Genomic DNA, 144,179 nt, shown 5'->3' on the forward strand with positions numbered 1-144,179 from the left:
TTGCTCTTCTGTGCCCAATATGCCCGAGTTCAAGAAAGCTTTCCATCAACACAAATGGCCATTGGGGAGCTCTGACAGCAAAGTTGATTAAAAGAAAAAGTTAATATTTATGTTGAGCAAAGATGAGTTACTGAAAAATAATAACAGAAGGCCAGATTCAGCTTGCATGGGATGGTATTTACTCTGGGAAATGGAGGAACAGAGAGGCAGTGTCTATTCAGTTATTGGCCTTTAAACATGAATACTTACAGTATTTCTTTATATTCATTGATGATGTGCTGTTTTTAGTGTCTGTATGTCTTGTTGTGTATGTATTATGTTTTTATAGGTGTAGAATGTATTGGCTGGTGCGATCAAATCTCCCCTTTGGGATTAATTTATTGATTAATTTCCCCTTTGGGATTAATAAGGTACTATATTATCTTATCTTATTGCTGCTCCCAACAGTGTCATGCCTGGTACACTGTTCCAGATCCAGGACAGCTATGGTAGGTTTTACCACATCCTCACTGCAGTTCTCTCTCTTCATATGCATGAGAAAACAGACAAAATATTTAGGAACTCTTAGATGTAAAACATCCATTCCAAATTGAGAATGATTTCTCCAGACACAAACTAGGTACTAAGATTCATTATGGAATAAGTGTTTCATAAGGGAATCTTATCATTCACAATAATTTCCTCCAATTACAATTAAAAGCTGAATAGATGACCCCACAGTCCGTTTTGTATGCAATTGAATCAGCCGCTGCTATCATCATTTTGAGCTATACTAGGATTAGATTAGATGCCTGGCCCACACAGAAATAGTAACCCTGAGACTCAGGCGACGTCGTAGAATCAAGATAACCATCAGCCATTGCGTCACGCATCGTTTCTGGTTGAGGAATGGCACCAGGCTGGAGCAGTTTTGATGCCCCTTGCACACGTAAACACACACACACACACACACCCACGCAAATGGGCATTTTGTCATCCCACTCTCTGTTTAACATTCTGACCATGTAGTTGCTGTATTATTTTCTGTGTAGTGAAACAATGAAAATCCGAACAGAAACAGACACATCTCCCAAAGTCCCAAAGGCCAAATCCACACCAAGCCAGAGTCAGAGTGTAGCCTCTCTCCCTCTCACTGTCGCTCTACTGTCTATGACCCTTGAATGATAAAGTAATCTGTCTGGGCTGTTACTAAAAGCTCTTAGTTAGTTGCTGTAGTGCAGCGAGCCCATGCACTGTGGGAGGAACAGGCCTCTGGTAGCAGACAGCCTAATAGTCTTATTCCTTGGTGTTTTCAAGTATCCTTTGGAGTAGATCTTCGAACACTATCGAGAACTCTATCGGGATGACTATGCTGTCTTAAGATATCAGACAATACCACATGATTGCCCTGGTATTCAGTCATAACAGATCAACAGCAGGTCAATGGCAGTTCATTGATTATCTGTGCTCAATGGAACCTCTAAATTAATAAGATGATTTAAGTTGATTTTAAGCACTCAGTTTTCTTGTGTGGTAGGCACATCCAAGAACATGTAGAGAAACCTTCAGTACTCCAGAACAAAGTACATTTGGACTTGAGTGGTGAAGTCTGTCTCTAGATTAAGTAAATTAATTTAATCTTGTTTAACTCAGTGTGCTGCTGTTAGTTATTGCTGTTCTGGGTATCCTGCTAGTTTCTGTTGAGAAAAAATCAGCTTGAAGCCAACTGTTGTCAATCTCCAGTGGGAGGGGCTGACACTTCTCTGCAATCTACTTAAGTCCCTACCCAGCTACTGACTGACTAGAACAAAGTATATTTGGACTTGAGTGGTGAAGTCTGTCTCTAGACTAAGTAAGTTAATTTAAACTTGTTTAACTCAGTGTGCTGCTGTTAGTTATTGCTGTTAGTTGGATATCCTGCCTGAAGCCTAGGGAGCTAGTTTCCCTATACAGCTACTGACTGACTAGAACAAAGTATATTTGGACTTGAGTGATTAAAAAAAAAAAAAAATAATAATCCTTCTTCTAGAATTGTGACTGCCAATGGCCCCTGGTCCTAGCATAGATTTGTTGTTCTTATGATGTATAGATGATTCACTTACTTTAGATGAATGTACTGTTGTAAGTCGCTTTGGATAAAGGCGTCTGCTAAATGTCGTAAATGTAAATGACAACTCAAGTCATGATGAATTGTATTAGATTTCATTGACTAAGTTAACTGAAGTCTGGATATATTGGTTGGGTGAGAAAAGAGCAGTCACTCTAGAATGCAAATTAGAAAAGGACATGGAATTTGACACATGGACATAATCCTTTGTAGACTCTGAGTATTTGTATTGACATGCAGCAATGAGCTGAAACTAAGCTCTTGTAAATCACTTGGAGATCATGTCAAACTCCAGGATGATTCAAGGTCAGTCATTGAGTCACGAGAAATACTTAATGAAAGGTGGTGGGGCAAAGAGAATGGGTGGACTAAGTGTAACCATTTCCTTTCCTTTTTGAATATTCTTATGACGAATAATTCATTTTCATTATGCAGAGGAGTAAGCATGTTTTGCAGTGTGAGGAGAGAGCAGGTACATGGCTGCCTTCACCATTGTTCCTCTTATCATGGCTTCAACTAAATCAAAGCAATTTTTAGCAATATGACACTCCTACATGAGTCACAGATGCTACAGCAGGGCAGATCAGCTTTGTAATTAGTAGATATTATTTAGTTAATTATAATTGATTGAATCTATCAGATGGCATTACTTGCATAATTTCTAGTCCCTTTTAAAAATATATATGTTTTTTTACCACCCCAACCCTTCCTGATTGGAGGACCACACAGCTTTTTTGTATAAATTACCTTCATAGCATCAGCTGCAATGCACAAAACAAAGCAATCTGCAACAATTTACATCTCAAAGGTCTCCTCGTGTACTATACGAAAGCAACGCGTGTAAGGTGGATATGGAATGTAGGAGAGGACAGCACTCATATGGTAATAGACACTCTTACACTCCCTCAGGTACTGAACCTCACTCATTATCCTTTTTAAAACCTGCAGCTCTTAAATTAACACTCAGTAAACAGGATTTGTTAGTGGCACAGAGTCTTTGCTAAATGATGCAAGCTTTGTGTGTTTCTGTGTTTGTGTGTGTCTGTGTTTCTGTGTGTGTGTGTGTGTGTGTGTGTGTGTGTGTATGTGTGTGTGCGTGTGTTGTTGTGACTGTACTGTACTGTAATCATTTGTTAACTGTCTACCATACATAGCAATGCAGACAATACAAATAAACTAAAATCGATGATCAGAGAAAATGTACTCATATAATAATATCAACATTTAGACCCAAATACATAGTTGTACATAGTACGTAGTTGGAAGTTATGTGATAATTGATTCTGGGTCAAAATGCTAATTCTATATAACGTATAGTATATAAGGATTGGAGATATTTTAAGTGATCATCTTAGTAGGTCACTGAATTCCAATGGGAAGTGAGACAGAGGTCTAATCAGTTATATTTACTCAAGATTGCAAGGTTATTTTTGTCAAGAAAATCTATGATCAGGTGAATTAGTGAGATCTGGCATCAACCTGGGGATTACTGCAATTTATTCAATTCATCTGGGAGGTGTTTTCAATAACTCAAATATTGCATGTGGATGCTTTTGAATACTTCTGCCAAAGTGCATTGATGAGTTTGTGTTCCATTTCCAGCAGTTGAAAAAAATGGTGTGACAAGATTTTAATGGGGCAAATGCAAATAAACTAGATCACTCACAGAATTTTTCAAAACTTGCAATCAAAAGTTTGATAATTGGAGGAGAGAGGACACACAGTAAGAACAAATTAGCTGTGATTGGTTGTTCATCATAGTCGTAGATGGCTTATCACATATGGCAATCTTTGTAGCATGTACAATCTAGCTGAATTTCAAGATAAAAAATAATCCAGTTCAATATCTCTCAACATAATTTAGATCAGATTATGAGGAATGCTTAATTGAACAGAAATTATTTGGTTTAAGATCATTTGTGAATAGCCAAGAGGGAGTAGACCAGCCTTAAACGTACGTACATTCATGTGTCTCACAAGGATGTGAGACACTATTCACTCAAAATGTCATTGATAACAGAGTTTTTGATTGTTGTGTTTTTGCTGGGTTTCTCTCATTTCCTGTCAATGACTGACATGCACAGCATGGGCTCTTGCTCAAAGGCAGAGTGTGTGTTTCTGGTTTTGACACTGCAGGCTTTTCTTCCCCACACAGGCATTATATGGTCAAAACATCTAGGCCGTATGTAACCACATGGATTTAGTAGTTCATCGGTATACTCATTGAACAAACCATGCCATGTTGCATGTCAGCTGTTTGGGCCTTACACCTGCTTTCTATCAATATAAATCATATCTGCTTTCACATTGTCTTGTAGAAGGAATCCGCCCTTAAGGGCTTGTTCAAGAACAGTTTTTATTCATACTGTTGAGTGGACACACACAGGGCCTCTGGGGTCTCTGAAGCCTATACCACCATCCACAAATGGAAACTATGCACTTATTTGATCAGTGACTTATCTATAAAGTTGTGTCAGCCATTCTAAAATAGTCCACCACATAGGCCTACAGTATGACTACTTGTAGTGCATGTCTATTATTTTATTATTTTTTATTCTATTCTATTCTGTTCAAAGATATTGTATTCTAGGCTATTCTAATTTATTGTAGATGTGCAATGGTTCTCAATTAGGAATATCAATATTCATGCAACAATTGTATTATTCACCAAATTAGCTATTTTATGTTTTCTTCATTAACATTTTATCATATTAAGTCGGTGAATACAGCTCTTTTAATCTTGGCTCATATTTTAGGTAGGTCTAACTAATTTATGATCAGGTTTTCTCTCTGAAACAACATTTCCCGAACACCACTGCTGCAGTATATATATTAGCGAAAGGGGCGTTTCTTCAAAGAGCATGTGGAGGAGGTAAGAAGCGGATTGCTACTAAGGACAAATTCAACTATCAGAGAACACCGTGTTTTCTAACTGGAGTTTCAATACCATGGAATTAAACGAGGACGGATCAGTGGAAATTGACGTGTGCTGATTCAGCCTGAATCTCTTCTATTTTCGCTGTATTCCTCCTTTTGCCAAGGTAAAGTTCCGACCTACGACTATTTTTCAGAGGAGCATCCTCATCTTTATCATTGAATCCAGCATCCACATCAATGAAGTAGCCCACGCACGTCCTCGCCGACAATGGGTTTATCTAGTTTTCTATTGAAATGGCATTCTGCAGTTGAGATACATCACGAATTGATCGAAATGGGCCTGTATGAAGGAGTAAAAACAGAAACTTTAGGCTTAACATGTCTGACTGTTGTCCAGCACTTCTACATAGTGTTCATTTCCTCTTGCCATCACCAACGAATGCGCTGTTCTTAGATATAACACGATACTTGTCAAACAGTCAGTCTTGTAAAAATATAACCATCAATCAAATAGCAAGTTCGATCTGCAAATAAACACCTATGTAAACGTAAGCAATGCTAATGAAAATGTTGCCAGTGACACAAGGATAGTAAGAGAATAAATGACAGTGTATCAGTTCGGTCCAGTGACATCTGTGCCCTTGCCTCAGGGATCAGTATTACTGTGTAACTTTTATTTATCATTATTAATTTTGTGCCATGCCTGTTTTGATGAGGCGCTATTTAAAAAATAAATGAATAATAATAATTATATACAGATGTCTCACTCTTGGGAAAATTTACAGAAAGGTTATTTGTGCAGTTCTGGAATTCAAATTTGTATAGGATTATAACTATTTACATATGTTTCAGATCCATTCTTTAAGAAGACTGAACAGGTGAAATTGGAAGTGTCTATAGAATTCAAAAGTCTTTTATTTGATTTTTTGCCCATGGCTCTCTGTATCCCCACCAGCAACCTCCACAAGTGTAGTTAGTTGTTGAACACGGCTATTCAACTAATTTATGATTAGCCAAAGTTAACAGAACAGATAAAGGGCCTCTCTGACCTATGCGTTTACCATATTCAATAAAGGGACTACTGTCATGGACATATTGCCTGTAAGTACATATCCATGTTTCATATACAGTACACACCCACGGTTATCAAAATATTAAACACAGGATAAACCTTGCAATTATGATTTGAGATAATGAAGATTTTTGCATTAGCTCTTGTACAAAGGTTAGGTATCTTGCAACACATTTAATTATATAGGACCTTTGCTCATGTTTATGGTTCAGGCTTCCTCAATTGGACTACTCTATCTTGAGACACACAATGGAGCGGTTTCATCAGTGCTGGTACTATACAGTTTCACTGAGATCACTTTATTTAGATGTGGCCTCTTCCCCTAGGACAGAGCTATGTTACATGCTGTTTCCATGTTTTCATTATTGCTCTGCAATATTGCTCTGTATGTGTGGGCACTTTATGTAGTGTTTATGTTAGTTACACAAATGCACACAGTTGGCCAGCACAGTAATGCACCAAGTTGAAGAGATCCCTGTTTGATGTTAGGTAAACATGAACCCCTATCTTAATGGCTCTGTACAACAGCATTTCTTCGCATTCTTCAACTGCAAATCCAACATTTTATTCCCACTCTCAGGAATGACACTCCAATCAAAGTTCTGTTGATCTACTGTAGTCAAGTCCATCATGCAAACCGCCCAAACACATTCCTGTACTCCCTCCTTTGATTAAACCATGGGGAATTGCATAGTTTTGTAGATGTAGCCTTATCCCGTGCTGTCATTGTGTCATCCTGTCAAACTTATTCAGCCAGATATCCTATTAACTCAATGTCTGAGCTTTGACGTTTTACGTTTTATAATTCACATTCAGTGCTTTGCAGAAAGTCTCTCAGTCGCTGCAATAGGCAGTATTATTGCGCTTCTATGTGGTTTGTCATGCTAACTGTTGTCTGTTTATTTTTCAGGTACAGTCAAGAGTGAGGAAACATGTCGGACAAGATGTCCAGTTTCCTCCATATGGGGGACATTTGCTCCCTTTATGCAGAGGGTACCACTAATGGATTTATCAGCACTTTAGGGTAAGTGCACCTGTTCTTGAACTGGTACTGATGAAACGCATCCTTTTAAACAGGCAGTATCAGAAACCCCTATCATTTTAACCACATACTTGCTATTTGACATAGAATATATGCATTTAGACAAACAACTGTCTGCACACCAACAGTACACACCCAACACAACACATTGTATAAACAATAGCCTTAAACCATTGTAATGATTCACATTGTTTTTGGGGCCAGGAAGACAGCTGGAGCTGCAGCCAAGGTGGTAATGTAGAATAATGGATGGATTTAACGGTTTACTCTTGACTCATGGCTTTTACTTTCATAAGCTTCAATACTGTTTGTTTCACCACGTTATTAGCCCTTGCTCATTCCATGGTAATAAAAGTAACACAGTTTCATACTGGTGTCAAATGAAGTGGAGTATGTAATAAGAAGACTGCAGAATGCTTTTCATGGAGGTAAAAGTGTTCTATGCCCTTTGAGAAATTTGAGAGAGGGTCACAGGCAATTTAGAAGACCAGTTGAACTGAGGATTCAGGGTACAGTGGAGTAGACTGTTGCAGTGGAGAGAGGCGTGACGTTTGCAGAAGACAAACTAAGGGAGGAGACGGTGAAGGAGTGGGGAAAGTGAGTGTTGGTGGAGGGAGGGATGGGTCTTGAGGGAGGAGAGGGCAGAGGGCAGTTGGGTTTTCATAGTCTGAAGGTCATAGGATGGACATTTTCGTTTTCTCCTCTCTTTCTCTATCATGAGTTACACAGGACTCTGCAGAGAAGTTCTCTTAGTGTGTCTTCAGCTTCCTGTCTGAATTTAAATATTGAGAGCTTATGCGGTTACATTGCACAGCGCTTGCTCAAATTGAGCTGTAAATCTAGTCCAGTTCTTCCCCTTAAGTGCTCATAGTCATTTATCACAGAGCTCTTGAGTTTTCACACCTCAACTTTCATCTCTGCCACAGTAAGGGAGACCATTAACTGAGCTTGACTAGACTTACTAAGGCTGATGGTCCTAGCCTGACAGCACATCTGGATAAATTAATCTAGCGTCGAGTACTGTGATGTCAGCGTGCGTCTTTTCTCCTTTCTTGTCTATTTTCTGCACATCTCATTCTCCTTTTTTAGTGTTGCGATCCCTGCTTCTTAATCATGCTTCATCACTATCTGGCACTCACCGGGAATCCTTCCAAGCCCCTGCCTTCCCTCAAAAAAATTGCTCTTTCACAAATTGCTGTCCTGCGTCACCCCGCCATGGCAACAAAAGTGTAGTAATGCTTTGAAGACCAGCACCTTGACAGGGCTCGTTTGTCAACTTGCCCAGCTGGCACCGTTCTGTTCTGCCTAGTAATAATTCTATCCTCCCTGTCCCTGCCATGGTGGGGCATTGTTAGCAGATGAGTTAAAGAGAGCTATATTAAGCATCAACTTACAGAAGGTGCTACTGTTGCCTCTGTTTATCTGACCCTATGAGAGACAGCAGTATAATGAGCCACCTGGATTGCAGCTGGTTTAGAGAGGACTAGACCCAGGGCATAGTCTGGCTGCAGCATCCTGGGAAGAGCCATGGAGTGCAACGCTGCAGCACTCAGCTTATAATTGCCCCATTGCATCTCTTTACAGCCTGTGCATACACATTCAGACAAATTAGGTCTTGACTTTTATTTAATGCAGACTCGATACAGTACACGTGTGATGTGATGCATACACAATGTAGTACTGTGCTTTGCTCCGGCAAACCTATTCATTTGCCTTGGTGAGATGGTCACAGTGCACACTGCTCTCATATTGTCTAAACAACGTCATAATGCCCTACTGTACTCACACCGCATGGGGTTGGGCTATAAAAGGAAACTGCTGATTACACTGAATCCTGAAAACCATTGAGGTGTCATATTTGTCCCCTTGACTATCTGCCAAGCCTCCTGTATTTTGCAAGGGGAAAGGCCTACTGCATTTAAAGTAGCAGACAGAAAGGACAGAAACAGGATAGAGAGGATTGAAGCAATGTTTACTGACGGGTGAAATATGAGATGCATCTACTTCTACTGCTTTGAGATGGATCTACTACTCATGAAACCAGAGAGTTGTATACAGCTATCTAAAATCTTTGATTATCAAATTTTTGCCAGCTTTTCCCAAACAAATATTTATTTTCATAATATACACACATACTAGGGAGGAATGCAGAGGAAGACTCAACCCAAGCTGCTCTTGCTCCATTTATTTTTAGCACAGAATGTTTGGCTTAGGTCTGAGCAGACTGGCTTAGACTTGCTGCAGTCAATGCCTTTACAGCAGGTAGAGGATGAAGCTGAGCCCAACCACTGTTTAGACTGGCCATTGTGTCCTTAATGTAGTCTTTCCATGTTCTTCTAAAGAGAGTGCTTCTTAATGCCTCTGTGCTCTGCCTTGCCAAAATGAGGAGTACTTAATTTGATGGCCAGTTCCCACAATAATGTCACCTGTTCATCTCTTGAACAAGATGCTTGTTGTTGATATAGTGAAACAGAGTAGTGGCACTATGCTGTGCCATGTTGATGAGTGGAATGCAGTAATAAATCAAAATGGACCCATATGAAAAAATCACATTTGTTATGAATAAAAGATAATAGGTTATTTTTAGTTGAGTATTGAGGGGTACAACAGCATTGCACTGTCAATGCACAAGCGTCAGTTGCATGACAGGTGTGATACATGTCTGTTTCCAGTATTGAGGGTTAGATTGATGTGTAGTCAAAGGGAGTGTTTGATTGACATCTGTCATTGATCCCTCTCCCCAGGCTTGTGGATGACCGATGTGTGGTGCAGCCAGACACAGGGGACCTCAACAACCCACCCAAGAAGTTCAGAGGTAAGACAAGGAAGACATCCCCTCTTGCTTGCTGTCTGTTCCTTCAGAGATGAAAACTATTGTTCAAAAGAGCGGACTTCATCTATAGAACTGTATGTAACAAAAACAAACATTTGGGAGTTGTGATGTAATTGGACCCACAAAGGCATTGTTGGCTTTGGGGTATTATTTGATATGTGATGATATCATGGTGCTTTATGATGTAAACCATATTGTCATAGTGCTCTGTTATGTCATGGTACTCTGTGATGTAAAGTGTAACAGTGCTCTATGATGTCATAATGTCAGGTCGCAATGACGATGTAATGTCATGGTGCTCTCTGATGTCGTAGTGCTCTGTGATGTTGTAACCTAATTCAACTCATTGCAGTTTAATCTCATAACAGTGCTCATGATGTCACCCTCTGAAAGCCTAGTAGATGCTTCTCTAACTCTGAGATTATCATTACTTTGGGATTATTAGTAATGTTTAATTCAGTATGTTTGAATCTGTAGTTGTGCTCTGTGTAGCAATTACAGTAGAGCATTAGTTGCACAGTGGAGATGTCAAAGTCAATGGTCCTTTGTTATGAAATGTGAACTGATGTCTTATTGGAAATGAAGCTCTGCTGCAGCTAATTAATCTTGCGTTCACCTGCCCCCCCTGACTGAAATGTGGTACTAGGCTAAGGCTACATTTCATTATATACCACTGTTCGTGTCATTAAGTTTAATTACCTTTCATTCTTCTTCCATGATACCACATATGTTCAATTCAGGCTTCCATTATCAGATGTTTTTGTCACAGGTATCTCTCTATCTGACATAATTTATTGATGAAATGTAGGTAACTTCAGATAGCATGGACTTTTAGACTGTGAGAAATGTCTAAATACCTTTTATGGAAGTGTGCCAAGGTTCTTTAGTTGTTGAGGCTCAGATGTAGTAGAACTATGTATGCAGTCTGTTTCCTGCGAATGTAAGCAGAGTGGATTATCCAGAGCTAAGTGTTCTGTTTTCAGAGCCTGTGGTAGTCCAGAACAGGTGCGTGTTGGTATGAGATGGCCTTCTGGCCGAGTGTTTAACCCAGTGTTTCTACACCCAGTCAGGATTTTTAGGACTACAAATGACATGTTAAACAATGTTCTGACAAGAACATGAAACAACATGAACAGCCCTGGGGGGGGGGTTAATAGTTCTGATTGGTCTTCATTAATGTGTCATGACAGGTCTGACCAAATACTTTTAGTCCATTGGCCATTAATCATACCCAGAGTATATCTAGAGTGTATTGGAGCTTTCCAAGTAATATAGATCCATGCAGTGCAGTTGCTGATGCAGCCCGCTGAGTGTTAGACTCTTGTAGTTTGTCAGGGTATGTGTAGGCTGTACTTGGTCAGAGAATTGTAAACATACAGTACGACTCTTTATGTTCTCACTGTCTGTCTACTGTTGAGTGGATTCAAGACCCATTTTTCATACCTGAAAGCCCTGGACTGGATAGTGTTTTTCTTAGCTGACTGGCTATGTGTTTTTGATGTGGGCAGGCTCAATCAGAAACAGTTGTTTGATGTGGGGGTCTTTCAACTTCACTTTCACTTCAAGTAGAGCTAAACATCATAAGAGGGCTCTTTATCCTTGAGCAACAACATGTTTCCTCAAAGAAATCACTTGACGTTTTATCAAGGCATCTAGCCTAATGTCACAAAATCTAATTTATTCTCCCCAGTCCTCTCACATCTTTAAGTGTACTTGAGGAGCACTGTTGATGTAAATCAACCAAGTTTCATGCTTAAATGTTCTGGATCAGGCCTTTTCTAGCTTTAAGATGTTAAATACCATGTATTTGTTGCTTGGTCATTTGACACCAACTTGACAATTACAGTCATTACACAGACGTGCCAGCAGGCCACTGAGGCTGGCCTTGACTGGTTTTTGTCATTAATTATCATGGCTCTCTATCAGTAATGACACAGGGCTTGGAACTGGCACTGGGTCAATCTTGTTGCCATAGTTATGGCATGTTGACCTTTTCCAGATAGAAATTTCAATTGTAGACTTTGTGAGCTCCTCAATATGGCTCTTTTTAGCTCATGTTGAACACACAGGCTTTGTTCAGAATGCAAATGTAACATTCTTGAATGGGTTGTTTACATACTACTGGTGAAGTCGAATGTAGATTTGACATTCATTTAGCACTTTAAGAGCTTAAGTTATAAATAATTTGAATAACATCACTTTTCCCACAACCCTAAAACCTAGTAGTAACGGAACTGAACTGAACACGCTCAGTGCAGTACCTGGTGTGTAATGTTGTTCACAGTGTATACATGCTTTCCTCTCAAGGTTACTGCATATTGTTGGCAACTGCAGCAGCAACGGCAGCAATCTGGTAAAGGCTGTCAGAGGCTAGCTGATGTGCTCCTGGAGGAGCTGTGTCCTGGGCCTCAGTAATGGAGCCGGTTCAAAAAATAGCACAAGGCCATGGCATGCTGCCATGATGATGGCGATTGGCAATGTGAGTTTCATTTACTCAAATCAAGGTTGGGAAAATTAGATTGGCCCACTTTATTTAGCACATCTGTGTCATTGTCAGAATTACACTCTATTTTTATGTCAGCTTGAGTTGCAATCATTGTACGGTACAGTGTGTGTATGTAACACACCACATTAACTACAGCAGTACATTGCACTCCATATGTGACCAGTTAAACTAACTTAACTGTTGATGACATGCATGCATTCGCCATGCCTTTGGCTTTGTAGAGACACTGTTTGTGAACTATCTGTATTTGTAAGGTTAGTTTATCAGGATAGTCTCTCTTCTGATTATATTTTGTTTCTTTGTTTTTGGTATTTGAGACAGTTTCAACACCACCTTATCAAGCAGAACTCAGAGACTGTAGCATATCACTACCACTGCACCAGCAGAGCATCAGGTCTCAGGCCTCAAACCAGACTGGCCCAGATCTTTCACTGCTTACTATAGAGGCAGAGTCAATAGCCAGCAGCAGGGCTCAAATTATCTTGGGGCTCAAATGTCATTTTTTTCCTTTCCTAGCTGATTCATTCTCTGTTGTGACTAGAAAGAAAACATAACATTGTTTTTTCATGTTGAGTTGGATGAATGAACACCTGTAGTACTGGGACTGAGACAGGAGCTATCTTGGCTGTTGTTGTAATGTGCTGAGGGAAGTGTCCAGTGTTCATTCCCATCTCCCTCTCTCACTGACCTCCCTGCTATATTTGGCAATGCTGCTGGGCAGTTCCGTGTAAAAGGACCCATGAGGATCTAAATGTGAAATCCATCAGAGCATATCAACTTGGGTTTCAAATGAAAGCTAAGAGTCTATGTTTTTGGGAAATTAAGTCAAAAATACATTTATCAACTATCTTCCATCATAAAAATAGGGATAAACAAAGGCTTTGACAACTGGTCAAACATCTGGAAAAGCGTCTAAGAAAACGTCAATATGAAAAAGTATTTAAAGGTGTTTAGTTGATACAACAATCCATTATTACCTTCATGAGAGTTTCTATTGTATATTTCTCCCTTTTTCTTTCCCTATTTTAGCTACATCATCATGTACAGAATGACATTCAAATCCAGAAATTGTGCATTTCTGTAGAGGACCCCTTCCCTTTAGTCATTCTGTTACCGTCATTCTGTTCCCGTATGTAAATCCACATCACTTACGATAGCTCAACAACCAAAAATAATATTTTCAAACTTAAGGTATCATATGATAGCTAACACCCCACTGTTTCTGCAGATATATTTAAATCTTAATTTGGAGCAGATATTTAACAGAGTTTTGGGGAAATGTGAGTAGTCCTTGTGCATACAGTTGTATAGTTTGGTAAACATAGGTATCAAGGGTTTTTGTTTAGTATAGGTTTGAAAGTGAAAAATTGAGTCCCAGTGTCATTCTGTTACCGTGGAATTACCCAGCTGTCTAACTGTCGGCAAATGAAAGAATGAATAAATAATATTTTTATTATTTAAGAGGACATGAACTCCGCTGCTTTTGGTAAAGGGGATGTGCCCATTTGAATCCTTCTGTCTTGATTTTGACAAACAAACAAACAACCAAACAAACAAAGAATATCAAGTGACACTGACACAAAGAACAAATCTCATGTGTGCATATAGGGGGGTTGATGCAGCCCACTGAGTGTTAGACTGGGAATTCTTCTGTCTTCTGACATCTGCACTGAATTTTGGTTGTGCTTAAGAATTTCTCCAAATTAGTTGGTTTATTGTTTTATTTCTCAATTTTCTTCAAACCTGTTGTGCTGCTTCCTAGTTGTGCTGCAGTTTGTCCACCACGTGTCTCAATGACGTGTGCTGCATCAGATGTGTTTTAGCCAGACAACAGGTGCACAGTATTGTTCCTGGTTGTTCCTCTGAAATATGAATAGTGTATGTTGATTTTCTGGAACTGAACCAGCCTTAACATCTGTGACATACAGTACAGAGAGGCATGACTGCTTAAAAACCACATCACTGTGTGATGATTGACTCTCAACTGACATGTTGGTGTTTGTAGAGTGAGCTCATCCTTTAAAATGTAACAACATTGTGGTGTGCTTTAGATTTAGACAGTGTAACACTAGCAGTCTGTTTTACTGAAGTGAACAAGGCACACCAGATTTCTGTTGGAGCAACTGGACAAGGGCATTATCTTGTGAATTTATAGCTGACATATGCAAATGATAGGCAAAGCCAAGTTGTAACCCCATACAGCATGCCATTGCCATTACCAAAAACTGTTACCAACTTGGTTCTGCACTCAATAGGCTCTCTAAACACAACACCAAATGTGTATTCCTGACATGGTTAGTTTTGTTGAAGTTATATTTAATGCATGAACTGAATATTGGCTGATTAGATACGATTGTAAAGGGAATATCCATAGACCCTTCTGTTGCTAAAGCTATGTGTGTTTTGGGCAGTTACAGTATGGTGAATTCAATGGTCGAAGGTTACTGGGTATCCAACAAATAACTTTGAGATTAGTCAGTAGGCTAATGGATATGCGGTATGTAGAACAATGTAGCACTGTAATAGCAGTCCTGACAGGCCTAGCAGGTCTGGCAGTGCAGTACACAATACAGTGAGAGCACCAGTCAAAATTATACAATGTCCCCCAGCAGTGTTTTAGAGATTAAATGTGATTTCGAGGGTAGTTTAAGAAATAAGATCCATGTTTAATAATGTCTACTCAATCATGTCAGTTCAACAGATGACAAGCCTTTATGTAAGCAAGTGGGTGGCAAGCGTGGCTGCATCTCTGTGGACCTCTGTTGTCTCTGGAGCTTCAAAGTCGGTGAGGGCTGGACTGGAGAAGTGTTCTTCTACCCCATCCTTCCTGCCTGTCCCAGTACTCTCACCTCTTCTCCAGGTAGCCAAAACCAGAGTCACAGGCCTCTCATACTCACTGCTCCTGTACATCTCAACCTGAGCAGAAGGAAAGTGTGCCAGGACTCAATCCTAAGATCTCTGTCGGGTATTAATAGCCCACTTAAGCTATTTAAAATACCTTGGTTTCCAGGGAGCTTTAGCCCAGTGTTTTAAACCTTGCTTCCTCCTCTCTGATCTGGGATTGGTACCATGCAATGGTAATTGCTTTGGTGTCATGTCTGACACTGAGGTGGGTTTCTGGAGGAGATGTTACCCCATGAAGGGTTGTGTTTTTCTGGGTAGAAGTAGTCATGTCTGTAATGACACAGTCTAGCGTTCCCACACCTCTCTGTGGCCTGGTCTTATGGAGTGAAGCAGAGAGAAGGCAGTGGTATCTGAAAAATGTGACCTGTTGAGCTAAAAGCCCCGATAATCACCGCCAGGAAAAGCATGCTGTAGGAGGCTAATGACATGGCTGCACAGAATCTACCTAGTGGAAGTTACAGTATTGTGTGAAAGACTATTTATTTGGTGTAAACTAGCATGGTTTTGGAGTGTAAATAATGTTTGGTTTGATTTGATTAAGTGAATAGCAAACGCAGGCCTCATTTTCCATCTATACCAGTTTATCCATGCATGCATGTGCTATGCCACAAATGTACATTCCTGCTTAGCATTCTATCTTACATGTACACCCCTGCAATAACTCATTCTCTCCTCCTGTCCTACTCTCCTTTAATCCATTTCCTTCTCCTAATCTCCCTAAACTCACTTTCCCTCCTCCCTCACTCCACTACCCATCCACGTCTCCCACTGCCCCATTTTCTCCTCCTATCCCAGTTCCTGGCCTCCTCCTCTCCTCCTCCCATGCTTGCCCATCCCTCTCATCTGCCCTGCATCCCATGACAGCTAATCCCTGGACACCGTAGCGTTGGCCACATTTTGACAGTGCTCGCCAGAGCGGCTATTTTTACTCCTGTCACAGATAATCAGGTCCCCCTCGCTCCATCCCTTGCAGGTAGCCAGGCTCAGCCTGAGGAGGAGGAGAAGGAGTGTGCTCTCTGGCAGGACTCATACTCTGGTCAAGATCTGATCAACTCTGTGCTGCGGCTAAGGAGTGTAAACCCCAATCTGGACATGTGAATGTCTTAACCAACGAGAGAATCAAAACATCAGAAATCACCATAATCCTAACCATTATGGATTACCTGCAGCTCATGCCCTAATTATGTTGCTAAAGTCGATGACCTCCTTTTTAGTTTATTTTTATTTGCACAACAATAGTATGTGCAGGAGGAGACAAAAAGGGCTCAAAAGGGCTTGTCGAATAGAGTGGTCATGAATCACAGATTCAGCCTTCTTGTCTCCTTGTTAGCATTTCCCCGGAAATGCGCCCACCACTTAATTCATTTACTGAACATTAGATTAAAAGTGCGTGTTTTCTTTTTCTGTCCCCCTGTCTGCTCCTTTTCCAGACTGCCTTTTCAAGCTGTGCCCCATGAACAGATACTCTGCACAGAAACAGTTCTGGAAGGCAGCAAAACCAGGAGGGAACAGCACTACTGACACAGTGCTCCTAAGCAAACTACATGTGAGTGTCCTCAGCCCCCTAACATGCATCTCTCCAACAGAACTACTGCTTGTTGTAGCTGTTGTTTCTCTAGTGTTGCCTTACTGAGATTTAATGAACCCCCAGAACCACAAGGGAAATGCTATCCCAATTTATTTTACACCAGAAACACACACAAATATACAGTATATTGCATACTTCTTCATTTTAGTTGAGATGTGTAGTCTGATCGATGTATGTTGATTTCTCTTTCTATGTTGCAGCATGCTGCTGATCTGGAGAAGAAGCAGAACGAGTCTGAGAACCGAAAGCTGCTGGGAAGTGTCATCCAGTATGGAATTGTCATTCAGGTATGATGAGGATGAGCAGGTGTGATAAGGTATCCAGGAGAGTGGGTTATGATGGGCACATTGTCATTAAGTTGGTATACAGTGCTTCTTGAAAGTACGTGAACCCCTTGTGCAATTATAGATTATTTAATCAGAATCAGTCTTTTTTTATCCGACATAACAACAGGTTTATATTTACCAATTCCATATGTTGGTTTAGAGGAAATCATGTGTGTAGTAGAAAAACAAAATTTTAAAGAAATGAGTGCAGGTGCAAAAATAAGTGAACCCCAAGTTGCATTGGTTAAATCAAGTAGGTAAGTAGAATCAGGTGGGTAAATAAAAGGGTACCAAATGAACCAATCAAAGGAGAGATCTTTCGGAAAGAGTTCGGGCGGGACTCTGTTAAATAGAGATAAGAAACCTGGTCAGTTTTGTGTTACCCATACAGGTGAATGCAAAACACACCATACCAAGAGGAAAGGAGATCTCAGAGGACATCAGGAAGAGGGTATTGAGAGCACAGTCTGGGGAAGGCTATAAAATCATCTCAACAAGATCCATCTGTCCTCTGCAAGGCAAATAATTTACAAATGGAGAGCATTTAACATAAGAGCAACTTGGCCTAGAAGTGGACGCCCTTCCAAAATATCCCCAAGAGCCACAAGAAAAAAGAAAATCAGGTAAAAGCCAACCCAAACATAACATCTAGAGATTTGCAGACATCCCTTGCTGCATCTCAGGTAACTGTGCATGCTTCAACAATAAGAAGAACTCGAATTGAAATGGCATTCATTGGAGGGTTGCTAGGAAGAAGCTTCTGCCGTCAAAAAATAACCAAACTGCCCGTATTAACTTTGCCAGAGACCACCTGGCCAAGCCGGAAGGTTTCTGGAAGTCCATTCTCTGGACAGATGGCTACAAAATTGACGTTTTTTGTCACAATCCACTATGTTTGGCGAAAACCCAACACTGCCTACCACCAAAAGAACCTTATCCCAACAGTCAAACATGGTGGTTGGAATGTCAAGATCTGGGGCTGCTTTTCCAAACTCCACATTATTAAGGGAACCATGAATTCTGAGGTATACCAGGAAATTCTTGAACAGAATGTCAAGCCATCAGTCAAGGAGCTAAAGCTGGGCTGAAGACAACGACCCAAAGCATTCAAGCAAATCTACCAAAGAATGGCTCAGGAGAAAGAAGATTTGTGTTTTGGATTGGCCAAGTCAATGTTCTGGCCTAAATCCAATCGAGATGCTGTGGCAGGACCTGAAGCGTGCAGTTCATGCCAGACACCCCTCAAACCTCACTCAATTGGCCCTCAAAACAGATGTCAGAGACTGATTAGTGGCTATACGAGATGTACTCCAAGTTATTCCTGCTAATGGAGGTGCCACAAGCTATTGACTGAAGAGGTTCACATATTTTTGCACACGTGTAATCTGAGTTTTTGTTAAATAAACAATGAAAATATATCATATGTTTTTGTTTGTGTCCTTTATTTGGAATGTCTTTATTACAAATTGGGGTTTAGATGAAGATTTTATAAGTTCATTTTAATATTTTATACAAAAATAATGACCACCCTGTAGGGTTCACAAACTTTCAAGCAGCACTGTAGGTATGATAGTTGAAAGCCAGGAAGAGAGAGGCAATATAGCTTCTCCACAATGTGGCCTTATCATTCTCTGTACATTTGACCATGATTTGTCTCCACAGCAAATGAGATCATCACGCAACAGGGACCCTAATTTATCCAGATACTGCAGTCAGTTGGATAAGTCATGGGGGATTAATTAACCAGAGCCCCATGTTCAGTTCTCTATTAGTAATGTCTACAGTAACAAACTGTTCCTAAAAAGATGAAATGCCTACCTCGATCTATTTGAGGGCAGCCATCATCTAAGCACAGATACTCATCAGAGGATCATACTTTATCAGAGGAAGTGGTGCAGTGCAGGGTTTATGGCTTTGAGGGCACAGAGTTTAAGGTCCCTAGTTTTCTGTCCTAGCTCTCTTCCCCAGAACAAACTCTCCCCCAGAACAAAGCTTGTATGATGTCTCACTCCAGAAATTAGACATGTTGGCAGGGGATGCTGATACATCTGTATTCTGATACATGATTGATTTCTTGGGTGAAATGATGGGGCAAAGGAGGTCATGAGAACCAACCATATCTGAGCAAGACCCTTGGAGTATTCAAAAAATGAGTCCAAGGGGAGAAAGGGGGCCAGAGGGCACTCATGTAAGAAATGTGTGATATTTTTGAAAGGCACTCCTTGTGGAAAATCTAAGAATGTCCACATTGCCAGTCTTTGACATCTATCCACCTCATTCTCTGCCTTTTTAACTATTCTCCATCTGATGTATCTGCATGTTCAACCCACATATACAAGGCATAGGTCTACCTAAAAAACATGAACAAAAACACAAAATTGCAGATCCGCTTTTCTTTATCATGTTCCGATTACATGTAGTTGCAATAGATGAGACCTATTTTCATCCCTACCACTGAGTTATTTTTTTTGTTTTCATGTTCTAGCTGTTGCACTTGAAAAGCAATAAGTACCTGACGGTGAACAAGCGTCTGCCTGCGCTGTTGGAGAAAAATGCTATGAGGGTGACTCTGGACTCTGCAGGCAACGAGGGCTCCTTGTTCGACATCCAGCCCTTCTACAAGCTCCGCTCCAATGGAGACAGTGTGAGTGACAAGGGGTTGACCATGATGTAGGTCAAAGTTCAGACATGACCAACATGGTGTATAGGGGCCAATCTTTTTTCTGTCCTGTGTAATTTTTAATTGGTGTGTATATACAGTATCTAGCATATCTAGTCAGGACACCTTCAGACATCCCTCAGACAATTTACCTGATCTGATTTTAAAAGCCCCGGCGTCACTGGTCGCACTTAAGCTCACCGCTTAAGCTCACAGCACCTGCTTTCATATAGAATCAGTGGTGTGATGCATGGAATCAACAGGTTGACCCCAGAATTGGTGAAGATAGAAAAATATATATGGTGTCCAATTTATTTTCCCCTGTTGCTTTAGATGGTGGCTAGTGGACTCATTAGTGATCACTAATGGTGTTGTTTTTTTCTGTCAGAACGAATACTGCTCAGATAGAATATGGTCCAATATGGCCACCTAGTGCTTGGTGGCCAACATAGTCTGATGTGAACAATTATTATTTGCCTGGTGTTCCACTAGATCCACTAGACAAAAACATCAAAATGATATGAAAATAGTTGACATAAGCCTCATTGCTTGTTGAAAGTAATTCAACATGCAGTGCTAAAACCCATGCTGCAGTGCATCCTGTGCACTGGCAGGACTTCATCTTCCTGTTTTACTGACACAGCTGTTCTTTCACCCTTGGTTCTTTTACCCTATGGAGACTATTGCCAGAGGTTGTATTTGTTACTGTGGATCTTGAAGGGCACCTGTCTTATTCTACTCTAAATAACTCTGACTCATCACTCCCTGTCTGGACCTACATTACAGTAACAGCTCCTCTGGGTCCGCAGTGGATTGCTAGATATCAAACTCTGGAGGACACTAATGGATATGTGTTTGTGTCTTTGTATGTGTGTATGTGTTTGTGTCTTTAGGTGGTGATTGGAGACAAAGTGGTCCTTAACCCTGTGAATGCTGGACAGCCCCTGCATGCCAGCAGCCAACAGCTGGTAGACAACCTAGGTTGTAATGAGGTACATGAATGTCAATTCTCTACTGACTGCTGTTTGGTGTGCATGTACTGTAGGGCAGATGCCAAGTTATCTCCCAAAGATAAGGGCATACTTTCACTGCACATGCACAGACTGTATTACGGTCAATACACATCGATGTAGTCATCATCCATAAACACCACGGCTAGCGCATATATCTATTGCTTGTGTTTAGATAAGGTGCATCTTTGCTTAGACTCGCCTCAGTGGCTGGCTGCCACACTATGGCCGTTGTAGGATTTCATCATTCTGACATGTTACTTCCTGGTTGGATAAAATGCTTTTTTCTTGCTTATTTGCATGACTTTTAAAATATTTCCTGGCTATTTAGACAACAAAGACCACTTATAACTTGCTGTTGAGTCATTGTGACCATTGGTGAAATGTTCTTTACTGTGAAGGATGTGTTTGTGAAATGGCCATATTGACTCAAGTGCATCCAGAGAATCATCTGGGACAATAGGGAGTGAGGGTTGTTTCTACTAGACGTAACTCTACTCTGAAAGCTTATCAGCCATAAAGACAAATTACTTTGCAGCTCAAAGAGCGTACATAATAACTCCTATATCCCTGCAAACCTGAACAAATGTACAGACATTAGACACTGTTTTAAGCCAGACCTTAAACTTAATGATGTAAATGTATTTACCTTAGTCTTATTAGAGTATTAAACCAAGCCCTCCAGAAACGGTTTACACACATACTGATCCTCCCCTTTTCAGGTGAATTCCGTGAACTGCAACACAAGTTGGAAAATTGTTTTGTTCATGAAATGGAGTGACAACAAGGAGATCATACTCAAAGGGGTAGGTGCTCTAAGGATTGGTATAACTTTCTTGAAATGTCATCTTTGATCAGCACTGATCGTTCTCCTGCGCCATGGTATTGATGTTGTATCTGATCACGTTGCCAGGGTGATGTGGTGAGGCTATTCCATGCGGAGCAGGAGAAGTTCCTGACATGTGACAACTACAAGAAGAGGCAGGTGGTCTTCCTCAGGACCACAGGACGCCAGTCTGCCACCTCTGCCACCAGCAGCAAGGCACTCTGGGAGGTGGAGGTGAGCATACATAGGACAACGTGATATAAGCATATAGGGGCCAAGTGAGACATAATACTGTACACATACAGCAGTAGAGTGGTATTTAATTTAGGCCATATAACTCATGCTTAGTCTGAATAATTCCTTGGAAAGAACCAGGTTAAATTAAGTGGGTCATGCTGTCATGATGATGATCGTCTTGAAATATGTTTTTGCTTGCATGTTACCTGCCTATGCATTAAAGTTATTCTAATTCCAAGGTGTCTCCCATTCCTTTGCCAGGTGGTCCATCATGACCCATGTCGGGGTGGGGCTGGCTACTGGAACAGCCTGTTCAGATTCAAACACCTGGCCACAGGATGTTACCTAGCTGCTGAAGTGAGTCAGATGTGTGTGTGCTCCCCCGGATCCCCTCCTCCCCTCATACTGAACTCTTATCATATGGCTCACTTCCACCAACCTATCACATGCATGGGTCATTGGATTCATGCTGGGAGTATGACATGGTCATCTTTTTCTTATTTACTGTATACAAAATTAATTTGACAGGATCGCTCTGTTCAAGTCAATTACATATGGGCCATAAGGATGGAGAAGTAGATATACCCCCTCCCTTCATCGTGTGTTGGAGTTAATCAGCCCATTATCCATCTTTGTCTTTTTTCAGGCGAATCCAAACTTTGATGAAGAGTGCCCTGCGCCCCGGTCCTCAGTAGGTCAACCAGACTCTCCTTTTACCTGTGTGGGGTTGGGTTCTAAGCTGTGTTTGCTCTGCCTTCTCTACCACTGCTGATCTAAACTCTATGGTGGATCTTGTTTTCCTCTCCAGGTGGTGGACTTTGTTCCCTTTAACTTCCAGGTACTGTGTGAATGAGTGTGTCCTCATGCCCCTCCTCCCAAACCCTAATTTGTTTGATGACTAGAGGAAGATTTTACCCTCTTGAGTCTGCTAATTGAGGTCACTTAACGTGCATGTGTGCGTATTCATCTTATGAAAACCTACCCCATTATGACATCCTTTTACCCCACCTCTGTAACTATTAAAAGATAACTTACTTCTGGTAGATTTACTAAATCAATGGCAGTTGATCACCACTTGATGTCATCATACTATTAATTGAAATTGTATGTTATACTATAATTTAACTATAGATGGCAGTGTAATATCATCTATTACTGTGGCGGTTGGCCACATGTATATTGCATGTTAATGATGGGAATATGTCAAATAACTGGTGTACAATCCAGGGTCTTCTTAAATTCTGTTTAAATTAATCAGTGCTTTTGTAAATGTCTAGATGTTGTGAAACCCCTAGATCATATTAAGTTTAATGAATTATGAATTGAATTGGCCCATTATCAACTTACAATAATGAGTCAACAACTGTTTCTTCTAAATGTGGAAGAGGTCAAGGAGTTGGAATGTTTCCTAACCAGGGATGGAATTTAAGGAGGTAGGCGCTGGCCAGCTGGACTAGTAGACTGAACAATGTTTGAATAGCCCGGTGACATACCTTGGCTAAAGCAAAAATATCTTGTATTTTAATACAAAAACAATATTTCTATTAATATCTGATCAACTACATAATTATTATTTACCAGAAATGTACAGCTACCTAACTTTGTGACTGTTCAGTTATGACTTAGCCAGTCATTTGAAATGAGAAGACAAGAATCTGCACTGGCCTGGCTAGTTGGCCAAATCTTTCACTTGCCAGCTCTGAAAAATACTAGCGGCCTAGATTAACTTCTATCCCCGCTGATCAGTCCTCAACGTGTTGGTATTGAACAATAAGGCCAAGGAGAGATGTAGGGGTGTGTGTGTCTTTGTTGTCATTGGTGTGGGGTGGAGAATCTTCTTCAAGCATTGCGACTGCCAATGACCCCTGGTCTGAGCATTGATTACTTTATCTTATGATGACTGATGGATAGATGATGCCGTAAGTCGCTTTGGATAAAGGCGTCTGCTAAATGCCGTAAATGTAAATGAGAAAGAATGATTCACTCTACTTACTGAAACTTCTAGATGACCTCAGTGATGTCAACATTGTTGCAACACCACACTTGCACTGTTATGTACATAAGTGTAAACAGCTGGAGGGAAGCTAGCATACTGTACAGCATCTCCATTCTTATAAGCCTTATTTGTGTTGTACAGCGCTAATGTAAGTTTAAGATGGGATATTATTTCAGTGCATTAAGCTATAAGTACCTCCCCCTTACAGTGCCCTCTCTCTGCCTCCAGCTGGATTCTGAGCATGAGGCGCTGCGAGCACGTCTGCGGACCCCCCAGGAGAAGGTCATGTACACCCTGGTCTCTGTCCCCGATGGCATGGATATCTCCTCCATCTTTGAGCTGGACCCTACCACCCTGAGAGGGGGGGACTCTCTCGTACCCAGGTATAGAACCAAGCGTCACACCCCTCCTTACAATACAGTACATGCTATAACCTCATGTCACAGCCTCAATCAACCATGTCTGGATAGCACAAAGTGATGGTTGATGCACATTAATCTTGGGCAGTTTCTATCTTTTATCACTTTGTCATTATAAGCCTAGGCAGCAGACTACACCATCGCCTCTCCTACCTCTTCAACCTGAATATGTACATGGTGTTGATAAAGTGTTCTTCCACATCAGCCAGGAATCCTCTGTAGTTTGCACACAGCTCTTTCCTTGCTCCTCTTCAGTCATTAGGGACAGGTCCGGGGTTAGTTTGGGACAGGACAGGGGAAGGAGGTGTGTGGGCCTCGGAATGAGCATCCGTGTTACAGGCTAGCTGCTGACGGTCACGTGTTGTTGGCAGACTACTGTGGAATGTGAAACTGCTGTTGTTGAGGCTGCTTTTCACACCTTACATTGATTTCCCATCTGGCATGACTCTGGCCTTCTGTTGGCAGGACTAGGGACAGCTGCCAGGCTTGGAGGCAGAGAGAGAATGAGGGGCCTGTTGGGACTAACATGTCGCTATTTTAGTTCTTTGGATTTTATATTAACAAGACCTATAAGTTTGTATGGCAGCTCAGTGGCGAACCTGGTGCCCTTTTGTTTTCCAGTGATTACTTCTTCTAAGAATATCTGTCACCTCTCATGGAAATCTATGTCTGTTACCTCTCATGGAAATCTCCCACAATCTATCACATTCATCTTCTAACTTATTCTCAGTTCAGGTTGTTTACACTATGTAATGATAGGCAGGAAAGTCCCGGTATGATTTGAACCATGCTGAATCACCATGAATCACCATGGTGACCAGTCTGAATGCATGCAGATGGGATGGGTAGACCAAAAAGAAGATGTTGCAACATGTTGTCATGTAAGGATCCTGTCACGTCCTCCAGCTAAAAACAGAAGCCAGATGTTGCATAATGATCCGCCCCCTCTCATAAACACACCATCATCTGGAGGGCATATTTCTCATGAAGTAATCTGCTCAAGTAGAGGGCTGCTGCCAAGTTTAAGGGAAATGCTGTCCATGGCATCATACAGTATGATATTTAGGTGTGCTAAAGCAGCATGTATTTGTAGTGAGATAGCTAAGCACCTAAAATCCTTGTGTGAGTGATGTTGAATTCACTATCTAAACAATGTTGCTGACATACCAGTTTATATTTACTTAAGCGTTATTCATTCTTTCCTCTTCACCTTTATTGACTACATCATGTGCAGTGCACAGGGAGTGTTGGGCTTAAATGACAATAGCGTGGTTATTTCTGTCACCAGCACCATCAGATAAGGCCAGAGCCTCTCCCTGTAGTGTCAAAGCCAGCATTGTGTCACGTCGTCAGCTATGGCAGTTACCTCCCATCCCTACCTGAAATAACCCATGTTCTCCAGGACAGGGGGGGAGGAAGGGCTCTAGGTGTGTGTGTGTAATTATGAGTGAGCATGGCGTACACAAAGGTAAGCCTTTTAGCCCCAACAGGAGATTACGCAACCTGGGCATACAGCCAGAGAAGGTGCGCACACACACACACACACTCACACACACACTCACACTCACACTCACACTCACACACACACACACACACTCACACTCACTCACACTCACACTCACTCACTCAGAGAGGTGTCAGGTGGGGAGGGGTGCACAGGTCTGTCTTCTCTCTTGGAAAACAGTTCTCTCTCCGCTAGCTTGGTTAACATATTTGCCCATCAAAGGTGACAGAGCACACTAATGAACAAGGGTGAAAGTGGTAGCTGGCAGATGTCACACTAGAGTAAACTTGTGTGGTTTTTCCCTGCGATGCCATCATTGCCACATTTCACACTTCTGCCAATATACAAAATATGTAAAAACGAAGCTCACTTGCAAGCTATTGACACCACAAACTAGAATGAAAGGATCTCTCCAAAACATATTCATTTTATTCAGATTGGCCTCTCATTAATTGCATCCATATGATGATATGGACACACTTTGGTGTGTTCTCCTGAAACTCTTTTCCTGCTCTCAGGAAATCGTACGTGAGGCTCCGACACCTGTGCACCAACACATGGGTCCACAGCACCAACAACCCCATTGACAAGGAGGAGGAGAAGCCTGTCATGTTACAGGTGAGTGGCAGGAAAGGACCATATGAAGATCTGACATAAGTTTGCATGCTAATATGAAAGTAGAGGAAGGCATTAAAGGGGCAATCTGTAATTGATGCATCCATTTTTTTACTTTTAAATGAATGCTATAGACATTGATTCTTGAAGAATATAAATGCCTTAGTTCAACTGTCTTCAGAACCTTACCCCATCAGAACCTGATAAACGTGTTGTTGTTTGAATTACAGATTGCACCTTTAAGTGGACTGATGTTCTCAATTAAGAAAAAAGTAATAAGCAATATGATGAGCAACTGAATAGTGATTAAAATACATTTAACCCTTTTTGCAGATTGGCACCTCAGCCGTCAAAGAAGATAAAGAGGCCTTTGTCATCGTGCCAGTATCCCCAGCGGAAGTTAGAGATTTAGACTTTGCCAACGATGCTAGTAAAGTATTGGCATCCATCGCTGGCAAGCTGGAGAAGGGCACCATCACACAGAACGAGCGGAGGTATGTGTGGATAACATATATATATATATATATATATATATATATATATATATATATATATATATATATCGACGTGTTGAGCGTTCAGAGATGGTCTTCTGCATACCTTGGTTGTAACTAGTGGTTATATGAGTTACTGTTGCCTTTCTATCATCTCGAACCAGTCTGGCCATTCTCCTCTGACCTCTGGCATCAACAAGGCATTTTCACCCAGAGAACTGCCGCTCAATGGATATTTTCTCTTTTTTGGACCATTCTCTGTAAACCCTAGAGATGGTTGTGTGTGAAAATCCCAGTAGATTTTAGCAGTTTTTGGAATACTCAGACCAGCCCGTCTGGCACCAACAACCATGCCACGTTCAAAGTCACTTAAATCACCTTTCTTCCCCATTCTGATGCTCGGTTTGAACTTCAGCAGGTCGTCTTAACCATGTCTACATGCCTAAATGCATTGAGTTGCTGCCATGTGATTGGCTGATTTAGATATTTGCGTTACCGAGCAGTTGAACAGGTGTACCTAATAAAGTGGCCGGTGTGTGTGTGTGTGTGTGTGTGTGTGTGTGTGTGTGTATATATATATATATATATATATATATGAGGCTGACCTAAGGAGTAAGTGTCTGGCTCATTCTCACCTCTCTTACTCTCTGTGCTCCAGGTTTGTTACCAAGCTGCTGGAGGACCTGGTCTTCTTTGTGTGTGACATTCCCAACAGTGGTCAGGATGTGCTGGAGATCATGGTCAACAAGCCTAACAGAGAGAGACAGAAACTCATGAGGGAGCAGAACATCCTCAAACAGGTACGCCTCAACACAGTGGAGAACAACATACCCTGGGGGCCTTATGAACTGTTTGATGAACCCCAGTGTCACTAGTTCAGTTTTACCATCAGAATTCAAACCAAATATGAATGCTAATTTATCCTCCATCTCCCCATATAGATTTTCAAACTTCTCCAAGCCCCCTTTGAGGACAGCGGAGATGGTCCTATGCTGCGATTGGAGGAGCTGGGTGACCAGCGCCATGCCCCCTTTAGGTACATCTGCAGGTTATGCTACCGGGTTTTACGTCACTCCCAACAAGACTACAGGAAGAACCAGGTAGAATGGGCAGAACTGTTCATCTTTTGGTTAAAAGGCAAATGGTTTGTTCTTTGAACTGTTCGAAATGTACTAACCCTTACTCTTTTCTTCTGTACAGGAGTATATCGCCACGCAGTTCCGCTTCATGCAGAAGCAGATCGGCTATGATGTGCTGGCTGAGGACACGATAACAGCCCTGCTACATAACAACCGCAAGCTGCTGGAGAAACACATCACCACAGCAGAGATAGACACCTTCGTCACCCTGGTGAGGAAGAACCGTGAGCCCAGGTGAGACTGAAGGGGGCTATGGTCTGGCATAGGGGAGTTGTGTGGGCAGTTTGGGTAGAGATGTGTTTTTCTAACAGTAGCCAGGGAACGTAGTAGATGTGGATGTATTCAAATATATGCATGAGAGTATCAGAGGAAGGGTTTGTGTGGCACCCTGGCACTGGTAGAAATTGCTGTCATTAGTATTAATTGCTATTAGGCCAACGTCTCATCCAGTGCTGTTGACAACATGACAACCATGCTGGTTCAGAGGACAGAATAAAGAGGGCTTTTACTTTGGTCGAATGGAGATGGGAACGGGATGGATATTGTAGATATCGTAGAGGCCTCTGGGCTGGAGCAGACCACTGAGCCTGAGTAAAAAACCCCTAGTTCTGCTATATACTGTATGTACTGCTGTAAGCCTCCTCTCGGCTAGGTCTTACTCTTAACTAATGATTTTTTCTTTCTCCTGTGTCCCAAGGTTTCTGGACTACCTGTCTGATTTGTGTGTGTCCATGAACAAGTCCATCCCGGTGACACAGGCGCTCATCTGTAATGCTGTGTTGGACCCTAGCAACGCTGACATCCTCGTCGAAACTAAGTTAGCCCCCTCATTATGATAACTCATGATAACAAATTTTTACTCTTGCACTGGAAATTAGTACTGAGGCTTTCAAATTCAGTTAGCTCAAATAAGATGATACCTTTAGTATTGCTCTTCAACACAACACACGCTGCACCACACACTGTATGGTCAAAATGTTTATTATTATTTTTACATTTAATTTGCACTGTGTTGATTGTTTGATCTATCTGCTCTCCACCAGACTCGTCCTCTCACGTTTTGAGATCGAGACTGTGACGATCGGGGAGACTGCTGTGGAGGCAGAGGAGGATGAGGAGGTGTGGCTCTTCTGGAAGGACTGTAAGGAGAACTGTAAGGAGATCCGCAGTAAGAGTATCAGAGAGCTGGCCCAGGATGCCAAGGAGGGCCAGAAGGAGGACCAGGAGGTGGTCAGCTACTACAGGTCAGGACCTACAAGGAGTGGGTTGGTCAGTGAATGTTATGAGAAGAATTAAAATAAGCCTATAAGACATTGATGTAGAATTTGTTTGCATACTGTATGTATAGATCTGTAGATACAGTACAGTAGCTGTGTATAGGCCTGTTCTTAGACTGATGCCTAGTTGTTTAGATATTCTCTCTCCTCCTCAGGTACCAGCTGAACCTGTTTGCCAGGATGTGTCTGGACCGTCAGTACCTGGCAATCAATAAGATCTCAGGCCAGCTGGATGTGGACCTGATCCTACGTTGCATGTCTGATGAGGACCTGCCCTATGACCTCAGAGCCTCCTTCTGTCGCATGATGCTGCACATGCATGTGGACCGCGAACCCCAGGAGCAGGTCACACCCATCAAATACGCCCGTCTCTGGTCCGAGATCCCCTCCAAGATCGCCATCGACGAGTGAGTGGGATTTACAGCTCTCTAGATCATACGTATCATAGATAATAGAATCATACATCTAAGGTCTTCTACTTAAACTGAGACCATTGTAATCTCTGACCCTTTACAAATGAATGTTCACTGACCTTCTGGCAGCTACGACAATGATGGAACCACCAGAGACGAGATCAAGGAGCGGTTCTCTCTCACCATGGAGTTTGTGGAAAACTACCTGAGAGACGTGGTGTCTCAGAACATCCCCTTCTCAGACAAGGAGAAGAATAAACTCACCTTTGAGGTATGTTTCCATGGAAACGGCATGAACTGACATTAGTGAACTCACCCAATAGGGTAATCTATATGGATGACACACTCCCTTCGGTTTTCTTTCTTGTCTTTTTAAAGGTAGTGAACCTGGCGAGGAACCTAATTTACTTTGGCTTCTACAACTTCAGTGACCTGTTGAGACTGACTAAGATCTTATTGAACATATTGGACTGTGTTCACGTCAGCACCATCTACCCCATCAATAAACTGGAAAAGGGAGATGAAAACAAAGGTGAAAACCACATCAAAATCACCTCTCTGTATTTGTACTCTGTCTTAAAGGTACACTATAGAATATCTGGGTTATCATAGGAGTATGATGAGGAGTATGAATTTCTTAACAACAAACAATCCATAGTTTCAGGCTAATAAACTTTGGCAAAATAGGTTGATGGCAGGTGTTCCCTTTCTGTCCAATAATATAATTTCTGGACATTAATTCTCACTGTTAAGGGGCCCTTTTTGTGCCCATGTACCCTCAGTAGCAACATCTTCCATGATGTAACTAAATTCGTACAGATATCGATTTTGCAGCACTAAGAACACACACCATTTCCCAGCTTTTAATTCAGGTGAACACTGTCAGTAGCTATAATATGTGTCCCCACAGGCAGTCATGTGATGAGGTCTATCCATGGGGTGGGGGAGCTGATGACCCAGGTGGTCCTTCGGGGAGGGGGCTTCCTGCCTGCCACGCCCACCCACCAGCCCCTCGAGGGAGATGTTGTCAAGGCCCAGACTGAGCCTGAGAAGGAGGACATCCTCGTCATGGACACCAAGCTCAAGATCATTGAGATCCTCCAGGTACAATAATACCTACTCATGTCATCTTTCCTATACATTGTAGTCAAATATGAGGGCTTGCTTGGGTTTCTGATCATTTCAACACATCACACAAACATGTTCGTCTTATTGTTAGTTTCTGTGTCCCTGTCCTGTAGTTCATTCTGAATGTGCGGCTCGACTACAGGATCTCCTGCCTGCTCTGTATCTTCAAGCGGGAGTTTGATGAGAGTAACCCTCAAACAGAAACCACGTCTTCTAGTCAGGACAACAATGTAACAGGTCAGGACACTGAAGCCCAAGAGAGGCCAACTATGTGATATTCATATTCAATATTAATTCATTTTCAGATGATTGAGCATGTCTTTATGGTGAATATGTTGTTGTTTTCCATGGGAGATCACCTTAATGCAAATGATCCTGCTTTATTTTGTATTATCAGGAGCTAATTTAGATTTTGAGAACATTGAGGAGCAGGCAGAAGGGATCTTTGGAGGAAGGTAAACCCTTATATTAAGCTTGAGTCGATGTAATTCAGTACTTCTGTTAACTTGAGACAAAGTGTGAACAATGTATACCTGGTTGCTTCCCTGCCCTGCTCTTCCCCCAGTGAGGAGAACACTCCCTTGGACCTGGATGACCACGGTGGCAGGACGTTCCTGAGGGTCCTGCTGCACCTGATCATGCATGACTATCCTCCTCTGGTGTCTGGGGCCCTCCACTTGCTCTTCAGACACTTCAGCCAGAGGCAGGAGGTTCTCATGGCATTCAAACAGGTAGGCTAAAACTAACCCACAGGTCCCATAGAAACAAAAATACACAGGTCTACTGCAGCATACTGTATCCATTCACATTCATCAATATCACTTGTATCAGTAATCTCATCTTTAATCAAAAAGTCAATATGATAAACATAAGAACATAAAAAGTCATCATATGAACTGTTTTCAAGGCCTTTGAAGAATTCTACAGTTATGTTGTTATGAACTCAGTCATACAACTTCTTCCCTTCACCCTAGGTCCAGCTCTTGGTGACCAGTCAAGATGTAGACAACTATAAACAGATCAAGTCAGTTCTGGATCAGCTACGCTCCGTCGTAGAGAAGTCAGAGCTATGGGTCTACAAGAGACAAGGGGACGATGGGGACGGAGGGGACGGACCCTCAGAATCTGACCACAAAAAGAAGGTACACTTCCTCTTCTTACTGGTTAACATTGGAATGCTCTTTCTGAATTCTTCATTTCTATAGAAACCTCAGCTCTAATCCAGTTTTTGTTATCATGCAGGGAGATTCAAGTGGCTCAGACAAAAAGAAGACAGAAAGCAACAGCAGTGACAACTATAGAGTCATGAAGGAGGTATACATCATTTTTTCTTTCCCCTCATCCTCTTTGTTGAGCCCTAAAGTGTAGCCTGTATGTTTGACTAGCTGTAACAATACACATTTGTACTAAAGTGTCATTGCTGTCACCCTTTGGACATCTTGAAATGACCTTAAAGGCTAATGTAAGATGTCTGAGACACTGGATATGAGACTGTCTGAAGCCCCTTCTCCCTGTGTTCAGATCTTGCTGCGCCTCAGTAAGCTCTGTGTCCAGGAGGGCGCCTCGGGGAAGAAGAATAAGAAGCAGCAGCAAAGACTCCTCAGGAATATGGGGGCTCACAGTGTGGTGCTGGAGCTACTGCAGATCCCCTATGAGAAGGTACTGTCCAGTATGGGTCAGTCCTTACATCACATCACTTTACACAAACTAACTAAAATAACCTTTGCCTCAAGTAAAATTGTGTAATTAGGCATGTCATTTTGCACTTTGCTGCCCTCTGTGGCCACACAGAGAAGGTTTTAAAACGTGAATATGCAACATTTTATGATAGTGGCAAATATGTGCATATCCTTGTAATGTTGTTATAGCAATACAGCAATATACACTCACTGAACACTTTATTAGGAACACCTGTACACCTTCCCATGGTGGAAGTGGTGTAATGGTGTGGGGAATGTTTTCTTAGCATTCATGAATGCCACAGCCTATTTGAGTATTGTTGCTGACCATGTGCATCCCTTCATGGCCACAATTTACCCATCTTCTAACGGCTACTTCCAGCATGATAATGCACCATGTCACAAAGCAAAAGTTGTCTCAAACTGGTTTCTGTTTTGAGAGCAAAGGGAGGCCCTACCCAGTATTAGTATAGTGTTCCTAATGAAGTGTTTGGTGAGTGTATCATAACATATTAAAACATTTTCAGGGTGGGGATAACTACTCACTTTAGGGTGTATAACTGTGTTCACTGTAGGGTGATGATGTGTGCATGGAGGAGATCATGAAGCTGGCCCATGAGTTCCTACAGAACTTCTGTGCAGGGAACCAGCAGAACCAAGTCCTGCTCCACAAGCACATCAACCTGTTCCTTAACACAGGGGTGAGTGGACTCTCCTGGGGTAAAATTTGGGGCTGGTATGTCTGGGAGGAACCAGTGGTACTCTGTTATTCCCAAGCCAATGGGCCACAAGTTTCATTCTATTCCTGAACTGTTGCTCCTCTACTCTCTTCTTCACTCCTCAGATTTTGGAGGCCGTTACCATGCGGCACATCTTCATGAACAACTTCCAGTTGTGCAGTGAGATCAACGAGCGTGTGGTGCAGCACTTTGTCCACTGTATCGAGACACATGGCCGCCATGTCCAGTACCTCAAGTTCCTACAGACCATCGTCAAGGCCGAAAACAAGTTCATCAAGAAGTGTCAGGACATCGTCATGGCTGAGGTATGGTAGCTACACCATATGAAAAAGTATTATCTACTCTCCCATACACTTTTTTTTACCTCGTTGTTATACTTTATATAATAACCAAGCATTGACCTATTTGCAACATACTTTATCCAACTTGGCTGCATTTCTGTAATATAAACACACATTAATATACTGTACAAACAAGAATTTACACACATGATGTCAGGTACCCTGTCCTATAGCTGATGAGAAGACCCAACTGTTGTCTCTCTCTCCCACTCAGCTGGTGAACTCCGGTGAGGATGTTCTGGTCTTCTACAACGACCGCGCGTCCTTCCATACCCTGGTCCTGATGATGCAGTCAGAGCGTGACCGTATGGACGAGAACAGCCCCCTCATGTACCACATCCACCTGGTGGAGTTGCTGGCTGTCTGCACCGAGGGCAAGAACGTCTACACCGAGATCAAGTGTAACTCCCTACTGCCGCTGGATGATATTGTACGGGTGGTCACTCACGAGGACTGCATCCCTGAGGTGAGTGAACGACAGGCAGATGAACAGGCAGACAGGAATGAAAAAGAATAAGGTTTGTGCACATATCATGTACTTCAATACGTCTTCACTGAGTACACTCACATCTATACTGTAATGTTAATACTTCTTGAGGTAACTTATTAAATGACAGTTATCATCTTATTAGACTAATTATACATCAAGGCTATCCTAGAATTGTTGTTAAAGGTATTTCTCTATTCCTCCCCAGGTGAAGATAGCCTACATCGACTTCCTTAACCACTGTTACGTGGACACAGAGGTGGAGATGAAGGAGATCTACACCAGCAACCACATGTGGAAACTGTTTGAGAACTACCTGGTTGACATCTGCAGGGTAAAGAACACACATCCCATCTCTTTCATGTCTCTACAGGGAGACTTATTATTAGACAAGGAAAGCATGTTGTTTAAAATGAATGTGCATGGTTTTGTGGAACGCAGTGGGGAGTATTAATATTCTATTCTCTCTCCTTGTGTGGATGCAGGAAGTGTGATCCAGTGAATGTGCATGTTTTATCCATACAGAAAATGAGCGATGAGTCAAACTACCTTTCCTCTGTGTTTAGGTGTGCAACAACACCAGTGACAGGAAGCATGCAGACACTGTTTTGGAAGGTTACGTAACAGAGACAGTCATGAGCATCGTCACAACCTTCTTCAGTTCCCCCTTCTCTGACCAGAGCACCAGTCTGCAGGTAACCATAACCACACAACCACTGCTATATACCACAGAGCTGTCGCAGTCCAATAACTTAGATGTTGGATTATTGATACCATGTCGATACTAGGCATTTTTGCTATCATCACCTACAATCTGGTTGCGATCATTTTCTGTTGATTGTGTGATTTATCCCAATACTGGGATTTTATCATGATGAATAGGGTATTTGTGTATCAGTGTCCCCTTGTGGAAATAACAATCCCAAAAGCTCCACATTGACTGTAATATTTGGAATCTTTCTTCAAATAGGTGGCACGTCATGTGTATGTAAGTATCGGTTATAACTTCCACATTGGTTTCCCATCCTTGTGATGTGTTCCTTATGAGCAGTTCTATATTTGTAAGATATCTGGTGATTACTTGTATGAAGGTGAGTCAGCACTTGTTTCCTAGAATCTCCTAGATCTTTAGACTTATTTCGCAAGATACCTCCATCACTGGGATGTGGTGCAGGCAACACACAGAGATGTTCACTCACTCAGTCTGTGGTGTTAGCAAATAGTTGGTAGGATTTGGAGTGTGGAGGAGTGTCCCTGCTTTTCTTGGAAATCCTGGCCACTATTCCTCTATGGCTTTTGTAACCGCACTTGGAGTAGACTAGTAATGTCAATGCTAGATCACCTTACCCACTACTGAGTAAGAATATTGTTTGGCTAGAATAGTGTAATTAATTCCAGTTAGACCACCTCAGGTTTCTCATGTAATACTGTCCACATCCTCAACTCAGCCCTTGACCTCTCATGGATGACAAGTGTGTTGCTGTATGATGATATCCATGCCCTTCTCTCTTCCGTGACAGGCAACCATTTTGGGGAAAATAACTGAGGTATTTGTTATGTAATAGGTTTGTGGCCAGCTGATACACAGGGTGTTGTTTGGTTCTGGTGGTAGTGGTGCAATACAGTGCTGTATTAGACACTGGTCTAGTGAGCCTGGTTGTGATAACCAACAGGCCTATAGACCTTAAGTGTACCCCAAGTCTCCCTCATTAGATGTGTGGTAAGCATCTTTTATGTGTTCAGTTGATACAGTAGGTTCCAGTTCAGTTGTGTATTGATGTTACATTGTAACATACATTGATGTTACCGGGTTCACAGATAAGGTCTGGGGTCATCGCAAATGCCTGCATTAATCACCACTGGGGTTTATCTTTGGTGAACATGCAGCCTCTGACTCATTGTGTCATCTCTTTTCACCCCGTCTCCTCTGTTGTACTGTCTTTCTCTATCCTTTGTCTCTGTGTTTTCTATCTTTCCCTTTCCCTCTCTTTCTCTTTCCATATCTCTACCTTCCACTTCCAGACTCGTCAGCCAGTGTTTGTGCAGCTCTTACAGGGGGTTTTCAGGGTGTACCACTGTAACTGGCTCACACCCACTCAGAAGGCCTCAGTGGAGGCCTGTATCAAGGTGCTCTCTGACGTGGGTAAGACATCTGATATCTAAGAAGGAGAACTATACTGTATTAGCTGTTCACCTCTGATTTGTAGCTTTGAGACACGTGTGCTAAATGCCCCATGTTTTGCCATTGCCTACAATAAATCCACAGATTTTAACTATAAGCATCACCTTGTGTCAGATGCATACTAGTGCTACTCTACCTCCCCTTCACATCCTATTGCCGTTTCTCACCCAGCCAAGAGCAGAGCCATTGCCATCCCAGTGGACCTGGACAGCCAGGTCAACAACCTGTTTGTCAAGTCTAACAACGTGGTGCAGAAGACCATCCTGAACTGGAGGCTCTCTGCCAAGAACACCTCCAGACGAGACTCCGGCCTGACCACGTCTAGAGACTACAGGAACATCATAGAGAGGCTACAGGTGTGACTCAACACAATGTCATGAATAGGTTTCAGTAAACTATTTTGTAGCACTAGTAATATCATTCCGGAATTCTCCCTGGGGGCTGAGGTTTTGGACCTCCTGGTTGAATTTTCCAATCTATTCCTATAATGCATGCACGTTCATTGATCCTGGTGTATGTGCAGTTTTTCTCTAGCATGATAACAAATGTTGTGTTGCAATGTCTTTAAACTCAGACTATTGCAGTGATGGATTTGTATCCAGGCCCCAATCACATAGATACACTCCAATTGGAGCACACCTGAGAGGTCATTGAGGCGTACAATCTAGTGTCACCACCCAAGTTGTGCCTGAGCTGAATTGAATGCCAAGTCTATTGTCTTCCTCTTCTGTGCCTCCCTGAGTGTTTCTATGCTCTCTTCTGTAGGACATAGTGTCTGCCCTGGAGGACCGTCTGCGTCCATTGGTCCAGGCTGAGCTCTCAGTGCTGGTGGACGTTCTGCATCGCCCAGAGCTGCTCTTCCCTGAGAACACAGACGCCCGCAGGAAGTGTGAGAGCGGGGGCTTCATCTCCAAGTATGGTTGCTCTATCAACAAAACACTTAGAAGCCACCCACCTCCCTGATAAGTTAACCAGTAGTGTTGTGTGCTGTGTCCCATGATTGAAAACAGAAGTTTTTTTTCTTTTTTTTTTTTTAAGATTGAGCAACCTTTTGTGCAGCAGTTGGAAGAACTTTTTAGAAGATTACGGTACCGTGGTTTAGCTGCTGTGAATGTCATGTCAGTATGGCCTCCTAGTAACGGCTCAGTTTTGAACGCCTCTTATGTAGCTCTCCCGAACAGTACACATTTTCTCACACCTATCCTCCATACTGTAAGTGCACAGTAACAGAATACACATTGGGCGGGGTGTGCCATTGTCAACAGGCTAAGCGGTGTCCCAGTTCTTTGTTTTCATATGTCCACACACACACACACACACACACACACACACACACACACACACACACAGCCACTCTGTGGTGTGGTTGATGAGAGCTGAGATTGGATTACAGCCTACGTCTGGGCTCTTTGAATAGGTGCCTGCTCAAGGATTAGCCTACACTAAGGGCTGGGTGGATTAACATGTGGAGTAGCATGTGAGCCTACTGCACACTAGTTCAGAGTGATTAACCACAGTGACAGCACAGGACATGCGAGTGGGAGGCCCCACCTGGTCCAGAGGAGGTTGGGTCTACTGATTTTCATTAAAGCTCATCCCTTGACAAAATTGTCATTTGGACAGAAAGGGCACTATCATCAGTATTACTATAATGATAACTGAAGAGACTGTACCTGATTGACATGTAACACACATGAGGTCATTCTCTAGCCAAACCTTTATCCCAATTATTGAATTATCCCAATTAATGAACTAAGTCAATCAAGCATACCTTCTGTCTTGTAAACAAAGCTTTGGCAACAGTGACCAGTGAGCAATCAGAGTCTCACAGATCAGGGTTTGAAATCAAGTCACTTCACCACAAAAAAAACAAAAATAAATAAATAAAAACACTGTTTTATTAGCCATGAAATCAATTCAAATGAATTGTTGAAATGTGGTAATTTTTGCACCCCCCCCCCCCCCCCCCCCCGAAACAACACACACATGCATTATGTCATTGTTATTATGTTCTCAATCAACTTATCTGCCATAATAAGTCTTAAATAGATACATAAATAGTATGCGTGATCTATCTGTCTGTTTCTCTCTCTCTCCTCTGTGACCAGACTGATCAAACACACCAAGCAGTTGCTGGAGGAGAATGAGGAGCATCTGTGTATAAAGGTGCTGCAGACACTGAGAAAGATGATGACCAAAGACCGCGGCTATGGGGAGAAGGTACCTCTACTGCAATGACCCTCTCTCCCTACACGTTACCTCACACTCCCCCCTGGGTTTCTCTACATGTGGGTTTAAGAGGCCTGTAGCTCTTTGCAGAGTTTAAATGAAAGGGGTCAGGGGTTAAAGAGCTTAGATGGAGCTGGACATTACGCTCTTCCATCCTGCCCCACTCATGTATCTCACTGAGCTTCAGCTTGATGAAATCAGTTGTCTGTTTGGATTTGAAACATGGCATCTTGAGGGCTCCTCAAGATGTGTCCTTTGTAGGTCACTGGTCCGTGTTTAATCACGAGAGAAAGATAGAGCACAGCAAACACATATTAACCGCACTAGCATGCTCTAACTTCACCAACACTAATACACCATCTATGGGCCATCAATGATTCCATGTACTAATCTCTGATAAAATGGCCTTGATTATAAATGCTGCTTTGTTTGCTGTTGATACTGACCAGTGCTTTGAAATGACTATAACTTCAGTGTGTTTACTAACTGACATGGTCTGACCTACTCTATGTTTCCAGCCCATTCCTCTTTAACCCAGCTCTACTAACTCTGCCTCTATACTTCTCTTCCAGCTGATTGCCTTTGATGATGAAATGGATGTGGCTGAGGTTGATCATTTTCTTATTTCTTTTGTGGCCCACTTTTGAGTACATCTTGTGATGTAGATGTGCCTGTGCTAGTCCTGTTCTGTGCTAACAGCTTGTCCTATTATCTCTCTCATGTACCTGTGAGAGGTCCTGCTAGATTCCATGTGTACACAGTATTGTATGTGAATGCTAGCATGCAAAGCTCTGATTTTAACCATGCTCCTATGTGTCTGTATTCTACCAGTCATCTGCTTGTAGTTCAACCACTGGTTGTTGTGTACGTTCAGTAGTGGTGCACTGCTGTTATACTGTATAAGCTGGCTAGTCAAACCCTGTGCGACTTGCAGATTTGGAATTTTGGAAGTTAAGCAACGGTGTACATACTGTACAGCACAGTCATGGCAGACCACACACAGTGAATGCCAGTTGACCATAATCAGCATTACACTACCCAATCAATAAATAAATACATTTATACCCAATACATTTTTTTTTTCAACAGCTGGTCCCTGGTTGAATCTGGAAGTCCACTTCTCAGAATTTGAGTTTTCATCAGATGCTGCGGTAGTCTGGGCTGTGGTGTGGCAAAAATGATTCAATAACTGGCCCTTGGAATTTCTGTGGGTGGGATACAGAATGGTGCCACCCCTTGTTGAGATCAATTCCAGACCATAATGTTTGTCATGTTCCAAGCACTGTGAGCCACCTGACACATCTGCGGATTACCCATTCATATGCAGTGCTATGCTGTAGAATCCATTCACACAACCTCCGTAGAGATGTTTTATCTTTTAACTGCAAACAACATTGGGTGTAGTTTAGGAGTGTAATTCACTACTATTGCAACACAGATCTGAGACTCAGATTAAGGAGTAGTGTAGTGTCTGGGTGGGGTCAGGAACTGGTTCTATCTAGGGAGGGATGGAGGGAGGGGGAGCGATGATAAAGTGCATGGTGTGTGTGGGTGGTGTTCAGGGACAGAGAGCTCCTCCTAAGCTCCTCATCATCATTACCAGAGCAGGTGTGAATATATATAGCTGGAGCTATCCCATAAATGTAGCACTGGAAACTAGATCCACCCTCAGCCTTAGGACATAGGTGGTTTGTGTGCATGGCTGTGTGTGCTACTGTGTATGTGTACAGTAAGTGCATTGACAAGTGTGTCTCCATCTGGCCTAGAGGAAGTGGACATTGACATTCCCTCTTGTATCTGAGTGGGTGAGGGGACTTCCAGGGACTGGCGGGATGGGAGTGGTGTGTGTGTGTGTGTGTGGGTGGGGGGGGGGGGGAGTAGTAGTATCTTGCAGTACCATGTGGGAGGGGCCAGCATGGCACCACATTCTGGCTGATGACTGATATCATGTGACACCTCCCACTACTCAGAAGTGTTTACAGTTCCTGGAGGTTGTGCAGCATTTATTAGTTCCCTTTAGCAATGTTAACGCACACCACCACTGATTATTTGCACACCTTTCCATATCACAAAGGCCAGAGTATGGTATCACAATAATGTGTTTTTAATCTGTTTTCTCAGATTTACTTTATTAGCAGCACTGTCCATTTTATGTATCTCAATGATTTAGTTACAACTGGCAGCACTATAGGTTAAATGTACACAAGCACATGTGCACAAGTTAAAGATTAGGTACAGTAAGAACTGGAGCAAATAAGGGAGCAGGTGAGACAGATAAGAGGGAGAGGTAAACACAGATATCAGTGGACCGTTAGAGAGCCTCCCTGAGCTGTTGCCAGGAGGTCACATCTCTCTCTCCCTCCTTCTCCCTCCTTCTCCCTCCCTCCGTGTGTATCTAAGCGATGGAAATCCCCAGCTGCATCCCATCCTAAAAACAGTCCCTCCACCAAAAACAGTACTGAACAGAGACACTGACCCTTTGTTGCCTGAATGGCCCCTGTTTGAAGAATGTACACACACTTACATTTACACACACACACACACACACCTACATACGCTACACACTCATGCCTGCAGCACGTGCATGGACCCTGGGGGCCTCCCGGTGGGACACGGTGTCCTAGAGCCAAAGCCCATATTTCCCCGCAGCAGCAGCAGGAGTGTAAGCTGTGAACAGAAGTAGCTGGCTAGCGCTCCAGGGCTGTTAGCTGTTAACTGTTACATAACCACAGTACTGTGCAGCTCCTGCTCCTCTCTGGCCTCTGTTACAGGAGTGTTTGTGTGTGTGTGTGTGTGTGTGTGTGTGTGTGTGAGAGATGTGATGGGGCCTGCAGAGATAATATTGCTTTAGGTTGGCCACACGGTCTGTGCCAGGGTTATGTAATGGAGATGATGTATATACAGGGGAGAGCACAGCGGGCTGTGTCTGCCGCATGCGTGTCTCTCACTCCCTCGCCGAGTGTGTCGGTGCCAGTTGAACCCAGACGCTTCATTAGCACGCTACAGCACTGCATGTTCTCTCTCTGTCTCCTCCCTCTCTGCTATTTTTCTATCTTTTACTATTGTTCTTCTTTCTCTCTCTCTTATTCCCTCCCTGTTCTTTCTCCTTCCATAGCCCGTATCTCTTCCATTCACCTAGTGCTTATGTCTTCAGTATACGCTTGTCCAGGGCTCTCTTCAGTGTTCCTCTGTGTGTATGATGTGAGGAGACCCTGAGCTGTCTCTCTCACACACCCCCCCCCCCCCAACAGGGGGAGCTGTATGCATTTCTCTGGGCCGTGCAGTCCTGTCCCACTTTACTTGCCTTCGTGCTGCACGATTCTTGGGCTCCAGCCAGCTCTCAGGCAGCAGTTACATAAGAGCTAGCGTTTTCTTTTTTTCTTGGAATTCAGGCTCCACTAATGTGTGACCTTCAGCAGTAATTACCAATAAAAGTGTGGCAGAGCTGTTTATTGAGAGACACTGGCAGCGCCTCGCACTGGGCGGCTTGGGCAAGGAAGCAGGCATGGGGTGGGGGGGGGGGGGGGCAGAAGAGGTGCACAATCTCACAACCCAACACCTATTAACTGTTTCAGGCTTGCCACTGGTACAAGGATTGCCCCAGATGTTTATAGTGTCAGGCTGTTTTGTCTTTCTTTCTCTCCTTATCTGCATGTCTTTCTTCTAACATTCTCTGGCTTGGAATCTACCATTCTGCCGGATCAGCGGATGTAGGGTTGGAAGGGGAGACGTGGGAGACGTGTTGCTGGGGTGCTGATAACAGTCACTGTCACTAGGCGAGTGGCCAGGTTATGTAATAATAACACCAAGGAGGAGGGTGTGATTCTTGACACCAAGGCCCCTGAAACGGGCCTCCAGACCCTGAGACAGGTGGAAATTCCGCAGACCAATCTTCTCATCTTTCCACTGCTGAAATGTAGTACTTACGGTTCTTCCATGAGATGACCTTATCTTTTGCCCTGTTTCTCAGATATGTAGTGGTTCAGCCCCCGTATGCTGACACTCAGAAATTGCCATCACAGTTTTCGTCATACAGCTGGGAAGAAACTGACAAGTGGAACTGCTGTTGGCTGTCTTGAGACCAGCTGTTTCCCACTGTCATGCCAGCTGTGTTACATGGGAAAAGCATGGGCGGCTCGGGGGTTTAGATTAGTTTTAAAAGCATGAAATGGGGTAAGACAAGATGAGGAACATGATAATATCGTGTCACACACCGCCCCTCAAGTTTAACTTGAAAGTACCACAGTGACGTAGAAGTGTAATAGAATTAGGGTTGAGAGGATTTTGAGGTTAGAGAGGTTTGTTAGTAGCTGCAGCCTTGTTTGCATGCATCATCCGTTTTCCTGTGGAGATGAATGTTTTACGTAAACAGACCAGGGTCCTGATAAGGGGAGATTCTTGTCTAGTCTCACAATTACTCAGCCAAACACAACGTGACTGGGTTACTGAGGTATAGAGAACCTCAGATTGGTCTGGTTCTGTGTTTTGCCCTCCAAAGACTAAGTGTTTAGGCAAGTTATTAATTTTCATTGTTTTTGTTTTTCATTTGCATCTATTATGCACCCAATGCATCACTGATGACAGTAGCTCCATGCCGCTAAACCACATCTGAAAGTCTAATTATCCCCTTAACTCCTTTGCCATGCATGTTAGCATCTGCTGTGTTTTTATCCCCTCAGATAAATAGTTTGCCGATTTGGGTTGTCATGTACCGTAGAGACACATCTCTCATGTCCTCGTACTGAAATGTTGTCTGTGGTTATTGATTCTAGGTTTACTTTTCCTCCCCACAGTGCTAGCTACATCCCATACCACTTAAGCTTCCTTGTGTACTGTAAGGCTAATGGTACTCCTTATAGAATAGGTGGTGTGTACACCTGTTAATACCTGTTGATGCGCAATATGGCCAAACCAAATGAAGGCATTATTAAGCATGTCAACACAATAGAATGTTATGAGTAGTAATTAGGTTCGCCGTCTGTAGGTTGCAGATACATCAGATAAGGGCATGTTTGTTGTCCCCACTGTATGTGGCTGCCTTCGAGTCATGCGCTTTTGTTACTGTTGTGCACATGACTGGCCACGCGATCAACCAACTGTAACCAGGCAGGTCCTTGGAGAAGCTGGCATTGGCCTGCCCTACTCTGTTAGTTAGCACTGGGAGGCAGGTGTCCTGAGAGATGCCTGTGGGCTACTGTAGTCAGGTTGCCCAGGTAGGGTGCTGCTCTTTGGAGTCCTGAAAGGCAGCGACATCACCAATAACATTGACCAATCCCCAACCTTTTATCTCCAATCAGCTGGCCCCTACTCCTGAGCCTGACGTCCTCGCAGAGGTGTGTTCAACACCCATATTGGCCCTCTGCGCTCCAATATGGGTGGTTTCAGATCATAGTGAATAATGTCTGTCTGTCTGTCTGTCCTCTATGCCGTAGTTACATTCCATTACAGTCCTCCTCAGTTTAAATCATCCCCCACTCATTTAGACGGAAAGAGTCAATTTCTTCCCCACCATATTTCCCTTTTGCAGGGCCCATTCATCAAAACACAGACACATGCCAAATTTTCCTCCCTAGTGAACCTTTAATTATCCTGTGAACTGACCCCTGTTTGTTCCTCCCTCCCTCCATCCATCGCACCCTGTCTCCCTCCCTCCCTCCATTCATCCTTCCCTCCCTCCCTCCCTCTATTCATCCATCCATCTACCCTTGGGTTTTTGAGAGAATTCCAGTTTCCTGACCTTTCTCTGGGTTTTTTGGAGAATCGGCCTGGGTGTTTTTCCATGGCAGATGGGAACATGGGCTTACACTGTGTCAGTAGCGCACTGGCTCCATTATGTAACCTGGAGAGGGAGAGCGTTTTTCTCCTGGCTTGCGTTTCTCCCTTTGGCAGCCTGTCGTTGGCTTATGTAATTAACATGGTTCCATTTGACTCCCAAGTTATGAGGGAGTCACTCTACAGTTTGTCGATTTGAAATGATTCGTGTGAAATGATAACAAGTGTCATGGTCTCATCACTAAAGTGATGTTGGAATGTAAACTTAATAAGGTCCTTTTTTCATCAGCAAACCTTACTTTACACTATTTATTTTTCTCTAACCAGTGCTTAAAATCTTGGTACATTTTAAGCCTTGCATGATTCCATTCCTACCCCACTTCAACCCTGTCCCCCTACACAACCACCTCCCTCTGTTAACTGCATGATGTAATTTGCCCCAGTTCCCTGCATGTCAGGAAAGTGACTAATTTGCACTGTATTAACACCCCTCTTTTTTGTTTTCTTTTGTTTTCCAAATTTCCTTTTTCTTTTTAAAATTGCTTTCTGCTAACTCACCTCACCCTCAGGAGCTTGATCCCAACCAGCCCCTGAAGTTACTGGAGGATCAAAGGAGGGTAGGTACAGTCCAGTCGAGCCTGATCGGTCCTGGGTTCCCCTACTCTCTCTCTTTCTCTCTCTCTCTCTCTCTCTCTCTATCTATCTATCTCTCTCTCTCTCTTTCCCATGGCTGGCTGTCCTGATGCACTCCCAAAGCCACCTTGCTACCACAGCATGCCCACCCTCCCACTGGGTGTCTCCTACTAACTGGCCACTGCATATGGGGAGCAGTGGGTTACTGTACAGGAGGACTACAGAAATTGATATGTGTCAAAGTGAGGTGGTCCATTCACAGAGGCTGGATATAAATATCATATAATAATTTCATTGCAGGTTAGATTCATGCAAAGGAAAACAAGGGCTATGCACCACTGACTAACATGAAATGGTGGCCGACCAATGATGAGCATTGCAGACATCAGGGTGCTATGAGATATGAGGGTCAGGTCTCTGGGACACATGATGCTCTTTGACCAAGCCCACTCAGCAAGGGCATCAGTCAAGAGGTCAGAGGTCACAGAAGATGATGGTCTGAGTTGTTACAGTAAAAGTCAAAGTTCAGAATGGATCATGTTCAGCATTACCTGGTAAACAACGATAACAAAGATAAGCTTCACTTTTAAAAATAAATGTCTAAGTCATTGTTTTTACCATGTTCTTCATGGTTTGCAAATGGTATGCTTCATAGTGTTGGTGGGTTATCACATATTTTCTCATATTAGATTTATAGCCCTGCTACTACAGAGACGACACAATTACACTGATCCTGGGATTCTTGATGTGCTCCTTCAGTTTTTATCAGAAGGCAGTCTTCATCATCTGACATCCACTCATTATTTTAGGGGGAAGCTCTGAGGCAGATTCTGGTGAACCGGTACTATGGGAACTTCAAGCCTGGCGAGAGAAGAGACAGCCTGACGACTTTCAGCAATGGCCCTGTTAGCCCTGGGCCTGGAGCACAGGCGAAGGTTCCGGCAGGTGTGTATTTGTGTGTGTGTGTGTGTCCCTGTCCCTGTCCCTGTCCCTGTCCCTGTCCCTGTCCCTGTCCCTGTCCCTGTCCCTGTGTGCCAACAGGATGAATGATACAACTTCAAACTCTAATCCCTGAGGTATTGAGTTGTTATTCCCTCATGTTGAAGAGCCCATACCCTAATCACAGTGATGTCATTACTCATTTCCAGTGCCTAGGGGATAGGGAATAAGTTCCTGTTCACGGTCCTGCCCTTGTCCTCCATTAAGCCCTTGGACTGCGGCTCCGTTCATCAGCATACGAGCCCTCTACTCAGGCTAAACCAGACCGTGCTGTTGCCTGGCGACCAGAGAGAGGCCTTAGATTAGAATTGGCTGTGGACACACCTGCTCACACACACACACACACACACACACACACACACACACACACACAGAGCAGTCCTCTGGGTACCATTATCACAGCAGCAGCAGCATGAGTGGAGAAGACTAGCCATGGTCAGGGAATAAATATTCTGAATGCAGAGACGGTATGATGATCCCTATAGTTTCTAGCATTCCAATTTGGTATGGTTGTCATATCCATCAGGCTAAATCGTGTTACCTTATAATGAGCTGATTATGCAGTGAATCAATGACTGAGGAGAAGACAACCATATTGTCATTGTGGCAATATGGTGTTGTGTTTCCACAGTATGTTCTTAGGTGTTATTGCTGATTGCCTAATGCCTCCCTCCCTGTCCCACCCCAGTGGTGAATTCAGGGGCGGCGGGTCGAGGGGAGTTGTGCCTGGCAGAGGTCCAGTGCCACCTCGACAAGGAGGGGGCGTCTGACCTGGTCATCGACCTCATCATGAATGCTACCAGCGACTGCATCTTCCACGAGAGCATCCTATTGGCCACCGCCCTGCTAGAGGGAGGGAACACGGTCATCCAGGTGAGAGAGTTCACCCAGGTCAGGTATATATTGGTAGAGGTGTAGTCAACTGTGGAGAGGAGGTATAGTCTTGCATGTCAGGCCTCAAGGCTGCTCTGGTCAATGAGACTAGAATAAATTGCCTAAAAAGACATGGTTGGAATCTAAACAAGTAAATGTTATCTCAGGAGCTTAAAGGTTTAGTTCAATATTTTTCAACTTATAGTCAAATGGTCCCCTACCTTCCAGGAGGTTTACAGTATGGGCCAGGAGAAACTTTAATCCATGGTTCAGAGGTTGTTTAATTCATCACTGCGAACAGAAAAACAATGGGAGTGATTGGGGATAAAAAGAAAAGTTCAATATTTGTCAGCAAAATCACCTCAAAGTAACTTCCAACCAAGTCAGAGTTCATTTGAAGTGATGGTGGCCACAAATGTTGAACTCTTTGTTGTGCCTCCATACTGTATCACTCCTATTGTTTTTTTGTTAGCACTCAAATGATGAGCACACCTCAGGCCATGGAAGCAGTTAGCCCACATGTCTGTGCCGAAGATCATTGAAATAACTGTGTTACTGTAAATGAATTGAAAATAATTGCGTGAATGAGAGAAATGGCACGAATGAGTAGCTGTTGGTCCACAGTTGTACCTGTGTGGGTGCAATTCAACGTCCGCCAAAACATTGGCAAAAAAGTCTGCTGAGCAGTTATGTTGGAGCTCTCATGTGTTTTGGGCCTGCTACTACTCACAGGAGCCGAGTAGCGCCCCTACAGTGCCCAGGTGAGAGGAGTGGAACAGGGGAAACAAAGGAGGGAGGGAGGGGTAGACTGGGCCCAGAAGGAGAGTAAGAAGTGGAGGCAGAGCAGGAACTAATCGTCTGCTGGGAGAGGTCCAAGCTCAGAGCAGCCAAACGCCTCACTGCCTCCCCATGCACAGCCAGCGAGGGGTTGCTACGGCAACTCAGTCCTTTGCTAACCTCACAGAGAGAGAGAGAGAGAGTCTCTTGGCTTTACACCCTGGTCAGTTTTGGTTCATGTTTGCAAGGCCATCTGTTTGTTTGGTGGCTGCCAAACCCATGGAAGAGTTTCTCACTGAAGTGCGGTTGTGTGTTAGAGAGTGTTTCACAGGGGAATTACTGCCATTAGTCACTGTGATACTTGTGTCGTACGGGATTGTTGGTCCTCCCGCCTACTATAGCTGCCACCCTCTTGAGGGTAAAGCTTATTAGTTTATAGATCAGTTTTGTCATAATGGTCCAATTTCCTCCCACTCTTAAACATTTGTTATGCTGTGTTCCCACTGGAGTCTTTGGAAGCACAGGGTATCCCTGCAGGAAAACATTACAGGTAGCTGCCAACTGAAACCTATAAGCAAGGTTGTTTTATTATTAGGGGTTTTCCTCTCTTTGTATCCAAGGAGCCTGCACAACATGAAAAGTGTGGCTCGTTTAATAATAACAGTCAGGTTTCTTGTTCTTTCTTTTTTAGCAAGGACAAATGCACTTTGTTACTGAATCACATACTGTATGGTGCTGAGTGAATCTAAAACATATCAGCAGACGCATCACATTTCTGCGTCTTATATAATACTGGGCCTGCTGCCCCTCTTATAGGACAGAAGAACCCTTGTTGTCCAAAATAAAAACATTGCATGGCAAAATCTACTGCTGTTTGTTTGTTTGTTTTGTTTTTGCTGTAGCCTGGCCAACAGGATTTGCTCTGAAAAAAGGGAGAGAACGAGGAAAGAGAGGGGTGTAATGGTCCAAAGTGTAGGTGTTCTGAGCTGAGGGCTGAGGGCTGTGTGCTGGGCTCTGAGCTGGATGTGGCGGCCCTGGGGGAAAAGGGGAAGTGTGTTAGTGAACACAAAGAGAAGTGGGCCAGGTCACAGCCTTGGCACTGCCAGGCCCTCTGCAGCCCTCTTCTCTGCATGCTCCCAGAGATTAACACTCTTAACTGGCCAGCTTTTCTCCCCTCCCTAAGGGGTGTTTATCTGCTAACCATACTAATTAGATTTCCCAATCTGGAGTGTTACACCAAGTTCTGCTTCTGACAAGATGGCCATCGAGACTTCAAGGCATCGGTCCCGGTGATTCATTTTGTGGGTCGTCACACCCTTTGTGAACATGCTGTACAAGATGATGTTTCTGTTTCTCAGGGTTTTCTCTCTTATTTCCAAATCAAATCAAACATACAATGAAAGGCATCATGAGAAAGACTGGATACTAAGCTGGCTTTATCCAGGTGTCCACATAAGGCTCCTCTTTTGTCATATACAGTAAGCTGTATCGGTAGCACTGAGCCAGTGTCCCCATGAGCAGCAGGAACAGAAGCTTACAGTATGTCACCTGAATGGAGGAGCCCCATCACCTGTGGCTACTCCAGCCTAGACAGACATCTAGGTAGGTCAGACGGTCATGAGGAGTGCCAATTGGATTATTAAGATTATTAAGATGGCGCTGTCTAGAACGTTTTCTCACTCGTGTTGGAAGCTCGTGCCCACGTTGTTGGCTACTGTACAGCGCTAGCAGTGGGCAGAACAGCCGGCAGGCCACAGTGAGGTCCCAATATTTGGACAAGGGATAACTTCATTCCTTCAAACTTAATTGGTATAATTTCTCAGGATTCGCTCACCATCAGTTCCCCCTCAGAATATCAGACACTTAGCTTCCTGGTTCACTATCAATTATCAAAACTCCAAGGCCACATTTTTACATTTAAACCTGCCAGGCTGCCACGCCCAGTCGTGAGGTGATATGAAAGCAGGACATAGACGCACCCTCTTCTTTGGTGTTGCGACATGTTGTCCCTGAGGTTCTTAAGGAAAGTATTATTAGATTTGTCAAGGGAGAGAAAGAGAAGGATATAGGATGGGAACACTGATGACTGATGATGTCTCAGTTTGAGTCAGACACACACACACAGGGTTATGTAACTTCACACTTATGGGACAGAAGGATGAGGTCACCTTGTCCAGATGAGGTTGATATAATGGATGAGTGATCTCATCACTACACTATATGAGAGGATGTACTGTATATAGCTCCCTGTTATTATGAGGAAGTAATATATCCTGTAATATTGACTCCGCCTTCCGACTGGCCTTTCATTGAACAGAGCTCACATGTTACCTTTGTGCACCTGTTACTATCTGTGTAAGAGTAGACAACTCTGTTAAATATTAGTGTGACCTACATATCTTTGTATCTTTGTGGACAAGATAACAAATGCAGTATATGGCCACACACACACACACACACACCAGCCACGCAAGCAGGTTATTTCCCAAACAGGCTGGCTGGAGTGGTTGCTGTATTATGTAAGAGCACCTTTATAGCAGGTCTACTACTCAGTCTACTTCCTCCTGGCCCCATGCCCATGGTTCCCTGGCCCCTCTCCCTCCCTGTGACCCCTGACCCTGCCCTGTCACAGAGGTGTCACTGCTGCTGTTAATGGGCATGCGGTAGCATGCTGACCGTCTTAGCCGCCACAGGCCAAATTTATCCTCCCCACCTATGCCTCAGGTTCAGTTTTCAGCAACCTCCTGGAAAGCTCATGAACCCTTTGTTGTTGGAGATGGGTTTTAGCCGGGTAAAGTAAAACATAGTCTACTACTACTCCTGCTCCCCTCAGCAAGCAGAGGAAACTCCACCCCGATCACACTTTAACTGTCAGTTGTTGGCTACACTGTACAGACCGTTCACTAGTCTTTTCTGCATGAGTTACATTTCCCCGTAGACAGCATACAATATTTGTATGTGCATTTGTTTTCTATTGTCATTATATCGTGTTTTTTTTCTTTTTCTGAGCTCCTACCTACAATTAACGCTGTTGATCGCAATGACAGAAGATTTGATTGGATACTGGTTGGCTTGCAGTGTGTGTTTATCCACTTGTGTGACAGGGATTTTCCAGAACACAAGCTGGAGTGAAGTGTCACCACTCCCACCCAGAGCTCCCATCTGTGTTTGCTGCGGCTGGTTACCGGCTGGGTGTGCACGATGCGGTGCAGAAGCCCTCCAATGATCACAGTGATGGCTCTGTTGCTCACTGAGATGTCAGGGGAGAGAGCAAAAGAGGGAGAGAGGGGGCCAGTGTTATAAATAGATCTTACATAACTGCTTCTTGTTGATGCCAAGAGCCGGGACAGCAGAGAAGGGGGGGATAAAAAAAAAAGAGACAGAGAGGAATGCAGAATGACCTTGTTTTCCGAGAGGAGGGGCCCCATGCCCACCATTTGTAACTTTCTGGTGAGAGGCCCAGAGGTTGGGCCTATAGTCTACTGTACATGACAGGCACTTCCAGGGTCAGGGTGGGCCTCAGGGTGCTGTAATGCAGGGCTTAAGTGCACACAGCACAGCACAGTGGTCCCTCCAGCGGCTAAGCTGCCTCAGGAGGAGAAGCTGCCCTGGCCCTTCCCTGGAAGGAATGAATCAGCAAATTGATGGTGCACATTAAGGGATGAGCTCACAAAAGCGTGTGTGTGAGTGTGTGCTTGCGTGTGTGCATGTGCGTGTGCGTGTGCGTGTGCGTGTGTGTGTGTGTGTGTGTGTGTGTGTGTGTGTGTGTCCTTCCCCCCAATCAAGCAGTGTCAGATCATACAATAGCATTCTCATAATTGCTCTAGTTGATGTTGCGTCATCTCAATAGCCATGGGTGTAGCAGACTCATCTCATACCTTTTGAAACCCACACAAACCAACATAGGTTCAGCGGTGCTGCTGTCACCAGCACTGATGCACAGTATTTTCAGACTTTCCCAGCTGCAGATGCAGCGACTTCCCCATGGGCATGTACTGCACTGTACTGTATCCCTAGAACACTGTCCTTGGCCCTGATGTAGAGTGTGACCGTGAGGGTACAGTTACACTTAGCAATGCATAAATACTGTACAACTGCTCTTAAATATCTATTGTAATGCACCTCAGTTTCCACAACAAAAACCTTCAATCTCTTCCTTCATATTTCTCTTTTTAGCTTTTTGTGTTATTGGTGCAGGCTATGTTTTTATTTTCTCCCCAAGAAAACTAGATATGTTTAGATTTTTGGATTATATAAAATACTACATTATGCGACTTCAGTAGAGTTGGACTTCAGTAGAGTTTTTCAGAGAATTAGTGTTGCAGAGCAGGTAGAATATTGTCATATGATATTAAACGCTTATGGGCAGTACCACAAACAGTTTATCAGCAAAATGGAGAAGTTCCTGCTTGTATGCTGAGAGAGAAAGCACAGGCAAAAAGCCTGTCAGTTAATTCCCTTAGCCTGCTGCGTGCTGTATTTCTGCCGGTGTTGTTATTTTCTCCAACATTGTCATATGGCAGTCAGGTGTTGGCATAACGATGATCATCCAACGGATCCGTGATGGAATTACTTGTTTATGACCACGGTCATGAGGGCTTCTCATTTGAACTCAGTAATGTTGTTATAAAGTTGCTTTCCTGCAGCTTGTCCACGGGTGTAGGCTTGCCTGCAGTGCTTGCTTACGTAAGAACTGCTGAGTCTTGATCTGATCACTTTCAGTGAATGACCTCTGTCTTGTCAACAAGTTTGAGTTAACTGCTTGTTGTTTTTACACAAAACAGGAGAGAACAACTGATTTAATGTATACATTTTGGAGTATACCTTTGTTTGAGTGTGCAAACTCATTTTACTCTTGCAGATGAACCTCTATGATTCATGCTGAATGCATGGATTGAATGACATGTTTGGACAATGTGGCTTTTCTATACAGTAGCTTTGTAATGTGTGTGCATACAGTACAGTATCTGTTTATGCTACTGTGTGTGTACAGTACATGTGGGTCCCCTTTTCTCTGCAGCTTCAATGAGTTGGATTCCCAACATGTAAAAACGGCTCGTTATGTAACAGGCTTTCAAAACTGCCACATAATCTACACGATAACTCCCCGCCGCCTCTGGTTCCCTTCCTCTCCTTTTCCCCTTCCCTCCTCCCACTCATACCACACACTCAATTCGTGCCGCTCTGGCGCTCAAAAGTAGGGCAGGATTTTCCTTCTCTTCTTTCCCTCCTTTTTCCCCCCTCTCCCCTGATGTAACAGTGTTTGAGCTGAGGCGCTGTGTACCCTCCCTAACCACTCAGCTGATTACAGGTCTTATGTAAGGAGGGATTGTTCAAGTGAAAAATGGGACAGGATATACCAGCCTGACAACAGATAAACAACAGCTCCATGCAGCTCCATGCATGAGGGCCTTACACTTGCAATCAACATTGTTTGTCAAATTTGATCAGGAAAAAATACATATTCTGTAGGTTTTTGCATGATCAAACTGTAGAAAGCTGAACTATATTTGAGGTGACAGTTGGTGTGTGTGTGTGCGTGTGCGTGTGCGCGTGCGCGTGTGTGTGTGTACAGTGCAGGCTTCAGAATGCCAGTGTTGTGTCCTGAGGACAGAGAGCAGATGGTGTTAAATCAGGTGAGCACAGGGAGGCACTCCAGGTTACTTCCTTGGCAGTGAGTGCCTGAGCAAAGAGTGAGAGAGGGTTATGTAACTCCACTGGAGAGAGTCTCTGGCACTGAGTAAGGCTGAGACAGACAGGAGGAGACGTGGTCAAACTGCCAACAAACAGGGAAAAACGTGTTTCCCTCTAACACAAAGAAGCATACAGTATAAAACACAGAAACACAGTGAGCTAAAAACAGAATGGCTTATATGTTTAATATCCTTTTTTCCCCTGTCTCTAGCGTTCGTTCTTCTGCCGTTTGACGGGGGACAACAAGTCTGAGAAGTTCTTCAAGGTGTTCTATGAGCGTATGAAGCTGGCCCAGCAGGAGATCAAAGCCACAGTGACGGTCAACACCAGTGACCTGGGCAGCAAGAAGAAGGATGAGGAGCCCCCTGATAAAGACACGCCTGCTGCCCGCAAGAAAGGTCAGGGTAACTGGCCTGCTTTGAGAAATATGGCCCTAGGGAAGAGATGGGAAGAGATGAGTTGGGTCATCCAAGATAATTTACTCTGAGGGTCACAAAGCAAACATCAGTCATTCACAATGTCATACAGTAGTTTCACACTACAATGTAAGTTGGGGCCCACTAGTAAGCATATGACCTGGTCTATGAGATTTACAGACTCCTGTATGCACAGTGAAAGTCGTGTGTGTGCCTGCACATGCGTGTGTCATGCACCCTCTGCGGTGTGTGTCTGATATCTCCCCCCTTGTGTCTCCAGTGAAGGAAGTGGTAGCAGTGGCAACAGTGGCAATGGTGACGGAAGAGGTCAAGGAACAGCTAGTGGAGGCGTCCAATGTTACCAAGAAGGCCTTCACCACATACCGGCGTGAGGCTGAGGCAGAGGAGCACCTGGCAGCAGCCGAGGGCCCCGCCACCACGGCAGACAAGAGCCAGGAGGAGGGCGAGATGAGCTTCATCATTACCATCATGAAGCCCATCCTGCGCCTCATGCAACTGCTCTGTGAGAACCACAACCCGGAGCTACAGGTCAGCCACACCACCAGATGGCACTCTCTCTTGTTCTCACCATTGTTTGCTTGTTCTGGGGGCTGCTTTGGTTGCCTGTGGCACTCTATCGGAACAGAGCTGGTGAATTTCCATCACCAGACATTTATACAGAAATGAAACCAGATCACCAGGCACCATGATCTGTGGAACAACATGTTGCAATTGTTTCCTGGTAGCGCTTGGTCTGGTTTCACTATGAGGAGTGTGATTGTGTGTTTGGAAATGGCGAGGTCCAGTATTTCAGACAGGCAGTTGACGACTTCCCCTGTAGAGTTAGAGTAGCTTCTTATGTAGCACGGTCAGGTCTTGCCCTCATAAAGAGATAGCTGGCTGGTGAATCATTCTGTCTTATCAGTCTTGGCCAGCGTGGGTGGGTTGGTTGGTTGTATGGATCCTGAGCCAACCACACTGCGAGATAATCATGACTTAACCTGATTGAGATGTTTTGATACAGCGCTAGACATGCGATGTGTCATGAGGTAATCTAGACACTGAACTAGCCCTCAGAGAGAGAGATGACAGCCATAAAAGACTGAATACAAAAGCAGAGAGGTTCACACTCCAAGGCTTTAATAATTTAACTGCACAGGGGGAAAAAATAGAGGGGGGATAGAAGGTCCTTCTTGTTGGAAGTATGAGTGTGTCTTTGATGTGTAGTGCTGCCTCTCTTTCCCCTTCAGAACTTTCTCCGGTGTCAGAATAACAAGAACAACTACAACCTGGTGTGTGAGACGCTTCAGTTCCTGGACTGTATCTGTGGCAGCACCACAGGAGGCCTGGGCCTGCTGGGTCTTTACATCAACGAGAAGAACGTGGGCCTCATCAACCAGACTGTGGAGAGTCTGACTGAGTACTGTCAAGGCCCTTGCCACGAGAACCAGGTGGAACACGCACACGCTCACGAAGACACGCACACACCCTTTCTTCACACACCGTTCCACACACAAACCAGCATTTGTTCAGAAAAATCCCCCATCCTTTACATGCCCATGAAGATGAAATCTATCAAATCACCCGCTGTTTGTATAAAGTGATGTCCTATGTCAGTAATTGCAGGTTTGGTCTTGTTTGGTGGTGCTGTAATTAGACTTGTACATGTTCTTTATAAGCTACAACTCCAGTAGGTCCCAGTAGTGAGAGGAGGATATCCAGGCAGGGCTCCTTCTATAACTGTGTAACTCCACTCTGCTCTGGGCACCATGCCTGTGTTTGTTCTTTCTGGTGGATTAGTGTTGTTTGCTTTTCTCACATGATGGTCACACCCTGTTGCTGAGGGGTCACTTCATGGCAAGCGTGAAGCCTTGCTGCCTAACAAGCACTGGCTCTGTAGGACAAAATGTGCAAAATGAGAGGAAATTAACTCTCCAAACACCACAGGATCAGTTCAGACTCCACAAAGACCATTGTCCAATGTCCATAGTTGTGGTTAATCTGGAGGTATTTTGACTCAACTCTAAAAACATTGTCACTTTATTGCCATGGAAGAAATCAAATATGTCCTTCATGTTTCTTTCCCAGAACTGCATTGCCACTCATGAATGCAATGGTATTGACATCATCATTGCTCTGATCCTGAATGACATCAACCCCCTGGGCAAGAAGAGTATGGACCTGGTGCTGAAACTCAAGGTGAGATCAATTGATTAATCTTTTGAACGTTCTATGTTTTTCACTGTTCTCATGGGTATTCTTCTTTGGTCTCTCTTTGTTTCAATGTGTTTTGACCACCAGCTCTCAAAAGTACAGTTGCTATTCTGTCTCCCCCTTTCGTCTCTCTCTCTCTCTTCCAGAATAATGCCTCTAAGCTCCTTCTAGCCATTATGGAGAGTCGCCATGACAGTGAGAATGCTGAGAGGATACTATACAATATGAGACCCAAAGAGTTGGTGAGTGGCAGCTACTGTACATAAGTGTATGGCCCAGGGCACAACATCTAGGGGATGTTATTTAATGGTCTTGTCTCTCCCAGGTGGAGGTGATAAAGAAGGCCTTCATGCAGGGGGAGGTGGAGGTAGAGGAGCCTGAGGAAGATGAGCATGAGGAGGAAGAGCATGCGGCCTCTCCTCGGAACGTGGGACACAACATCTATATCCTGGCCCATCAGGTAGGCTTTTTACTATGCAACACCACTATAGCAGCATCCACACCCCCATACCCCTGTCAGCCCCTATAGATCCTATAGGTGCATTACATCAGAACCCTGCACTTCTCGCCTCCTCCCTAACCTCCCTGAGGCAGAATCCAGCTCTAAAGGTGACGTGTCTATTCAAGTGATGATCTAGGTAAACAGAAGTTAAATTCCAATGTTGATGCACAAGCATGATGCCCTGCAGACTAGTGGGTAAACAGAGTGCATCCTGTAATTAGAGAACAAAGACTTACAGTGACATGTACTGTACAGTACTGTGAAACACAACCTGTACTAAACTACTCTAGTATCAATCACTCGTCTCCTCCCCTACAGTATCCCTGCTAACACACACCCACAAGGTAGTTAGAGGAACTCTCAGATCTCCAAGCACGTTGCATAACACCTGTCAGAAATATCAGCTTACACTAAGGGACATTAGCAACCAAAACAATGGGGTTGGTGACTTTGACATGGATATTGCTCTGTTGATTATTGACAAGAAATGTTGTTGTTGTTTCAGCTGGCCCGCCATAACAAAGAGCTGCAGGCCATGTTGAAGCACGGAGGGACCTATGGGGAGGGGGATGAGGCTCTGGAGTTTTATGCCAAGCACACAGCTCAGATTGAGGTCAGTCATTGTAGTTCATGTTATAGCTGACAGCCATTGTGGCTCTGACCTTGTCCTGACAGTTACCTCTCCCTGCATTGAGGTTATGTGAAACTGGGACCAATGGGTTTTCACTATCTAATTTCCATTTGATTACCTGTATGTTACCTCTGGTGGATTGCAACATAGTACTATGTTTTTGACATTTATGTTTACACTAGGCATGTGACGGTTTTGTTTTTCTTGGCCTGCTTCTATGGCACCCATGGCATGTTTGCATAAGTTCTATTGTGTGCCCAAGAGAGGGAAAGAATGCTGTCTGTTCGCAAAACCTCAAATGAGGAAGAGCTTATCAAAAAAGCTTGTCAGGTGCTGTGTAGAACAAACAAACAGTAAAGTACAGTACATGAAAACAACCCCTATTTCGACTCTCTATTTTATACCCTATTATGGTCTAGTTAAACCTATAGCCGTTATACAAGGTGAGGTCCCAACCTTAATTAGGTTTGGGGCCTACTCAGACCAGGGTTTACCAACAAAAGTTGCCCGTCACCACCAAGAGAGAGAGGGTCTGTGATGGGCAGCGCTGTGGTTGTGTTCAGATCGTGCGGCTGGATCGCACCATGGAGCAGATAGTCTTCCCCGTGCCCAACATCTGTGAGTTCCTCACCAGCGAGTCCAAGCTGCGGGTGTACTACACCACAGAGCGTGATGAGCAGGGCAGCAAGATCAACGACTTCTTCCTGCGCTCCGATGACCTCTTCAACGAGATGAACTGGCAGAAGAAGCTGCGAGGTACTCAAGAGGCTACTGGTAACGCAAACACGGTTCCCTGTGCGTCCTTCTCCCTACCTTTCTATACTAGTAACTGCTTTACACACCCTCACCCCTCCCTGCCCCCCCTCCCAGGCCCCTCAGGAGGCGGCCCCCCAGGCCTGTTTGGGACTCACCCCTGAACCCTGGAGGGAAGGGAGGGGAGAGGGCATGTAAACCTGATAAGTTAGACAAGATAATATAACGTTGATAAAGGCTGATATATCTGCAATGTAAGGTTTGAATGAGTGACGCAACGCAGAGAAAGAATTGTCAAATATGTGGGTGTGTAGGAACATTTTAATGACACATCTTCACGCCCATATATATACCACTGTTTCCTTACGAATGCACAAGCAACTACTGTACTTGTCTCTCCCCGTCCGACTTGAGGTCCTAGGGGCATAGCATGGGGACTGGAGACTTTTGAGTTGCTGGGGTGAAGAGATCAACAAAGCTTTAAACTACATCTTCAGAAAAGTATAGTGAGTTTAAGATGAGGGACATTGCCTTAGACAATGAAACGAGCTGTTTACAAACAGTTTTAAAGCCTGTGAGTCATGTGAAGTAAAGAAATACCATTATCTGAAGACAGGTCATCTTCATCCTAACTCATGCTAAGATGAATAATACCATTATTCCCAAATCCACCCAACATCCCAGATACTACACCCTCAGTAGGGCGTGTCTTGTTGACACCCTGGCTCCTGATCCTTTAGCCCGTGGTAGAGTACAGTATGACTGCAGTCTTTGTTTCCTCAATGGAGCCTGTTTTTGCCTGTCCAGCTCTGCAAGAGGGGTCTCTCTCTGCACTCTGATAACACGTGACCGACCGCCTCTTATCTGAATGATTCAGCACAGTGAAGCGGCCATGTTGTTCTGTTGGTGCCAACCTCATGTCATGAGTGCAGTGGCCTTCTGTTTATAAAAGTCCTCCACCTTCAGTTCCTCTTTTTAAATAAAAATCCAGCGTTACTAAAATAGCAGTGGTCATGACATCAACCCCCTGACCAGTGGCCATGTGGGTAGCAGAGCATATTCTAGGTTTGGCTTGGGAGGGGGTTGGTGGGTGGGGATGAGCATCCTATGTTGACTTCAAATCCTAGGGTCAATGGCTAGACACGCTCCTAAATCATCCCATAGCATTGATATACACCAACAAAAAGCATGAAAAATTGTTTTGCACATGTTACGTTTTTGCCTTGTTGTTAAATAGAAATGTGATGCGTATAAATTGACCGTCTAACCCCTCCTTTATGTTAGGTCTTCTTGAGTTAATTCTAGTTTCAAATGGAGCTCAATTTAGATACATGTGGAAATAAATTGTCTCTTGAACTTTGCATGCAATCTGTCAACAAGGAGACAACTCTGGTTCCAGAGAAAAGGAAAAAAAAAAAAAAAACAAGGCAAAAACATAACTTCTTGCTGTAGAATAATTCATAAGATATGTGTCACTGGAGTGTATCTGCTGCAACCAATTGTCAACACCAAAGCTAAGTTCCAGATGAGACGAGCCTTGCCTCAAACAGTAACTGGTATTCAGGGGCTACTCAACACAATAATGCCTCTTAGAAGTCCCCTCCCCCCTCAAAAATATCAAACAATAAGATATTTTCAAACACCTGGTGGTATGTGTCTTAGGTTTTACCAGCATTTGACCAGAATTAGCTCTTGCTACATGTTAAGAACTTCTGCATTGTGTATTAGTGGAAATCCTTCATTGAATGCACTGTTGAATGTGTTGCCGTACACAGTAGAGCTACTCTAGTTGTATGTGCATCTCCTGTGATGTGTTCTCTTGAGGAATGCAGTGTGGTGTAGTGGTCTAGTAATGAATGCAACGTTTCAAGAGGGATGTTGTTCTGTTTGACACTGTATTGACCTGTGTTGCGCTCGTACCCTTTTCCTGCAGCCCAGCCCATTCTGTACTGGTGCTCCCGCAATATGTCCTTCTGGAGCAGCATCTCCTTCAACCTGGCCGTGCTCATGAACCTGCTGGTGGCCTTCTTCTACCCTCTGGAGGGCATCCGTGGAGGTCAGTGAGCTCGCTCTCTCTCTCTCTCTCTCTCTCTCTCTCTCTCTCTCTCTCTCTCTCTCTCTCTCTCTCTCTCTCTCTCTCTCTCTTCCCCTCCTCCTCCCCCACCTCTCTCTATCACTCAGTTGAGTAATCAGCAGGATATCTGTGCAGATTGACGGCTGATCTCTGTATGTGTGTACATGTCCTGTGCTTCATACCTCATGCGTGACTGTTGCAAAACAGGAAATGGGAGCAAATGACACCAACGCATGCCATTAAAGCGAGGGGGAACGACATTACAATGCACATTACACACAACCACAAGCTGTTTGGGAAGTTGAATGAGGTATAAAGTGGGTCACCGCTGTTTTTCAGCTTTTTGTTCAGGTCTTGTGATTCAACTCTGCCATACTGTACAATGTCATTTAGCACGCTCATGCTGATTTGCTCATGCTTAGTATTACTTGACCTACAGTTATAAACATGTTTGTAATGCTATTTTTCTGAGGTAAACTATGTTATGTTAACACCATAACACAATTAACTAACTCCATGATTTCACTATCAACTTACCTTGTATTAAAATGTCTCTCAGCTCTCTCAATGAGAATATGCTAGTGCTTTGGGTTCCTCCCCCTCTGCATGTGGTTTGGGTGTAGCATCACACCTCCCAAACCAATGTGAATCTCATCACACCCTGAGATCTGTTTCTAATGAAATCCAATCTGATCGCACTGATCTCTCACTCACTGCCATTGCTAAATGTATGTTTGATCGGATGTGCCCTCAATCAGACCTGTCCTGATTATTGATACTGTGTTCGAGCTTAACACGTACACATTACTTAACATGTTACCAGACTCCTGCCTTCAGTGATTCTTCACTCAGGATCCTCTGGCCTGTGTCTGTGTCTGTCACTCCTGTTAATTAAGTGTGTGTGCCTGTGTGTGCCTGTGTGTGCCTGTGTGTGCCTGTGTGTGCCTGTGTGTGCCTGTGTGTGCCTGTGTGTGCCTGTGTGTGCCTGTGTGTGCGTGTGTGTGCGTGTGTGTGCGTGTGTGTGTGTGTGTGTGTGAGTGGCTCCTTGTGATCACCACATAAGGCCAGGCAGCCTGGCAGGAAACCTAACACCAGAGCACTGGCCACAGTGTTTGGGCTACTCTGAAAAGTGACACCTACCCGATAACAAACAGTCAGAGTCCCTGTCAGCTCTCTTACTTCATAGGCTGTTGTTACATAACTCCCAACCCATCCCTCTTTTCAAACTGCTTATTGCTCATGTTCTATTAGATAACCAAAGCAGAGGAAATAAGAATATGTTTGTAGTCATCTTACCTGGCACAGTACAAATTAATACAGAAACCAATGTGTAGTAGACATTGTTACCTCTGATAGGGTCAGTGTATTAAACCTGCCCCTGACATCTAACCTGGCATTATCACCCTGGGCCTGACCAGACTATAGCCTGTCATAAGGTTGCTGCCTTAGGTCAAGAAAATCTGTCTTGTGCACAGTCACAAGATATGATGGTGCACTTGGTGTAAATGCACCAATATTTATTCATATTTTTTTTATTTAGTTTGAAAGAATGTTGCTTCCAATTTCACAATGGTTGTCAATTTCCAGGGGAAAACTGTTTATGTCTCTCGCTCTCTCTCTCCTGCCTGAGAGCAGTATTATTCTGTGGTGGTGTGCAAAGCCACAGCCATTAAGGCCTCTATTGTTCCCGTGCAGGGTTGCATGGAGAAGACACACATTGTGACTCGTATACACTTTCAATTGTTCTGTCTGGGGTCAAGCAGTGCAGTCCCTTTTGTTTGAACTTCCTCAGTGCTGGAAAGGAGGGAAAAAAAAGTTGTTAGCTTAGAGCTAAACACTTTCATGTGGTTTCCAGTGTCAAAGGTCTTCAGCTAGCTTAGCATCAGACTCAGTGGGTCATCCGAGGACAAGTGATGTCAGCTTAACGATGTAGCCATTGTGTGGGTAAACTCTCAGGCATTGTTATTACTCAGTAGTGAATCTTTGACACACACAGATTTACTTTGGACCATTGCTTGTAAATGGTCTTGTAGTATTTTGTGGACGTATAACATTGAGATTGTATTTTATCCTTTAATGAAAAATACAGTTTTCTTTCAGTCGACTCGGTTCAGCCCCTCACTATGGGACATGCACTCTGGGGTCAAGCAGCGCAGTTCCTTTTGTTTGAACTTCCTCGGTGCTGGAAAGGAGTGTATCTGTTTGCTGAAGACCCCTATACAATCACGCCTGGTACAGGCCGGTGACGCTTGCAAGCAGATGGCCCCGCCTACCGCCCATCCAAGGACTGGCTCTGCCAAGAACTGGCATGGAAATTGGTGCGTTGTTTGAGTCTGGAAGTCTTTCCCCTATAATTTATATGAGACGCATAATATACCTCCTATAGAATGCAGAGAGCAAGTGTGCCCATTTTATCCTTTCCACTCCTGTCCACAGAGCCTCCTCCAAGCTCAAACTTGAGCTCCCCTGGGCCCTGCCACCACCCAAGAGGATGAGGCTAGACGGGATCATCCTGCATGGTGACCTCCCGTTCGCGTGCCAGCATGTGCCCATCTTCAACAAATGCCTCTGCTATCAAGTCATGGTGTAAGCAGCCATTCCCAGCCAAGAAGAGAAGGCTGGATGGCCTAATCTGCCTCTGATGGATGCTTCGCTGGCCGATTATCTCGACTCGATGGCTGGTGCCTCTGCTGTGCCCAGAAGCCAACCAGTGCGGGGTTCCTACGAGACTGTGGGCTCACAGAATCTCCAGTACATGACCACACCCCGGCTGAACTTCACCTTTATTAGACAGCAGTGCTCAGGCTCCCTTATGCTGGGATGGGCTGGCACCTTATACTGCAATAAAGGTTTCCCTGGCGCAAACAACCTTGGTTGCGACCTCTTTAGGAGCACATAGGCACATGCTCAGTCTACCCCTGGCTTCACCATCTACACGAGGATGTGTATTTCCACATCAAGATTTGTCTGACACACGGAAGGTTTCTGAGACTCGCCCGCTTGGGAGTGCCTTACGAACACTAGACTCTACCATTCGGTCTGTCCCTGGCCCAAAGGACATTCACAAAATGTGTCAAAGCCGCCATTGCCACCCTGTTTGGGAGAGGCATTCAGATTCTCGTGTGTATATAGACGATTGGCTCGTAGGCACAGACTGCAAGGCACAGGCAGCAGATCACACTGCGATACTGCTGTCACAGTAGCTGCTTGTTCAGCTTGACCTCCTTCCACATGTGAAACTTTCAGCTCTGAGTGTCTTCACCGTGTCCACGAGTGCTCGTGTCGACATAGTGTTTGGAAGCACTGGCATGGTGGAGAGACCCGGTTCTGGGGCTCCCCTATGCAGCGAGTCCTTGAGGGAAGGGTTGTGACTCCAGACTTCAGGGATGAGGTGAGTGAGAGTGAACGGTTTGTCCTTTCTCCTGATAGCCCCAAATTGGCCCGGGAGACCTTTGAGGTTGTGGATAGCCCAACTACTCTAAGCACCCCATGGTGCCTCCCGCTCTGCAGGGACTTATTATCTCAAGTGCAGGGCCAATGTTCCACCCTCATCCCGAGCTGATGTATTCATGGGTTTAGCTCATGAAAGGTCCAACCTAGACTCGGAAGTCCCCCCTTCGAAAGTGATTGTCATGATTCAGTTTGCAAGGGTACCATCCACCATAGATCTTTACAACCTGAAATGGAGGCTGTTTGAGGTGTGGTGTGAGAGCTCCCTTTTAGAGCCTTACTTCTGCGATCTTTTCCTTCTTACAAGACCTGCTCGATAAGGGCAAAGCCTTCTCCACAGTTTAGACATACAGGTAACAGGCTGCTATCTCTGCCATTTAGTCCGGCTTTCGGAACCCTGCCAAAGGGTAGGGCTCTGTCTTCACAGCGCCTCTCCCATTGGATTGTGGGGGCCATTGTTGAGGCTTACAATTGTCAGGGATTGCAGCCCCCTTTGGATGTCTGGGCGCACTCCACCCACGGGTTGGCGGTGTTGGGGGCCCTGTGTAAGGGTGTCTCTGTTTCAGAGGTATATGCCACAGCCAGCTGGGCTTCTCCACATACCTTTCAAAAGTTGTACAGCCTGGACATGACTGTGTCCTCTGTGGCGCACACTGTCCTAAGTACTTGTTTGGAGACTGCGTGATTTAAGTGTACAGGGATTGGGCTTATGATTGTTATAGACAAAACAAAGTCCATGGACACCCATGAGGGATAATTGGTGCAGGTAGATGTGAGATTCATGTGAAACTCATTTGTAATACACTCAATCTCTGTTCCTCCTATGGGTGGTTTATCTGTGTACAGCTGTGAGCCTTGCAGAGTGCTCAGCAGTACAGTCCTATACAACTAGTCATAAAAAGCCCAGCAGCCTTGGTGGAGCATGCTCATCCCAGTCTGCCTCACACCTCCCACTCAGAGAGGTGTGTCTGAAGAGGCACAGGTCTTCCTGCTCCAGCTGCATTATGTTGGCCCTCTACCCTTTACATTTTACATTTACATTTATGGCATTTAGCAGATGCCTTTATCCAAAGCGACGTACAACAATACATTTGTTTAAGTAAGTGAATCATCTATCCAACAGTCATCATAAGACAAAGTAATCAATGCTCACACCAGGGGCCATTGGCAGTCGTAATGCCAGTAGGCTAATTTTGTACAGGGGGGTAGCTGGGGAGAAGAGGTCTCGGGGTTAGGGTTAGTATATTACTCTCCACCATCTGACAGGCACTGTTGGAATGTGACCATGGAAATAACATAAGCGCACTGACATTAGTTCAGTATGGTGCCGCCTTTCAATGCATTGGGAAGATACGGTGGCTGGCATGACAGTAGCATATAGGAGGGAGTTTGGCCCAACTTAGACATGGAACAAAGCAATGTCCTGTTTTGCCATTCAAACGAGGAGGATATTCCTGTTTAATATCAGACCATGTGGGTGGAGAAAGAGTTAATAGTGGCTGCTGTACTGTATTCTGCTCTCACCCTGCTCCTGTAGCTAGTGGAATCTTTTCGACTAGAGAGATGAATGGGGGTTTGGAGAGAAGGCCTGTGACGTCCAGCCCAGCTCAGCCTGTGGTGTCTGCTCTGCACTGGGCAGCAGTCAAGAGTCCAGCTCCCCTGGCGTGCCATCAGCCTGCAGACCTGGGATCACTCCCAGACCATCCCTCATGAATTTCTCAAGAGCCAGTGGTATTTTTAGTGGCCGGGGTTATGTAACGATCACCTGTCATGTGATCTCTGCATGGAGAGGAGAGGAGAAGGGGGCTGACGGGAGGCGGGAGGCCACTCAAATCTCGCCTGTGTTGGGGCCCCTGAAGTGGATACACGGCAAACCCGGCTGACCTCGTTTTCAGCTTGACACACACACACACACACACACACACACACACACACACTCCACAAAACAAAACACAATCACCCTTTCACTGTGTCCTTGTTTTTCATAGAGCTGGGACTTAGCCACTAACCTTAGTGCCGGGTAAGCTCCTGATAAAACCTTAGTTAGCCACAACACATTCAGATGTGTCACACTTTCCACACTGTACCTGGAAAATGTGCCTGAGCATGTTCAACAGGTGAAGCTACTGCAGAGGGATATCACACACTGGAGGCTGTGTAGAAGATACTGTATGCTGCTTGTTAGTGTAGCTCAATGTGTTGTCATCTATGATAAGTCAATTAAAGCAGTTTGATGAGTCAGTGCTTGTAGTGTTGGCTGAGTTTCTCTTTCAGTTCAGGATTGATTTGCATGGTACATATCTTGGGTATGTATAACTGTAATGAACAGTTCAAAACGTACATGCACCAAGTAGACATTTTATATGGATCTTAAAACAAACATATAGCAGTGCCCTGCATAAGTATTGGGAAATGGAAGCATTTTTCTTCTTTTGACTCTATACTCCAACAGTTTGGATTTTAAATCAAACAATTACTATGAGTAAAAGTAGATATTCTCATCTTTAATTCAATGGTGTTTTCATTCAGAATGACACCTTATTTTATAATTAGTCCTCTTATTTCAGCATTATATTCCCAATACCATTCCCAAGTATTGGGAATATAATATAATATTTATATCATATATATATATATCATATAATGTCCAAATGAAACATGACATTTCTAAAATTATCTGAAATGTGAATATTTCTTCAGTTAAATTGAGTCCATCTGAGTGGATAATAGTTGATGTGATTTTGAAATGAATATCTTTGTGTTTGTAGTTTTTGTTTAGGCATTTGAGCTAATTTTAGTATCATAGCAAAGGGGGTGAATAATTATTGACTCAAGACATTTCAGTTTTCATTTTGTATTTGTTTGTAAACATAACACAACAAAATGTGGAAAACTTCCAGGGGGTGAATACTTAATGAAGGCACTGTACATCCCTATCCCTATCCCCTGTCACCATCACCGCCTGTTTTAAGCCCACCTCTCTCCCTCTAACTTTTCTCCCTTCCCCCTCTCCTCACCCCTCTAACCCCCCCACAGGTACCTTGGAGCCTCACCTGTCTGCCCTGCTGTGGACTGCCATGCTAGTGTCTCTGGCCATCGTGATCATCCTTCCCCAGCCTCACGGCATCCGGGTGCTCATCGCCTCTACCATTCTACGCCTCATATTCTCTGTGGGCTTGGAGCCCACTCTCTTCCTACTAGGGGCCTTCAACGTGAGTGAGTGTGTGTCTGTGTGTGTGCGTGTGCGTGTGTGTGTGTGTGTGGACCATGTGATACTATGTGCAAGTGTGACTAAGCAATTTTGTGGGTCTTTTTGTGGGTCCCAGTAGTCCCTTTGCCCTCAACCTGTGGTCCATCACTCTTCCTGCCCTGTCACTCATAGAGGATAGGTGTGGAGTGCGTCACCATGGGATTCCATTCCATAGAGCTTTGTCACTTGTGTGTTAGCTAGAACAACTACACACTGACACGCCTGTTAAAGAGCTGTTGGTTGTATGGCTTCTCATGTATGGACATGTGACATAATTGCTGATGTAGTTGACAAAATATGTTGGGTGTAAAATCTTGATAGATGCCAGTGTGTAGCATGTGTTGACTTACTGATTGACTTATTTCTTTGACTTGCCAGTCAGTGATTGTGACCCAGCCATTCCCTCAATGGTATCCACTGTTCCTCAGGTGGGCAATAAGATCATCTTCCTGATGAGTTTTGTGGGGAACAGAGGGACGTTCACACGGGGATACAAGGCCATGATCATGGACGTAGAGTTCCTCTACCACCTGCTCTACCTGATCATCTGCAGCCTGGGGGTGTTTGTCCACGTTTTCTTCTACAGTTTACTGGTAAGACCAAGCTGGAGTGGAGGGCCGAAGTTTTGGGGACACGGACACACACACACACACACACACACACACACACACTCACACTCACACACACTGAGCTCACTCACTCACTTGCTCACCAGTTCACACATACATATATATATACACACACACACAAACACTCGCACATTGAACTCTTACTTTCTCTTGCTTCCAGCTCTTTGACCTGGTGTACAGAGAGGAGACACTGCTGAACGTGATCAAGAGTGTGACCCGTAATGGCCGCTCCATCGTGCTGACTGCTGTGCTGGCTCTCATCCTGGTCTACCTCTTCTCCATTGTGGGCTACATCTTCTTCAAGGATGACTTCATCCTGAATGTGGACAGGATACCCAATAAAACACTAGGTAAGGTCAAACCACATTCCCAAACATAATGGCATACTCTCCCCTCCCAACCCTCAATGTCGCATTTAGAATGGCTGCATGCAATATGTCTATCCAAGGCAAATAGGCAAATATGGTCCCTCAAGCTCACCCACCTCTTGCATAGTTGTGCAATGACAACATTCAGCCAAAGGAAGACTCTTTTTACTATCTTGAGCCCAGACAGTTTCTCCTGACCACTTGTTTTCCTGTTTGGCAGAGAGTGGGGCCAGTATGGTCAGAGAGTTCCTGAATGCTGGAGTGTGTCGGAAGGAGAGCGGGGAGAACTGCTCCACTGAGACTGTGGTGGAAGGTATGTGTGAAAGAAGGAAAGGTGCATGTGGTTCGTGCATGTGTGTCAAGGGGTTCCGTGAATGTGCGTGCATGTGTGTCAAAGGGTTCCTTGCCTGTGTGCATGTTTGTGCGTGTATATAGCAGTGCGTGTGTGTGTGCGTTTCTGTGTGCATGTCATGGGGTTTCTCTGTCTCTTCATATACCCCCCCTGTTAGCCTCTCCACTCCGGAGGAGATGTCCCATAGTTCCAATGAGACATAAATCTGGGCAGCGCGGTGGTCATGGGATTTAGACCAGGCCTGACTGTGTGTGTGTGAGAGAGTGTATGTGTCTGCTGGAGGACCAAGAGGGAGAGGAGGGGGGTTGAGGTCAAAGGCTAATTACCGTCAGGCACAGGCAGGTCGATGGGTCCACTCGGAGGGGGTGCGGAGGGCAGCTCTCAGAGACCCATGCATTTGAACAAACCCGGTTGACCTTGCTCCAATCAAAGACGAACCCAACTACTGCCTTAATGTGCTTAACCAACCTTTGTAAGCCTGAGACCAAACCTCACATAGGCTTCGGCCACCAGGCAAATTAGTGATGCTAGTCTGATGACTTGTTTTTGTTCTGTGCTGAGACAGTGGGAGGTCTGTTTAAAAGTGTATTTTGAGTAAAAGTCTTGTCTTTTAAGTTAATGTTTTGAGTGTATTTTGTTTGCTAAGCCCTGTCCTAAATTACTAAATTACCTTGATATAAGGTCTCATGTATGATAACTGAGGGTTACATGAGGTTTCTGTGGGCACCATTGGATAGTAGCACTCTAGCACTTTAGTATATTTACCGTTGGTGATATAGTCTACGAGTCTCCAGAAAACAGTGGAAATTAGTTAGAGGGTGTGTGGGTAAAGTGTCAGAGGATGCTCTTTGTTTTCTATGTGTGATACATGATAACATGACAGCCCTTGTGTGTGTGTCAGCTGCCATAGCCACCCAGCCATCAGCAGTAGTGATTGAGGACAAGGAGAGGAGCTGTGACAGTCTGCTCATGTGTATCGTCACTGTCCTGAGTCATGGCTTGAGGAGTGGGGGTGGTGTCGGGGACGTCCTGCGAAGGCCATCGAAAGAGGTATGCAACACCATCATTAGGAGATGATTCAGATTAACTCATCCATTTATATGTCAGTTCAACGAAGCGGTCTAAAATTGTAATGTTCAAACATGTTCTACATGTACATATTTCAGATTGCATGTTTATGTTCTTTGACAAGAAAATGCTACAGTACTATTTGTTTTCCTGAATATTTACCTTAGTTACATTTTCATGTGTGTGTTTCTCAATGGTGTATTTGTCTTCCCCTCTCTCCTCTCTGGCAGGAGCCCCTGTTTGCTGCCAGGGTTCTCTTTGACCTTCTCTTCTTCTTCATGGTCATCATTATTGTCCTGAACCTCATCTTTGGAGTCATCATCGACACCTTCGCTGACCTGAGGAGTGAGAAACAGAAGAAGGAGGAGGTCCTCAAGACCACATGCTTCATCTGTGGTGAGAGAGCCTGGCCTGGGTTGGGCTGGGCTGAGCTTCCCTGGCCTATGCTGGACTAGGCTGGGCTGGGCTGGCCTGAGCTAGGCTAGTTTGTGGGTTAAGGTTCTATCCTTGTATCCTGTCACACTGGTGTCATTTGGACTGAAGGCGTCTGAGTGCAGCAAATATGACCATGTCAGGCCTAGTTTGAGAAGAGTTAGAGGAGATATATGCAGTATATGAAAATTAGTGCTGTGAGCATTAAAGAGTGTTGTTAGATGTAGATGGGAAGTCTGAACCTGCACTGTGAGTCTGCGGCTGCAGGGTTGCATGCCTCTCCACTGGCCTGTTTGCAGAATGGGGGCTGTTTTGCTCGGTAGTGTAAACAATGCACCGCCTCCTCTTCCCAGAATGGTTAGTCATGGTGATGCGGAGGAGGTCTTCCTGTTGCCACACTGGTCTTGACCATATTAGTCTGCAGCACACTCACTCACTCACTCACTCACTCATTCACTCACTCAGACAATGCTCCTCCCAAAGTGCACTGCAAATGGCAGTGTATCACATAGCAGTACATTAGCTATTATTCTTAATTTTGTGTCATTCTTTCCAGCCAATGTTAGGCAATGCTAGGTTGATTGTAAGTGGTGGTGTTATGGTGAGAGGGGGTGTTAATGGAGAATACATTATTGTTAACGATACAAAGGGAAATAAATAAATAAACGATTTTGAGGCATAGAGAAGCAAACATTAAGACCCTTTGCCTATGTTCCCTTCTTCTTTAGTGCGTTATGTCTTCTTCTCCAGTGACTGATCTTCCCCATTATAGCCTATTGTTGGAGAATCATGCTGCCTAAGATCATGACAATCACCAGACTAATGCTAATGCATGACTCACTATTGCCACACATGCCGATGTTTTTATTTACATTACATCATATAATATGTTTGTTTATTTCTTCTCATGTGTTTCACAGTATGTTCCTGTGTGTGTGTGTGTGTGTGTGTGTGTGTGTGTGTGTGTGTGTGTGTGTGTGTGTGTGTGTGTGTGTGTATATATGTGTATGTGTGTGTGTGTGTATATGTGTATGTGTGTGTGTGTGTGTGTGTCTCCAGGCCTGGAGAGAGACAAGTTTGACAACAAGACAGTGACGTTTGAGGAGCACATCAAAGTGGAACACAACATGTGGCACTACCTGTTCTTCATCGTTCTGGTGAAGGTGAAGGACTCCACTGAGTATACAGGACCAGAGAGCTACGTGGCAGAGATGATCAGGGTATGAGTACTACGTGTATGAGGATCAAGACGTCTAGAATAGCTTCAACTTAACTTTTTACTTCTCTTGATTTATTCAATTTGTAAAGGCAAGGATGTGGTCACAATTAGATCGGTATCAGGGAGTTGACGGTTTAGCATCAGCTCATGTCATAGGCTGACCTATGACTGGGCTTTGATCAACTATTTCTCCTGAGGATACAGTTCTAGAATAACTTTATTTTTCCCGGAAGGGAAATGAAATGACAGACAGTAAAATAGGTACAAAAAACAAAACATATTTTATATGTTATTAACAAGTTATTACACAAGTTATTAACAAACAATAAGTTAATCAGTACAACAAAAAAAGTAATGTGATACTCCATGTCCAGCTAAAGCTTCAAGATTAATAAAACATTAAAAATATCAGTTCTTCATCTGCTAATGCTGTTTGTGTCCCAACATGCGCTGACCTCAGTCTTTGTCCTGATGGCAAGGTTTCAAACAATTATGCTTAGTACTGAACATTAGATGGTTGGAGTGGATTTAGTGGAAGATTTATTTCCTAAGATGAGTGAATATAAAGCAGCACTGTGTTACAAAATTTTATTTCAGAAAAGATCATGCAATCACCGTTCGTAGACTTGATTAAAGTTATCCTTTATTACTTAAACTAATCTAAATTACCTCAACAATGAGGTTATGCGGGTCAGGGAAAGTTTACTTACTTTTTCCTTACATCTTACAACAAAGTCTTTGTCTCAGCTGTCCCACAGCACCAGTACTGCATTATGTAATCCCCACCTTTTGTGAACTAAGAATACCCCCAAAGTTGTATCACAACTGTTAGATTTGTGAATGGATAATTAAGAAATCAACCAGACCATGCCATTGGCATGGAATGTGTTAATCCCCAAAAGCAGCCCTGCCTCGTCTTAGTCATTCCCCCTCACACACACACACACAGCGTTTATCCAGCATCACCCTGCTCCGTCGTGTCTGTCTGATGACTGCCTGACCAGGAGGTAACCTCATGATTTCTGCTTAGCAGTGTGAGAAACCCTTTCCATGTCACTCTCCTATACCAAGTTTTGTGGCTGTTCCACTGAAGACCTATTGACCTCCTCATCCAAGGACATACACACCTCTCTCTCAACATATGTGTTTATATCTGTAATAAAAAATATAATAATTTGGACTAGGCTCAACTAGAAGTTTTTCAGGGAAAAAAGTTCAACACAAACATAAACAAGTGTATAGGCAAAATGTGTTGCTTGATAAGGGTTTTGTTAAGATGCTTAGTGTGCTTCTTAAAGGGCGGCATCCGTTGCTTTTGAGTAATTCGAGGGAGAATTATAACCGTCAAAGGAAAGCCCCAGCTTCAGACGTGGTTACTTTCTTGACGCAGTTCTGTTGGTGTTGGTTTCTGACACACTTTCTGATCAGGCGCCAGTTGGCCCAGTTCCTAGCCTCATGTCTTTGTCAGAGGCGTGCTGTTGCTGGGTCTTGTGAAGAATCACCTGATTTTGGATTAGCATCCCCCCCCCCCCCAACCCTCGTTCCCATTAGCCTTTGACCCTACTGAGCCAAACAGAGCTTGTCGGGGACACGTTGTGGCCAGCGGGTTTAAGCTGACCTCTGGCAGATGTGCATGGTGAGTAAGACGTTGCTGACCCATCAACTGACACAGTCTGCCATAATGTAACCCCTCTGCATCATGCAAGTGTTTGATGTTGGGCTTCAGCGACTTGATGCCAAATGAGGTATCTTCTAACTCTCACAGACAGTCATCTGTGGCAAGTACTATAGCTACAGTCAGACATCAGAGCTTAGTTGTTAGGGATTTCCATGGCACAAAGTCTTCATTATTGATTAGTTGATGGCTGGGCACGTTATTGGATTAATGAGTATTGATTAAGTTATGTGCGGTATATCCCCCAAAAACTGGAATTGGATGAAATGTAGTTTCAACATTTTCTCAACAAACTGCCATGAAGTAGGTCACAGAAACTGAAATCACAGATACAGTATGACAAACCCAACTCCTCCAGAATACATAGTAATATCACTCGTCAAGGATGAATTTGTTATCTACTGTAGCAGTATCATTTCAAATTTCAATACATGGGCCACATCCCTTTTACCTGTCCTGCTATGATGTTGGAGCTCATCATGAAATCCGCTTTTCTTCATTTCACTTGCCAGGGAATAATGACTCCTTATGATGCCTAATATTAGTTTTCATGAGATCTGTACTACTTCCTTTACCCCCTCTTGGTCCCTCTGATGCTGTACAGTGCATTCAGAAAGTATTCAGACCCCTTCACTTTTTCCACATTTGGTTATGTTACAGCCTTATTCTAAAATGGATTCAATTAATTTTTCCCCCTCATCAATCTACACACAATACCCCATAATGACAAAGCCAAAACTGTTTTTTTTAAATGTTTGCTAATTTATTAAAAATAAAAAACTTTATCACATTTACATAAGTATTCAGACCCTTTACTCAGTACTTTGTTGAAGCACCTTTGGCAGCGATTACAGTCTCAAGTCTTCTGCGGTATGACGCTACAAGCTTGGCACACCTGTATTTGGGGAGTTTCTCCCATTCTTCTCTGCAGATCCTCTCAAGCTTTGTCAGGTTGGATGGGGAGAGTCGGTGCACAGCTATTTTCATCAGAGATGTTCGATCGGGTTCAAGTCCGGGCTCTGGCTGGGCCACTCAAGGACATTCAGAGGCTTGTCCCGAAGCCACTCCTGCATTGTCTTGGCTGTGTGCTTAGGGTCGTTGTCCTGCTGGAAGGTGAACCTTTGCCCTAGTCTGAGGTCTTGAGCGCTCTGGAGCAGGTTTTCATCTAGGATCTCTCTGTACTTTGCTCCATTCATCTTTCCCTCGATCCTCACTAGTCTCCCAGTCCATGCCGCTGAAAAACATCCCCACAGCATGATGCTGCCACCACCATGCTTCACCGTAGGAATGGTATTGGCCAGGTGATGAGTAGTGCCTGGTTTCCTCCAGATGTGACGCTTGGCATTCAGGCCAAAGAGTTCAATCTTGGTTTCATCAGACCAGAGAATCTTGTTTCTCATGGTCTGAGAGTACTTTAGGTGCCTTTTGGAAAACTCAAAGCGGGCGGTCATGCTTTTTACTGAGGAGTGGCTTCCGTCTGGCCACTCTACCATAAAGGCGTGATTGGTGGAGTGCTGCAGAGATGGTTGTCCTTCTGGAAGGTTCTCCCATCTCCACAGAAGAACTCTGGAACTCTGTCAGAGTGACCATTGGATTCTTGGTCACCTCCCTGACGATGGCCCCTTCTCCCCCAATTGCTCAGTTTGGCCGGGCGATCAGCTCTAGGAAGACTCTTGGTGGTTCCAAACTTCTTCCATTTAAGAATGATGGAGGCTACTGTGTTCTTGGGGACCTTCAATACTGCAGAAATTTGTTTGTACCCTTCCCCAGATCTGTGCCTCAACACAATCCTGTCTTAGAGGTCTACGGACAATTCCTTCAACCTCATGGCCTGGTTTTTGCTCTGTTATGCACTGTCAACTGTGGGACCTTATATAGACAGATGTGTGCCGTTCCAAATCATGTCCAATCAATTTAATTTACCACAGGTGGACTCCAATCAAGTCGTAGAAACATCTCAAGGATGATCAATGGAAACAGGATGCACTTGAGCTCAATTTCGAGTGTCATAGGAAAGGGTCTGAATACTAATGTAAATGTGATATTTAAGTTTTTTATTTTTAATAAATTGTGGGGTATTGTGTGTAGATTGATGAGGAAAAAAAATAATTGAATCCATTTTAGAATAAGGCTGTAACATAACAAAATGTGGAAAAAGTGAAGGGGTCTGAATACTTTCCGAATGCACTGTATGTTATTCTGCTTAAGGTAAAGAAGTGATTGGAGAGAACGGGGGGGGGGGGGAGGAGGGGGGGTGTAAAAGTCACACTAGTCTTACAATGACTGGGACTGACGTCAATGACAGGCTTTGGCAGAAGTGTTGGCTCGAAGGCATAAATTGATGGCTCTTGATTCAGGTCCACCAGACTCTGTTGCTCTCATCATTATTGCAACCAACACTTGCTGCTCCAAGCCACCTGATATTCATGCTTTGAGTATTAAAAACCAGTTGATAATAATTTATAAATAATTATTTGTGTTTGGTAAAATGCAACTACGTTTACAAGGTCTGTTTTGAAATGTCATATTTCCTGTTCTTAATGTCATTTGCATACACAAGTTGTAGAAGTGGTGGGTTGTCAGCATGTCAGGTGGCCTGTGGCTTGACTGTGACGTTTGTCTTGCTGTTAAAACCACACTGCATCCTGTTTCTCTCTCATGGCCCTTGCGGTTTTAATAATGAAAAATGCACTTCCGTCATTTCCATTGAACCAGTGTGAAGCTGAGTTTAATGTCGTGGCATCGGTCTGAGACTTACTGGAAGTGTTTTCACTAGTAAACACTGGGGAAGGAGAGGGGGTGTAGAAGCCGGGGGCTGTCATTCTGACACAAACTCAAGACTGCACTGTTTTGGAAAGGGGCAGAACCTGGGAAATTGGGCTACTGTACATCGTCTCAAGTCCTCTCTTTCACATTGTGTGTGTGTGTGTGCACGCGTGTGTGTGTGCGCGTGGGTGAGGGGGGGGGGGGGGGGGGGGGGGGTTAGTAGTAAACACACAGCTTGTGTCCCTGCGTTCAGGAAGTGGAGCATGCACACAGTACTCCTTTTCTCCTCTCAGAATGACTGTGTGAGAGCCACATCATCTTAGATCTGTGATTCCCCTGCCCTGCTGTTGCGTCTGACCCAGGACTAGCCTATGGCCCACTGCGGCCGCCTCCCTCGCCCCCGTGTCTCAGACTGAACCACTGAAACCCAGGGACTTTTACAGCTCTGCAGCTGTGCTGCTCACACAACAGACACAGGCTACAGGTGCTTTACGGCGGCTGGATCCTCCAATTCATGCACACAGAATTGGAATCTGTAGTGAATTGGTAGGAGAGTAGCCATTGCTATCGTAGTGTGCATTAGTTGGGGTGAGGGAGTGCACATGTATTCGGGAGGGATTGTTTTGTTGGTGTGTATGTGTGTGTTTGTGTTGAAGGGAACTCCAGACAGAGCCATTCACATGGCCCTGGCTTGTTTGAGGGCAGGTTCAGACAGTACACAATAACATTGGTATGTGGTGGCCCAGTGCTGGTGGAGATGGAGGGTTGAAAGAATGCAGCGGAGTGCCCTTTGGCTGTTCGCCTGGATGAACGCATCAACCCTTTCACCAGCTGATTGGCTTTGAAGTGACAGTCACTCCCCTCTCCCTAGGTCACACTGTAAGCTCAGACCTCATACAGCATCACTGGGTCAACCTATACATGTGATTCGACTGTGACAAAGCAGATTAGGGCAGGTCATCAATTATTTAGAGCTATTGATTGATTTACAGCAATAGCATTGTATTTAGTCTACACTGTATGTGAGTTTACACAGAAGGGTGCACTTGTGAGGAACCAAAAAGCTCTGCATGTTTATTGACAAATACGGAGAACGACCACATAGAATTTCCTTTCTGTGTCATCAGTGTTTTCTTTCCTCAAATATTTAGTTGTCAAAGTAATAATGTTGAGACCTGAAGTAACATGGCCCAGAATTGTTAATTGTACATTTTGCATGGCAATTTAGAGCAAGATCATCTGCTGCCTATGTTTATGGCCACATCACTACTGTATGTATCGGCTTTGGGTTGAATAGACATTTCCATGCCTCTGATGGTCTTCAATGACCATGTTGTGAAAAGGGTTAGCTACTTGACTCTGTTGGCATTGACTATTTTAGCCACTCCCAAAGTACAGCTTTAGTTGTGTTGTGTTTAACTACAGTTTGCCACCACAAAGGCAGTTTGCATGCAAGGCGATGCATACATAAACTAAATGAGGAACTTCACCTCATCTGGATATCTCACTCTGTCAGTTCTCTGTAAACGGCCATGCCCTCTGTTTGGCCCTCACATGTCTAACAGGGTAAAGGATTAGACAAACTGTTTCTGTGTATAATGTGACCATGCATAGAGAGATGCTGAATATTTGTTTGAAGCAAGTGGTGTTTGTGAGATTGACCCCCCCCCCCATGTGATTTTGATTTGGAAAGCCTCTAGGATAGTTTTGAGAGAATAGGCTTGATATCAATGCACACATACACAAAGAAACAAAGAGGGATTTATTTCTGACAAACACAAGAGGCATTGGACTGCCAAGTGGAGCAGTAGCTACTAGCTAACACATTTGATGTCATTCTGAGTTAAACTAATGTGTAAGGCTTTGTCCATGGAATTGACGGAAATAAGCATGTTATTGGAGAAATCAAATTAAAATGTAACAAAATGAAAATTAAGTAACACAAGTGCTTGCTGAAAATGAACTAAACTAAATCACAAATAAGATATATGATGAAGAGAGTAATATGATATATGATGATATGATATTAAAAAAAAAGGTAACAGTTTTATTTTCAATGCTTTAAATGAATTCTGAATGTGAGATTTAATGATGATTAAACAATTGTTTAATATGAACACCATTATGTTTATATCATGCTTTGACTGATCATGATTGGCCGTCACTCTGCTCAACAGGAGAACAACCTGGACTGGTTTCCACGGATGCGGGCCATGTCCCTGGTCAGTAGTGATGCAGACGGGGAGCAGAACGAGATCAGGAGCCTGCAGGAGAAACTGGATTGCACCATGAAGCTGGTTTCCAACCTCTCTGGCCAACTGACAGAGCTCAAAGAGCAGGTGAGTCAGCCATTGGCGACGTGGCCAGATGTGGGTCCGTGTTTAATTATGAAAATATGAATACTTTAAGAAAATTGACTCGTTAATGAATATGACATTTTTATTTCTTGTAGCTTTTGGTCTGTTTGGTTGCATCTCTTTGCCCTTTAGATGTAGAGCTTTCTGAAAGCAGAAGGCAGTGAGTCATAGTTCACAACACAGCTCATGTGGCCTTAAACCTGATCTTATTTGCGTCATTAGGGAAGGATTTGTTCCACAATGAGTTTGCTCGTACTGTATTGTGGACATCCTTGTCAAAACGAGAGTACCGACACCTTTTGTGCAGTATATCTCTGTACAGATTGTACACGCTCATGGCAAGAATAAAGAATCACAATGATGAGGATGATGGCAACAATTATTTTCTTTTTTTTCTCTTTTTTTCCAATTATCATACCTTTTTTTTTGTCAATTTTGCTTTGAATATAATCTATTGTTACTAAGAGGCTTCATCACAAGCTGCACACTGTACAAAAATAACATACAAAAGTGGACTAAGTGAGAAAATGAGAAGTGTCTATGAGGAAGCGGGTGTGTTATCTAGACACTTTGCCCCAGACAGAAGGAAATGGTTGTTGTGTGGCCAAAGGTTTGGAGGACACATACTGTAGATTAATCCACCGCTTTTTATTCTATTGATGATTAAATTAATGTTTGAATTTGATGCTGTTACTAACTTTGCTGACGCATCTTTCTCTCTTAGGTATAAACTGAAAATAAATGTAGAGATTTGCCGGCAGACTGATCGACCAAACATTCTCTTTCATTTTATCGTTTTGCTCTGAATTTCCCAGAAGTCAGGGCAGTTTCACATAAGGGTCTTGAGTGTGCTCCATGACACTCAAAAGTGGGGCACAAACAAGAAAATTGTTCAACAAACAACTGGGCAACACAAGAGCCCCTCTGTTACACCATTCCAAAGAAAATTGACTTAATTCGTTTTCAGTGGTACAAATAAGAGTTGTATCTGATTTTAAGCAGTGACCACCCCTTCTCTGTCAGAAAAAAACTATAATGCTGCTCTTTCTAGCACTTCCCTCCATCTACAGGATAATTATTTCCATTATAATACTCATCTCATGACCTCAACATAATTTTTTCCAAGGGGGATTTTTTTTCTTGCTCTAAGTAGAGTACACAGTATGTTTGCATGCAGAAAGACAACCTAGTTTAATGTTTTAATACGTCGAACAAAAACAAAATGTTGACAAAGGTTTACATCTTTCATAATGACTCTGAACTTGGCTTGAAAATTGAAATTTATTGATAGGGTTTCGTTATTGGTTGTTTGTTTACTGTGGCTTGTGTTAAGAGGAGATGACATTCTGAGCAGGTGGGAGGATACATGAAACCCTGAAAACCTTGATTGAAATCTCTATTCTCAGTTCAGTACCGTGCAGAACTTGCAGACATGGTTGGTCTACTTTTGTCTAAACAAGGAACAGAAGCAACACCTCAGGCCACTCCAGGTCAGCTGGCACAGACCATCTGAAGTCCATAGGTGGAGCTACAGATACAGGAAATGACTTGTGTGGCCCAAGATACCAATAACAAAGTGTCTGTCCTGTGTTTTCTCCTGTAGATGACAGAGCAGAGGAAACAGAAACAGAGGATTGGACTCTTGGGACATCCTCAGCACATGAATGTCAATCCACAGCAGCCTGCGTGAGGCGAGCCCCCTCCTACCCTGCCACCTGGAAGGACTTAAACACCTGCTTTGTATTTACATACTAGGGAACAGAGTGTAGAGTCTTCACTTAGTGGTCCCGCATATAACCTGTAGCTAACTACTGAGTGTGAGTGTGAAACGTACAGTAACAGTAGGGAACACACTGAAATAGCTAGTCGTAAGTATGATATGTACTGTAGGTTAGCCCACAAAGGTATAACTCAAAACAAAAACAACCTTTTCCCAGTCCAGTTGGGATATGTGCCAAATGTTTTCTACAGTATGTAGAAATGAAAGTGAATTCTTGTTACATGGCCTTTACTGGGTTAACTTGAAACTTGTACAGGACAGGAAGATGGCACTGACATACAGTACATGGAATTAAACATCTTTTTGTATTTACTATTGGTATAGCAAGCAGTATTTAATGTCTTATTTTTGTATCTTGTGCAATATCAATACTTAAATATGCAACCTCCTTGGTGTGTGGATTTAAGTTCTTTAAGTAATGTCTTGATAGGGACAGTAAACATTTTCAAAATGGTAGCTTTTTCATTTTTGCTTCAGGTAAAATAGGGACCTGTTGTTAGACTTTACATAAGGAAATGTAGAATAGGAGTTGGACAGATGAAGTTACATGTGTTAAACCTTCCAGATTTTACATGTTTTATTTATTTCAAAATGTAACAATTTAAGTCTTAAAAGTGCTTAATGGAGATGCTGTAAAATATAGTCTGAGGGCAAGATATAGGTATTGTTTTCTTTTTTCTCTCTGCAAATTGTGTCCTATCTCAATGTGTTGTTAACTTATTTTATGATATTTACTTTCTTATAAAACTGGGATTTAAAAGTTTTAGGACACTTTCTTTGCATCCAAACGCATCTAATTTGTTCAAAATTGTTATCATCATCATGGTATTTTGATTTGACCAGGAATATTTCTACATGCATTGCACTAAATATATTAGCATTTATTGACCCAATCTCTCTTTGTGTATTAGAGATAGATACAGTAGATATCATTTGTGCCTGTTGTAAGCATTGTCTTTTTGATAGTGGGCACTGATTTACCACTTGTGACAAAGCCACTGTCGTTTTCTATGTTTTATCGGTCAGCACAGACGTTGTGTCCTCAATGTTTTGGTGTTTTCCCCTTTTTTTTTTTCTTTTTTTTTTAAACATGTACAATACAGTATGTTGCTTAAGTCATTGTTTTTGTATAGGACCTACATTTCGCAAAAAGGTGATATGGAATTTAAAAGCAGTGTTACTGAAATTGAATGTTCAAATGGCTAATTTAAAAGATTTAATTACTGTCAGAATTGTAAATGAATGTAGAATTATTTAATAAAATGAATGTAATTCTACTTTACATGCAGCATTTACTCTTGGTACAACATAGCACTTGGCCACAGCACAGACTATTTTTCTGTTTGTTTTGGCTAAGACAGATGCTGTCTACATCTTTTTTTATGTCATTGCACCTGCTATCATACGTGGCTATTTTGTCCCCCTGGTTTCAGTTTCAGATCTGAAATCGCCATTTCTTCTAAATATTCACTGGAACTGAATAACAATAGGGCAGATTGTAATCGTTAAACTTAAACGTTGCCAATATTGTTAGTGTTGTCTATAGAGGCCAATGAGTGCATCGCTCAAAATGTTGGTAATAATCAACTTCATCACAGAAATTAAGAGGTTGTGTACCCCAACATACAGGAGGTGGATGAATAGAACAACATGCCTTCACAACGATCATACAGGCTGCATTAGTAAGTTTAAATATATTATATAGGCACTTAACTAAGTTGATAATCAGTTACTATAGGTCTTGAATGTGTTAATTAAACATCCAGCTGCAAAGGTCAGAAGGGTGAGAATTGTTGCTTATACCTGTAGTCTATTGTAATCCTGTATTATTCTAGTGACAACATTGTATGACATTTGAACAAAGTAGTTGTTTAGTAATGTAAAGGAGGTGAGCATTTTTGTTATTACTCCAGTGGGAACAGTTTTATAAATATCACTCAGCTCCATTATTCTGCAATTACAAAACCAGTGCCACAAAGTTTGACAGTCATAAATAGTAAATAATAATAATATGTCCATAATGTGTTTAATTTAAACAGTATGATGTAGGCATGGCTACATGCAGGTCAAATTCAAAAGTGAAAGTAAGTGTTTTATACATCTTTCTCTCAATCTCAGGTTGACTATTTAGTTATTCGGAGATGATAAATGAATGCTGAAGAAATTGCCTTGGTGTGTCTGAAGTCTACAAACATCAACAAGTCTACCACAAACCAGAGTACTAGGGGTAATTGGGGTAATTGGATCAAATTAAAACGGCGCGTCAAGGGACTTTCCTGCAGAGTTCCCCGCATACCAAGTGTACTAATACGAATAGATAAATTGATTGTACATTCTAATCGATCTGTGGCAAGTGAATAGCCATCAATTGCCATGAAATATTACATTTATGAATACGGCATATCTGATCGACATCGTTGACTTGCTGGAATTGGCTGCACAATTACCTGTTAAAAAAGAATAGGCTTTGTAGCCTACAAACGAATCTGCACGAATTACTATAGCCTACTGTATTTATAATTAGCTGGCCGGGCATGAGAGTGGCCGCCGTCTTTACTGGAGGGGACATCGGCGTGTGTGGCCAGAGTGGGTGACGTCAGTGGCAAGGATATGCTCCTCGGTTCGCTTGCCATGAGGAGCTCAACGTGACAGCTCAGAGCAGCCGGCAACAACAAACCGATCAGCAACATCAACAGACTCATCCCTCCGCAGGTGCACGTGTAGAGACAAATGGGTACAGTATGTATGAAATGACAGTGTCCACTCTGAGCCTTTTGACACATCTGAGCAAGCAAGAGCGCAGAAAAATAACATAAATCTGATACTGTACACACCATAGAATTCCTCTCTTGTGTTTAGTTTGATAGGCTGTAAGGCTATTTGGCATGATCTATGCCTAGGGATCTCAATAATGCTACAGTTTCACACCTGAATTTACACACTCACTATTATTACATTAAAAAAAATGAGTTATGTTGCTTATATCATGATGAAAAGATGGTGATCATATTTTGACTTTGAAGCTATTGCTTATATACACTCACCTAACACTTTATTAGGAACACCTGTACACCTTCTCATGGTGGATGTGGTGTAATGGTGTGGGGAATGTTTTTTTGGCACACTTTGGGCCCGGTAATACCATCAATCATCACTTGAATGCCACAGCCTATTTGAGTATTGTTGCTGATCATGTGCACCCCTTCATGGTCACAATGTATCCATCTTCTAATGGCTATTTCCAGCATAATAATGCTGGAACGTCTCAAACTGGTTTCATGAACATGACAATGAGTTCAGTGTTCTTCCTAGTCACATCCAATAGAACACCTTTGGGATATGGTAGAACGGAACATTCACAGCTTGAACGTAGACCTGAAAAATCTGCAGGAATTGCGTGATGCAATCATGTCATCATGGACCAGAATCTCAAAGAAATGTTTCCAACATCTTGTGAAATCAATGCCACGAAGAATTTAGGCTGTTTTGAGAGCAAAGGGAGGCCCTCCCCAGTATTAGTATAGTGTTCCTAATAAAGTGTTCAAATGAAACCTATTTTGAAACTAGCTAGTGTTGGCCTTTTCTTATTATGGGATTACTTCATGGCTTTATTTCTTGTACAAAGAAAACAAGAGTTGAGCACGCTCCACCCCTATCTAGTCTTACTTCAGCCCTAGCTGCAAATTATTGTAAATAAGTAAATTAGCATTCTTATTTATGTCGGATCTGCCCTAGAGCGTGGTTCTTTTTATAATGTGGCATTTAAATTATAGGCTGTGAATACTCTTAATAAAAATGTCGGGGCTAAATACAAACAGTGAAAATAAAAAAGTGTTGTCGTTTTTGTGTGTCATAAAATAGTAAATTGCAAACATTGATAATATAGGTTTTATTTTCTCTGCGTTTCGCTTTACTAAACCATTATTTTAATGGGCCACCTGTCATTCATGTAGCCTATATTGCGGGTTTATATGCATGTGTTGAAGAACTCTGCCCTACTTTCTGTCTAGTAAACATGGTCGATTTGCACGTTCCGCCTTGAGTTGTTTTATGTGCTAGTAGCTGGAGCATGGTGGTACACGGGACACAGCCCGCTTCAGTGAGGGGGAGGGCCAGTCTCGTGCAGATCCTCCTTAACTACAGAAAATGGGTTGTACTCCAGATGGGTTGAAAGCACCGTCCGACACGTGAGGCTCATGTGACGGAGGCAGGTCAGTCTCCAACCGAGAGACGTGTCTGTAGTCACAGGGTTTATTTAACACGTAGTCCATACCGCCTCTCTCTCACACATTTACCCGGGAGTGCAGCTTCACAACTATTGCCGAGCTTGGATAGCAGTGTGACAACATCACGTTGACTGCCGTTCTATATACAAGATAATATACATAGAAAAAGTAAATGTTCAACATTGAACAGAAGAGCAAAAATAATAGCATATTCGTAATAAACATATTTCTTTAAGAGGACACATTTTGCTGAGTAGACTATTGAAATTCCACTAAAGAAGCCTATTTCTAAGGATCATTTGGAGACATACGGATTTCAAAAAAACGAAATGGAGAGGATTACAAGTGCGCAACCTCCTCCTTGCATGACCAAACACCCATCGTTGGAGATAGCTGACATGCAGGCGTAAGTTGTCAAAAACGTGGCTTTTTTTTTTTTTTTTTTTTTTTAAGGTAGTTTAATTGTGTAAATAAGAGAATGTTATAAGTATTAATTATTATCAATATTGTCTTTATTCTGTAGAATGGACTTCCCTATGTACGTGTACAAATCCCGAAGGGGCATGAAGCGCGGGGAGGACAGTAAGGTAAACTGCAGTTTTTTTATGGTACTTGTTTTCAACACTCCCTCTATTACTTAGAAATAAAATGTTTATGTGGTCTATTTTGGTAGACATTTCGATCTTTATTTCAAATTTCTCTATTGAACACATGTATTTGTTTTTCTAAATAAATAAAAACATTGTACATTCTTCATCACAGGAGACAAACAAGTTACCACACCGATTGATTGAGAAGAAAAGACGTGACAGAATAAACGAATGCATTGCCCAATTGAAGGATTTATTACCAGAACATCTCAAACTTACAGTGAGTTATTTCATTGATATATGCATGTAGAATCAGCGATATCTTTTTGCAAAATAAAAGGTCTAAAGCGCCACCTGGTTGTTTAAATTTGATAGTATACCTCGTTTAATAAGACTGAATGTAAACAATGTATAGCTTATGATAAAATGTTTAACATATTATTTATTGTTTATTCATAAGTACATTAAGTTGTTTACAATTACCACAATACATAATAATTAAGTTATCAGAAATGTGCCTGGATTTTAAAGTTTGCGAAATTAAGCCATTTTTACTGTCAACACTTTTACACTGGAAACTTTATCATTTTCACCAAATATATTAGTATTCAACCTATTATTGCATTGTATTTAAATATTGGTGTGTGCAGCATGCTTGGCTTCCTATGGAGGCTTCTCCTCTGTTCAGCTGCTGAATGTGTTACATAAGAAAAATCAACATGCTTATTGAAGATCTTCCTGTTTCAGACTCTGGGCCATTTGGAGAAAGCAGTGGTGTTGGAACTCACCCTCAAGCATGTGAAAACCCTGAGCACTCTCCTTGAACAACAGCAGCAAAAAATCATTGCATTACAGAATGGCATGCAAATAAGTACGTTTGATAACATCGCCATACACTGTTTAACTATGATACGGGTAACACCCTATTTTCCCATAGCATAGTATAGTGTGTTGATTATCAGCAAATCAAGCCATTGAGGCATCTCTGAAACTAAAATATTAACTTAACTATCAAGAAAATAATCATGTTTGATTGCTAAAAGCTATATTAAGATTAACCTGTCCTTTGTGTCCTGCAGGTGATCAGAGCAGTGTTAGCTCAGAGAGCAGTGAGGAGATGTTCCGCTCTGGTTTCCACCTATGTGCCAAGGAGGTCCTCCAGTACCTGGCTGACCAGGAGAACAGCAGAGACCTGACCCCTTCCCACATGATCAACCACCTCCACAAAGTAGCATCTGAGGTGCTCCAGAGTCCACCCAGCCCGCGGGCGGAAGAACCTGCCCACAATGCCCCAGAGAAGCCCGTCGGGCAGCAACCTAAGAGCATGGAGGGTCACGCCAAGAACTGTGTGCCCGTCATTCAAAGGACTTACCCCCACGGTAACGGGGAGCAGAGTGGTAGTGACACAGACACTGACAGCGGCTATGGGGGGGAACATGAGAAAAGGGACTCCAAAGCCCAGCGCCCTAGCTACTACGGCAAGGAGGGGGAGTTGAAGTACGCTCTGGCTGAGAGGATGGCAGGTGCCATCAAGCAGGAGGGTGATGAGCCCCAAGCCAAGAGGTTAAGAGCTGACTCCTCAGAGGACGAGTCACTCTCAGGTCATGTGGTTGGCGGCCATGTCAGCTACATGGGCTTCTCCCCCCACCAGCCCCAACTCTGCATGCCCTTCTACCTCCTCCCCCATTCGGCTGCAGCAACGTGCTGGTACGCTGGGGGTATGCCCATGATGTACCAAGGAATGAGTGGCTCTGCAGTCAGCATGTCTCCAGAGAAACTACCCCAATCCCTGGTCATGTCTCCCAGGGCAGGCTCCCCGGTACCCCATCAGACACACATGGACTCATCAGCCCTCCTACAAGCTTTAAAGCAAGTCTCTCCCATGAACTTGGAAACCAAAGACTAATAAACTGTTGTGTTACTTTACCCAGCTCTCTGAATGTTTGATGTTTGAATGGATGGCTTGGTGGAAAGCAAAGACAAGAGCACCGGGATCTCTCCCTCAGCGACAGCAGCAGCTGTTCCACCCTTCAGCCCCACTCTCCCTTGAGATTAAACAGTGACTCACACACCCAAACCCAGTGGCCACCATCCTCCATCGCCAGCACCTGTACACTGAGTGGGACCTGCAAATATCCACAAGCCTCCATATGGAGGCTCAGAGATGACCTGTTGCATAGCTCTGAGATACTGTGAAGATGGTCAATACAAGGACATGACAAAAGTGCTTGAGAGTGGGATTTACTGGGGATGGCTTCTCTGCACTTGTGTTGAATGTCAGAGGTAAACCCAGAATGTGATGCACAGACAGCCCCCAACCATTCGGACCTGCCCTTTGCACACACACCTGTTTGTAATGAATGTAAACATTGAACAAAACCCCTGTAGATGCTGCTTGAGTTTCCACATGCTGTAGACCTGGAGGATCTACGTTTTTTTTAAGCATCTGTAGCTCCTTGAACTGCAACAGACAGACCTTTAGACTAGAATGCAACCAAATAAGTGTCTGGTTTATGTAAACCAAAGTTATCACAAAATCCATTTCTCCCTCTTCACCCACCAACTACCTTGCAGATAAATGGACTCCCCTGATTTGTATTCTTTAAACAAGTGAGGGTATTGTCACAACACCTGATATGTGTCACTCATGTAAATAGAAGAGTGATGCAATTGTACATGCATTTTAAGATTTGAGTTTCATTTGAGTTAACTCATTACCATTTGGCAAGTAGTTGGAGTTCTTGTGAAGTAATGTCTTGTAATTATTTTGTTTATACTACTTGTACATCTCTATTTTTGATATATGACCCACAGAGTGTATTTGCATTGCAACTAGAGGAAGTTTTAGGTGGCCATTTGTTGTATGCCAAGAGAATGTGTACATAGCATTGTGCTAGACCTGATTTACATCATGCTCATTAATTTCTGGTCAAGTTAAGCCTGATCTTAGTTCATGCTGTTGCCTTTACTCTTTTAAAGCAGACAAAATGATGACGGATATCTAAATGTATTTGTATTAATTCTTGAGTCAGTGGAAAAGAGAGGAGAGTGAATGTATCTTTAAACAAAATATTAGTTTTGTATCGGAGGAGGTACTTGGGATTTTTTTTATTTTGGGACCTAACAGAAGGTTGCTTGTTGTACATATTTTGTCTATAAAAGTATTGTTGACATACATTTAAAAACATATTAATAAAGCTTTTTTCCTGTGGAAATTAGTGTTTGTATTTCAATGGTACAGAAGAGAGCTTTAGCATGTTATGCGCAAAGCAAGCTGGACTTCTCCTCATCTCCTCAACAACACACACCTTGCATAACACTTACATAACAAATAAGTGCCTGTGTAAATCAAGAGGACATACACTTGGATTTAAAAACAGGTATCAATGTTACCAACACCCCAGGCTCAGACACATTTCTTTGAAGGATTTTACATTAATTGAATCATGGGTATAAATAGAAATTGAAACTTGTTGCTAATGATAAACAGGCCTAGTCTTCACCATATAGTTACTGATTAATTATTGACATTTAGTGCCATTTACGTGTAGAAAACAGATGTAGATTGAATATCAGATGTCAAAAAGTGTAAGATAAGAAACATGACCCAAAATATATACTTTGAGCAACGTAATGGGCTTTCCCTTGACTTTGATGTTCGTTACTGAAAACATAAGAACATAATATGTGTTAGTCGCCACAATCTATGGTTGGTCATAATTTGAATAGTGAAATACCTGTCCCGACATAACGTTTATTACGAGATCCCCAGTTGAGGCGCGCCAGTGCCGTGAACATGAAGCATGCTTGCCTCACATGTTTGGCCACACAGTTTTTCTCGCGCCGCAGCTGATTGGTCAGGTTTTTCATAGCCTATGAATAAGAGGGCGCTCAGCTGTTCGAGAACATGTCAACCGGCTGTCTTATCCCTATATCACCCGTGCGCTGCAATCTGCGCGCGTATGCCACGATCGCAATTGCCACCGTTAGGGTCTATATTATTGGATAGGGCTACAAAAATATATACTACGGCTACCTGTCCCAACCTATACCCGTATTGGTCAAGCAAGATATACAGTGCCTTCGGAAAGTATTAAGACCCCTTCACTTTTTCCACATTTTGTTGTGTTATAGACTCAATTTAAAATTGATGAAATTAAAATAATTTGCCATCACTCCACACACAATACCCCAGAATGACAAAGCGAAAACACATTTTTTGAAATGTCAGTAAATGTACTAAAATTTAAATACAGAAATACCTCATGTACATAAGTATTCAGACCCTTCGCTATGACACTCTTAAAATTAGCTAAAATGCAAAAATGTCATCAACAAATCACTCAACAAGTTGAATTGAGTCCATCTTAATGCAAGGATAATAGTTAATGTAATTTTGGAATTTGTTTATATAGGGTCTCTGATTTTCACAGGAATCAATTACACACTGTGGATTAGGATGTCACTACCAACTCAGCAAATTTCATAATTTTCTCTTGATCCTGACAAACTCCCCAGTCCCTGCCGGTGACAAACTTACCCATATATTTGATGCAGCTACCACTATTTTTCACACGAGAGATGGTGCAGAAACTGCATTAAATGTATTGGATTTGCACTAAACTTAATGCTTTGTAGTAAAACCAAATAAACACATTTCCAGTCACTTTCTTTGCTGTATCACTTGAATTCATTGTTGCAAACACAATTGTGGATATGAAATTATTTTCCATTAAGGGATTCTTTTTGGCCACTTGGCTATAGACCAATTTTGTAGAGTGACTGAGATGATGTTGTCCCATCGACTTTTTCCTCTCCACCATTCAACTTTGTCGATTTTTGTACGTCTCCCCAGGCCTCAGGGTCGCATTCCTGACCAGTTCTGTTCCTCTCCATTTGCAGTTTGTATTGACAACCTGATCCACACAGTGTGTAATTGATTCCTATGCAAATCAGACACCCTATAAAAAGAAAGATATTAATTCCAAAATTACATGAACTATTATCCTTGCGTTAAGATGGCATTAGGGTTAGGGTTAGGGTTTGGGTTAGGGTTAGGGTTAAAATGTGGAAAAAGTGAAGGGGCCTGAATACTTTCCAAAGGCACTGTACGCACAGATCAGAAATAAGCCTTTTTAAAGCCTTCATCTCTTTCAAGTGAGCCCTGGCCAAGAAGGCAGCACAAAGTTATATAGACAACAAAAGACACAATGACACATTATATCAATTGCTTGGTAAAAACTTTAAAGAGCTGGCTTCCTGATTAGGAATGGTTCAAAGTATATGCACTCCATGGTAAACAGCCATCCAATCTGGGATATAAAATCATTAATCACAATAAAAAGTTTCAAGTACTTTTGATAGGGCAGGATAGCTAAAAGTAATCTTACCAAATTCAGTTTATGTGTTGGAGGCGTTATATAAGACACCGTTTTGTGATCTCGGTCTGTACTGACCAAGTCTTACCTGTTTGCATAACATCTGCTTGTATCAACAGGTCTGCGACGGCGCATAGACAATGTATATGCTTACGCATGATAAACAGGATTCTGGATAGGTCTGTAAAAAAATCATCAATCATAAATGTTCCTAATCGCAGTACTAACGCGCCATCGTGTGGTGAAACATTATGCCTACAAGATTGATCGACCTTACACTTCGTAGGAAACGCATGAAAGCATGGACGCCTTTTCATAGTTCCTCCTTGAAATGTGCACATAGGCCTATTCGTCGTCGTCGTCGTCCAATGGATTTACAGTATAAGCAATGGATTGATTAAAGAAATAGTGGAAACTCTCTCTAGCCTATACCTGCTCTAGCACATGCTTATAATCAAATGCTTATTAATCTAGTAAATGAGTGCACACTTCTAGAAGGAGTATAGCATATAACGCAAATATAGAATCATATTTATGGTAGAATAATAGGCTATGGCAATGCAAGATGGAATATGTATTCTGAAATACAAATAACTTCCAGAGTAACATCTTGACCCAGTCCACTCTAAGAAGACTCCATTTTAAAATAAAAAATCTCTGCTAAAAAATGTACTGTACTCGCATTTCAAAATAAAATCCATGTCTGTATAATCTAGGAGACAACCCATCGCTGATTGGGCATTCAAGATCTGCAATGCTAATAGTATTAGTAACAATACTAACAGGCACTTATCATGCTGCTATTGATTGTAGGTCTAATCGGTCATGAGCTGCATTTTAAAGTTGTTAGAAACTACAAAAGAGTCCTATTGAACCTTTTTATAAAGACGGTGAGAAGACCGTTTAGTTGCCCTGATAGTGCGCACAAGTAGCCTACAAAATGACAAACTGCCTACAAAATGACAAACTGTAAATACTTCTGCCATGATCCGGTGATTTGCTGTAAACGCGAGATGTAAACGGGTGTAACTGCAGACCGCAATTCGGGGCTTTTCTTGATATGGGCGTACCTTGATATCACGAAACGCCCATTGATGCTCGCCATTCGGGCGTGGCCGTTTCTTGTAAGTGCATGTGTTTTTTTTTGTGGAAGAAAAGCAGGCAGCAAGATTTCGACAATGTCGGTACCTTTTTTTTTCCACAAAAGCACCTTATATTATCTTTGTTTCTTCTAAAAGCTTTTCACAAATCAACCAGTTTAGTTATCCAATTATTTATCTATTTGAAGTCAACATAATTAGATACCTATAATTTGAACTTGGAAGCTGTAATGTTAGATAACTAATTGATACTGACTAACGTACCAGCGTTTATGGTACTGTGCACTTAATCCATTGCTGCATAAAAGTTATTATTTTTAATTGAAGTTAATGACCAATGGCGAGCATCGATGTCTGTTTCCTGATATCAAGGAACGCCCATATCAAGAAACGCCTCGAACTGCGGTCTGCAGTTACACCCTATTGCTTAACTCCCTCTTTAAGAAAAACAACGGAAGTAATGGGGAAGTTGCAACAACATGCGCTTGTTTGACTTAAAAATTAACCCGTCTTTCAAATACCATACCCTTCTACAGTCTACACATCACGGCATATTAGGCTTTTTTCTGATTCAGGTACACATGTCAAGAAAACATTCCTGATTGGTCATGAAATGTGCGTCCCACAATGAAGGCTTGCTGCTCCATGTAGTCGGTGAGATGTGATTGGGGCTGCACAGCGCCTTGCTTTAAAACCTGCGTGAGCTTCGATCTCGTGACTCTCAAGCTGTCGAAATTTTGGAGGAAGACGGACAGACTGTATCCCAATCATGCAACAGCTATTGGAAGGCACTGATCAGCATTGATCTGTGTTTGCTCAAAACTGATGCGGTCAAACGCGCTCCATGAATGCCCATTTCTCCATTGAGCTGAGAAAAACTGGCAGTGGTGAAAAGGTTGATGATGTTGTCCGTACTGTTCCTGCTCGGTCTGGCTGGATCATGTAACGCACTAGGCTTCGCTTCACCTGTGGTCAACATCAGCTTGGATGATCCCCCCGAGGAACGATGGGCGCCACTACTGAAAGTATTTGACATCAACTACCTGAAGAAAGCAGCTGCTGAAGTGATTGAGTAAGTACACCGACTCAATTTGCCAAAAAGGCTTACACAAGTATAGTCTATTTTTCCCATAGGCTGATCATTTGACTGAATTAAGTGGTTACTATTGGCAGGGGAAACTCTTGAGTGTAAAAGTAATAGGCCTAAATTACATTGTACCTATTTCATTTTATTGTTTCATTCAGATTGTACTTGATAGATTAACATTTCCAATGAAAATTGAATTATAAATATTTAACTTTTCTGTACGTTTTTGAGAAAGTTTAGACCACCACTTATATAAAAAAAAAAGGGTAGTGCCATTATGTAGCTGTGTAATCAAGCCATTTCATAGTCTGCTTTTACAAAATGCTAGAATGTTCATAAAGTTGTATAGCCTAAAGTACATTTGTTTTTCTATGTTTGTAGTACCACTGTTCCAAAATGGGTGCATCTTGCTGTCATTCCGGTTGTGGACGCCATGGAAAAGTACATCCCACAGCCTTACGCAGGGGAGATCCGCGGAATGGCCTCACACTTTGGAGCAAGCCTTGCAGATATCATCATTCTCAACTTTGCTTATGAAATATCTGCGTATGTAATTGATGGCCTCCAATGCTGTTTATTTTCTGAGTTATGGAATGGATATGGATGTAGAATTTAATAGAGCAGACCACTGCCTTTATTTATTATTACTGTACTGATCAATTTGGGATTTTGTCCATATCAATGATTTTCCATGGCTGAACACACTCTTATTGTATCCTAGGTTTTGCACTAGTATTGTAGCTCAGGACACAAGTGGGCATGTGTACCATGGCAGGAACCTTGATTACCCACATGATGTTCTTAGGAATCTCACTGTCAGCATTGTCTTTTTCAAGAATGGAGAGGTATGTTGCACAGTTCAATGTTCAAGTCTGTAGTCATCATTTCAATATTGGCATGGCTAAGGGACGTTGTCAGGCACAGCAACATAGCACAGAGTTTCACAACCACATTGTTTAAGGGCCAGTCTTCTGTAGAAGGTTACTCTTTAATCAGGAATAGATGGATACCTGGGAAATCAGGAGAATGGACGAGCCAACAAATTATCTTTATTTGACACCCAACAGAAATGGAGAAACCCTTACAAGAGGACTCCAATGGGTAGTAAATCTCTAATGTAATTTGCCTCATGGGGGAGAATGGTCAACCAAAACTAATTCTAATCGGCAAACTTCTCCAGGTGGCTTACCGTGGTACCTCTTTTGCTGGCTATGTTGGGCTATGGACCGGACAGAGCCCAAACAAGTTCACAGTCTCTGGAGACCAACGCGGTAAGGAAACCCCTTGCCTGAATGGCCAGTGCCTGTGGACTCAAGTTTTCATATGGGTGTGAATTAGTCATTGAACAATTGTCTGTGTCGTCAACAGGTCAGGACCACTGGTGGGCATGGTGGGAGAATGTGGTCTCTGCCTTCCTACTGAAGAGATCTCCAGTCAGCTGGCTGGTGAGAGAGGCAAGTATGACAAAGACATCTGAAGTGTGCAGATCATCCCTCTCCAACAGAAATTAACTAATTAAACTATAACTAAACTATACTAAACTAAACTATAACCACCAATAATTATTGTGGCTTGTCATTTCCTGTTTCTGTCAGACTTTGGAGGAAGCGGCAAACTTTCAGGATGCCGTGATGCGACTGTCCAAAATCCCCATCATCACAAGCGTGTACTACATCGTTGCTGGAGTTCGGGCTGGTGAAGGAGTAGTTATTACCAGGGACAGGAAAGGCCCTGCTGATATCTGGCCATTGGATCCCTTAAATGGAGGGTAGGCAACAATGGGTCTCTCTTCCTTAGTGAGTGCATGGATTTCAAAAAGAGAAAATCTGGGTAGTACAGTATAGGGTCAATATCAAATATTAAGTAAGTTTATGTTAAATGTCAACATTGGTTTGTTCTCTTGGATGGTTGACTAAATAATAGTGTCCTGTCCTACTGTAGGTGGTACAGAGTGGAGACAAACTTTGACCACTGGCTTCCTCCTCCCACAATGGATCACCGAAGGCGAGTGTCTCACTTTCTTTTTGTGCAAAAAAAATAATTTCCCCTTGGGATCAATAAAGTACCTATCTTCTTCTCTTCTTAATCTAAAGAAAGAAGTAATATGGTTATGTAACTTGCTGTCTTTGAATAAAAGCAAAAATATGTATTTTTGTTTGTCCCTTTCAGAGATGCAGCCAACAAAGCATTAAATGCTACCGGTCAAGATCATATCAATGTGGAAACACTTTATCAAGCAAGTACATGAAGTCTAATGTCTATTTTGGATAAGTGTTTATGTTTGAGGACATTATACTGTACTGTACCCCAGTCTAGTAATTGGTCTTCATGTTCATTGAAAACGGATGAGTGCATTTCTCCATATAAATTGCTTTTGAATTGTACAGTATATTAAAGTTATTTTGTCTTTCAGGTTTTGTCAGTGTATCCAGTATGTAACGGGTAAGGAGGTTATGTTCTCATTTCAGTGTTTCCCTTAAATGTGAATCAGATGTCACATGAGTTTAACACACTTCCCTTTGTCTCACCACAGCAATTACATGTTGTATCACAGTTAGTAATGCCCTGTAAAACAGCATGGTTAAACACTTCAACACTACATTCTCAAAGTATAGTGGTCAACATTTTGAACATGTTTTGGTGTGATACTGGAATGTAGGCAATTGTCTATATTTGCCATAATTATGATTTGTAAGTCTCATATACAGTAAGTGTCAGTGGATATGTGTCTCTGGTGCTTGTTTCCCAGGATTACTATTTACACAACAACAATGAGTGCAGCCACCCCTGAAAAATACAAATCAATTGTCAGACCACAGGTAATAAAACCACTGGGGTTACCTCCAATTTTTCTCAATGCAATGAACAATGACCTTGTTGAATGAATCATTTACAGTAGGCTTGTTCTTTCATAATCTTTTCATATTTGTTGTATTCAATGATTTGTTTGACTGTTAATCATTCATTAACCTCCTGTTTATTGTTTTCTCTTTCAAGGGTTGCCCTAGAACAGTGGTTCACCGGTGGGACACTCTCCCGGGGGGGCGCGAGTAGGCTACAGGATGGGAGGGGAAAAAGAAAAAAAAGAAAAGAAAAAACACGAAAAATCACAGACTCACTGGCTATTAGTAGACCTACAAAGGAGATGCAACAGATTCCCCCCATGTCGAAATGCAAGTGGTTGGACTATTATAACACACAAACAAATCAACCACACAGTTTCATTTCAAATCTACCAATACAGGGGGTAGTATTTTGAGCCTGTGACGCAACGTCACGTAAGTGCTACTATATAATATATAATATATAATTGCTATATATTATATAGCAATAGCCTAGTAATGATAATAGGCCTACCACTACTCATAATAATAATAATGCCTGCAAGCTCACATTAGAAGTCTGGTGCTACTGCCAATTATAACAATAGCCTAGTAATGATAATAGGCCTACCTACCGCTACTGATGATGATGATAATAATAATAATAATAATAATAGTGTGGGCCTAACAATAATAGCCTAGCCTAGGGCTATCTATCTATCTATCTATCTATCTATGCAAGGTGGTGTAGTGGGGGTGGCGCCGGGAAGGGGGGGGTGGCGCCGGGAGGAGGGGGGGCCCCAACTGCAATGAACCAGCTTTGGGGGGGCCCAGCTTGCAAAAGGTTGAGAACCCCTGCCCTAGATATTAGTGAATCTGAAGATTTGTGGACCATGTGGTTGTTCGGACTTTGCAGAGCAGGGATTTCTGCAAGAGCCTGTTATTACATGAGTGAATTATCATGGGAATTTGAAATGTTTAATGGAATTCGAACATTTTAGCAACAAAGTTGTACACAATTATGGCTGTTTGTGGCCTTGGTCTATACATTACAATTTTACTTGAAAATTGCTCACGTTATGCTCTGGACTAAGTCACACATTTATGTTGTAGTCATTGGCCCTAGTAATGCGATACTATTTTTGTAAGAGATATTGTGGATGATATACTTCAATAAAACGATACATGGATGACTAAATACAATAAAATTAATCCTTGACATCTTTCAGTATTGAAAGGCACTGTTCATACGTTTATTTTCAGGATAATGCATAGCCTACGTGTTTTGCACTTCTTTCAATTGTTATTTGCAAAGCACTTCAGTCCATAATCAACAGAACATATTGCTCCAGCCTGAATGGGCCTATGTTTTATTTGTATTTTAAAAAATAAATTATATGGGATTATTCTATATGAATATTGCCAACTCCAAATTTGTGGGAAAATGACGGGTTCGGATAAGTGTGAGCAATAGCAAAATGCCACCAAGCCAGTATCAGAGGTTATAGTTTTTTCCGATGTTTCAAGTACATCTCGATGCTTTATTGCAGGTCTGATTCTCAAAGGTAGCCTTCTTTGAGATGACTAGGCAATACAATACATTATGGTGAACAGAAAGGTCCACCAAACCCATCAGGGCAAGGTTGAGCAACAATGTTTCCTGCGCACATCTGTTTAAAACAAGATCAGCGCAAGGGGTCGATTTTGTGCTCGCGTTGGACAGCCGTGGTCATATGACAACCCGTACTTCCTGTAGACACTTCACGACTTCACTTCAGCATTTTTTTTTGTCTGATCTGCCTGGAGGGAGCGATCTGTCTAGCAAACCGGCTAGCTGTTCCACAACACTGCAACTCAACTATCAAGATGCTGGCGCTTATCAACAGGCTGTTGGACTGGTTTAGGTCTCTTTTTTGGAAAGAGGAGATGGAACTTACATTAGTTGGACTTCAGTATTCCGGGAAAACCACTTTTGTGAATGTTATAGCAGTAAGTAATGTTAATTGCTAAAGTGTTAGTCAGCAGAATTGCTCGTGCATGCCGGTGGAAGACACCAACCCAGGAACGTGGCTCGCTTTCTCTGATCGCCGCCAGCTCGCCTCTCACTGACTAGCAGCAAGCCACATTGACATGATCAGCTAAGCTAGTTTGCTAACTTAGATAATACGTCCTCAACAACAGCATGGCAGCTGTCACAGATGGGTCTACGATTTCATGAATCACAGCAGCTAGCTTCAGTTACTGTAGTTAGGCTAGCTATTACAACAACATGTCAGGCTACTCTTTGAGTGACACCCTCGTATCGTCTTTGAACTGCAGCTGTAGAATACATTTTCTGTTAAGGATCGACGCCTACAAGAGAACAATTTGCCATGTGTTTCTGTGTGCTTTCGTGACATTCTTTCTGTCAGTCTGAAGCACGTGCTGCTACTTTGTAAACAACCCTGCTTACGTCATCAATTGGACAATCAACAATAATCAATCTAAAGTAACTCTTGTACAGGCTATTTATTTTCTGTAATCTGACCTGTTTACAATTTACTTTCAAAAGGTAGTCTAGCTTTTAGATTTCAGAAATAAGAACACTTTAGTTTTGCCTAAACTACAGTTAGTCAATAGACTTAAAACTACTCAGTATGTTGGTAGATATCCCTTGAAGATACAACAAAGTAACCGTTTTACTCAGGCCATGGAGTAGGACACTCTGCCTCGATGTTACTTTCCTCTAACTTGGTTTACCTGTGTCTATTATGGAAAAGCCGAAATTCTAAAAACCTGCTTGAATGGACCTCAGGTACCCAAACCACTTTGCATTGGCTTGACCTTTTTACTCCACTGAAATGTGTTTTTCATGTTTTTTATACGATTTAATGAGTTCATTTCTGGAGAACATGACTACTAGGCCTATAGTCCAAGCTGGAGTGGAGGATACTTACACGATAAGCTTTGAGACATGGCAACTGGCAGGTCGTCAGAATATATATTTATCACAAGAATGCAGCACTCTTTTCCACTTTTCCACAGCTGTGGTCAGGTGATAGGAAATGTGGGCTGGATAAAGCCACACTCTCGTGCATCTATCTGTGGAATTGACAGTCAGTTACACTAGCCACAACTCCACATGCATTTAGCTGTGTATTATTTAAATTGGACTAAAATCAGCTTCACTGCCTAAGTGGTAAAAATAATAAAGAAAAAAAAATTAAGAATAGGTAGAATATTGGCTAAGGTGCTGGTGTTGTGTTGTGTGCCCTGCTGTCCTGGGACTGTCCTGTCCTGAACATAGTCCACAGGCCTCATTGAAGCAGACTGGTTACCCCTCTCCATCCTTGGTGTGTACTCTGGGGCATGGTGCCCTTTAAAATCTTCTTTTACCATTTACCAAGCAGAAACTCAGTAAAAGTGCTATGTCATTTGACCAGGTGGCCATGCAGGATGCCCCACCAAACCAAGCAGACATCCTACACACTACTGTATGTCACAGACAGTTTGTCCTTCTTCCTCTTTTAGTTTTCACATCTGGGATCCTGAATAAGCTATTTTGATAAGTGTATTTGCTATGTTTCTTAGTTGAATTTCCTTTAGAAAGCTGTGTAATCACAAATTCTAAGATATTCAGTTGTTTAAGAGGGCATTTTGAAAAATGGCCTTGCAATGACATGGCTAAAGTATAGAATCCCAAAAATGTCTATAATCTAATCATGACCATAATTTAATCTTTCATGACCTGTAATAGCCTGCAAATGTGTGACCTAGATGGGAACAATGCTGTAGCAACAAACGGTGCCCTACCATCACCAACAGTAGCCTGCATTTGTCTTTTAAACCAGCCTTTCTAATGTGGTTGTGTCTACTAACTGTATGTGGTTGATGTCGACAAACACTGACAATGTCTTCTCTTTTGTCTCTCAGTCTGGCCAGTTCAATGAAGACATGATCCCCACAGTTGGCTTCAACATGCGGAAGGTTACCAAAGGCAATGTGACAATAAAGGTAAGTGTGCCCATAGCAGATGGGCTCTGCCATTTAAAGGGATAGTTCACCCTAAAATCATAATTTCTTACTCTTTCACATACCTTAGATGTTGTTCGTTGACCAGTAGTGACAACTGTGAAGCGCCTGTCATTCCATTTGCCACAGCAGCTGAGAGGGGTAGTAGATTCTCAATCTATCCCAACAGCATTGTCTCCATTACCCACCTAAATCTACTCATTGTCGTAAAAAGTAATATTGCAGCAATGTTATCCATTACGTAGCTCCTTTTTCGTAAGCATGACATCGTTAATGTAGCTAATCTCAAATACATTTTGAATGCACTGGGGTCTCCCAAGCCTTGTGTATTCAAAGTTCTGCAAGCTGTGTAGCTTCAGTGAAAAATAGTTCTTAAAACTACAACAATAAAGTCATAGTTTACACCGAAAAGCATTCGGTAAGATTATTCTTAGTCTTTGGATAGTTTGAGTAGTTCTTGTTCAGACAATATTGTTGGGCTAGATTGATAATCCATGTTAAACTACTAGCCGAAGCTATATGCTACCCCTCTCGAAATTACGATTTAAGGGTGAACCATCCCTGCAGTGCATTATTCACGCACGCACTGTGTGTAGTGTTTACCATATGCCTGTGACTTGCCTGTGCAGATCTGGGACATAGGTGGACAACCTCGCTTCAGAAGTATGTGGGAGCGGTACTGTCGAGGAGTCAACGCCATTGTGTAAGTATCTGGGGCTAAAGTGCAGCAGCTTGACACAGCCTGTATTCTGAGACACAGCCTTTATTCATCCCTCTAAACCTAAATATTTCAATCTTAATTCCTACCAAAACTCTTCAAAGAGTCCTACATACTGTATATCCTCATGTAAACCAACTACTACTTTAAGAGTTTAAGAGATAATGATGTCTTTTTAGGATGCATTCCCTATGATGGTGGTCAACGAGCAAATGTAATGTAACCTGTGGATCTATATTGATCGATTTGAAAAAAACAGTCCTTGAACATGTTTTTCACTTTTCAGGTACATGGTGGACTCAGCAGATCGTGAGAAGATAGAAGCCTCTAGAAACGAACTACACAATCTGTTAGACAAACCTCAGCTACAAGGAATCCCTGTAAGGCAACTCTTAAGTAATGTGATGGTGTCAATCACAGTGTGTGAACAGCAGCAATGTTGTTGTTGTTTTTTTTATCCCTCTTGAGTTCTTCAGACCAAATGTTTGTGCCCCTATACCTTGACCTTGACCCATGGCATCACAATCGTTCATCAACCTTGTAATTAGCAATCAAGTGACTCATTGGAAGTGTTCATTTAAGTCCAAGCCAATATTTTGATTAGATTTAAATGCCCAGCCAAGCATCTAATTGACATAACAATGTTTGACATGCTGACTCTGTGGCCTTCCGGATAGAACACCCAAAGACTGTCCTGTCTTCTTTCCCCAACAGAGAAGGCTCTCTGATAACAAAAGCACAGCGCTAATACAAATCTTATAGATTATCTGTCCAGATGGTGTGATGCATCTGCAGACCATGGAAGAGGAATTGATTCTGCTGAGAACTGAGTCACAGGTAGAGTCATTAAGCCTGGTCTCCACGCACTCACTCACCCCTCATGCTCATCTCTCTGTTTTCAGGTTCTAGTTCTGGGAAACAAGAGAGACATTCCCAGTGCACTGGATGAGAAGCAGCTTATCGAGAAACTGTAAGATGCTCGGTTTTTCACGTTTCTACTACACTATCTTACTTTACAGAGGTTATACTGTGCTCCTTTTTCTTTGATCTCATAACAGCATAGAAGAATGTCAAATTGAATTGAATGCTGCTTTTGTAATGTGGATCATGAGGACAAGTAAATTAAATCACCTGACATTTATATGTAGTAGTGGTTTATGGCTAATACAATATTGTTTAAATTGTAAATGGATGAGTATAATGTGATCTTGGTAGAGTAATAAAAGTCTTCCAAAGCTAATGAAATGGCCATGAATGATGATGTCTGTAGGAATGCCCTACTGAACTCAACCACAGTTTTTAATTGTAATGAATGAGTGGGTGATGTGGGGTTAAGAAGACAATATTCCCCGGTATTGTAGGTCCCTAAAATAAAAATAAAAATGTACATGGAAAGGAGGAACATAACTTACTTATCCCACATTATTTTACAATTGTTAAGTGATAAAATGACATTTTTTGTATTAACATTTCATTCACTTATAATTAAAGGAAGTTATAATTAAAGTAATAATCTTAACAAGCAAAAGCAGGAGAAACAGGTGTTCTTATGCTTTTGATGGCACTAATTGATATAACTTATTGCAGGAATCTGTCAGCCATTCAGGACAGAGAGATCTGCTGTTACTCAGTCTCCTGCAAAGAGAAAGACAACATAGGTAAGGAATGGGAGTACATTTTCTAATGGCAAAACTCAAAGCCTGCAGGGGTATAGGGTCATTTCTAACCAAAGAATGTCATAAGTGTTAGCGTTTCTGTGTCTGAAACGTAATAGAGTTATATCTTCTTTCTCCTTCTCTCCTCCTCAGATATCACACTGCAGTGGCTAATCCAACACTCAAAGTCCCGGAGGAGCTGAGAGCGTAGCCCCGAGTTCCTCTCCCTGCTCCAGCTCCCATGGTCACGGGGTCCATGTGAGTCATCAGTCCCACTGCCTTCGTGAAGTACAGCGTTCCACAGCCACCTGTCTGCCCTGTTATCCAACACACCATCTCCTACTGCCTCCAGTGCACTGCAACAGACATGTAGCTTTCTGTACAGCACCACCACCCCCCACTGCGTAGAGTCTTAGTTGTCACAATGCCTTGATGGAAGCATGGAAAGTGGACTGTCCATACCCATCATGCCTCTGTCTCTGGTTTTGATGGAATCGCTCTTTATCTGTTATACGTCCATTCTTTGGGTTAAACGATTCAAAAGGGATTCAGACCTTGAAACATGAATCTCATGAAATCGCAGATCCAGTCCAGTTCCATGTCAGCTTTCGATGTCAATGTTATAGTGTTTGACTGTACAATTTAATGGATTTTGCCAAAAGACAATTGTTGCTTGTTTGAATGCATTTCTAGCCTGACAAACTATGACATGCTATAATGTAAGTTAGTTGCTGTACTGGCAGATGGAAATATTTCATGATAATTTATTTTACGAAGTGACCTAAATTGAAGGGTTTACATGACAAATGGGAAGTATGATGGTACGAAATGTTTTAGTTTGAGTTAAATCCTAAAAGGGGACTACAGAGTTGCACAGTAAGTGCCTTCTGCAAAAATGTATTTGATTTCTGAGGCAAAATAGTGCTCCAGATGAGAATATAATCATCAAAGAAACCCAGATATACTGAACATTTTTTAGACCCACCATGTTTTAGACCCACAATTTACTTGGTGCTCCTGGGACACCATTTCTCTTGACATTTTTTAATAAGATTACTCGGGGCAATCCCACTTTATTTAATGCACTTTTGTAAATGTGCTTCAATAGTGGAAAGTGTTCAAGTTACTGATGTTAATAGCACAAGGAGAAAATGTTGATATTACTTTGTTAGGTGGGGGGCGAAGCAGAATCATGTTTCACTGTAGTCCTCAATGTTTTTCGGAACTTGAAAAGTATGGCAGTTTTCAGACTGTCTTAGCACTTGAGTCTCTTTCTTTAATGATCTGTATTTAAAGCCTAATCAAATTCAGTTGATCAGAAAGCCACAAAGTGTTACTCATAGTTGAAATCATGGTATATAAAGTCAGCCCTTTCCTTGCAATTACTGTTCAATAGTGTCTCTGAGGTCTGAGGATATGTGAAGGCCGAGGCCTACAGTACATCTAACATATATGCCTTGTCATCTCTAAGCTTTTGCTTGAATTATGATGTCTTTCATGAAGCCTTACTAATTGCATTGCTGCATGCCTCAAGATGTCACTTGTCTTAGTTTGAAATGTTGATGATATTATTTAGGGGGTCATCAGTTCCCTTTCACATAGACAATAATTCCATTGATAGACAATGATTCCAGGTAATGTTCTCCAATTGTGACCTTACGACACATCATACATTTTATTCTGTCCCTTGAATAAATCTCTATGAATTATTCACTGCACCCTGTTCAATGTGAACAATTGTTTTGTTGTACTAGGATATCACTGCATTGCTGATTAGGCTATGTTGAGTATATTCTGCACCTCAACTGGTTTACTTGAGTATGTTCATGTCCTCCATACTGGAAGTGCTTAACATTATTTTCTCTATTGTGTTGTATGAGGTCATTTGTCTTTCTCTCTCTCTCCCTCTCAGTTGGTCTATGTTTAGGGGGCTACAGAATAGGGGGGTCTTCTTACCTCTGTAATTATCTGTTTGCTGCCCAAGGCATTTTATTAAAATGACAACATGGAAAGGAAGGCTTCTCCAATGTGAATTTGTGTCTGCATGTGCAACATGTGCATTGCAGTATTTGTAAATAAGAAGTAGATTTTTATTCAAGTGAATGCTCTTATATGTTAATTGCCTTTTTTTTCTGTGACTGCTTAATAAATTAGTTTTTATCTTTAACTATTAGTAATTTCAACATGTCCTTTGCTTGTGTCAATCTGCTAATTTGTAGCAAAGGAATGCCTGTCCTCTGTAACATTAGGATATACTGTATCTGAAAGGTCTGCTTGTGTATCAGTCTCCAATAAACAACAGCTAATTAAGCTACATTCTAATTGTAATTACCAAAATAATTTGTGGGGCATAGAATGAATGTAATGGCAGGCAAAAATAGTTATCAAATTAGACATTTTTTATGTCACTGACTGAGTAATGTGTAGTCTCACCTTACTCGTATCTACTGTATACTGATGAAGTGTTGAACTGGACAGGGGAGACAGAGCACTCATGAACTAGACAGGGGAGTAAGAACAATCAGACAAGAAAAATTCCCAATGACATGAATTCCCAAATTAACCTTTTGTAATAGCCTTTAAGGCCTTCATAATCAATTGTCTTTGCCACGCCCCGCTGATGGTTGGGTACTATTAGATTTACCCACAACAGTGAATCTTCCCACAAGAACGTCCACAAGGTGGAAGCAAAGTGCTGTGAAAGCTGAAAACTCACTGAAGGAGTCTATGCTATGCTGTATCCTCACAAACAAGGTCTATTGTCTAAGCCGAAGGTTACAATGTCCTTTGGAACTTCTCATTTGCAGTATTTCCAAGTTTTGAGTGACATTCCTCAGCTTTCATCAGGTTCTCTATGCAGTATGTTGGAGCACAGTATTGGAAGAGTAACATACTGTATGTGCTACCTTTGACAGAACGATCATCTCACAGTTGAAATAATTGAAAAAAAAAATGGTGGTCCCTCAAGCATGCTGTAGAGAAAAGGCTCAACCTGAGGTTACAGCAACCTGTAGGTTTTACAATACATTCTGACACCTTTAGAAAATCACTATAGGTCTACAGTTTTTATTGAAATGCAACATTCAGGCTAATAGGAATAAGAGAACAAGTGCCGGACATTGCAGGGCAAACTAGGGGGTAATAAAGCCATGTTCTCACAGCTGGAAAAGTACGGACCCCTGAGAGGGGAGACCTGCTGTTAAACCAGAAACGCCTTAATTAATCTAATTTCTTAAACACAGCTGCTGGGTTTTATTTTATAGTGGCGCGGCAGTTAATGTGTGGATGGATCCAGGTGTTTTTTTGATGAAGTGTGTGTGTGTGTGTGTGTGTGTGTGTGTGTGTGTGTGTGTGTGTGTGTGTGTGTGGTTTACAATTACCATGAACACAGTGGATAAGTGGTGGTTATGGCCCTGCCTCAAGGGTTTATGGACAGAGAAGGTCATGGACTTGACCTTAAGGTGTAACATGCAGCATTAGCATTACGAAACCTGCCACACTGGGTTTGTTACATGTTCTGCTCCATTCACCTGATGTCACAAGCACACAATTGCTGGTTCCTTCTTCAAAATAGTAGTCCTGTCTTCATTCCTTTCCCGAAAAACACAGACCCTCCTCTGAGCAATTCTAGCACTGACTTCTTTGCTTGACACCCTTTTCACCTCCACATACCATAAAGACCCTTATTTAAGCTATAGAGAGAATCATTAATAACAGTCCCTCGGTCAGAGAGAGTAGAGGTTTGAGCCATGTAAAGTTATAGGTGCTTTAGCATTGGTAATCTGTTCTCCAGGAGAGAGATAGTAGTAGTCATGTTGGGCAGGAACTTAATGGATGGTCTCTGTTGTAATGAGAGAAAGTGGTATAAATCAGCTCTCCATGGGGCTGCCATGGCACTGATGTCCCCAGATAATGAGAAAACAGGAAACATTTATCATGCAATGCTTACTGTATGAATGGGGAGCAATTTATGATTTAGAGGCTCTTCACTGTATCCCTTTGTTAAATGAGGATGTATGTTCAACCTCAAGTTTTAGTGCATCATGTGTTGGATGATGTAAAGTAGTTATAAAGTCTTGAGCTTGGCCTGTGAGGGTAGGACATGAACAGAAGATGCCAGTTAGATGCAGAGAATTTCAGGGTAAGCCCTCTGTCCATTAACTGCCTGCCTATTCTTTGCTCAGAGAAATTGTTTCAGCCTGCGTGTCTACTGTTGATTACATATTTGAGCTCCCTTTCTTTAACATGCCTGAGACAGTATCATTCAACACATGGAGATATGGGAAGCTTGCTCTCTGAGGAGACTTCACTTCACTTAACCCCCAGACAGTGTAACAAGTATACATATCACACATCTATATTCTGCCTTGTACTGTAATCCATTTCACTCCCAGTATGTGCAATGCTGTGAAAAGGAGAGGTTACACTCTTACAAGCATAACCTAAGTGCTCAAGTTCCCTGTAAATTGTCTCTCCACATCTAGAGGATTTTTTTCCAGTGAGAAAAGCTTTTATATTTCTCTGCCTGTTGAGGCAGACACAATGTTCCAATTTGATGCACTTTAAAAGTGGTGCTGAATCCTCCCCTGTGCCATTGTGATGAGGGCAGGCAGACCATTCCCCCTCTGGCTCTCTCCCTGCCTCTGAAGCATTAGCACCAACAGTGCCTATCTTTCTGTCTCCTCTTTCTCCTCTGTACAACAAACCGCCTCCTCTCACCATCCCTTTCTTTTTTCTTTCTCTCTCATACACTATTCAGCCAGTGTTTTGTGTACTTATTTGCCTATATTTGGCATTTTCCTATGAACTCTCCCCATTGCCCACTGTTTAAGTCATAAGAGAAGCTCACAATACACGTGAATGTCCAGTGCCGTCAAACAGCACCCCACCTAATCAACTGTGTTTGTAGTCTGAAATGACAAGGTGGCTGAAGATCTATGAGGCTCCTCACCCTCTACTAAGGGTGTACATCATATGGCTACAGTGTCTCCAGATTGTACATGTACAGAGCTAGTACACTGTTGGGACCTGCTGTATTCATCCCATAGAGCAAAGCAGGCTCAGTCTGAGATGGTGCAATTTCAAATCCAGCTTGGAATGGAAACAGTGGAACTCTACTCGTCATGTGTTTGGTTTGTTTGGAAAAAAGAGAGAGGGTGTGGGTCCACTGTTTTTTTTATTGTTATGCTTCCCCATCACACTCATGTTTTCTCTTGAAGGCACAGCCTCCCTGACCCACGCTATGAGGGAGGAGGGCATTACATAGCCTAGGCTACTGTACAACTGGTGACATGTTCAGCATGAGGTCTCCTAACTGGGAACTGGGAGGGGAATGTGATGGAACTGTGAGAAGTAGGTGGTTCATGAAAAAAATTAGTCAGTCTCTCTTCAAATTGGCTGCCATTTGGGTAATGTTTTGAAAGGAGTGATGTGCAGTGTAAATACCCTTTTGAATACCCTTCTTTGTCCTTAAATAGTCAGTAGATGGCAGAATGATTTAGCAAATCAGTTTTTTTTCTTTTGGAAGATCTTTGTGAGAACAGTTTGCGTTAATTGTATTCATCATTATGACTGTCATTACTGGTGAATGTGTTTCATGTCGATCCAGTCATTTGTTTGGTTATGTTCACTGTTATTGTTAGTGGTGTGTTGGTAGCTATTCCCTCACTGTACCTCAGTACAGACAGAAATTAGATCAGAATACCTCTGTTTGAGGCTCCTCTAATTATGAGGTAATTGGTTCCAGGATCCAAAAGGCAGTGATTGCCTGTGTTTTACGAGTAGCAAATAACTTGTTCCAAAGTTGTTAAATTATAGTTTGGGGATTAGAGGTTTTCGAATCACAACCTTGACAGGCGTCTGAAAACACCTTATTCATGTCCTGGCATGGGCCGTAATTTGGGGCTAATCGCTATGTGTGGAATGCCACATGATTAATATGGAGCCGCATGGCACACATCACCGTCCCTTTACTGCTGAACACTCCATAAAAAAACATATGGTTGCATGCACATTCACCATGCAATGGAGCTGCCTAGGGCTCTCCTATTAGAACTATTGTGTTGATTTGTGCTATGACTCAAATTAGTTCACACAAGCCTATTAAGTCACAAACCGAAAACATAGTTGGTGAAAATCAAAAAGCTGACTGTGAATTTGTTGGTCTTTCTTCAGCCAACGTTTTTCCTTTTTTGAGTTTGGAGAAAAAAGCTGCTGAGATGTCCAAATGCAATGATTCCATTTTGACTTAAAAAGCGTAATCTTTTCAGAGCTGTTCTGTTATCCAGCGTTATTTCAGATAGCTAGCTCCCCTGTGAATGCTTTCATACAATACCTCCACCTCCTTTGCCTCTGAGACTCTTTGCCCCTCAAATTCCATTAAAAGTCATAACTTTAGCTCCGGGGGCTCTGATCAAATGGAAAAGGTAATGCATTTTCCAGCTTTTTTGATATTTCCAATGTACCTCGTATTTACATATAGATGGAGTATTTATCAGCGAGTCTGCATTGAAAGCGGATTCACTGTAGTCCATTTTATTGCACCATGTTGGATTTATGTATATTTAATGAAAAGATGTAGGGAATGTAGTTATTTGAACATTTGTACATACATGGTGTGTTGGACAGAATAGTAATGCAGGGGCCGTGGACGTTTCAACTTCTGAGTTGATTATAGAACTTTGTTGGGTGGGTGTTCTCTGGTCAGTCCTGGATACATATGGCCCACAATGTTAGCTTATGCACATATTCCCATAAGATGTCTCATTAGAAAGATAAAACTGAAATAATTGGGCAATAAACAGCTGGGACCCTCATAATTCAAATGGCAAGTTTATCTATGCTCTATAACTATGTCTGGGGCTTCACACAGTCCAACTCTTGATCAGCGGGAACAAGGAGTAAGTTAGAGGTACAGATGCCATAGAGGAAGTGATGAGAGTCACACACAGTAAACCCATGGTTTACAGATAGATGCTTTGTAATATAGTCCTTTAATGACAGGTCCTGCTGTCCTAAATCCACTCCTACACTGGCTGCCAAAGCATTTCCAGGTTTCTGATGTCACCATCCAATATCCCTGGAGGTTTTATGTGTGTTTCACCCATATCTTTTGATGAAGGCCATGAAAAAAATGCCCTGGAGAGAGAAATCAAACCCGTGGCTTCTTTATCCTTGTATGAAGAAGATGTTGGTGATGTAACCAGTCAGCTATCTCTGAGTAGAGCTAGTCAGAGCAGGCCCCATTAGTGCAGTTATCCCTCAGGTCACCTCCATTCCTCTTCCATTCAGACCCAGCAATGCCACATTCTTTCTAGGGAGGGAATGCTCTCTCCACCACTTCATCTCCATCCCTGCCTGTGTGTTGGCTGAGTTCACCCTTTAAGCCCCTTACACCACCGCCAAACAGGACTAGATCATCTATCTACTGATATTAGGCTACAGGGAGGACTTTGAAGTGAACAAGACAAATTACGATCATAAAAATGCCACCAAGTGTCTCTAGTCTGTGAAATGTGGTGCAAACCACTACAATCGAAGTGCTTGGATAATTTCTGATTGAGAGCTGAGGAATCTGTTGGTCATTTGTTTGGGTGCAGCATCAGGTGTAAGAAGCTTGTGAGAAGAATCCAGAAGGGCCTATACGTTCTTTACTCCCCAGTCGCCGTGGCTACAGGTTGACAATGACTGAACTCCCTGTGGGTGGTGAATAGGGGAGCTGACAGGAGAAATGGTGTGCTTGAGGCTGGAATGTTTTCAAAAATGATTAACAATGAGGGAAGGTCCCTGAGAAGAATACAATAATGTAGTGCTAACAAAGGGGCAACCCACTGGCACTTGGGGGTTACAAATGCATTGAAGAGAGTTTATTGTAGATTTGGATATATAGAATGTGTGTGGGGTATGTGTGGGGTGTGTGTGTGTGTGTGTGTGTGTGTCTGTGTCTGTGTCTGTGTCTGTGTCTGTGTCTGTGTGTGTGTGTGTGTGTGTGTGTGTGTGTGTGTGTGTGTGTGTCACTTTTTAGTGAAGCAGTAGCGATGAGCCTACATCACAGAAGGGGTTAAACTTCCCCATCTCATCTCCCTCTGAATACGCTTTTGATGAAGGTCTGGAAGCACCTCAATGAAAGGGACAGATGTCCCCTGGGGGCAGACAGACAGCTGGAAACCTGGCTCTGGCTGCACAGCCGTCTGTCCAGCCTTTGATTTCTCCACTGCCTCGCCAGGTAGCTAGGCTAGCTGGAAACATGGTGGCGCTCTCGAAGTCAATCACCTCACATTCAAGTTATTTCACTGGCCTCCTCTGCCAGATCACACACATCCCCTGGCTATCCTACAGTCTCCTGGAGGAGAAACATACAGTACATAACACTCATATATTCAACTTAGCTACATGTCACAGTCTTCACAGCCAAGATGTAGATAAAAAGTGATTTATTAATGGATCATTAGTCATGAGATATGTGTGTTCTCATAATGAGAAGCTAATATTCTTGTATTTTGCTGACTGGATATGTAGCAATTGCCGTTACTTGATACAAGATATTAGAGATCTGTTCGACTGTAATAGAAAAAAAACTATTAAAAAAACGAGGGTATCAACCTGCTATACTTCAGCTTCTATGAGCTGTACTGTATGCTTCTCCCGAGGGTTGCTGCTCTCTATAAAATGCAATAACTAGTCAATGTTCTAATGGGAAACACCTGGTGTTTATGACTCCTTTCATGTCCTCCTTTTCTTGGACCACATTCGAAGAGGAAAATACAACTTTGGGGACAGTTTCAAGCACCTGCCTGCCTTTGAATACACACACATTCTGGTAGATGAATCTGTCATACTACCTCTGTCTCGGTCTAAAGAAAGAGAGGTATGACAGAGAACTCATAGCTCTTATGAACACACAGATATTGAGTTTCATTGAGTGTGATGTTCTTTTTCCCTCATACTACCATCCATACTTTCCATGGTGTCTTATGTGTGAGTTAAATGGGCCGTCGATTTATTTTTCACCAAACTGATGGCAGAGTTTCCAAGCGGCAATTTGAAATAGTTTGGCATGTTGTAGTTGAGGCTTTTCCAAAGTACACTTTCCAGTCATTAATTCTGTCTCAAAGTGTTGTATGAGGGATTGCCTTTTCAACTGCCTCCATCAGTTAATGTGTAATTAGAGGACTAATTTAACAATATTTGAAAGTGTATATGTACAGTGCAGTATACACTGGAGATGATGCATTGCAATCACATAAGATTTATTACATTATACAACATGAATGGCCATGGAAAGGATATTTGTAAGGATGACTTACAAAAAACAGTGAACCCATTCCAGCAGGCTTTACCCACGGGTGCCACTTAATACTTCATGGATCAACAATAACCTGGCCTTTAATGACACAGAACATATGCCAGTTACAGGACTGTGGTCCTCTGTGGCTCAGTTGGTAGAGCATGTTAACAACGCTGAGGTTGGGGGTTTGATTCCCGCTGGGATCATATATATTGAAAAATGCATGCACTCACTGCAATGTAAGTCGCTTTGGATAAAAGCGTCAGCTAAATGACATGTATTATTATATATAGAATGTTACTGTAACAGCTCTTCAAATATGCTTACTGCAGTATCTGAAACATTAACCAACAACTGTAAAGATTCAGTATCAAAGTGATAAGAACATAACAGGAAGTCACTTTCACTTTAACTAATTTAAGGGAGGATTCTTGCCCATTAGGTTGAAAATGTCTCATCATATACCTACAGTATGTTTTACATACCATCCATTTTGCACTCCTTGACATAATTAATTTCAAATACTCAAATAATATCCAGTTGACTTGGAGTATTGTACAATGAACAATCTAGCTGTTGCAATATCCACTGTCTATTCTTCATCAGCCCTCTCCTCTGCAAGCCTCCCCAACCAAGTGAATCACATCAGAAATAATTATTGTTAAGTACTCTTCTCGAAAGGACTAATGCTAAGTAAACCTAGAGAGGGAAATTGTTGTTTGCTCTCCTTAGAGGAGTTGTATTTATTTTGGGAGTGGTACTCAGAAGTGTTCCTGGCCTCCACTGACTCTGTGGAAGTGAGTGGAGTCAGAGACAGATGGGAAGGTTGCCCATGATGCCCATTTCCACAGCTGAGGTGTGTTTTACTGAGTCATTGCAGTTGTAAGGGATTCATATGTCCGCCGTTGGTGTGTTTATTCTCAGCTCTCTCTAAAACTTTGTTCCAGGCATCACATCCTCTGAATCCTCTATGAATCATACAGTACACGTTTCTCCTGGTTTCTTCAATAACAACTGTGTTTTGTAACTATACACACGTTGCAGATGTAGGGATGAAACAACCAAGAACCACCTGGGTCAAAACCTGAGCAAACTAAACAAAGCCAATATTTTGGTAAATTGTAAGAATACGACACATTTATGAAACCATCATCCATTTCATATTTTCATGATGAAGGCAACTATGGTGTCCTTTGTTTCTTAAGCTTGACATGAGGAATGTCTTGTGTGGTCGTTAAAGTTTATCACGTCTTATCACAGTCTCATTACGACATGTAGTTAGCCAGTGTTCGTCTGCTGTCTGCACTGGTGGTGGTCTCCTTAGTTAGAGGCCTGTTGTAGCTCTGCCATTGTCAACCTTCATCCTCAGTCTACCCCAAGAAGCAGCATTTCTCCTCTTTGTCCACTTAACATAACAGGGTTCATCTCACACACCCCCACACATCTTCACTAAACTCCCATGTGTGACTCTCATGACTGTGCTGCCATCTTTGTTCCACCCTGCTGCCTCTTGAGAGTGAGAGGTTCCATGCATTCCGAGAGTGGCTGGCCATTGATGCTGACCATTGAGGCAATTAGGCAGGCCAGTCTAGCTCTCTACCCCCCCCCCACCCCTCTCTCTCTCTCTCTCTGTGTCCTGATGGATGGCCTGTCTGTGTTTATCTGAGCAGGACGGACGCTGCGCTGGCTGGGGCCCGGAGATTGTCACTCCTGACTGCTTTATCAGGGGCTGACTTATAGAGCTGTCATCCTCTCAGACCAGTGTTCCCATGCACCTCCTCAACGGTCCACCTCCCTGCCGCACCACCCAAGCCTTCGCCTGCCTTTCTGTTGGTCTGTCTGTCTACCAGGGACAGTATTGTCCATCTCAAACCACTCCACCTCTTGGAGTTAGATAGCCTGGTGATAGGAGCACTCTGTTACCATGTTGTAATAGTTACCAACTCCTGACGTTGTGTCGGGGTAAACATGTCAGCGATATAGATAGGCTGTGATTGTGGATTCCTGTGTCATTTGTTATTAATGCTGTTTTTTAGACTCTTTCAGTTCTCTTTGTCTGCCAGGAAAACACTGCTCACTGCCAAGTTGATTGCAGAGGAACAATGTATTAACCTGTGTGGACATTTGTGTGACCTCATTGGGGATTGGTCACCTGTATTCATTTTCATACTTCAGTGACATAATCAAATGTATGCTCTTATGTACACTTACTGTATACTTTGTACGCAAGTGTGTGTAAAAATGTGTCCCTGGAATCAACTTTGCTTCACACAGCCAATTTAAATTCCGACCCTTGTATATGAAAAAGAGGATGCCAATTTTAAAAACATCCCTCCCCAAGGCTGAGCCCAAGTTACAGCTTGCCATGAAACCACAGCGGAGTTCATGTTTGTTTTAAACAGTACGGCTTTTGTATGACTGTTGAAGACAGAGATGGTTTTGTAATTTTTTTAACCACAGAGGTACATGTTTATTTTTCTTGGGGTTATTTTACTTCTGGTAATGTCAACACGTTTCACAGACCACCTCCCTGTCACGTGGTAAATGAGGTGAGGGGTTGGTGTCAGCTCTCTCTGAGTCAGGTGCAGGATGAGATCCGAATTAAAAAGTTAATCACCTCTTGATCACCTCAGATTCCTCTAAAAATAACAACATTTTTGAGTGGGTTTTGTGATTCAAAACATCAATGGTAATCCTACAATAGGTTTCTTGTTTCCTCTGGCTTAAATACTGGGCTTTACTCCTAGTGAGCAACAGATGAGAAGAGGACTTCAGCTATTCACTGAAACCAGGTGTCATTTACTCCAGCTGTAACAATTTGTACGGCCATCTTTTCTGTCAGCGAGGGACAGTTTTTGAGTATGCATCCGTGGCTAGCACTAATGATGATTGTAATCATCTACACAAAGACAAGAAGGACTCATTTGTACAGTACCATTTCATACACTCACAGATCCAGATGTACAATCAGCTCATCAGTGTGTATTCATACCCATGTCCTCAAGTGGGTAATTTGCTGTAAATGCTAATGAATGCATGTGAATGAGTAGGGCTGAGACTGACAGAGGAGGCGTCCCTCAACAAAGATATTTTCTTTGTTACGTAAACACAATCAGTGCTTTGATAATCATTCATCCAGGTGATTTCAATAGGCTTGTTAAGCACAGCACATCTCCATCACGCATTAGCATTGTTGATTCAGATGCTGCCAAGTAGTCTTTTATCATTGTTTTTCATCTAATCAAAAGCACCTGAATTATTGTCATCGTGGTCTGCGATCTACAGAACAGAACAGAGAGTCCCTCTCTTTGATTATGAATGGGTATGCAGCATGTATGTACAGTAAGGCAATATTCATTGCCATTCACCAGAGTGAGTCCCACTCCATTATTCACTATTGACTGCTCATCAAACCAACCAGTGAAGTGCCAGATATGTGTCATTATCATGCACCACAGCAAAAACCCCAGTAACAGTTCAAAAACACTCTCGGTCTGACTAGTATGTAGGTCACCGTGTCAATGTTGTGCTTGATATACAATTACAGATATACAGTATGTCCCTTCTCATTAACTTGATATGTCACTGTAGCTAGATGACCTTCAGTCAAATACACCTGCATTACTAGAACACATTTGTTGGTTTGACAGGGCAAGAGTGAGGGCCAGTGTTTGAGTCTCCACCAATGGCTTCTCTACAGCTCTGCTCTCTATCTAATCTGATTCATATGCTTTTAACAGTGTGTAATCTCTTACAATGGAGAGATTTATGAGCCCACCCTCTGCACCCCAGGCCAGTGAGAGAGAGAGAGATGGAGAGAGAGAGAGCAGAGGCTTCTAAGGAATGATCTAGCTAATGAACTAGCCTACTTCCTGTAATCATCGCAAGGGGAAAGGGGGGGATGTTTTACAAAACACAAAAAGAGGGCTACATCTTTTACATATAGCTTCTCTTTCTCCTTTCACAGGGAACATATGTTAGGTTAGAGGTGTGGAGATTGATTGAGAGTACGAGAGAATAGGAGACAGGGTTATGCCTCTTGCTTTGTGCTGGTCATATTTTGGTCGGTCGTTATGTTTTCCAGGCAGAGTAGGTTATTACTACATATGGAAAGCGGAATATGTCTTTACACACATTGCATAAAGTCAGCTCTGAGTATTTTTCTTTGTGTCTGAAAATAGCTTTTTCATTTGACTAAGGGATGAGAGATGCTTGGTCGATTATAGCCTCCTGTGTTTTTTCCACCTCTGCTGAACAGGGACTTTTGACAGTATAACCTCTTCATAACCTAATGTAGGCCTGATAAGCATTCTTTAGAAACGTCATGGCTAATACATTAGTCAGCAGTAATCTCAGGGTGTGCTATGTACATTTATTGAATTGTGAGTGATTCTGTGTGCCTGGGTCTTGTCCATACATACAGTCATTTTGTGCAGGTGAAAACCAGTAACAGATGTGTCCAGCTTGGCCAGGAGCCTGCTAGTTATATAACCATCTTCAATAGCAGTATTGTACCATTATTGCTCCTGTAATTGTTACTGTAATGATTATACTGTATGAAATGCGGTATAGCGTTAGATGATGAAGTTTGTTTAGAGACAATACTGGTCTGTTTAACTTATGAATGGGCAATATATCCTGCTGATGTATTATATCTCTCTTCGGCGGTTCAATATTGCACATGATTCTGATTCTGTGACTGGATCAGTCCACAATAGCCTGCTGTGTCATGCAGGAGAACAGCCCCAGGGTGTTCAGCACTATACTGTATTAGACCTGGGAGGTAATGGAAGGCCAAACCAAACCCAGTCAAGGATGAAGAAGGCTCATATTTCACCAAATTGTGGAGGAGAAACTTACTTTGCTGTATACAGTGTGATAGCTGAATTTATGAAGATGGAAGTTGTAGCATGACCTAACTTTATCATTGTATCTCTTGCTTCATATAATCTAATTTCAGTATTCAAATGTTGCTTGTTCAAATGTGAAGAGTGTATTGAACAATATTGGCATGCAATATATTGATGAGGGTTTTTATCACAGCTCAAAACTGTTCAAATGTCTCCTTAACTTCATACACAACTTGCTCATGCCTCTTGAGCATGAGGAACACTTTACTAAGGTGGTAGCAGGGTTAAAGTGTAAGCCTTCATTTTCCTCCAGTCCATTACCCTTGGGAAAGCTATTACCTGCAATTTGAGTTGACAGCAGAGTGTCATCACTCTGCCCCAGAAAGGACCTGCCCAAAAAAAAGGTGTTGTTTTAAACTGTTTTGCTGTTTTTTTTTTATTACATTAGTTCTTTTATATCTTACAAATGTCTTTGTTAAGTCATTGAATCTCCCACCAGTGACATAACAGAGTTCTAAATCATCTGGATGTCTTTGTCTCTGGAAAGTAACTCTGTCCTGATGATGATGATGTGAAAACGAGTTGAAAAATAAACTTTGCTGGCAGAGGTTTTTATAAGAATGTTTGGCCTTTGATGTCTTTGCTTTATGTATGCTTCGCTTCATGAGAAATGATCATTTATCATGTTGATGTGTTGAGTGTATTTGGCTTGTAGACTTTCACTGGATGAATTCAACTGGATAGAGATATACTGTACCCCCCCCCCCCCCTCCTCCCCTCTACACACACACACACACACACACACACACACACACACACACACACACACACACACACACCTTCACCTTTCCCTCTGGGACACCTAGGTGTTCGGTTCCCAAGGTCCCAAAGGTGTTGTCATTGAGGTGAGGTGATCAAGAGGTAGGCAGGGGAGCCTCAGAATGAGTTGTCGATCAGGGGTAGCTATACTGTAACACTACCATGGCTAGACTACAAGCACAAACCTACAAGCCCTATTATGAGTTCACAAACCCATTTTGTTAAGTTTGCACTTTGCATGCACTATTCTATCATACACTTTAGGGCTTTTTGAAAAAATTTGCTTTATTAGGATGTCAAGGGATGAAAGGGTTCATTTATCTGCCTGAGGTTCTTTTATCTGTTTGTGCTTGAAGCTCTCGGCTTTCATTTGGCTTTCCGAGAGACACTGTTTTAATCTTGATGTCGATGAGCCAAGATTAACAAAACAATGCTTCATAATATTTTATTAGAATATATCAATATTGATCAACATATTTGATAGATATCCACAATCCTAACAGGTTATGGTTATTCAACTTAAATGTATTTACTAGCAGACTCACTGGTAATCCAACATTAGTTGTAATGTCACTGGATATGAACTTCAATAATGATCTTGTCCACTGGCAAAAGGCTAAAACAATCTCCCAGTGCCTAATACAAACCACCTGTCGCCATTTTGTCTCCAACAGCATCTTGGGACCGAGGCTATGTCTTGGTGTGTCTGTCGACAAACTGTTCAAACTGTCCATGTGACCTGGCAGAGTGCCCTGGCATACACTGCCACCCTGTGCCAAGGTGACCTGTCACCACAGGCTTTTACACAAGCCCTCAGATGGGCCTAATGTTGCCCAGGGGAGCTGTAAATGTGTTAACACCATGCCCACTGGACACACTGACTGTGTGCTAGCTAGGGGCCTGATTACAAGCTGGACCACCTGTTCCTCTGGTTTATAATCACTGTCCTGACTCTCTCTCCCTGTGGCTCTCCAGCCTCAGCTCCCAGGACTCTCACAGTCATTTTAGTGGCACAGGGCTGGGATTACTCCTGTGAGTTCAGTCCAGGAATGAACAGGTGATCCACTTTACAGACCTCAATGATACAGTGATAACTTGCCTGGCCATCCTATAGGCAGGCACCTTGTCCTTGGAAATTGTGATCTGTAGTTGCACATTATATATACACACATACACACGCACACATATATGCTTACACATGCATGCTGGCAAACAGGCAGGCGGACATGCAGGTACGCATGCTCGAAGCATGCACGCACACGCACACGCACACGCACACACAGATTTACTGGAATAAACTGTCTTATTTGATAATAGCTGGAATGAGTCAGGTTGTGAGAACTCCTAGCCAGGGAATTTCAAAGCTACAGTAAAAGGTTCCATCCACCTTAAAAGAAAAGTTCACAACCTCTGTCCTCATGTTATGCATGACGGCTGATTATAACTCTATTAGTGAGTAATGTATATTTACAGGATTTCCTGAATATTTTGTGTTATTCATAATCAAAGAGTCACTTAACTGCATCATTATAATGTGTGTCAGATTTAATTATTTATATTGATGGTTAATAGTTCATTCTGTGTTTTTTCTCTGCAGTTCAAAGTTATTCACTTATTTAATGAGCAATTAATCTGATCGCAATTTCTGCTGAAAGCAAAGCATTTAATCATTCTGTCATCAGTTCTGTTTTTACTGTATGGGTGTTACCGGATAGTTTTTTGTAGAAGAAATTAGAGATTGAACTTGCAGGCATCCCCCTTCTCTCTCTCTCTCTCTCTCTCTCTCTCTCTCTCTCTCTCTCTCTCTCTCTCTCTCTCTCTCTCTCTCTCTCTCTACAGATGTTATTAAAACTCTCATATGATCTCATATGTTTAAAGTATCTATGAATTTACGTGTGTGTGTGTGTGTGTGTGTGTGTGTGTGTGTGTGTGTGTGTGTGTGTGTGTGTGTGTGTGTGTGTGTCAATGGTGAAAGTGGTCCAAGGTCACTGATGTCTGATGTCTTACAGGTTGGCACTCCCCAACTGCTCGCAAGTTGGCGCTGCCTAACCGCTGAAGAGCAGAGCTATGGTGGGATAGGAGTAAAGAGGGTGTTGCAGTCCATTTTTGGCGCCGTCCTGCTGCTGATACCCAGGTCTGGGGCCGATGTCACACTGGCAGCAGCTGTCGGGGGTGCTATCACTGTGAACTATCCAGTCAGGTCGTCCGTTATAGCTTCTTACCTCACGTTAGCTGGGTTATGAAAATATCACCGCTGTTTATGCATTCGCATAAGGGCCGAGGGGCAGAGCTCCACCGAGAGCTAAATTGAGAGTGTCAATGGTTGTAAACAAGTCACCGTACCAATCACAAGAGAAGTAAATCTACTTTTTACGATCAAAATATAAATATGAAGTTTGTCAAAATGCTCTGCTTTGTTGAGTCAGCCGTATTTTTTCCACGACTGAGGTTCCTAGTCCTCCCCCAGACATCCTTCATTGAGGGCTGACCTCACTCTCATTTCCTTTCACCGTAATGGAGCGTACGCCAAGAACCTGCTCACATTAATAGCAACAGCCTGCAGAGAGGGGAAGGCAGTATCAGAGCGGGCCTGAGTTACGTCCTATATTGAGGTAATTGTGTCAGAAATTATCCAGCAGAGAGAGAGAGAGAGAAACATTGTACATAAAACAGAGAAACGTGGGACAGTGGAGGAATTTGCTCCATGGAGACCCCTTTTCTATTAGTTGTAGTGGAGTGTTTGAGCCCCAGTGCTCCGCCTCCCTTCAGTCATCCTTGCCTCCACTGTCAGAGCTCTGCCTTTGGTATCTTCCAGACTGGACTCCACCCCTCATCATCCTAGTTTCCTAACTAATTAGTGTCAGTGGAATCACCTCTCACTGTCACCTGTCTTTATATACTACACACTCTCACCTCAGCCCAATTATGATATAATTTGGAGGGATTTTCAGTTTGATGAGATGGAAAAAAAAAGCAGATGTTAAATAAGTCTTGCACAAACCCTGTGTTTGTGACATGCAGGACCATGGAGCCAGAATTTCACTGTTGATCCTCTCAGGCCTTGTCTGCACTTTCCACATAAACAATGCAGACAGACACGTGCCCTCACAACATGGCCAACCATAAATTACCCTGGGTTGTGCTCTGGGCCTCAGCCCTGTCAGCCCTGGGGGTGAGTCTTGAGTTGTCACGTGGGTGAGTAATAGATGTCCAGGGGTGAGAAGAGGGGAGAAGAGGGGAGAAGAGGGGAGAAGGGGTCCTAGGAGGCTGGTGTGAGGGTCCGGCAGGGGGAACATGGACTACAATAGCCTCTCTCTCCACAGGCTGCTGTGGGGAGAGATGTAACCAGACCAGGGCAGCAGTGAGAGTAAGTGGGCCCTTGGGGTTGGCTAGCATATCCTGAACACTGAATGCTGAAGCTGCTTGCCCTTTACTCTCTGTCCCTCTGCTGTGGGGCCCTGGAATGTGTGTGTGTGTGTGTGTGTGTGTGTGTGTGTGTGTGTGTGTGTGTGTGTGTGTGTGTGTGTGTGTGGTGTGTGTGTGTGTGTGTGTGTGTGTGTGTGTGGTGTGGTGTGCGTGTGTGTGTGCGTGTGTTAATGTGTACATTAGGTGGTCAGAGGCCTGCACTCAGTCGTGAGTCTTTTCTCATGTTACGAGAGCAGTGGATTGCTTTCCAAACACCTTCTGGCCTCTTGCCTCTTGTTGATTCTTTCTTTGTCTGCTTTTTTTATGTGATGTGACATTAAGCCTCTTCAAATCAGCTTACACAACAGTTGCGTACGGTTTTATTTTTCACACAGACATATATCAGAAAAGGGTTGATAACATGCGTGAAGTCATGTCATAGCTGTTAGAGTTTGTTAGCTGATAATAAGCTAAATATTTTTCCGTTTGATGTTACTGTCACGTACACAGACATTATGACCAATGATTGACCCATGGAGACCCATACAGTGCATTGCCCCCCCCCCACCACCCACCACCACCAAGTACACAGAAACCACAGCACCACAGATGAAGGTGATTGTAAGGTACAGTCATGTATCCCTCTCTGATTCACCATTTATAGCCACCTGCTGTAATACAACTGTTCTGTCTGAACTCAAGACTGCAATACATCTCAAAGTAACAAAGTAAGTGAAGTCATTCTACATCTCTGTGAAATATCAGTGTGGTTGACAACAAGAGTCAAGGTTTTTATGGTGGTTGTGGTGAGTGTGGGTTATCTGACCTTGGGGTACATACTCTACCCTGTATGCACGATTAGAGTACCCACCTGCACCCCCCTTCACAATTCATGTAAAGATAACGCTTGGGGTGTTGCTGTTCCTACAGAGTTCAGTTACAGAACAGAGGTGCAGTAGTTGGGTCTTTTTTTGTGACAGGGTTCATGTGGGGCCTGTATGCCACAAGCCCAGCTGCTGAGCTGTAAATCTTGAGGAGTGACTGGAGCAGGATTTCCTTTTTGATGCTCATATCCTGCCTGATTCAACGTTTACATTTACATTTACATTTATGGCATTTAGCAGATGCCTTTATCCAAAGCTACTTACAACTAATACATTTGTTTAAGTAAGTGAATCATCTATCCAACAGTCATCATTAGACAAAGTAATCAATGCTCACACCAGGGGCCATTGGCAGTCGTAATGCCAGAAGGCATATTTATTTACTTTTAAATTATTTATTAACAGGAGAGAACTTGTACAGGGGGGAAGTGGGGGTGAAGAGGTCTCAAGGGTTGGGGTTAGGGTTAGTAGAGGGAGGGTAGTGGGGGTGAAGAGGTTTTAGGAAGGACTGTTAAGATGTAGCCTGAAGAGATGGGTTTTCAATCAACGGCAGAACAACAACAACAACAACTAAGCAGGTCAGCTTAGACCTGTTTATCACCTCTCTGTATCACCTCTCTGTGCTCTGGGCTACTCAACAAGACAAAGGATTGTTCATGGTTTGCAACCATCTTGACAGACCACACATCCCTTCATTTTCAGTGTGGCTTTTTTGATATATTAAAGTTTGAGATCTTGGCTTTTCAGTAATCTCATTTTGGGTTTAGCCACAGGTTCTTTCAAACCCACAGAATGATCTTGAATGATCCAGTTGTGACCATGTTTTGTCTGTGTGAATGTGAACTTTATCTTGGTGAGAAGGGAACATCTTGTTTGTAAATTTGGCTTGGAATTCAGCTAAATCATATCCACGAGAAAATACTGCAGCATTTCCTTCCCAATGTCAATTTTTGAACTATATATGATATTCCCAAATGTGCTTTCTTGTTTATATGTATCAATGTTTGTTTTCATCAGGACAAGACACACCATAACATTAGAATGCCTTTCCCATGACCTCACAACCAATTCAAGTGCCCTATTCATTTGTCAGTTCTCCCTGGAGTTGGATGTCTTCCATATTAGTTTAAATCATGCTGTTCATTTAGTTATGAATCTGCTCTGTTACGTACTAGGGTTTATACTGTATATACAAAGTGATCTCTCCTGACACATTTCAGCTTGAATAGACTCTCACCAGTGTCTCCTGACTGAATTATGCATGTCTCTTCCCTTTGTTTATACAGTGTGTGTTACACTGCCACAGTAGGTCAACTACCAAGGGTCTGGCACTGATCAGACCAGCTGTTTCACTTTGTCACAATTTTGTGATTTGTTTACAATTTTGACCAAACATTTCCCTTTTTGTCTTAATCTATCATCTAAGATCATGAGGAATTCGCTACCAAACCAGCAACATCTGAATTTGGCTTTTGTTGTGACTGTGATCAGCTGCTTGGAAGAGCAGGCTTCCATTAGAGACAATTATTACTGAAATCTTACTTCATTCTTAACAGGGCCCTTTAGTTGTATGTAGTCTATCATTTCCCATCATCCTGCATGTTATTGAATGATGACTGTAATACATTTTGTAGGGGAAGATATTATTACTTTTACACAGACCATGAAGTGAGCCCTATGAGCATCCCAGCACAGCATTGGCAAATAATCTTGAGAACATTGAGTTAACCAGGCATATGGATGTAGTTGTAGCTATTGGTATATGAAATATGGCTTTGTTTGTCCCCTGTAACCCCTGATTACACTCTAGAGTTGAGGATTGAACAGGACCTCTTTTCACAGACTTTTCCTCGAGGGGCAGTGCAATTTTCCTTTATTAAGCCTGAAACTTGGAGAAGAAAAGAATTACATTTCTCTTATACCATGGAACTGGTGCCAAGCATGACTAAGTTGGGTCCGTAAAAAGAGATCCCACAGAGTAATACTGCATATGCACACATGCACACACACACACACACATACAGATACAGACACACACACACACACACACACACACACACACACACACACACACACACACACACACACACACACACACACACACACACACACACAGGTAATATATCCACATTTTTCTTTGAAAACTAAATTAGAGTTAGGTTGAAACCACAAGCAGCCGCTGTAGATCAGTGAGATATTTTTCATATTCAGGGGGCAAAACCAAATCTCCTTGACCTTATCACACTGACAAGCAGCTATGTTTGTTACACTGATGGCTATGTTTAATTGACCTTGTGAAAAGAGGTTTGACATTTCTTAATTAAGTTGGTGTTTGAATTCAGAAGTCTGCTAGCATGTGGAAGTGAAAGAGGTAGGGAAGGAGGGAGGGGGGGAGAGAGAGAGAGTGAGAGAGGACATTGAATTGATCCTTGGTTCCTCTCCTGTTCCTGTTTGATGCCATAGTTGCGTGCCTTTGCTCTGTTTTTCTACCCTCAAACCCCTCTGTTTTCATTGCCTTGTTGGTCTCCTGTCACAGACTGCAGCCCGAGGGGCGTTCCCGGGTTGTACCCACCGTTACCCACTGACAGTAATCTGCACTGAAAGTATCCAGTCCCTACAAGAACAAGCTAGCTGCAAAAAGCTTTTTAGGTCCCCCTACACACTGGTCTCTTCCAGCTGAGATGACGTCTGAACAGAGACACAGCTCACAAAGGACTGAGGCCAGGTTACTTAAAAAAAAAGAAGAAAAAAAGAAAGCTTAGTATATGTGTCTGCTTCAGCACCCTCAATAACCCCTTTCACATTTTCCTCAAACTCACCACTGCTCTAGACTACATGGGGGTGGTGAAAAAAATATTGTTTTATGTGTCTGAATGGGAATTTTCTCCACCAGGGCACCTGACCAAGATTCTCCTTGCCCAGCTTGACTTTGAAGACTGACAGAGGAAAAACTATTATTCTCCTTTTCATATAGTTTTGATAGAGTAGGCTTTTGTGTTTAAGTCTATAGAGATACAGGATAAGTGACAGATTGACTGAACCCAGTGCACTTGTAAGAGGTATAATGGCACCTGTGTAGTGTATTTTCCATGACCTCATTGCAGACATAGAAACAGAATGTTTTTATTTTTTATTTATATATTAAAAGTTTTTTTTTTTTAGTGGGATGTGTGTGTGTTTCATTTTATTGGAAAGAGATAGTGAAGATAGACAGGAAAGTAAGGAGGAGAGGGTATGTCAGCAGGGCATGGGCCGGATTCAAACCCAAGCCAACATGGGCATATGTGTGCACTGTAGGCCATGGTGCTAGACCACTGAACCACCCCAGGCCATGACTTGTGCCGTTCTCAAGAAATGTTGTATGGCTCTTATGTCATGCATGGACAGAGCTGTGACACTCCTGTGTGTGCAGTGTTCACTCTGGGTTATGACAAAGCCAAACCACTGGCTTTTCTAATCCTGGATGTGGAGTGGTAGGAAAACTGGCGGCGTGTATGAAGATATCCCACAGCGCAGAAATTCTCTCTGTTAGCAGTTCCTGGAAGACTTCAAAATGTTTTAACATTCCAAATGGCTACAAATATGTCAGCACATCAGTCTAAATAACATGAAAGGGAAGAACTATCAGTCTTTGTAATTCTGTGATCTGAGGCAGATGCACATCATTGCAAAAAAAGAGATTCAGATACTTGGTTAATGTTCATTGCTGAATTTTTGTTGTTGTGATTAGTGCCAACTACTTCACTAACAAGGTAACTTCAAAATGAGAGATCATGTGTTAAGAAGATCGTAAATGGCTCCATAAGGGAATTCCATCCACTATTCATGGATTTCATATGACTTCATAGACAGTGGTGCTCCTGCCAGTAACACAGGGATTATTGGGGCGTAGTCTGTAATCTGAATAATGCTATGAGCAGTCCCTCCCTTTCTAATCCATATAAAGGGTCTCACGCTGAGGGTAGATGTGTTCCTTCACTCCCTCACAGCTCTGTCCACTTTGAATAACTCCTCTCAGGAGTATTCTAGGAAAATGACTCATGTACTCTAGATTGATTCAGATAAAGATGAAGAGTCCACCAATGCTTTTCCTTGCGTTACAAATTGTTGCTCACCGTTCAAGTCCTTACAGTACCTGTCAATCACAGTCTTGCTTTTGGAGACCGTCCTGAGCTATCTGGGTTCCCAGTGCTGGTGTTGTGCCCCACACAGGTTTGGAGCCCATGTGGGGGCCAGATGTAAGTCCTCAGGGTGGGTGCTGCTCAGCACGTGGATGTGCTTTGGTACTGAGCCCCTCACAACAGATGCATGGGCTCTCAAACAGACAAACACAGAGTCATCTCCCCAGCGCCGTAAGTCCCTACAGGGAGCATTACAACTGAAAAGTGTTTATCTATGATTGCATTACTATGGGGGAGAATCTGTAAGGAGCCAGTGATGCTGTCACCAGAGCTTCTCTCTCTCTCTCTCTCTGTGTGTGTGTGTGTGTGTGTGTGTGTGTGTGTGTGTGTGCATAAATAGTTCCATTCCTTACTCTCTAGAGGAAATTGGGTAATGATTGCTGTTTTGTTATCTGTGCCTTGCTATAATCTTCTGATAAAGTGCCATGTAATCATAGAGCTCATTCAGCGCTGGCTTGAACTCCCTACGGTGATCTAGTAAATGAAAGGAAAGAGTTCTTGTCTCTCTCTATCAATCATTCTAGTTCCTCTTTTCACTGGCCCCCAAGACAGGTAAATGAGTAAGGGTGAAAGAGTGTAAAGTGACTGCTCCTTGCTATTTACAGTATGTCATCATCATTTGGCTGTAATACCATTTTCCCGTAGATGCATTATGTACAATTTGTCTCTTTCAGATAAATCAAATAAATCAAGCTGCCTGTTTGCGAGCCAGTTTGGCTCAGTGAGACCGCTAGCCTGACTGGGGTAAGGTTCTCAGTATGTGTGTGTGTGTGTGCGTGCGTGCATGTGTGCGTGCGTGCATGTGTGTGTACGTGCATGTGTGTGTGTGTGTGTGTGTGTGTGTGTGTGTGTGTGTGTGTGTGCGTGTGTGTGCGTGTGTGTGTGCGTGTGTGTGTGTGGTCCTGTGATGGGGTTAAGTGATTTGGGAGTCTGGTGGTAACCAAGGGAGGAGCTGGGTGAGCATCCACACTCTCTGTCCGCTGTGGGAATCCCAGATAAGCTGTTGACTCCAGAGCCCAATCCCCTGAATTGGATAAGTATGGGCTGCTCTCAATGTGTTTACATGCGGTGTGCCACCACAGATGCTGTGCCACTGAATGAGGTTTATGGATCGGAGAGTGACTGCCTTAGCTAATGTTTATGAGAAGAGAGTGAAGGGAGTGAAGAGGAGTTGAGAAGACTGTAGTGGAGAAGAGAAGAGATGAGAGGAGAGAAAATGAAAGGAAGGGGGAGGCAGTTGAAATAATAGTCCTAACTGAAGAATTGCTAGAAGAGCATGCACCACCCAAGACATTCCTTACTGTGTTTCTAACACAATCTGAGGACTTATTCCTCTTGACCTTAGATGAAGGATGCTACTGAAAGAGAAAACTTTGCTGTCATTCATCCTCTATGAAGCGCTCAGATTCTTGCCTCTCCCTCAGAATTTGGACAACTGGACAGCACCCTATCAGTCACTCCCTTTCAGGAGTTTGATCATTTTATGCAGTATTCCTATACCCTGGACTGGGAGACATGCTCACCACGTGAATGCATCACAGGGTTAGAAAGCCCAACTCTGTTTGAGAGAAAAGAGTGCACATATCTCTGATCTCTACGGAAATCCCGGGAGAATAGGGTTTTCATCTTTTTCTATTCCTGATAGGTCTGTGAAAAAAAGAGATTCTGATATTCTTCAAAGGAATCTGTGAAAATCTATACTGGGTCTGGGTGGAGCCTTTCATCAATATCACATGAGGAGCTGTGTGTTCATGTGGAGAAGGCAGAGGTTTTTTGTTTTTCTGCTCCAGCTCTTCCTAGTAATGTCTGGCAGGAGGAGGCACAGTGGGGACATCATGGAGAACAAAGGAGCTCCTGACAGGCTGGAGGTCCTTCATTGGGAGGCTGGAGGTCCTGGGGAGGCTGGCCCAAAGCACAGAGGCCGTCTATGAGACCGACCCATGTGGTACACACCCCTACTGGCTCTGTGGAGCTACAGGGCTGCTTCCTAAAACCTCTGACCCTGCCCCTCAAGCTGGACAGATTGAGAACAGAGCATACAGTATCAATAGTTCTGAGTCTATAGAAATGATATCCAAATGTACTTATCACAAACATAGAGTTAGGTACCACCTCCCTTGGGGATGCAAGGGTTCTTTGCCTGTTTCTGGCTGTGAATAGGTGATTGATGGACAGCCTCCAACAGGCAGAGTGACATTGCCTCCTCCTCCTCCAGATCAATCAGTGTAGTAATTTTCTGCTCTGCTGGCTCTGGGAAGAGGGCTGAATGAGGATGGTCTGAGCTGCTGCCAGGCTACATCTCAATCAGTAACGGTAGACACACACACACACACACACACACACACACACACACACACACACACACACACACACACACACACACACACACACACACACACATGCACACCTTGAACTATACAACTTTATGCCTGCAGTAAACACAGTATTTTACTACTTCTTTGAAAAACCGATTTAAATATTTTTGTATGACAATACAGGGATTTAGTGGTATCTTCCAGGTCATGTCTTCAGCCCCACCTGTGTGTCTCTCAGCAGTGTGACCTCTCCACACTCCCTCAGCGACACAAAGAGGCTCTCTGTATGACACAACCTGCTCAGAACAAATACCTTTATTCATCTGCCCACCTCTCTCTCTCTGAGAGGGAGAGAGAAGGTCATTATATGGTAGCCATTGCTGACAAGGATACAAATCACAACAAAACATTCTCTTATTACAGGATGTGGAGTCCAACAGAGGAGCAGAGTTCCACAGCAGGACATTCCGGGAGATTGACCTGAAACAGTTCTACTTCTCTGTGTAATGAGGGGAAGGAAATCCTTGGGCCTTACAGTAACAAGGTGTGAGGTCTACTCAGTGAGAGGAACAGCCTGTAGGCCACTCGTGTTAGATTACCAGCCTGCCACTGTGGACATGTACATGCTAGAGCTCCTAAAGTTGTCCTGCTCTAGTTCTCACCAAAGGAGAGCCCCTTCCTGTTAGACTGTCTCACATCAGTGGGAACACGTCCTCATGGTCTGTGCATGTATTACAGTATGTGTGCAAGAAGTCATTCGAATAAGACTGCCAACTGCCGATGACCTTAGGATGGAGGTTTCCTAGAACATACTGTATGCTATACACACTACACTTCTGTTTCTCTTTATCTCCCTGTCGTTTTTTTTTTTTTCTGCTGTCAACTTTTCTTCTGAAAAGAATGGCCATAAGAATGGCCCTCGCTTGTCCATGTTCTGCAGAAAGAGAGAGGGAGAGAGGGAAAGAGAGAGAGAGAGAGAGAAAGAGAGAGAGAGAGAGCTCTGTCTGAGCTGTAGAACTGACTCTGTCTGGGTCTCATCAGGCTTCTCCAGGGCTGAGAGGAGGAGGCATGAGGCGAAAAGGGGTGAGGCGAAGAGGAAATGAAAGAAGCAAAGGTACAGGGGTGAGGTGAGTAGACTCCCCCCTGAATCTCCTCTCTTCCATCTTGATATTATCAACAAAGCATTCCTAGGACAGCAACACATTCAGCAGCTCCTTGACTGTGTCAAATAAAAAAAAGTAGCTTTTGCATATCTCAAATGCATACCAATAACATTGATACTTTAGCATCTCTCTATCAACCTTAGCTATGTAGTTAAGCTCATGCAAAGAAGAAGCTATTGTCCATCAATAAAAACATTTCCTCTTTCACTTTGCCTCATGACACTTTAACTCCCCTTTTGATTCAGTCCAGACCCTCTTTGACTTAGACTGCATTCACCTCTCTGTTCACAAATGTACAAACACACACACAAATGTATACCCATGCTGTACACACCCATTGAGAAAATATGTCATGACACCATAATTACTGTTGGTTGATAAGATGTTGAACAGTGTCCTTTGAAATGCTATCTTGTGTCTCGCACATGATGACGTGGTGGTTGTAAACATTGTCATGTGAGAAACTTAATGATTCAAGTTAAGAAAGCATGCATGTTGATGGTTTCCATTCCATGCCATTCCACATTGATCAGTACAGAAAGCAGAAGGTGATTCAGATCAGTGGCCTTTGGCCCCCCCACAAAGCCCCCACATCGAGTCATTAGGTATTTCCTCCTCCTCCTCCTCCTCCTCCTCCTCTGCCCAGCCCTGTGTACTTGAGCTTCATAAATCTGATGAGCAACGCTACAATGAGGTGGTTACTCAACCGGAAAACCTGTGAAAAGCTTGTGAACATTTGCACGTACAAGAATGTTGTCGATCTCTCATAGGAAAGACAACTTTCCAGAGGCCCACAGTGACCTTTCCTCTGTGCACCTCTATAATCCAAGAGAAGTCCCCCACTGCCCTGGACTAATGAATGTGTTTTAACACGTGTCAGAGCAGTGCAGCGTGTTGCTCAGTAAACATATGACATTGGTTAATGTACAGCCAGCCTGTTTTCATGGGGTTCACTGTAATGCAACACCACAAGTTGAAGACATTAGCCCTGCTTGTGTGACTTTTATAGAACCTGGGGACAGTGTAAGTTCCACGTTACAGCCATGGTAAAACTTGTGTTGGCTAACAAGGCCGTGCAAACATTTCCTCACCTCACTCACTAAAGGCACACAGGCATTACCCATGAGTATCTGCTAACAATGACTTTTATAGATGACTTACTGTTCAAGCAATTCTGGGTTCTGGGTTTCAGGGTTCTGTCTACTAAATTATATTATATCATACTGTATATATTGCATGATGTTGTTGATCTTTTTTCATTCAGTTTAGTATGATTCTGTGTTGTTTACTTCGGGTAAGTGATAAATTATCTAACAATATAACTAATATTAGTTAAGAAATGTTTACCCACTGTTTTGGTGGATACTCTCTAATAGGGAGAAGCACTTCTGATACTTTCTCAAATACTGTTACCATCCTCATCACGATACAAGTTTGGTCTATTTAAACTCTTAGCAAGTGTCCACATTCGTATTGCCATCTATCAGTTTAATGGCACTATAACTTAACACTTTATTGCTTCCCAATAAAGACAAAGTGTTCCCACCCTTACCTTATCCATTAAGCAGCAAGAGCAGAAAGTCCTCATTATGGCTCAATTGGGGCACAATGTCACACCACAACTCATAAAAGCATGGCTGCAACAGCTGCAGGAGGGCATGCAGCTCACTTACAGAGGCATTATTTATGCTGGGTGGGGGCTCTGGGGTGCAACAGCACAGTGCCCTGTCTGTCACGCCTGCTGTCTGCAGGAGGGGTCCAGCCTGGGCTCAGTTTTTTCAAATGTTTTATATGTTTTTAGGGCAGGGGCCCAGACTCTCCACCGTGGGAAATGAGCCCAACCATCAGGTTGTGTGGAGGATTTTTATGGTGCATTGTCCAGAGGTGGAGGTGAGAGGCCCAGGAGAAAGTGCCCCTCCATCCCCTCCTTACCCCCACATCTCCTCCTTGTTTGGTCATTAAAGCTGTAGTGTTTCTTGCTCATGGGCCTTGCATTACTCATCCTGTATATTACAGCGACAGGCAGGATGTGCGTGGTTGCCTGATGTGACCCGTGTGTCAGCCGGTTTGAAAAACATAAGTTTGGAGTCACTGTTGATTACGTCCAGTGGACCACCGACTCATCGCTCTGTTGGCCAAATGAGACAGCAGTTATTAGGACTACGTATTTGGAATCTCTCGAGTTTCGAAATGATGATGATGATGATGATAAAAGAGGAAACTTTGGTGTGCCAACATTCTTACTGCTCCATGAAAACATCTAGCTATGCTGGAAATATGTTGTCCTCATGCTCTTGAAGTACATGACTTACTATAAGTGTTTCCCTTTGACCCACAAATCAAAGATACAAAGTTACCATAATATTATGTTACCAAATCAATGGCGTGTTGTTACAGTCGAGGAGGGAGGTGGCATCTAATGACAGCAACATCTGGGCTGTCTTCCCTCTAAGTCTCTCCTCTCTCTGGAGAGTTGTCTCATGCTATCTCACAGATGAATCTTTCTGGCTCTTCCCGTTTCACACAGGCTCACTAGTGACTCACAGGCAGTGCTGTGGCTCATGCAGCGTTGTTTTTTTTGTGCGTGAAATACTTTATGCAACTCATTCTCCTCGCAGTATGGCTGTTCCACTCCAGAGCAGCTCCTAGGCTGTGTGGGCTGTTGGCAGTTTTACACACTGCTGGATTATCAAATGCATTGTGAAGCACGTTAGGACTGAGACGTTCCTATGCTGCTGCTGCTGGGACAGGGTGTGCATTAGAGCCCAGGTTAGAGGCCCAAACCTCCGGAGATCCCCTCAGAGGTCATAGATGAATGTGTCAAAGGGACAAGGCTTTCATTATGTAGCAGGTAGGACATTAATTGGTCCACCATATGACAAGATGTCATTGGCTGGTCAATTTCCTGTGTGCCCTTTATAAAGTTTGTAATCTGGCACTAGGAGAGACATTACAGGGTCTTCATCTTCTTGACAATTGTTGTCCCCCACCGATGAAATCGGAGAGGAGACTATGATTCGGTCTCTGTCCGTTCATATGTCACAAGCTTTTTCTCCGACACCACCAGGACAATTTTGATGGAACTTGGGTGAATGATGGGTCTTGCCATACAGATGGGACATTTAGGAAATTACACTGGTTGGCCCAATTTTTACGAAACTACGGTGAACGATGCGTCTTACCGTCTGTAGTAGACCTTATAAAGCACATTTGTGTGAGGTTTGATATGGAGAGCTTGTCACATCCATGGCCACCAGTAAAGAGAGGATGTTCGGTAGAAGAGGGTAAAGGTAACAGCTGCTTGTTTAGAGGTGACAGCCTCTCACGCAAGCCTGGATGCACACTCTTCCCCATTGTGCAGAATGGAGATATCCTATTAGGTCTGTCGATTAGCTTATGTGCTAGCAGGTGTCTGGTTCTTGTCAGGGTCAACCACTTGTCTTCCTCCACCAGTCCCATATGTTCACTCCATCAAGAGTGGGACTGGGGACTGGACATGGCTGTGTGCATATAAGCCCTTCCACAGATAGTGAGGTTCCCAGGATAATGTATGAAAGAGCTTTTAGTGTGAAGGTTTAACATTGGTAGAGCTCTCCATTCATACACTGACACCTGTTGGGGGGCCTGGTCTAAGTGCCCACCGGTATGCTAATTGCCAGTTGTGGATCTCTTTACTTGTTTAAGACATTGATGTTCAGAAACATCAGGTTCTGGATATGGACAATTTAACACCTGCTCTGGTCCTTTGCAAATGTTTCTACTAGTGTAGCGACCTATTTGAGATGTGTGCACCTGTCTAATGTTTTTACTGAAACACAGGAACTGTATGTATTCAATGTCCAGAATAAACATTTACAGTTACAGTTACATTTAAGTCATTTAGCAGATGCTTTTATCCAAATCGACTTACAATAGATACATTTGTTTAAATAAGTCAGTCAACACTTGATAGATACATCAGTCATCGTCAGTAAAACAAAAAAAAACAAGTCACAGTGATAGAGAAAGGAGTTTATTTTATTTATTTTAATAAACAAATTGAACTATTGAAGATGTTGGCAGCATTTATTGGTATCCTGAAACAGTGACATTACAGTAACCTACACTTCTTCAAGTGCAACTTTGGATTTCTATGTTGAAACCCTTTCAAGAAGCTTCTTGTTCTCTTATAGAAAGAGTTAAAGGACACTGGTGGAAACCTTTTCTAACAAAACCAACCCCTACCAAGATGTTAGGAAACACTTCATGCCCAAATGTCTTACCTAACTCTGCCCAACTATGCCCAATTTGTTGTCATCATTGTTGTCATTTGTTTGACAGATGCCCATGTGCACCTCACTGAACTTTTTAAGCAAATAATAAATCACCAGGACAGAGTGGATGAAAAATCATACACAGCATTTGTGAGGAACTTCATAGTCTGGAATCTTCACAATATTTTTCTTGGGTGAACATATTTCCTTCGTCAAATTGCACAAGGGTAATCTTTATTGATATCTTGAATACTCTTCTTTCCCCCTTAGGGATTAGGATGTTGTTAGTCAGAGAGTCAGTTAATTTGCTTAAAGCTGCCACCCATATGCCTTGTATTCTATAAGCGTTCATGTCTTAATTTCAGTAATACCATGTGGGTTCCTGATGTTGTGCTGTATTACCACTAATCTTTCCCTTAAACAAAACAATGGAAGAGATCTGAGTAGCTCTTTCTTCAGCAGCATTGCGTCATAGCGAAAAGTACATCTGGGACCAGTTGCTTGTGGCACTTGAAGCCTCCCATTGAGTCAATGGAACCTGAGAGCATGCTTGTTCCCTTCCTATGAGTTCATGATGTGCTTCATCTCCCCTTGTACAGCTTGCTGCGGAGCACAAACCCCAGCAGATGTTATTGAGTGCACATTTGTAAATATTTACCCTAGTGAGGCTATGAAACCCAGGGAGGCTCACGTCCAGAGGGGCCTATGAAGCGACAGATATTGGCTTGTTTGATAGTCCATGTTTTCAAGCGCAGAGGCCTCAGTAAGAACGCAAGGCAGTGGAAGATTTTAATCTGGGAGAGAATGAGAGGAAATGGTTTCAGAACGGGTAAAGGACACCTCCTTCTTATAGTTCTTATAGTTCAGGTCTGAGAACACAACAGTTAAATAATGTGGTTAAGAAAGGTCCACAGAGTTCTAGAGAGGGTGGGGTGATCCTGGGTCCCTGATGAGAGGTCTTGTATGGTGCCTGCTGTCATGTTAAAACATATGAAGACCCCCACTGATCTTAGCATGTTTACAGGACACTGTATAGATATTTCAGCCATATCTGTCCTAGTTGATGGAGTTTGATTTGATCCTCTGAAATCAATTCATGATGAGGTGTTTGTGATCAATCGTTTTTTTGTTTTGTTAGGTGTGTGGGGGGGGTGCTTTCTCCCACTATTCCAGGAGAAACTAAAAGAGCAAAAAACATTGGCAGGAAGAGGAGAAAAAAAGTCATGAAAAAAGGAATAACTCTTAGTTTGATGTTAGACCTGCCCCACCACCAAGTGATGTGTCCCAAGAGAGGGTTCAAAGTGTGCCTTACAGCTTACAGCATTTCCACTAATGAAGATAAAACAGACATGCTTTTCATTAATCGTTTGATTAATCAGTAAGAGAGGGTCGTTTCAGGGAACCACTCAAAGGGCACTTTTAGCCTCGAAGGATGTTTTGTACCAAGTGCAAGAATACAGTATATGTATGCCCTGTTCTGTAATAGTGGGTTAGATCTGTATGCCTGGTCCGTTAGGTAGACAGCAAAGTGAGAGTCAGCCCCTTTTTCAACTTATTTTAACTAGGAGGATTCAGACAAGCTCTTCTTATTATAACAAATATTTGATACTTTTTTTGTCTACTCGGTCATTCTTAGATAAGAGATAAAAGCTGCTCATCCTGAAGTTAGTACCGTGTTCAATTAGATGCACATACATGACGCTTGCACACAGATTTTACACGCCTCTGGAATGTTGTGGAGTTTTAGAAATGCCTACATCATGTCAGACATGATTTTGCCTGTTGAGTCTCACCAGTAGCGCCTCAGCTTTTGTAGTTGTCGATATGCAGCCCCACAGGGGAGTAAGCATGTTAATTATGCATTTGTGAATGATTGTATGAGCAAATGAGATAGGGGTTCGTCGTGTTCTTCTGCGTTGTATTGAAAGTCTGTCTTTGTTGGCTACAGTTAGTCTCATTAGTGCTATTCCCACAGCTGGATGTGGGCTAACAAGATAGCCGACATCACTCGCTAATTAGCTCCACTGGTACCCCTCTTCTCTCTCTGAGCCCCACGTTAGCCTTCACTTAGATGCCTTGCTGTTGCTTCGCCATGCTGGGGGTGGGGGATATTGATTGTGGTTGTAGTTCTTTAATGTTAAATTCTCTTTGTGCTGTGCAGCAGGCAGTTTTTTTAGGTTTGGTGAGCTGGCCAGGGTTTACTCTGTTAGACTCAGACTGTATTGATCAAACAGAGGGAAACATTGCAAACGAGCAACCTTGGGATTATGAATGAGGAGAGTCATAGGGGCCCTGTGCATGTAGTCTGGGGTAGGCCTTGAGCTTTTCAACACAGCTACTCTGTTGGGGGTGTGTAATGGCAAGAACATGTCTGACTGCTTCCAACTGTGTGTCTCTCTCTCTGCGACGGGTGGTGATGCCTTTGTTGTGTTCCGCTTAAAACCTTGTTAGCAGGGCAGTGATGTCATGTGCCAACATGTGTCTCTGTCCGGATGGCAGGGTGTTGATGGGGGCATGGGGAGGGCCCTGGTGACTGGTGAGACACGGTCAGACACAACCCCACTGGCTTCTGAGGGGGGCCTATGGTAAAGAGAGGAGAATGGGGGGGGGGGGGGGGGTTAAGAGGGCAGAGGGAGAGTCAGAAAGTAGGTGCCGAGAACAACTCTGGGTGTGTGACCCTTTCAGCCAGGGTGTCGGGTGTCTCTACACAACATGCCAGCGTTTATTTAGCACCGGGCAACAAGTTGTAGGGAAACCCGATCCCCTTACAGACAGGGCCGCTCCTCCTTCACACACGGCCGCCCGGGCCTCCACGGCGTCTCCCCCGTCTCCCCCGTCTCCCCCTGTCGTACTCCTCTGAGGTGATGCAGGGAGCCTGTTATAGCCCGCCACTGATGCACTTCAACCTGAGCCAAGTTGCCACCTCTCACATTACACAGGACGAGCGCTACCCTGTCAATGATGACCGAGGGGCAGATGCGGAGCTCTGCGTTAAGTTGTAAGGGGATCATCGGTTTCTTTCCCAGTATGGCGCGTCGAAAATGCCCAGAAGAAAGGAGAGCCGCCGGTGGGCCTGCCTGTGCTGAGTCCTGCTGGGTATATTAGACAGTACATACACAACCAGATACAGCAGGAGCTTAGGATCCATCCGCCTCTGAGTTACACACAAGCACAACCAAACTGACTAGATAAGATTAAGAAAATATTGCTTTGTCTTTGTTCTTTTTACTCTGTTGATACTGTTGATCTGAGGACTGGGTGGATGCTTGACTTCTGATCTTTGGAATCTATTTCGTAACTGTGCACATAACTGGGGGTGGCCATGGCACTGACTTACTGTAAGCTAAAATAGAGGGAAGCTGGCATTGCATCATTGGATAATTAAAAAAAGAAACTGATCCGAGGTGGAGGATTTTTCCGTAGCTGTCTATGTTATAGGCTACTGTCTGACACATTTTCTTTGACCTGTAAATGTCTCTCAGTGCCATAAAGGGAGTGAACCATAAAAAACATAGTATCCACAATGGCAGGTCTAAACACACTTACTTTGTGACTACAAACAGTAACGGTAGAACGGTGAAGAAAATGAAAAAAAACATAACGCGTTAGCTTGCTGTCAGTTGGAGAAAGGACAGTGCTCATGTCTGGAATGAGCTAAGGCAGGCTCACAGCTTATTAGGAAACCTGACATTGATTAGAAATTATCTGCTGAGTATTTGAGGTCTCAACCTTGGGAGGGTGTTTGGTATTTCGTGACAGACGCACGCACGGAGCCCTGCCTGGCTAGATTGATTAATGATGGGAACAGCAAGCTTAGCAAGTTCCCTGGGTCTCCCTCTCCGGAGAACTACCAGAGGTGAGCTACAGGGCTCACTGTTTTCAATCACCATTAGATTTATCAGGCCAGTGTTATCACTGCAGCTCGCCGTAAGTCTTAGGGCAGATGAAGTGGGCCTGAATGTTTTCCCCTAAATGGACTTTTAAAATTAAATAAATCGACCCCGACACTCGGCGAAAGTGACCTGTTATTCTTAGACCAGTGTGTCCAGACAGCGTATGATGTATTACAGGGTTATGATAATAATATGTGTGAGATACATTTGCTTTCATTATGTGGAGGGCCAAGTCAATTACACCCTCATATGGTATCTCTCTTTGAGATATGTAAACAATACCTTTTACCAGTGGTGGGCATGACAGTGGATACATTCATTCAAACCGACACATTAGAAATGCTTTGTTTATCACACATATTTTTCATGCATTTTTTGGTGACACAGTATCTAAACTAACGAGAGTGTTTTAGCTGTGCTGTGTTATAGGCATCAGGATGTAGACTTTCTTAGCAACTCATAAGGTGTTTAGTCAGCAGTGACCTAGTCATAATCACATGACATCTATCAGTGCTGTGATATTCCCCTGCAGAGAACCAACACTCCATCATCCTCCGTCATCCTACCACAGACAGTCATCTCTCCACAATGCCTTGCAAAGCACCTAGCGTCCTATAGTGATTCTATTTTCACCTGATGGTCCGTTTCCAGACAAATAACTTTTTGCATGGATATCTGATACAGTACAGGTTTTTTTTTTTTTTAGAAGATTAAGAACAATCAGTTGTCTGTGGAGAGACAACAGACATCTCTGAATTGTCATGGTGACAGAGTGTGCGTCAAATTCAGAGTGACCATGTGCCGTTAGTGAGCTGCATACTGTCTATGAAATAGAATGGTTGGATCCTACGGTGATTGTTTCCATTCAGAGGTCTTCTGGAGGAGGGCAAAACTGTTTTGATATCTCACTTTGTTTTATAATACTGGTCATTGTCTGTCAGTACATCTCCTGTCAGTCCTGGTCAGTGCAGTGATTATCATGAGACCACAGAAGGCCAGGTGGTGCATGTCTGTCTGTTTGGGTCATGAGAAGCCTAAAGCTGGAGCGTGACCTGTGTGGACAGGCACTGTGTGGGTGGGGGTGCTCTACCCTGCCCACTGTGATGAAGCTATAAAACCATCTAAACAAAAGGCAGATGAGATGGCATCTCTTTGAGGACCCTGACTCCGAACTTTCCCACACTGGTGATAAGCCCTGTTCCCCTCACCAGACACAGGTTAATCTGTCTGACTGGATCTGCAGGGCTGGGGTCCTAACCCTTTACAGGGCTAGTCAGACACACACACCATGATTGAATCCACATTAGAATTATTGTACCTTGTAATGAACACCCATAATGACAATTTACCATATCGTAGCAATTTATATTTTCAAGAACATTGAACCAGTAAATGTAGCATTTTATTCCAAGGCCAATATAGAGTGAGGCCGGTCCACACACACCAAATCCTTTAAGAGGAAAGTTACGAGAGCCCTTTTGAATGATATGCCATAAGATGTGTAGACACAGCCCACAAGCAATCAAGTAGATCTAAAGTCAAATACCCCTATTCCCCTCTGTGGAACAACACAGGCTTTCCCAGCAGCCACTTGGTATTCCGTGCGGAGGACTTGAGTGGAGAGCTGATAGCTGGACCCATAGGCAGCCTCCCTTCTTCTACCAAGCATTGTTTTACTTATGTCTGTCTTTGTTTTGAAGAGCAGAGATAAGACTTACTAAAGGAGAGGCGGGCAGTCCTCAAAGGGAGACAACTATGAAATTAGCAATGAGATTGCGATAAGATCAATTTCTGAAAACACTTTGGCTTTCTAATGCAGGTTATCAAGGGATGAGTCAGAGAGCCTGCCACAGACATGCAGGTAATTAAGAGGGTAAACACCCACACACACACACACACACACACACACACACACACACACACACACACACACACACACACACACACACACACACACACACACACGCACACACACACACACACGCACACACACACACACACTGGTCAGTACTGGTGTTCCTGTCTCACTGTCTCACCGCACATGGGTCCACACCTGGGTCCACAGCTGTCCCACACCAAGCAGACTCATGATCTAACTACTCACTTTTTTGGACTTCTACCACTTCTCCCATACTGACACCTCACTGACTAAATGTATTCAAGGCTTTCTATGACAGAGCCAAGTGGACGTGTTCCATATGACTTTTCTCCATATTGACTCATAATGTTGAGCAGTTACAAAGGTCGACCCAAGTAAGCAGGTTTTATTTGTCTTTGAGTCTTTGGCTCACTCAGTGCTATCATAAGAAGCCCCCTTGGACCATTTAGACTCTAAATGGGGATAGAGCAGAGCAGAGAGCAAATTCAGTTGTCAGTGTGAGTTCACTGAAGTAACTTGTATTGTACTGTATTAGTGATACAATAGTGATGTTTCAATGGATCCATCTCTCTCCTTGATTGTATAAATGAGAGCTAGCTGTGTTAATCAGGAATCTCTTTGCTTACATATCAGACAGTTGGCATTGAGTATATGAACCTTTGGCCCAGTTGCTGATTGTGTTTTATTGCTTCTTGGTTGTACTAAACTAAAATTGTTCTTATACTGAACTGGCATGTTTTGATAAAGTTTTACCATAAAGGCCCTGTGTGATCTGAAGAATATGAATTGACATACATTATTTATAACAAAGTATGCAAAAATAGCAATATAAACATACTGTATTATGTGCAAATATTTGGAAAGAGCTTGTTCAGGTATAAAGCATGTTTTTAGAAGGAAAAAGAATTGGCATAACCACTTGTACTTGTACTTCATTGGCAGCATGCAAGTGTCTGCCAAACCAATGTAGCAAAACACTAAGATCAAGTCATGGCCCTTGTGTTACTGCCCAGTGCATAATGTCACAATGAAGGTATGTCCGTATGAATATGACATGTGACTTAATTAAATTTGATTTACAATAACATAATATTAGTTGTTTTTGCGAATGATAAACATAAAGATAATCTCTATCATTCTATTTTTGTAACGTTTCGTCCTGTTTCTTAGTTTATGTTTGTCTTTGTTTTATGTTATTCATTTATTGTTTCCTTTTTATTTTTGTATTACTCACCTTGTTTCTCGTTTGAGACACTTCACCACCTGCCCTTGTGTGTTTCCCGCCTGTGTGATTGTCTACCCCGCCCTGATTGACACCTGTTCCTCATCATCCTTCCCTGTGTATTTAGTCTGTGTGTTCCCCTCTCTCTGTGCCGGTTCGTCTTTGTACCTTTCTGTCATAAGTCCCAACATTTCCTAGTGATAACTATTCCTGGTTTTTGATCTCTGAGTGTGTTTTTGACTTTGCCTTTTTGCCTCCCCCTGTTTGGATTATTTGCCTACCCATTGACTGCCTACCTGTGTACCGAACCTTTCTGAAAGTAAAGACTATTCTATTGGATTTAAGTTTTTGTCTCCGAGTCGTGTGTTTGAGTCTTTTGCCAGAGTACTCCTGCCATTATTTTCAGAATTGCATAACCTAATGATGTAATGATGCTGTAAGTGTGCAGGGATTGATCTATTGTTCATGTAGGTTTCAAGGATTTTGAGCTTTTGAGGCTCAGTCCCAGCCAAGCCAATCAGTCATCTTTCTCCCTCTGTTTCATTTGGATGTTATTCTGGATTTTTGAGGGGGAACGACTGGCCTACGCTTCTGTTGGCTTCTCTCGAGGCCACACATGGTGACATAATTCTGAACACTCAATCATAAAAAATCACAACCAATAAAAATGGTTCTACATCAAACCAGTCAGAGTTGGCCATGTGACTCTGGAGCATATAAAGCACATGGAGAAACAGCATCAGAGGCAGAGACAGGACTTGCTGTTGCCAGCTGAAGCTTTGAAGAGCTGGAAATCATGCCGGTCCTCCTCTGAAAGTCCCATTTGGAAAATTTTTATCTTATTTGTCAAATGTAACTGAAATCAGTGTGATAAAATACATTATGGTGTTGACCTACAGCCAAGCCACACAGCATGGAAGAGCTTACTCCACCATCATGAGTAACTGAACCACGACCCCCCCAGCCCGCAGCATGCAGTGTATGGTTCTGAATATTGCATGCGGAGCGTTTTACAAATGTTTTTGCATGCCTCTGATGTAGCCTGCTGTTGTTTAGCCTTCTGCACACGACTGACAGATAAGCAGGAGAGAGATGGGCTCTGATAGCATCTCCTGTTTTCCCAGTTTGAAGATGAGCGACTGGTGCTCGGTTCAAGTTATCGAGACACATCTAGAGAGACTGACAGCATTCAGTTACCCTGCCTGCCCACCCAATCACATCACATTTCTACATGGTAGACTGACTCTAGGGGAAGGGGAGGCACTGGGCACAAAGACTGAGATCCCCATAAGGTGGATAAAGGAAGTAGAAGTATAGTATAGCCCAGACTAGCGACCTGTCATTTAATTTACCATTCAGGGTCAGTAGCTGACTTAGACAAACCAATGAAATGTGTTGAGTCTATGAGTGATCTTAGAGAATTCTCTAAGACATCTTCCCGTTTTCCATTACATTTTCAATTCCGAAACATTTTAAAAGACTGTTTCAAACAGAGGACATTATGATTTTCAGACATGCCAGTTTTATCATTTGTTTGATATGTGATATCAGTTGATTGAAATATCCATTATTTAGTGGTCTTTCATACAAAACTCTATTTAAATATTTCTGAAGGAAAAATGAGGGAAAGATGTGAGCATCTCTCTCTCTCTCTCTCTCTCTCTCTCTCTCTCTCTCTCTCTCTCTCTGTGTTTCTCTCTTCTCTCTCTCTCTCTGATGTTTTCAGGAGGAAATGAATGTGAATGTGTGTGATTGAGCTGCTTTAAAGTAAAGTGTAGAGGAGGTCCTGTGTGTGTGTGTGTGTGTGTGTGTGTGTGTGTGTGTGTGTGTGTGTGTGTGTGTGTGTGTGTGTGTGTGTGTGTGTGTGTGTGTGTGTGTGTGTGCATTAACCAGACCCCAGGGCCTGACAGCTCTCTAGTGGAGGCAGGCTGCAGGAGTAAAGTGCCAGGGGAACAGGGACCAACGCCTGTCAGGGTGCATTCTAACTCACACAGTTACACTAGCAGCAGCCAAGCTCTGGTCCACATCTACGAGGTTAACATTAAGGACGGGAGCCAAAGGTCAATGGGTTTTAAATGGTGATATCCAGTACACAGTAACGTGATAAACCCGAGAAGAATGTGGCCCCATTTGGAGTGAATGTAAAACAGAAAGAGCTTCTCGCGTGCTTAAGACCGGTCTTTCAACTCACACTGTGCTGAATTCATGATTATTCCTCAATGAAACTAGGTTGCCGAAAGACGCTCATCTAAATGCCAGATCAGGCCCTTACCGTTGAGCTGTTTTTCCACCCTCTCATCGTGACCTGGCAGTTTTTCAGAGTTCACTTTAAAAAGCTCCATTGAGCGTCTGTTGGATTGGATTGGCTTGGCTGGACTGGGCCTCTGCTCTTAATCACACAATGTTGTCTGTCTTCCACCTCTCTACTCCACTTCACCCGTCAGTGACTCTGACTGCAGAGTGTCCATTTATGTGGGTTTTAAGCATTATGTTGTCATTCATCCCTGCAGCCTAATCAGGTTGCGTTGTTTTGCCATTGGGGAGTATTTTCAAACATCTGTTTCTGATCCCACTGAGAAGCAGGGATCATGAATGCATCCCTATCAGCTGGATTTAGTGGGGAAGGGAAATTGAGATACCAGGTTTTTACTAGGAGTATCGAATAACTCCTGTAAAACAATTTATTGTATTTTAAATTGAAAAGAGAGACAGAAGCACTAGTCTTCATTTAAATGGCCTGTTCCAACTCCACTTTTCTCCTCTGCCTTCGATGGGGAAACAAGGGGGTATGGAGGGTCCTCACATATCCATCATTTTCATTATTCTCTTGCTATCTAACACCATTACTTCACTCTGTAATCTTTTCTCTTACTCTTTATCCCTATGTGTATTCACACTGTAGGTTGTTTCACTCCAGTTCAGAGAACTGTATCCGCTTATTTAATTCAAATGTGTTATCTGGTTTTATTGTATCAGCACAGGGAGTCATAAGAGAGTTACCATACATAACATGATATTGGCAATAATACAAATGATGTGCCACTTAACGAGGTGACACTGTGAAGTACAATGTTTTGAAAGATGTTAATATGTAAGGCATATGAAGTTTACGTAAATTCAGGCAGGGCACTTTGGCAGCTGGCCATCACGTATGCAAAGAAACATCACATGTTCATGGGATAAGGCTTAAAAGAGCTGAGTTATGCAACACTCCACCATGGTTAAACAGTGTTTTCGCCACTGGCTATTGGAGTTCCATTTGTTGGTCGTCCCACCCACCGCCCCAGCTTCAACCTGCAGGTTTGCTCTGTGTTTACCGTCCTGTGGGGGGTTTGAGAAGTTATGGGCTCCCTGCCTTATAATATTGTATCTTATGTTATTTAACTTCAGGTGGGGAGCTATGACAGAATGGAGCCATCCAATTACGCCAAACCTAATATATTACCATTTTCATAAAACTTGTTAAACTGACAAGTGTCCTGACTGAACCGCAGTAAAGGTAATAGTTGTACTTACTTGTAAGTGGAACTCCAGGGTGATATCTTTTGCCATCCCCATCCCAAGGGAAAGATGTATCCATCAAGCCAGCACCTCATTGTTTTATCCTCTCCAAATTGAGAACTTCCAATATAGAATGACTCATGAACTAACATTCCCTTGCTACACACCTTAAACACATCACTACATTGCGCCCCGAAGCCACTGCAGAAACTTTCCCCTTCGCAGCACTGTTTGATCTGATCCAACTCTCCTCAAATCGATATCTCTGGTATTTTGGATATATTTTACCTCATTTTTGTGCAAAGTTTTCACTGTTTTTTCAAGATGAATGCGAGACCAGGGTGATATTACAGTACCTGTAACTCTACTTATTAACATCTTCCACACCTTTCAAGGTGCAAATTGTCTTTGTCTACCCATTAGTGTCACCAATTAAAGGATGAGACACTGCCAACACTGTAGCTGTTATAGATTGGATTATTGGAAAAACAGTTCAAATGAACCACCAATTCTTTTCTTTTTTTTACCTACAAAGGCCATGTTCATTTTAAGTGTTGTTTTGTGACCTAGACTTGACACTAATAACAGGCTGGACGTGAATTACAACCAAGTATTTGTACGTGTTTTACATGGAAGCGTCATTACTCAACAGTTTGCGGAAAGAGATACCAATAGATGATGATTTTACTCTCTTTACTGTCTTAAGAGGTTGAGACCCTGAGAGGGCTAAATTGCCTGGTGAAACTGAAAACCTGTTTAAATCAAGCAGTGGAGTGCAAACATTCCTGTGTCCCCAGAGGACATTGGGTCTGCATGGCAGCAGAGAACGACACAGACCAATCATCAGAGTACACAGTGTTCCTCCTCCTGTAGAGCCATGCAGTGCAGGGTTTACGGTAATTGCGCCCAGGAATATGGGTGAAGGGGATTATGGGTTTAGAGTATAATTTGGTGCACCCTGCCACACAAAGAAAAGTTGAGATGACTTCAGCTTGATCATCTTAATTCTCTAATCCTCTCGTTCTTAAACGAGGCTCTCAGTAAGCCTGTCTTGTAATGGACCTGTCATAGAGAAAGTATAGTAGGCTTAGGCTTGTTTGGATTGTTATCAGATGAAATGACAAACATATCTTAACAGTTTTTGGAAAGAGGAGTGATGGAGTGGAAGCAATAAGTGGTTTCCTGTCCGTTTCAACTTACAGTTCGTCATGCATTCCTTCTATATTGATCATTGACCACTTCTGAGTGTTGTCACAGAGGGCATGACCTCCACCTCCAGAGCACCCGTAACATTTCCTCCTTAGTTACCACAACTCATGTTTTACAGCCTCCCAGTCACTGTAAAGAACAACATTAACAGGCAAGGGCAAATGTGAGCATATTTTTGAAGGTAACGAAGGGAGTGTATACGTCATGGTACAACAATGCAACTTTAATGAATGAGAATTTATTGGGCATCAGAGTGACCACAGTTTCCAGTGGGCCCTGGAGTCTGACACACCTCACTTTCACTAACATAAACATACAAGGGCGTATGATTTTTGGCAAAAAACATCTACTACACATTTATATAGCCAACACTCAGATTGGCCTACACCCATCACCAGCTACTCTATGGATCCAACCTCTACCATTCACTCTGTTTCCC

The 144,179-nt window shown here is 42.8% G+C and overlaps 4 protein-coding genes across 6 annotated transcripts; all 4 read left to right on the forward strand.

Annotated features, from left to right (window-relative positions):
* Positions 1–6,967: 6,967 nt before the first annotated feature.
* itpr1b (inositol 1,4,5-trisphosphate receptor, type 1b) lies at positions 6,968–80,523 on the forward strand (the record flags this gene model as incomplete). Its single annotated transcript, XM_083668224.1, has 59 exons — positions 6,968–7,059; positions 9,822–9,892; positions 16,751–16,866; positions 17,109–17,195; positions 19,720–19,878; positions 20,787–20,885; positions 21,626–21,709; positions 21,817–21,963; positions 22,228–22,323; positions 24,191–24,345; positions 26,404–26,503; positions 26,834–26,994; positions 27,653–27,794; positions 27,936–28,094; positions 28,195–28,367; positions 28,831–28,950; positions 29,177–29,377; positions 29,566–29,817; positions 29,953–30,094; positions 30,202–30,383; positions 30,738–30,927; positions 31,065–31,188; positions 31,349–31,406; positions 31,517–31,682; positions 31,926–32,093; positions 32,194–32,265; positions 32,473–32,610; positions 33,206–33,331; positions 33,475–33,675; positions 33,926–34,177; positions 34,407–34,532; positions 34,765–34,893; positions 36,221–36,341; positions 36,552–36,736; positions 37,146–37,294; positions 38,489–38,600; positions 39,182–39,217; positions 43,907–43,942; positions 44,951–44,998; positions 45,824–45,959; positions 46,702–46,886; positions 53,569–53,761; positions 54,072–54,322; positions 55,024–55,224; positions 55,862–55,972; positions 56,134–56,229; positions 56,313–56,447; positions 56,995–57,102; positions 57,684–57,876; positions 59,807–59,929; positions 66,434–66,609; positions 67,076–67,240; positions 67,437–67,626; positions 67,865–67,957; positions 68,898–69,046; positions 69,295–69,460; positions 70,556–70,716; positions 77,334–77,495; positions 79,117–80,523. 59 exons carry the CDS (start codon positions 6,968–6,970, stop codon positions 79,201–79,203), a joined length of 8,256 nt encoding a protein of 2,751 aa, XP_083524350.1. The 3' UTR covers positions 79,204–80,523.
* A 2,705-nt stretch (positions 80,524–83,228) lies between these two features.
* On the forward strand, positions 83,229–87,324 carry bhlhe40 (basic helix-loop-helix family, member e40). 2 transcript variants are annotated; one of them, XM_083669142.1, is made up of 6 exons: positions 83,229–83,504; positions 83,813–83,925; positions 84,043–84,106; positions 84,282–84,389; positions 84,857–84,980; positions 85,189–87,324. In XM_083669142.1, the coding sequence occupies exons 2-6, from the start codon at positions 83,849–83,851 to the stop codon at positions 86,013–86,015; spliced, it is 1,200 nt and encodes a 399-aa protein (XP_083525268.1). In that variant the 5' UTR covers positions 83,229–83,504; positions 83,813–83,848; the 3' UTR covers positions 86,016–87,324. The 2 variants fall into 2 exon arrangements, with proteins under 2 accessions (XP_083525268.1, XP_083525267.1); XM_083669141.1 differs by lacking the exon at positions 83,229–83,504 and having other exon boundaries at positions 83,539–83,925.
* A 3,715-nt stretch (positions 87,325–91,039) lies between these two features.
* Positions 91,040–95,246, forward strand: LOC310802951 (N-acylethanolamine-hydrolyzing acid amidase-like). The gene is made up of 11 exons (XM_083667585.1): positions 91,040–91,659; positions 92,056–92,220; positions 92,396–92,519; positions 92,855–92,945; positions 93,043–93,128; positions 93,270–93,442; positions 93,616–93,678; positions 93,844–93,910; positions 94,088–94,116; positions 94,424–94,493; positions 94,672–95,246. Exons 1-11 carry the CDS (start codon positions 91,487–91,489, stop codon positions 94,726–94,728), a joined length of 1,098 nt encoding a protein of 365 aa, XP_083523711.1. The 5' UTR covers positions 91,040–91,486; the 3' UTR covers positions 94,729–95,246.
* Positions 95,247–96,235: 989 nt separating this feature from the next.
* LOC310803488 (ADP-ribosylation factor-like protein 8B) lies at positions 96,236–103,053 on the forward strand. Of its 2 annotated transcripts, XM_083668279.1 has the most exons (8): positions 96,236–96,485; positions 97,919–97,969; positions 98,409–98,489; positions 99,137–99,210; positions 99,512–99,605; positions 100,128–100,195; positions 100,813–100,883; positions 101,034–103,053. In XM_083668279.1, the coding sequence occupies exons 1-8, from the start codon at positions 96,363–96,365 to the stop codon at positions 101,081–101,083; spliced, it is 612 nt and encodes a 203-aa protein (XP_083524405.1). In that variant the 5' UTR covers positions 96,236–96,362; the 3' UTR covers positions 101,084–103,053. The 2 variants fall into 2 exon arrangements, with proteins under 2 accessions (XP_083524405.1, XP_083524406.1); XM_083668280.1 differs by lacking the exon at positions 97,919–97,969.
* Positions 103,054–144,179: the final 41,126 nt, after the last annotated feature.

The sequence above is a fragment of the Argentina silus genome (genome assembly GCF_951799395.1).
Source record: "Argentina silus genome assembly, chromosome: 4".
Taxonomy (NCBI): domain Eukaryota; kingdom Metazoa; phylum Chordata; class Actinopteri; order Argentiniformes; family Argentinidae; genus Argentina; species Argentina silus.

Excerpts from the sequence above, each read along its gene's own strand:
- bhlhe40 (XM_083669142.1), top strand. The coding sequence starts at position 83,849 with ATGGAGAGGATTACAAGTGCGCAACCTCCTCCTTGCATGACCAAACAC. Across the intron at positions 84,107-84,281 it reads AGCGCGGGGAGGACAGTAAG|GAGACAAACAAGTTACCACA; the intron begins GTAAACTGCAGT and ends TCTTCATCACAG. Across the intron at positions 84,390-84,856 it reads CAGAACATCTCAAACTTACA|ACTCTGGGCCATTTGGAGAA; the intron begins GTGAGTTATTTC and ends TTCCTGTTTCAG.
- LOC310802951 (XM_083667585.1), top strand. The coding sequence starts at position 91,487 with ATGATGTTGTCCGTACTGTTCCTGCTCGGTCTGGCTGGATCATGTAAC. Across the intron at positions 92,946-93,042 it reads AGTCTCTGGAGACCAACGCG|GTCAGGACCACTGGTGGGCA; the intron begins GTAAGGAAACCC and ends TGTCGTCAACAG. Across the intron at positions 93,443-93,615 it reads TTGGATCCCTTAAATGGAGG|GTGGTACAGAGTGGAGACAA; the intron begins GTAGGCAACAAT and ends GTCCTACTGTAG.
- LOC310803488 (XM_083668279.1), top strand. The coding sequence starts at position 96,363 with ATGCTGGCGCTTATCAACAGGCTGTTGGACTGGTTTAGGTCTCTTTTT. Across the intron at positions 97,970-98,408 it reads CAGACATCCTACACACTACT|TCTGGCCAGTTCAATGAAGA; the intron begins GTATGTCACAGA and ends TTTGTCTCTCAG. Across the intron at positions 100,196-100,812 it reads AAGCAGCTTATCGAGAAACT|GAATCTGTCAGCCATTCAGG; the intron begins GTAAGATGCTCG and ends AACTTATTGCAG.